We start from the raw sequence: 144,179 nt of genomic DNA on the forward strand, positions 1-144,179 counted from the left end.
CCTTTGCCGGATATGTTTCCGATGTGTTAAGATGTAGCTGTTCTCAGTTTATCATACACATATTTAAATGTACGGCGTGTAGGGTGAGTACGTTGAGGATATCTTTCAGCGTATAAGTCTCTAGCTCTTACTGAATTTCGTTGGCATTCTCAGTAAATGAGAAGCATATCGACGACTTGTTCTTCGAAGGAATACATCACTCACATTCGCTTGATTCAACGATACTAGTCTTACCGTTCCTATTAGTGTTGTATTGCGAAACCGTCGAATGGTGTTTACATGTCAATGGCACCTTAGATGGATACCCCGTATTCGGCAAATATTTACTATTCGCGCGATATACGAGAGAGAATTGTCAGAGCATGTGCTTCGATAAGTGCCGATGTAATAAGGAATACCATTCAATCCATGATAAGAAGATTGCACCACTGCATTGATACCAATTATCATCACCTCGAACACCTTCTGTAAATTGTGGCGCGTGCCCCCGGACTCCAACCGCGTGCTGATGTAGACGACGCCGTAGAGCTGCTACTGCCACAGCTCTCGCGGCAGAGTAGAGACAGGATGCGATATAACGTCAGTCCCCGTAGATTAACGAGAGAAAAAAAAACTGAAAAACTTCCGGAAAGGCGTTCCTCGCGTAGTCGTTGTATCTGAATTACAAGTCCGCAGCGTTTCCACTTATGCGAACTCGTATAATTGATGCTTTTTGTTATTAATATTGTATTGTTAATTGCCCGGATTTGCAGTAGTTATTAATTCTTCTCTCGTCGCATAGCACACACCACTGATTGCGAGGAAATATTTTAGTTAACAGTTTTTTCTTACGCTGTTGTCTCGTTGCTATGGAATTGTTGCGCTGGTATGCAGCGACATCTGGAGATACTCTTTGATTCAGTCTTTGTAAGATTGTGCCGTAATACGAAAATATTTTAAAGTTCACCCCTCAACTAATGACGTGAATATTTGCACTTCAATGAAATAGTCTTTCATGAGTAGTCGTTGATTTAGTCATTTATCAAACTATTTAATGATGTAGTCCACACCGGGTATTTAACTGGTAACGAACAGTTTATTGTTATTTTGTCACTAAATACTTATAACTCCCGCACCACACGCACACGGAATAGTTTAGTTAAGTCAGTCCGATTGAGTTATAGTTTCTTGGCAATTACCACAACTCAACACTTTAGCGTAATTGTTTTATCTTCATGATGTCGTGTACTTAGGTCCTACTCAAGACTAATTGCGTGTATTCTTTCATAGAATGTTCACTTCTCCTTAAGGTCCAACTAATATAAAGTCCAATGTTCACTAATTCCGGTATTAGATTTCAATTAACCCGTAGTGCACGGTTAAATGAGTCTATCTGTTCCTCTCTCAGTTCATAAAATCAGTTTCTTAAGCGGTGAATCCCGTCACGCAACAAACACTTCTAAACTCGAAAACAATCTCGTCACGATTCGCAATCTCAATAATTCAGATCAGAACTGCTCTCGTACGTCTGCACTGGATGAGTTCTAGCAAGCGACTTCTTCTGTGGAAGAGCATTGTAGGCGCATTGAATTTCTTCGTTGCGCTTACAACTCTCTTCACATAAAAGTTATCTCTGATGACATTACTTTGGACTTAACTTTTGAGATATTAATTTCATATTTGTCCATTGCTGAATTACGATGTTTCTTCTTTCTGTTTCACTAACAAATATGCTCAGTGGTGTACAATGTAGTTGTTGACAAAACTCTTTCGTGTTAGCTCATCGGCAAAGATGACGTAATTGCCAAGATAACTTTCCCTACTTCATATTCTTTCTTAATTGACTTTAAGGTGGTCGTTGGGGCGTTACAAAATGGACGTTCATGCCACCATTGTGACCTTCGTTGCCTTCAAAGATCTTACTGTTACACATCAATGGATTCGTCTCGATAGCCGCTATCAGAAAATATCTACCAAACTATAGCATTCCATTAAAAAAATAGTTGAACATCATATCTCTGAGGTGACCCCACCTAGCAACAAAAAACCAACGTCATACTATGGCCCCGTAGTTCTATGCAACATTTGTCACACAAACTTTTCAGCTACTATCATACTTTCGGAGTTATTCTAGGTGGCAATAGTTAGTGACTCACTCTGTATATGTGTGTTTGTGGGGAGAGGGAGGGAGAGAGAGCGAGAGAGAGAGAGAGAGAGAGAGAGAGAGAGAGAGAGAGTGAGAGCGAGAGCGAGAGAGATTTTACGTAAGCTTAAGCGTAAGTAAGATAAAGTTAATGTAAGATTAATGTAAAGACAACGAAAATGATCATCTTGTTGCCATATTCTGTACTGAAAAAAAAGCTAACTGTAAGAGCTCGCCGTTATGATTCAAAGCTGAAAATAAACGAAACAGAACTCCACTGAATCATAAGGAAACCAACATATTGAGTTCTCTTTTACACTGCTTTCGGTGACTTCTTTTTCTTTACTAATTGCTGGGCCCGCCAGCAATGAACAATTCTTCGTCCATAACTAGGCTATTATCTTTGCCTAAATTCTGTACTAGTCGCCCTCTGGGGCGGAAGATATGTGCACCTTCAGCCTGAGAATCATGTAAACTTTATTCTTTGTGTGTGTGTGTGTGTGTGTGTGTGTGTGTGTGTGTGTGTGTGTGTGTCCTAACTGCTTGTGATTCAGCTAAAAAATAAGCAAATGGAGAGACAAACAGTTTTCTTAAGGTAGTTTGTTACTCCCTGGGCATCTTAATAAAATATTAGTCATCAGAGCTCATCCGGAAATATTTAGGTGTTCATTTTCCCACGTGCTATTCGAGAGTGGAACGGTCGAGAAACAGTCTAAGAGTGGTTTTCTTAACTCTCTGCCAAGCACCTGAATATGAGTTGATATGATGGAGATGTAAATGTATCGCTAACGAGAATTTACTTACACACAGTGGGGAATGATTCTGGAGGATCCAGTGCTTGGAAAACTTACATTGCTCAACGTGTGTAGCTTTAGATTTAAGGTGCGCAGCAAAAGATATTATGAGCTTAATGAAACTAAAAAAAACTTTACTATGAAATAAAATTTAAAAACAATCTTAAATAAAGATAGTCTATGCCTGTTTGAAAGAAAAAATTGAATATTAGAGTTTAACGTTTTGGCGACAACGTGGTAATTAGAGACGTAGTACAACCTCGGATCACGAAAGGTCAACTCTGCCCTTTTTAAAGAAACCATCCCGGAAGCTGCCTAAAAAATTTAGGGACATCACGTAAAACCTAAATATTGATGGTCGGAAGGGGTTTGAACCGTAGGCCTCCCGAATGTGAGTCCAGTATGGTCACCAATATGCCACCTCACTTGGCCCTACGTATGAGTCTGTGCACAGCTTCGAAATAAAAATCTCCTATTTGGTAACATGAGATACAATGTACTTTCGTACTGGATCAGATAATGGTTGAACAGAAAAAGGAATAATGATGAATTTGAAAATCAGCAGATAAGCCGCTAAGGCAGATGACAGGCAGATTCATTTGAAGAATTCTCAGGAAGTATAGTCCACCCACAAACGAGGTGCTTTACAAAATCCTCAGTCGACCAATACTTGAATGTTGTTCGTCAGTCTGAGATCCGTACCAGATAAGATGGAGAGAGGAAATAAATAAGATCCAAAGAAGAGCAGCGCATTTCGTTACAGCTTCATTTAGCAAGTGCGAAGGGGTCACGGATATGCACAGACAGTTCCAGTGGCAGACGCTGAAAGAGAGGCGTTTTACGTCAACGTGTGGATTACTGCTAAAGCTCTGAGAGCGTTCGATCCTAGAAGAGTCAGCCAATATGTTGCTTCTTCCTGCATACATCTTACGAAAATTCTGTGAAATTAAAAATCAGAGAGATTCGAGCTCACATGGAGACTTATCAACAACTGTTTTCCCCGCGAGATTTCGTGACTAAGCTAGAAAAAGGGGGAAATAAAAGTGGTATGCAAAGCACCCTCTGCCAAACACAATAAGGTGGCTTGCGTGATGTAGATGTAGAGTAAAAGGTTATCTGCTGCAAGTAGGAGGAATATTGATGGTGAAATTTAAAGGATATACAACAGATATTGCAACCATACAGGTAGACTTGCCAACTACGGATGCAGATGAAATTGAAGAAGGTCCTGATAATCTCACTGAAATCGCAAAATACGTGAAAAGGTATGAGAAATTAAATATAATGGGAGACTGAAATACAGTCATTACCGAAGGCAGGGAACACAAAGTTACTGAAGAATTACATCTCGGGAACTAAAATGAAGGGGGAAAAATATTTAAATTATTCTGTACGAATTACGTGATGCGATTCATTCTCCGAAATCCTCCTGAGAAGAATTTTACGTCGTAAAGGGCCAAAAGGATATGAAATTAACTATCTTTTGGTGAAACAAAAATTCAGAAATTCACTGAGGTGACAAAAGTTATGGGTGAGCGATATGCACATATACAGATGGCATTGCACTTGGATGATTCATTTGAAAGGGTTTCCGACATGATTATAGCGTACGTCGGAAACTAATAAACTTTGATCGTAGAATGGTAGTTGAACTAGGCGCATGGGATATTCCATATCGCAAATCGGTAGGGAATTCAATATTCTGATATCCACAATGTCAAGAGTGTGGCGAGAATACCAAATTTCAGGCATTATCTCTCACCACGGATAACGCAGTGGCCGACAGCCTTCACATAACGATCGAAAGCAACAATGTTTGCGCAGAGTTGTCAGGACTAACAAACAAGCAACACTACATGAAATATCCTCCGAAAACAACGTGGAACGTACGACGAACGTATCCGTTAGGTGAGGCGAAATTTGGCGTTAATGGCCTATGGCGGCAGACGACCGACGAGAGTGGCATTGCTAACAGCTCGATATTCCCTACAAATTTCTCTCCTGGGCTTGTGACCGTATCGGTTGGATCCTACACTACTGGAAAAACCACAGCCTGGTCATATGAGTCCCAATTTTAGTTGGTAAGAGCTGATGGTACGGTTCGAGTGTAACATAGACACCACGGAGCCATTGCCCAAGCCGGCCGTTATGGTCGAGCGGTTCTAGGCGCTTCAGTCTGGAAACGCGCGACCGCGACAGTCGCAGGTTCGAATCCTGCCTCGGGCATGGATGTATGAGATGTCCTTAGGTTAGTTAGGTTCAAGTAGTTCTAAGTTCTAGGGGACTGATGACCTCAGATGTTAAGTCCCATAGTGCTCAGAGCCATTTTTGAACCATTGTCCAAGGTTGTCAACAGGGCATTGTTCAAGTTGATGGTGGCTCCATAATCATGTGGGCTGAGTTTGCATGGATAGGACTTGATTCTCTGGTGCAACTGAACCGATCATTGACTGAAAATGGTTACGCTCGGCTACTTGGAGAACTTTTGCAGACTTTCATAGACGATGGAATTTTTATGGACGACAATGCGCCATGTCACGGAGCCACAATTGTTCGCAACTGGTGGGAAGAACATTCTGGACAATTCGAACGAATTATTTGGCCATACAGATCGCCCGACATGTATCCCATCGAACATTTATAGGAAATAATCGGGAGGTCAGTTTGTGCACAGGATCCTGTACGGGCAACATCTTCGCAATTATGGAAGGCTACAGAGGCAGCATTTGTACAGGGGACTTCCAACGACTTGTTGAGTCCATGCTACGTCGAGTTGCTGCACTGCGCCAGCAAAAGGATATTCGACACGATATTAGAAGGTATACCACGACTTTTTTGTCACATCACATTATAATGTGGCGAGCCGCTCTTACCTGTCTCTTCAGGCCTGTGTGGTGGCGCACTAGAGCGGCCACGGCCAGACTTGCTGTCAAATTTACGCACACTATGTGATGAAAAGTATCCGGACACCCCAAAAAACATACGTTTTTGATATTAGGTGCTTTGAGCTGCCACCTACTGACAGGTACTCCATATCAGCTACCTCAGTAGTCATTACACATCGTGAGAGAGCAGAATGGAGCGCTCCGCGGAACTCACGGACTTCGAACGTGTTCAGGTGATTGGGTGTCACTTGTGTCATACGTCTATACGCGGGATTTATACACTCCAAGACATCCCTAGGTCCACTGTTTCCGCTGTGATAGTGAAATGGAAACGTGAAGGGACACGTACAACACAAAAGCGTACAGGCCGACCTCGTCCGTTGGCTGACAGCGACCACCGACAGTTAAAGAGGGTCGTAATGTGTAATAGGCAGACATCTATCCAGACCATCACACAGGAATTCTAAACCGCATCAGGATCCACTGCAAGCAATATGACAGTTAGGTGGAAGGTGTGAAAACTTGAATTTCATGGTTGCTGGTAAAAGCCAAACGTCGCCCCACTTGGTGTAAGGAGCATAAACATTGGACGACTGAAAAGTGGAAAAATGTTGTGTGGAGTGACGAATGCGGCGGTCCGATGGCAGGGTGTGGGTATGGCGAATGCCCGGTGAACGTCATCTGCCAGCATGTGTAATGCTAACAATAAGATTCGGGGGCGGTGGTATGGTGTGGGCGTGTTTTTCATGGATGGGGCTTGCACCCCTTGTTGTTTAGCGTGGCACTATCACAGCACAGGGCTACATTGATATTTTAAGCACCTTCTTGCTTCCCATTGTTGAAGAGCGATTCGGGGGTGGCGATTGCATCTTTCATCACGATCGAGCACCTGTTCATAATGCACGGCCTGTGGCTGAGTTGTTACACGACAATAACATCTCTGTAAAGGACTGGCCTGCACAGAGTCTTGACCCGAATTCTATAGAACACCTTTGGGATGTTTTGGAACGCCGACTTCGTGCCAGGCCTCACCGACCGACATCGATACCTCTCCTCAGTGCAGCACTCCGTGAAAAATGGGCTGCCATTCCCCAAGAAACCTTCCAACACCTGATTGAACGTATGCCTGAGAGTGGAAGCTGTGATTAGGGCTAAGGGTGGGCTAACACCATATTGAATTGCAGCATTACCGACGGAAGGCGCCACGAACTTGTAAGTCATTTTTACCCAGGTGTCCGGATACTTTTGATCACATAGTGTACCCATAAATTGTACACCATCTCTGTTTCGTACGTAGTTTTGTAAAATATAATATGCCTTAACAATATCTACAGTGATGGTTCAAATGGCTCTGAGCACTATGGAACTTAACATCTGAGGTCATCAGTCCCCTAGAACTTAGAACTACTTAAACCTAACTAACCTAAGGACATCAGACAAATCCATGCCCGAGGCAGGATTCGAACCTGCGACCATAGCGGCAGCTCGGTTCCAGACTGAATAGCCTAGAACCGCTCGGCCACAGCGGCCATCTGCAGTGAAATCAATGTCTACATGTAGGGGCGTATGAAAGATCCTCCACTTATTTGCCATTATCGTCAACGAGCACTCTTTGAAATGTCTAGTTCACGAACGATGCTAACCGAATACGTTTTGCTTCACAAAAAAGTAACAAAGATTCCGTTTTCAGAGCGGGCTTGGAATATAGGATGCAGTCAATATCTCTTCTCCTTTCGTTTCTCCTCATGCTTCCAGAGTTACACAGCCATAGCTATCTCCGTACCTTCCGTACGACTGAGCTGCGGCCAAGCGAATGCCAGCGAAGCCGCCCAGCCGCAGCCCTGGTCGTAGTAGCTGCGGCCACAGCCAGCCGTTGGTCGTGGCTGTGGTCACACTATTGTCCCGCCGCACTTGAGTCATGCAAACTCAAAGACCATGTCTGGCGTGAGGTGAGTCGCTTGACGGCGCGTTTCGGAGCGGGCCCGCCCGTTGCCGGCGCGCCGTAAGGCACGGAAGCTCGCACTGGGGCGTATCGCTTCCAGTCGGGTGTGCCGCGACAGTCCTCACAGGGGAAGTGACGCGTCTCCTACAGCCTCTCCTTCCCAAGTGGCTCTTTCCGCCTTCCCGTGGTGCCAGATTTTAAGCTTGGCATTTTGCCTTGCGACAAAAGGGAGAGCTGCGACCCAACCCGATGCGAAAGTGAAGGTTGCGTGGCACAGGGGGAGCTGTGTCGAGGGACCGAACATCAGTCCCTTCTGTTCGCAGGGTACAGACCAGCACGTGCTCTGCATGCCGGCGATCTCGTTTGTCGGCGTGGGATCGCGGCGCGAGTCGGCAAGGGCGCTTCGCCGCGCCCCTGGGTAACCGGGGCGTGTTCTGCCAAACCCAGGAGGTGGTGACATCGCCTGGGCCAGGTTAGATGGGTCCAGACCGCCGAACGTCTGGGGGACCGGCCCGCCACCTGAGTAGGAGTGGGTCTTGGCCAGGAGGTGGAAACTCGGGCAAGTAGGCGGCGAAGGGCGAGAGGTGCATCCGCCCCTCCAGAGTGCGGGGTGCAGTTGCCGAGGAGCGTCGCGTGAAATCGTCGATGACGGGGACACCGAGGAGGACCAGTGCACTGGCGACGGTGCGCTGAACCTGGCAGTTCGGAAGTGCCCTTGACCTAGGGGCGAGGTCGGTGGGCGAGCTGCAGAAGTGTCCCCCCCCCCCCCCCATGTCAGAGGAGCCGGTCCGGGGCAAGAGACGGGCTCTCACCCCTTTTTTCATCACTCGTTGAATCATGGCTGCAAACGAAACGAGTGATTCGTGTGCGCCTCAACGAGCTTCCGCTGCGCCTGATCCCTCTCCCCAGGACGAGCAGGGACAGGCAGAGAATGAGACAGTCATGCAAAGGTATACCAGAATCACGACGCTCATGGAGCAACAAATTAAAAATGGCAAGGTAAGCCAAGCTGGACTTGCCATCATTAAGAATGAGCTGGCAGCATGGGCTATTGCCCACGCTAAACTAGAAGGTAGGGTCGAAGAACTTAAGGAGAACGATAGGCTAAGGAGGCAACCGGCAAAGACGTGGGCGGCCGTGGCCACGCAAGCGCCCACTAAGCGCCCACAAAACACGACCAAAGACACTATCGACAAAATCACAAAAAGAACAGATACAGCAGTTTTCCTTAGGACACTGCCTGGACAGGATACAAGTGTTAAGAGAATCCAAGAATTATTTACAAAAACTGTAGACCCCGTAAAAGATAAAATCCGAATCAAAAAAGTTAAACCGAGCAGAAATTCTGTTATAGTTGAAGTTGCCTCTGAGGAAGATAAAGACAAACTGCTGAACAACCAAAAACTGAACTCGGTGGTCAAATGCGAACCACCGAGGAAAAGAAATCCTCTCGTCATACTATATGACGTTCCCACAATAATGACTAACGAAGAACTTTTAGATACAATTAGACAGCAAAATTTTGAGGAAATAAATGAAGAGGAATTTAAGAACTGCTTTAAATTAAAATTTAAGACTGGGCCACGGGGTCGTGATGTTGTTCATCACGTCGCCGAGGTGTCAGCGCAAATGTGGAAGAACATAACAACAATGGGCAGAATATATGTTGGCTTTCACGCCATAAACACAAGAGATTATGTCGTGGTACCTCGTTGCCACAACTGTGGTGACTTGGATCACCTCTTAAGGCTGTGCACCAGGGAGCCGGCGTGCACCAAGTGTGGGGAACATGGTCAGAGCCGCAAAGACTGCAAGGCGGCGGCAGTCTGCATATCATGCAAGAATAGAGGGAAGAAGTCTTGCGGAGCCACAGGCAGGAATTGCCCGACATACAGAATGTTGGAGCAAAGATTAATCTCCAGAACCGACTATGGTTGAGCCCGGCATACCGAACAGGATGCCAAAGCGAAAGTCCCCGAGCAAAATGAGGAGGGATGCCATGAGGGCAAACAGATTCAAGGAGTTTTTGAGGTCGCTCTCGGGCGCCACTAAAACTGAAACAAAAGATAAAGCTATACAGACCGAATTTCCAACAATGGACACTGGCATACAAACCAATCTCCCCCTCATGGCCGAAACTCTCTCCTCTGGAAGCCGGGGAAAAAAGCCGGAACTACACCAACAACGGCAAGGGCATCCTGTGGCTGTGGCAACGCCTAAAGATAGTAATACACTCCTGGAAATTGAAATAAGAACACCGTGAATTCATTGTCCCAGGAAGGGGGAACTTTATTGACACATTCCTGGGGTCAGATACATCACATGATCACACTGACAGAACCACAGGCGCATAGACACAGGCAACAGAGCATGCACAATGTCGGCACTAGTACAGTGTATATCCACCTTTCGCAGCAATGCAGGCTGCTATTCTCCCATGGAGACGATCGTAGAGATGCTGGATGTAGTCCTGTGGAACGGCTGCCATGCCATTTCCACCTGGCGCCTCAGTTGGACCAGCGTTCGTGCTGGACGTGCAGACCGCGTGAGACGACGCTTCATCCAGTCCCAAACATGCTCAATGGGGGACAGATCCGGAGATCTTGCTGGCCAGGGTAGTTGACTTACACCTTCTAGAGCACGTTGGGTGGCACGGGATACATGCGGACGTGCATTGTCCTGTTGGAACAGCAAGTTCCCTTGCCGGTCTAGGAATGGTAGAACGATGGGTTCGATGACGGTTTGGATGTACAGTGCACTATTCAGTGTCCCCTCGACGATCACCAGTGGTGTACGGCCAGTGTAGGAGATCGCTCCCCACACCATGATGCCGGGTGTTGGCCCTGTGTGCCTCGGTCGTATGCAGTCCTGATTGTGGCGCTCACCTGCACGGCGCCAAACACGCATACGACCATCATTGGCACCAAGGCAGAAGCGACTCTCATCGCTGAAGACGACACGTCTCCATTCGTCCCTCCATTCACGCCTGTCGCGACACCACTGGAGGCGGGCTGCACGATGTTGGGGCGTGAGCGGAAGACGGCCTAACGGTGTGCGGGACCGTAGCCCAGCTTCATGGAGACGGTTGTGAATGGTCCTCGCCGATACCCCAGGAGCAACAGTGTCCCTAATTTGCTGGGAAGTGGCGGTGCGGTCCCCTACGGCACTGCGTAGGATCCTACGGTCTTGGCGTGCATCCGTGCGTCGCTGCGGTGCGGTCCCAGGTCGACGGGCACGTGCACCTTCCGCCGACCACTGGCGACAACATCGATGTACTGTGGAGACCTCACGCCCCACGTGTTGAGCAATTCGGCGGTACGTCCACCCGGCCTCCCGCATGCCCACTATACGCCCTCGCTCAAAGTCCGTCAACTGCACATACGGTTCACGTCCACGCTGTCGCGGCATGCTACCAGTGTTAAAGACTGCGATGGAGCTCCGTATGCCACGGCAAACTGGCTGACACTGACGGCGGCGGTGCACAAATGCTGCGCAGCTAGCGCCATTCGACGGCCAACACCGCGGTTCCTGGTGTGTCCGCTGTGCCGTGCGTGTGATCATTGCTTGTACAGCCCTCTCGCAGTGTCCGGAACAAGTATGGTGGGTCTGACACACCGGTGTCAATGTGTTCTTTTTTCCATTTCCAGGAGTGTATAAATAAACAACCCATTCAAGAAAACACAGTGACAAGCTCATGTACGAGCCCCACTGCACTAAGTTCACCAATAGTCAGACTGCCACCGGTCGATCCGGTTAGGGTGTACCCCAACTTGGAGTACACTATGCAACTATCCAGACTAGAGCAGCCGGCTACCCTGACCACTGCCTTACGACATGTGGTCCGTGTAGGACATGAAGACGGCAGGAAGATAACCTTCTCGGTTATGGAGGCTGTCGACAGAATCCAGCTAAAATCAGTGAATCTCCCCACCGACTTCGGAGCCTTGCGAGATCTGCTCACGAAAGTGTTCGAGAGACGAGGTGAGAAATTTGACCTTAACGACATCTGCGCACAATCAGTAATAGCACATGGACGAATTGCTTTCGACTGGAGTAAGACCTGGCCACATGACCGAATACATACGTACTTTCCCTAATGACAAAAATAACTATTGGACAGCTCAATACTCATAACAGCAGACTCGTGATGCAGGAGCTCCGAAGGGAGGTGGAGGAGAGGAGACTTGATGTACTCTGTCTACAGGAGCCATACTCCCTGGCTGGAAAAATAGCTTTTGCTGCCGCGAGCTGGCAAATAGTCAGCAGAGGGGATGACCCGAAGGCGGCGATTATAATCACAAATAGACTCTTGAGAGTCACTACACTCTCGCAATTCACAACTAGCCACTGTAACGTCGTGGAGCTACAAACCCCTATGGGAACAATAACTCTCATAAACATGTATTTTCAGTATGGGGACAATACAGAACACTACATAGACCACCTAGCGAGAGTTACCACGGCGTTGCAGGGAAGAAAGGTTGTAATAACAGCTGACATTAATGCCAAATCCCCCCTGTGGTACAGTGGCACGAGAGACGCAAATGGTGAAAAAGTTGAGGAACTTATAATGGCATCACAACTTGTGGTGGCAAACAGGCCTGGCAATCCTCCTACCTACGCTGCAGGAGGGGGACAGGGCACAAATATTGACGTCACCCTTGTAACTCCAAATACGGCTAACATTATTCAAAATTGGAGAGTCACAGAGAATGCTACCACAAGCGACCACAATCTGATATCCTTCACCTTGGGAGAAAGAGAGTGCCGCTGGGCCACGGGGTGGGAGGTGCAACTAAATTATAGAAGAGCTGACTGGGAACGCCTAGCTAGGGAGTGTGACATTCCTCCGTCACCGGGAGGTGACATGCATCTGGACATGGACGTGGACCAGAGAGCAGAGGAACTGGTGAATGCAGTGACAAGAGCGGTGAAGGCAGCCGTACCTACAAGGAGGAGGGCCATGGCGGCCTCTCCGTCACCATGGTCTGCTGAACTAGGAGAACTGCGTCAATCTGTCAGAAGGCTGAGGAGGCACTACCAGCGCAGTGGCGTCTGGCAGGAACGACAAAGGTGGCAGGTGCTATATAGGGAGGAAAAGCGGAAGTTCCAAAAGGAACTACGTGAAGTTAGGATGAGGAGTTGGCAAAACTTCGTGCTCAATCAGCTAGTCACGGATCCATGGGGGCTTCCGTATAAGTTAGTGAGAGAAATAATCCGCTCTCCTCTGGAGCTATCAACAGTCAGGTGCGGGGACAGGATGACGGAGTCCTGGCAGGAGACTGCGGGGGTCCTCCTCCTGTCCCTGTTGCCTGACGACAATGCGGATGGGGAGACAGAGGGGCAGAAGCAACTCAGAGATGAAGACCAAGAAGTATACGTTAATGAGACGGCTGTCTACCCCTTCTCAGAGGAGGAGGTGGCAACTCACATAAGATCATTGAAAAAAGGAAAAGTACCTGGGCCAGACGGCATTGTGGCGGAGGCGGTGCAGTTTCTGGCGCCCCAGCTGACTGCGCCACTAACACAACTATATAACGAATGCCTCAGACAGGGAAAATTCCCTAAGAGATGGAAAATTGCAAATGTAATAATTATAAAGAAAGGACCAGACAAGGACCCAGCAGAAGTGAAATCTTACAGGCCGATTTGCCTGCTGGATGTGTTTGGCAAAATACTGGAGAAACTGCTGGCTGACAGATTGACAGCACACCGAGTGTTGTGCGGGGGGAGCGACAGGCAGTTCGGGTTCAGGCCGGGGCGGTCGGCATCTGATGCAATCGCCCTGGCGGCCGAGGTCTGTGGCTCGACCCCCCACAAATACGTAGTTGGCATCATGGTTGATATCAGTGGCGCCTTCGACAACCTGTGGTGGCCTTCGCTCTTCTCCTGCTTGCGGGAGAAAGAGTGTCCAGGGCCGCTATATGGTTGCCTGAGGAGCTATTGCAAGGATCGGGAGGTCTGGTTATCATCATCTAGCGAAAGAGTTGGAAAGATAATTACCAAAGGATGTCCACAAGGTTCCATCTTAGGACCCCTCTTCTGGGACATCCATATGGAGCCTTTATTAGATAGATTACAACAAAGTGATGAGGTGCTAGAGGTGGTAGCCCACGCGGATGACCTCCTCCTGTTGGTTGGTGGCCGTAGCCGCGAAGACATTGAACCGAAAATAGAGACAGCATTAGACAAATTACAACAGTGGTGCCACACGACTAAAATGACGATATCGCCCAGTAAATCCACCTACCTATTACTAAAAGGACATCTTATTAGAAATCCGACTGTCAGAATAGACGGTTCACCAGTTCTCCGGCGACGTGAGACACGCTACTTGGGAGTTATCATTGATGAGAGGTGGAGTTTCGGAAAACACATTGATACTGTCACTCAGAGAGCCCTTCAGATATTAAATAACCTGATTTCCATAGGCCATAAAAGATTCCATGTTCCTCCACACCTAATTAGACTCTATCACAACAGTATCCTAACCTCAGTTGTGGGCTATGGCTCGAGAGTCTGGGCGCAAAGGCTCACGAGGGTTGTGCCCGCCATGGCGGTGAGAAGGGTTCAGAGAAGCATGGTATTAAGAGCTGTGGGAGCCTACAGAACATCTCCAGGGGGGGCCCTATTAGTTATAATGGGGCTCTGCCCTCTGGACATAAAGATAAGAGAACAGGTGGCTTGGTACTGGGTCAAGAAGGGAAATTACGAGAAGATTGCGGATATTATGGGTATTAGGGTGGGGGATAAAAGAGAGATAAGGAAAATAGGGGAGGAGCTCTGGCAGGAGACTTGGGAGGCAGAAGAGGTTGGACGAAGAACCTTCCAGCTTCTACCTGATGTGAGGGAACGACTTGGACTGAAGTATTTTGAGCCCACATGAGGTCTGATCCACTTTCTCACTGGCCATGGACCCTACCCGACTTACTTATGTCGATTTGGGAAGAGGGCAACACCAGCGTGCGACTGTGGCGATCCGGAAGGTACACCCGAGCATGTAGTTTACGAATGTCCCCTCTTCAATGATATCGCAAACACACTACGAGACAGACTACCCAACCGAGACACATACCATCTACTCAGACGGGAGGAGACCTTTCAGACCTTAAACACCTTGGCAAACGAGGTATCTCGAAAAGTTCTATATGACTATTTAGGCGAGATACATTAAATAATGACAATCACCACCGATTGCGTCCAAAAGCCCTATTCCCATGCCGCCTATGCGCGGACTGGCCGACTACATCTAAGTTGGAATCCGCCGCGTGCAGGACTAGGGGGATTAGGGAACAACCACCGATTATGACACACACCGAATATGACGTAGGTTAATTTAGTTAGATTGTGGGCCTTAGTTATAGGAAATTAAGATAGGGACTGCAGCGAATTCAACATCGAGGCCTGCCCAGTGCCAGGGGCATACTCTTCGGGGTTAGCTCGAAGAGCAAGGCATACGAAAGTAGGTTTATATCCTCACTGGCACACATGTGACGCTGCAGATTACATACATAAATTAAATTAGTTGTAGGAATTAGGTACAAACAGTATATGTAGATAGTCGATGCCCATTGTTATGTTAATAAGTGTAGCTCACATACTAACATTAAACTAGCTGCAAAATTTACATATAAATGTCTAACTGTTTAGGACCCACTAATGAACTAAGGAAGTGGGTTGATTTGTATAATTATAATGGTTTAATAATAAAGAATTAAAAAAAAACTCAAAGACCATAAGAATCAACCCCCACGACATATCCATTGCGCGATAAAGGCTCTGCTCAAATACCGTCTCGTATTTCTTCCAAAGTGGTTCAAAATGGTTCAAATGGCTCTGAGCACTATGGGACTTAACATCTATGGTCATCAGTCCCCTAGAACTTAGAACTACTTAAACCTAACTAACCTAAGGACAGCACACAACACCCAGTCATCACGAGGCAGAGCTTCCAAAGTGTTCACGTACATTGTCATATTGTAATCGTAACCTCTACGGGACATGAAGTGGGATATCTTCTAGTGCTTTAATTGTTTGTGAGAAATACGTGATACCTTTGGGCTGGCGACAAGTAAGGACTCACAGTACTGTCTCACAATATTCCCGCCCATACTTTGATGGTAAAACGGACTGACAGCCACGTCATGAGGGACGTGCGGGTTAACTTCACACTTATGGCTGGAATTGTGTATATTCAGGATGCCCTCTCGTGTGAATACAGCTTCATGAGACCATTTTACAATATTTGTGAAGTTTTCGTTGGCTACCTTTTTTTGCTGGAACAATTCACAAAGCTGCATCCACAGAAGACGCTCTTCATTACTCTGGTATTGCGTTAACGAATAATGATGCAGGTTCTAACCTCCACCACACAACACGTCCATTATCATGCGCTGTAAGTTTTGAAGCTGCCTAGCAACATTACGCGCTTTTCTTTGGGATTCTTAGTGTATAGCTTCTTCGTTAGCTACAGTGCGGCTAGTCCGTGGAATAAATCCATTCAATGATGGTTGAAGAAGAGAATCTGTCTCTCGAAGGTGAAGCGCAGACAATGAAATATTCAGTTCTGTTATCGCATGCACCAAGAGCCAAAATGATATCGACATATTCAGCGTTGTATATGTCATACGACTTTCCACGCTATTTTACGAGAAATACAGGAAGAGAGTACGGTATGAGCATGACTGTAAAGTGGAGAACGTCAACTGTGCGTCACTTTCTTCGCAGCTACTCTCTGTCCAAGCAACAGAGTATGCAGATGAAACTTCTTTCATCGAAGTAGCCATGGACCACAAATTGCGTCATTTCTCTTACATGTTGTTGTTGGTGGCGTTTTCGGAGTGCTTCTGTCGGAATAGAATGATTATCAGTAATAAATGATTGACAAGTCCAGCATCTCGATGGCTATGTGTATGATTCAAGATTTGTAGAAAAAAGTTTTCTTTCTGCATTATTCAACTGGTGAGAGGCTGATGATTTCAATAAAGCTATTTGTCTTGCGGTAATAGATGTAACTAATAATAATAATAATAATAATGTGTAGAGACGCACGCTAAAATGTCTGCGCTTATTATACTGAACACTGAAATGTGTAATTAGATGTTACAGGAAAATGATAACAAAAATTGTAACGAAGTTTAATATTTACATGTAAAGGAGGTTGCTAGCCTTATTGGGGACGTAATGCCGTAACGAAGTGTAACGGGCGTGAAAATGGCAAGCGTGGTAGTCGGTACGTTGGTGCGAATCGATGGAACCAATGGCAGGAAGACATAAAGGAAGCTGGGTTCGGATATAATAGATGAAGCAGTGTGCGACAATAGACTTGCACGATGTGGCTATGTGATTTGCATAGATAAGGGGAAGTGTGAATTAAATAGTGGACGGTAATAGGAGAAAGGATGGACCAAAAACGGGATAGGTGTAGTCAGTCTTTTTCTACTTGGAGAAAAAGCCAGAACTGCAGAAGAGGGAAGCAATACAGACAATGAACCAGAAAGCATGGGTGCAGTGAATGACACAAGAACAGTCTTCAAAAGTTTGTAATAAAAACGGTTATACTCTTATTTTTGTGTTAGTGTTATGTATTTACACTTGTTTTGTATCAGACCTCCTGTAATTACTGTCTAGCGGTTAACAAGCCAGATACCCTACTGCGCAGTCTAAGATTAGGAAATAAAAAAATTGCTCCTATACGCGGAATTGGACTCTCCATGTTGAGTAGTCTAATGTATAACACCACCCAGCATGTATGATTCCAGTGTTGACAAATTGGCATTATTTTGACCTCCGTATTGGACCGTAAATACGCGCCGGACGAAATTTTGACACAGACATTTTAATATTACTGCTAGTCAAGGAATCACCCTGTGAATCCCGAATGCGGGGATGTTTTTTATTCTGTATATTTGAGCAGGTGAATCTTATTTGTGTGATAAAAACTCTATAGTGTGAAAAGACTGTTAGATAGTAAGCTATCTCTTAAAACAAAAATTTTAATTTAATTACCAAAACATTTTTCGCCTGTTCAAATGAGGCATCAGAACTACATATTGTAATAAAGAACACATGTTTACAAATTTTGGTCGCTCGTGTAGTTGTTATCGAACACTGTCAGCAAACAAGTTCGTCTCATAGACTGTTAAGTAAGCATCACTACTAATGCACATTCGTGGCGATGTACTACATTAATCAGAGGCTGTTTTCGTCCATCGGTTTTTGTGTGAAAGAGTTTTTCATCTTGTAAATTCTGTGATTGTGCCGTTAATAACAAATAGTACGATAAGAAGTGACGCAGCATCGTGGAATCTTAAACAAAATGATACTTCTCATTGTAAGTACCTGAGTCATACATTCAATCCTGCCAACAGACGTTGGCTTCACTTGCATTTCGAATCACTGTCATTTAAAATGATTTTTTTTATTATAATACACAGTGCGACGAAGAAACATACAACAGACGATCAGTGGTACCTCTCATTAATATAGTCTACACCTGGTGTCTGATGATGATCTGAACGTAACCGGTAATAGGAATAATCAACCAAGCGATGGTAATCTCTCACATGTTTACAGGTTGGTATCTGTTAAACAATAACTTATTTATGAAACAAGCATAGTTACCCTTAACATATTATCCATTGACAAAATAACTAGTAACATAAGATGCGAGAAAATAGTGAAATCTAAAAGAATAAAAAAAAACGTATGTTGTAAGAGACAATCAATGAGGAGAAGTTGCTGTATTAGGCTAAATGATTCAAAAAGTAGTTTGAAGCAAACCTTGTCACTGATGACAACACGTTTACCGTCAACGGCGATGTCAAAAAAATGGTTCAAATGGCTCTGAGCACTATGGGACTTAACATCTGAGGTCATCAGTCCCCGAGACTTAGAACTACTTAAACCGAACTAACCTAAGGACAGCAGGCACATCCATGCCCGAGGCAGGATTCGAACCTGCGACCGTAGCAGCAGCGAGGTTCCGGGCTGAAGCGCCTAGAACCGCTCCGGCGATGTCATTGGCGACGTAGTACCAGCTGAGACTGGACAAGTAATGCCGTCTCTGTATCCACACGAAACGATGAATTTGAAAAGAAAAAGGTTAAATAGTGATCCGCGGTGGTTCTCTGTGGCAAACTTACAATTCTGATATCAGTGGAATTTGTTCTGTGATAAAAATTGACTTGGAAGCGACAACACCCAGCTTTCGAGTCTTTTGAAAACCAGTAGCCTGAAGAGAAATGACAGTCATCAACGAGAAATGATTCAGGGACATTCACGTACGAGCTATTGCCATCAATGCCGTCCAATATCGGCTCTTACGTTTTCGAAATTCTAGGGGGACGTGCGTTTTCGCTTAGCTCACACACATCAAAGGGCACGCTCTTAACAAAGGCCAGGTCCCAAGTGGAGCTGACAGTGGGTATATAATTAAACTGCCATTGCCAGGATTAATGGCCTGCCGCGAGGAAGCGCCTAATGAGCCCGCATCGTGCCATCGCTGCGCGCTCTGCGCTGCGCGCCCTGCGCTGTCGGTCCGATCTGCGCCAGCGTATCGACTGGCGGCGCACCACACCTACGCTGGCGCCCGCGGGACCTGCACGTGGTCCGCCTGTCGCCGCCTCGCCCCCGACACTGCTTTCTGGGAAGTCAGCCCACGCACCCCGCTTTTCCTCTTCTACTTTACGATTTTCGAGAAGGCAGTGTCATTTTACCTCTTGCAAACAAACTATAGATAAAAGGAAGTAGCCAATGTATTAGATTAATCATTTTCTTACGACTCACTTTCTGTCTGTGGTCGTTGGTGTATAACTCCCCGACACTGTATGACATTTATACACTACTGGCCATTAAAATTGCTACACCACGAGGATGACGTGGTACGGACACGAAATTTAACCGACAGGAAGAAGATGCTGTGATATCCAAATGATTAGCTTTTCAGAGCATTCACACAAGGTTGGCGCCGGTGGCGACACCTACAACGTGCTGACATGAGGAAAGTTTCCAACCGATTTCTCATACGCAAACAGCAGTTGACCAGCGTCGCCTGGTGAAACGTTATTGTGATGCCTCGTGTAAGGAAGAGAAATGCATACTATCACGTTTCCGACTTTGATAAAGGTCGGATTGTAGCCTATCGCGATTGCGGTTTATCGTATCGCGACATTGCTGCTCGCGTTGGTCGAGATCCAATGACTATTAGCAGAATATGGAATCGGTCGGTTCAAGTGGGTAATAGGGAACGCCGTGCTGGATCCCAACGGCCTCGTATCACTACCAGTCGAGATGACAGGCATCTTATCCGTATGGCTGTAACGGATCGTGCAGCCACGTCTCGATCACTGAGTCAACAGATGGGGACGTTTGTATTCGTCATCGCCATACTGGCTTATCACCCGGAGTGATGGTATGGGGTGCCATTGGTTACACGTCTCGATCACCTCTTGTTCGCATGGACGGCACTTTGAACAGTGGACGTTACATTTCAGATGTGTTACGACCCGTGGCTCTATCCTTCATTCGATACCTGCGAAACCCTACATTTCAGCAGGATAAGGCACGACCGCATGTTGCAGGTCCTTTACGGGCCTTTCTGGATACAGAAAATGTTCGACTGCTGCCCTGGCCAGCACCTTCTCCAGATCTCTCACCAATTGAAAACGTCTGGTCAATGGTGGCCGAGCAAGTGGCTCGTCACAATACGCCAGTCACTACTCTTGATGAACTGTGGTATCGTGTTGAAGCTGCATGGGCAGCTGTACCTGTACACGCCATCCAAGCTCTGTTTGACTCAATGGGCAGGCGTATCAAGGCCGCCATCACGGCCAGAGGTGATCGTTCTGGGTACTGATTTCTCAGGATCTATGCACCCAAATTGCGTGAAAATGTAATCACATGTCAGTTCTGGTATAATATATTTGTTCAATGAATACCCGTTTATCATCTGCATTTCTTCTTGGTGTAGCAATATTAATGGCCAATAGTGTATCTCTGGCTCTAACGCGCGTGCGTACGTCCGTCTGTGTGTATGTGTGTTTGTGTGTATGTATGTGTGTGTGTGTGTGTGTGTGTGTGTGTGTGTGTGTAAGTGTGTGCGTGTGAGGGAAGAGATTATGCCACTCTTCTCTTTCAAAAAATTATCGAGTTTCATTAGGAACTCGCTTGAGAAAGATTTTAAACTGGTAATTTAGTGTTGCGTAATCCCTTTTCGAATAAAACGTTATTTGAAGAATGGGACTTCAAAAACTTGTACTATTAATCATATCATATTAAGTTTCTGAGAAGCAGGAAATTCAAAAAATTGTCACCGTTCCTCATAGGAACAACACATTGTGAAGTATACTGAGGTGATAAAAGTCATGGTATACTCCCTAATATCGTGTCGTTACTCTTTTTGCTCGGCGGAGTGCTGCTACACGACGTAGCATGGACTCAAAAAATCGTTGGAAGTCCCATGCAGAAATATTGAGCCATATGCGGCCACTATATCCGTTCATAACTGCGAAAGTGTTGCCGGTGCAAGATTTTGTGCAAGAATTGACGTCTGGATTACGTGCCATAATTGTTTGTAGGGATTCATGTAGGGCGATCTGAGTGGCCAAATCATTCGCCCCAACTGTCCAACATGCTCTTCACACCAGTTGCGAAAAACTGTGATTCGGCGACATTGCGCAATGTCATCCCTAAAAGTTCCATAGTTCTTTGGAAACATGAAGTCCATGAATGGCTGAAAAGATCTCCAAGTAGCTGAACGTAACTATTTCCAACCAATGATCTGTTCAGTACACCAGACGAACAAGTCCATTCCATGTAAACACAGCCCACACCATTACGGAGCCACTTCCAGCTTGCACAGTGCCTTGCTGACAACCTGGGTCCATGGCTTCGCCGACCGTTGTGGCCGAGCAGTTCTAGGCGTTTCAGTCTGGAACCGCGCGGTCGCTACGGTCGCAGGTTCGAATCCTGCCTAGGGCATGGATGTGTATGATGTCCTTAGGTTAGTTAGGTTTAAGTAGTTCTAAGTTGTAGGTGACTGATGACCATAGATGTTAAGTCCCATAGTGCTCAGAGCCATTTGAGCCATTTGAACAATACATTGCCTCGTGCAGTCTGTGCCACACTCGAGCCATACCATCAGCTCTTGCCCACAGTGAAATCGGGATTCATCTGACCAGGTTATTGTTTTCCAGTGGTCCAGGGTCCGACCGATATGGTCACGAGCTCAGGAGAGGCGCTACAGGCGATGTGCTTTTACCAAAGTCATTCTCATCGGTCGTCTGCTGCCATAGCCCATTAACGCCATATTTCGTCACACTGTCCTAACGGATAAGTTTGTCGTACGTCCCACACTGATTTCTGCGGGTATTTCACATAGTGCTGCTTGTCTGTTAGCACTGACAACTTTGCGTAAACGCTGCTACTCTCGGTCGTTAAGTGAAAACTGCCGGCCACTGCATTGTCCGTGGTGAGAGGTAATGCCTCAAATTTGGTATTCTCGGCACACTCTTGACACTCTGGATATCAGAATATTGAATTCCCTATCGATTTCCGAAATGGTATATCCCATTGCCTAGCTCCAACTACCATTCCGCGTGCAAAGTCTGATAATTCCCGTCGTGGGACCATAATCACGTCGAAAACCTTTTAACATGAATAACCTGAGTAAAAATTGCTGCTTCACCAATGTTCTGCCCTTTTCTACCTTTTGTACGCGATAGTACCACCATTTGTATATGTGCATACCGCTATCCCGTGACTTCTGTAACCTCTGTATATATTCTCCAGCTTTAGATAATGTTAACTTAATTTAATTCTCCTGCATCTGACAGTACCATTTTTCTATTTTAAAAGAACTAAAATGCTTTATTAATTAGTTATACAGATTGACTATTAAGGAAGAAGATAAAATTTTCATACGTTTTTAATTATTAAAATAATGCGTACATATTACGCCTAGTAGAAGAAATTCTGATAAAACTGTGAAGCACTCCACTGTGTTAATATGGGAACCATGTGCTTCAGGAGGGGAAGATTTGGTGGAGACTGAGTGGCTCAAGAGCAGTGAGGTTTGGGCTGTCAGTGGATCAGGAGGGATTGGTACAGAGTGGGGCAGAGGAGGGGGGGGGGAGGGAGGGGGGGATTCGGGAAACGTGATATTTGGAGTAGGTGTAACTGGGAGGAAGGTAGGCTATCATTATGACGATGTAGGAGTAAAAGAGTGTGGGATGGGATGAGGGAGGGCTCATGAGAGGGTTAGATCTCGTAAAAACTGTTAATTCTGGGACGGATTTAGTTATCTGGAACAGGCAGTCACTTAAAATTGCGTAGGGAGAGCATATAGAGGTGTGTAGGTGTAAGATTGGTGAGACGCGTCAGTATAGTAGCGGCAAAACACCAGGGTTGTAAGATAAGTGGATCGCTGAACCTTAATCTAAATGATCTACCTGTCTGTCCAATGAACAGATTGAATTGTTCTTAGTGAGAGTAACGTATCTTCATTTAGGCTCATCTGCGCAGCAAAAGTCATGTCGCTGAAGGTACTGATGATGCGTTGCACCAGTTACAAAGCTTACTAAGGAAAGTGTTACTGAAAAAACTCAAATCTGTAAACACTTCAATGAATTCTGGTAGAAGATATGAAACAAACAAATAGATTAAATAATACACCGTTTCTAGATAGCTGAAAGAACTTAATATTGTACTTTAGAGCATTTTTAGATGTATGGGTAATTTTTAATTTCCGATATATTATATAATATTTGCATTTTAGTCTCAATGTTCAAGCTGTTAAGACACATTGTAGTCAAAATAGGTCGTAATTAGGACGATGGCAGTGCTGCATTCACTTCGTCCGTCAAGACGCTGGAAGATTTGGGAGAAACATACTAGAGGGTACTCCAGATTCCTTCAATATCTGCATTTACGACAGCTTCGCGCCTGGGAAATGCTCTGGTATTTTAATACACGATAACTTTTATTGCAATTGTACTAGCTGTTAACTTCTCCATACACAATCCTTCGTATAATTGTGTTTCCGCCTTTGGAACTGGTATGTTTATATCAGCATTTGTATTTCCTTTCTTTTACTTTGTTATACGGTTCTGTTCCCAATTTCGGTGACATACTTTCTATTTGAATTCAAGATGTTGAACTTGTCAGTGTATTTTCGGTTGAAAAGATGTGCCGATCTACACTCATGCTCATAAATTAAGGATAATTGAAGAATGTGGTGCCACACAACGTGGCACTACACAAAACTGGCGCTGATAGCATAGGCACATAGGGAACACACACGACACAGATCTGTAAGTCCACGGTATTGATGATAAGTTGAGAAAACCGTCCCGAAACGGATGTAATACAAAACGCCACTGTTTCCTGCGCATGTACCCCGACATCAATATGGGATATGATCACCACGCACACGTTGTGCGCAACGGGTTGGCATACTCTAGATCAGATGATCGAGCAGCTGCTGGGGTATAGCCTCCCATTCTTGCACCAATGCTGTCAGAGCTCTTGAAGTGTCCTAGGGGTTTGAAGACGTGCAGCGATACGTCGACCGAGAGCATCCCAGACGTGCTCGATGGGGTTTAGGTCTGGAGAACCGGCAGGCCACTCCATTCGCCTGATTTCTTCTGTTTCAAGGTACTCCTCCACGATGGCAGCTCGATGGGGCCGTGCGTTATTATTCATCACGAGGAAGGTGAGACCCACTGCACCCCTCAAAAGGCGGACATACTGGTGCAAAATGACGTCCCAATACACCTGAGTTGTTACAGTTCCTCTGTCAAAAACATGCAGGGGTGTACTTGCATCAATCATAATCCCACCCCACACCATCAAACCACGACCACCATACAGGTCCCTTTCAAGGACATTAAGGGGTTGGCATCTAGTTCCTGGTTCACGCCAGATGAAAATCCGGCAAGAATTACTGGTCAGACTACACCTGGACTCGTCCGTGAACATAACCTGGGACCACTGTCCCAACGACCATGTACTGTGTTCTTGACACCAGGCTTTACGGGCTCTCCTGGCACCATTGGTCAGTGGAATGCACCTTGCAAGTCTCTGGGCGAATAAACCATGTCTGTTCAGTCGTCTATAGACTGTGTGTCTGGAGCCAACTGTTCCAGTGGCTGCGGTAAGGTCCCGAGCAAGGCTAGCTACAGTACTCCGTGGCCGTCTGTGGGAACTGATGGTGAGATATCGGTCTTCTTGTGGTGTTGTACACTGTGGACGTCCCGTACTGTAATGCCTGGACACGTTTCCTGTCTGCTGGAATCGTTGCCATAATCTTGAGATCACACTTTGTCGCTCACGGTGGGCTCGTGCTACGACCTGCTGTGTTTGACCAGCCTCCAGTCGCCCTAGTATTCTATCCCTCATAACGCCATCAATTTGTGTTCTTTGAGCCATTTTCAACAGACAGTCGTCATTACCACGTTTGACAACGTCTGCACACTTACTCGCTGCACCGTACCCTGATATGTACCAACACACCTCTGCGTATGTGGACTGCTGCCAGCGCCACCGTACGATGACCGTAGGTGAAATACACCGCATGGTCATACCCCGAGGTGATTTAAACCCGCAAATCGCCCACCAGAGCGTTGTTTCACCATGTATCAGCATTATCCTTAATTTATGAGCATGAGTGTATTTCGAGATGTTACGAGTGCTGGTAAAGTAACAAACTATCATACGAGTTGCAATTTCATCATTCTACATACAGAACTTCACACCTATAATAGTAAGTTATTACGCCTCTCCATGGTAAGATCGTATTACGTTCATACACTGAAGAGCAAAAAAAAAAACACGCCTGCCTAATATCATGTAGGGCCCCTGCGAGAACGCAGTAGTGCTGCAACACGACGTGGCATGGACTCGAATAATGTTTGAAGTAATGCTCGAGAGAAATGACTCCATAAATCCTGCAGGGCTGACCATACATCCGTAAGAGTGCGAGAGGGTGGAGTTCTCTTCTGAACAGCACGTTGCGAGGCATCCCAGATATGCTCAATAATTTTCATGTCTGGAGATTATGGTGGCCAGCGAAAGCACTTAAACTCAGAGGAGCGTTCCTGGAGCCACTCTGCAGCAATTCTGGACGTGTGGTGTGTCGCATTGTCCTGCTGAAATTGCCCAAGTCCGTCGTTAATGCACAATGGACATGTATGGTTGCAGGTGATCAGACAGGATGCCTAAATACGTGTCACCTGTCACAGTCGTATCTAGACGTATCAGTGGTCCCATATCACTCCAACCGCACACGCCCCACATCATTTCAGAGCCTCCATCAGCTTGAACAGTCCCCTACTAACATGCAGGATGCATGGATTCATGAGGTTGTCTCCATACTCATACACGTCCATCCGCTCGATACAATTTGAAAGGAAACGCGTCCAACCAGGCAACATGTTTCCAATCAACAGCCCAATGTCGGAGTTTATGGGCCCAGGCGAGACGTAAAGCTTTGTGTCGTGCAGCCATCAAGGATACTTGAGTGGGTCTTTGGCTCCAAAAGCCCATATCGATGATGTTTCGTTGAATGGTTCACACGCTGACACTTGTTAATCACCCAACATTGAAATCTACAGCAATTTGCGGGAGGGGTGCACGTCTGTCACGTTGAACGATTCTCTTCAGTCGTCGTTGGTCCCATTCATGCAGGATCTTGTTCCGGGCGTAGCGATGTCGGAGATTTGATGTTTTTCTGGATTCCCGATATTCACGGCACACTCGTGAAATGGTCGTACGGGAAAATCCCCACTTCATCGCTGCCTCGGAGAGGCTGTGTCCCATCGCTCGTGCACCGACTATAACACCACGTTAAAACTCACTTAGCCCGCAGCTCGTGGTCGTGCGGTAGCGTTCTCGCTTCCCACGCCCGGGTTCCCGGGTTCGATTCCCGGCGGGGTCAGGGATTTTCTCTGCCTCGTGATGGCTGGGTGTTGTGTGCTGTCCTTAGGTTAGTTAGGTTTAAGTAGTTCTATGTTCTAGGGGACTGATGACCTCAGACGTTAAGTCCCATACTACTCAGATCCATTTGAACCACTGACTGCGCGGCCCCTCCCGTCGGAGGTTCGAGTCCTCCCTCGGGTATGGGTGTGTGTGTTGTTTTTAGCATAAGTTAGTTTGAGTAGTGTGTAAGTCTAAGGACCGATGACATCAGCAGTTTGGTCCCTTAGAAACTTACACTCTTTTGAACATTTGAACATTTTCTCTTACCATGAAGTAGCTTTAGCGTCCAAGGGGGCGAAATTAGTTAATCGCTAATACTGAAATAAAATCTTCCTTTTAAATAAAAATAGCATCATGCAGGAAAATGCCTTCTTACAATAAATTTGCATTGGTTATGGACCTATACAAAAAGACTATTGACTTATGGTAATACTTACAAACCATTTTCCTTGCTTACCTCATTCTCGAATACACTGGAAAAAAGTATGTGCATGAGGATAACAACACTCCCATCGCAAACTTTTGATACTAAATCAGTCTCAATGTCGAGTTCGGAAAGGTCTGTCCGTAGAACATTCTGTTTTTCAATTCACGAATCAGTATACGCAATGTACTGTTGTACAGGCGGATGACACTGCTATTTCGACAGATTTACACCCTGTCATTATCAAGGCACAAAAGCAACGAGAGAGCGGTATGCGAGGCATTCTAAGTCCTCGGCATGCAGAGCATATGCCCAAAGATAACACACACTGTTAACACTTACGCCACTACACAACCAAAGATAACAAGTGTCAGAAGTTATTGTTAGTGAATATTAAAAATTAAGAGTTCAGCTAGCACTAACTCTGTCTGTTGCTGGACCACGGAGAGAGCAGGATTCCAAGCAGAATTTAAGCGTAAACCTCAATTTCTGTTATTTATGAGTGAGTTATACTTACCCCGTCATATGAAGAACTTAACAGATAATAGAATTAACTTCAAATAAAAACTAAAATTGCGTGCGTACCGCTGTGTGTGTGTGTGTGTGTGTGTGTGTGTGTGAGAGAGAGAGAGAGAGAGAGAGAGAGAGAGAGAGAGAGAGATATGCACATGAAATAAAGTTTTTGTTGTTGTGGTCATCAATCCGAAGACTGGTTTGATGCAGCCTTCTATGTTAGTCATCCTGCGCAATTCATACTTCCCTCCATTCTATCCCTAAATGGACGTTACTTTGATGCCTCAGGATGTGTTTTATCAACCGATTCTTTCTTCAAAGTCACGAATTTCTTTACTCGTCAATTCGAATCAGTGCCTGCTCGTTATTAATCCGATGTACCCATCTATTCTTCAGCAATCTTCTGTGGCACTACGTTTCAAAAACTTCGATTTTCTTCTTGTCTTAATCATTTAATGTTCATATTTCATTATAAAGTTAAACCTCAGATAGATATCTTCAGAAAAGATTTCCTAACACTTAACTTGATATTCAGTGTTGACAAATTTCGTTTTTCCAGAAACACTGTTGCTGCCATTGCCAGTCCGCGTTTTATGTCCTTCCCACTTCGGCCATCGTCAGCTATTTTACTGTTCAAATAGCAAAACCCACCTACTACTTTCACTGTCTGATTTACTAATCTAGCAGCGTGGGGTAGCCGCGCGGTCTAGGGCGTCCGGCCGGCCGGAGTGGCCGTGCGGTTCTAGGCGCTACAGTCTGGAGCCGAGCGACCGCTACGGTCGCATGTTCAAATCCTGTCTCGCGTATGGATGTGTGTGATGTCCTTAGGTTAGTTAGGTTTAATTAGTTCTAAGTTCTAGGCGACTGATGACCTCAGAAGTCGCATAGTGCTCAGAGCCATTTGAACCATCTAGGGGGCGTCCTGTCACGGTCCACGCGGCTGTCCCCGTCGGAGGTTCGAGTCCTCCCTCGGGCATGGGTGTGTGTGTGTGTCGTCCTTAGCGTAAGTTAGATTAAGTAATGTGTAAGCTTAGGGACCGATGACCTCAGCAGTTTGGTCCCATAAGACCTTACCACAAATTCCCAATTTTACTAATCTAATTTCCTCAGCATCACCTGATTTAATTCAAATACACTCTATTATCTTTGTTTTACTGATAACCTCTTGCCGTCAGTAACAGACAGTCAGAGCGGAAGAACTATCGAAGTTTTTATATTTTCCCTTTACTTTATTTCTATTTCCAAATTTTTATATTTTCCCTTTATTTCTATTTCCAAATTTCTCCTTGAGTTTCTTTTCTGCTTCCTCCATGAGTAGAGTGAATAACATAGGGAACGGAGTGAACCCTTGTGTCACGTCCATCTCAACTACTGTTTCACCCTTCACGTCACTCATCATTATAACTGCAGTCCGGTTACGATACAAGTTTTGGATACGCTTACGCTTTCTATATTTTATCGCTGCTACCTTCAGAATTTCAAGCCACATCTTATTAATCTTATAATTTGTTAATATTCACACATGTTAGCAATTGATGAATTCTTCTCGGGTTATCAGCCGAGTGGTGGCGTCGTCTTATCGCAACGTTTGAATGAGTTTCGTACCCATCATCTTCTGGTGACTTCGCCAGACTTCACCAGAAGATGATGTGTACGAAACTCATTGAAACGTTGCGGTAAGATGACGCCACCACTCGGCTGATAACCCGAGAAGACTTCATCAGTAGAATACGCCGAGAAAGACTGCAATCGCATATGCTAGCAATTGCCTTCTTCGGATGTGGTACTACTATAGCCTCCTTGAACTTTGAAGGTAATTCGCCTCTCTTTTTACATCTTACTTACCAGCTGGATTAGTTTTATCACGATGTATTCGCCAACGTCCTCAGTAATTCTGAGAGAATACCGACCATTCCAGGTACACTGTTCAGAGGTAGGTCTTTCAGTGCTCTGTCAAATTCTTCTCGCAGTATCATATTTCTTCAGTCATTTTCATCTACGTCCTCTTCTCTTTCCATAAATCTAGCTTCATCTTTGTTTCCTTTGTATAGCTAGTGTATACATCCCTTCCACTTTTCAGCCTTCCGTTCTTGGTACAGAACCAGCTTGCCATCTGAGCTCCCAATATTTATGTAGGGTGTTTCCGTAACAGTGCACAAAAATTTAACAGGGCATACACTATGTGATCAAAAGTATCCGGACACCCCCAAAAACATACGTTTTTCATATTAGGTGCTGTGTGCTGCCACCTGCTGCCAGGTACTCCATATCAGCGACGTTATTAAACATTAGACACCGTGAGAGAGCAGAATGCGGCGCTCCTCGGAGCTCACGGACTTCGAACGTGGTCAGGTGATTGGGTGTCCCTTGTGTCATACCTCTGTACGCGAGATTTCCACACTCCTAAACATCCCTAGGTCTACTATTTCCGATGTGATAGTGAAATGGAAACGTGAAGGGACACGTACAGCACAAAAGGGTACAGGCCGACCTCGTCCGTTGGGTGACAGAGAACGCTGACAGTTGAAGAGGGTCGTAATGGGAATAGGCAGACAACTATCCAGACCAACACACAGGAATTTCAAACTGCATCAGGCTACACTGCAAACACTATGACAGTTAGGCGGGTGGTGAGAAAACTTGGATTTCATGGTCGAGCTGCTGCTCATAAGCCACACATCACGCCGGTGAATGCCAAACGACGCCTCGCTTTGTATGAGGAGAGTAAACATTGGACGATTGAACAGTGGAAAAATGTTGTGTGGAGTAAAGAATCACGGTACACATTGTGGCCATCCGATGGCACGTTGTCTGTCATTGTCTATTATTATTCCTTAATATTCTAACAAGGGAACCTCCCCATCGCACCCCCCCTCGGATTTAGTTATAAGTTGGCACAGTGGATAGGCCTTGATAAACTGAACACAGATCAATTGAGAAAACAGGAAGAAGTTGTGTGGAACTGTGAAAAAATAAGCAAAATATACAAACTGAGTAGTCCATGGGTCACATAGGCAACATCATGCACACTGTGAGCTCAAGAGCGCTGTGGTTCCGTGCTAGCGTGAGCAGCTGCTGAACGAGAGGTCCTTGGTTCAAGTCTTCCCTGGAGTGAAAATTTTACTTTAAATATTTTTGCATAGTTATTATCTGTCCGTTCGTTCATTGACGTCTCTGTTCACTGTAATAAGTTTAGTGTCTGTGTTTTGCGACCGCATCGCAAAACCGTGCGATTAGTAGACGAAAGGACGTGCCTCTCCAATGGGAACCGAAAACATTTGATCGCAAGGTCATAGGTCAACCTGTTCCTCCACAGGAAAACACATCTGATATATTCTATACGACACTGGTGACGGCATGTGCACCACATGACAGGAATATGTTGTCGACCCACCTAACTTGTACACTTGGCGATTCTTCTATCTTGCCCGATTTAGGTTTTCTTGTGGATGTGATAATCACTCCCAAAAAAGTGATGAAAACATAAGAGTTTGTCACATAAACTGAAAATAAAACATAAAAATTATCACTCCATGGAAGATTTGAAACAAGGACCTTTCGTTCCGCATCTGCCCACGTTACCACGAGACCATGGCGCTCCTCCGGTCCTACTGTCCTTGATGTTCTATATGTTACCATGGACTACTCAGTTTGTATATTTTGCTTATTTTTTCACAGTTCCACACAACTTCTTCCTGTTTTCTCAATTGATCTGTGTTCAGATTTTCAAGGCCTATCCACTGTGCCAACTTATAACTAAATCTGAGGGGGGTGCGATGGGGAGGTTCCCTTGTAAGTAAACTTTTGTTTATATCATTCTGTACTTTGCATTACGTTTGTTACTATTTGTTTTAATTACATTTGAATTTATTGTATCTCTTCGTAAAAGGAATTATTATAGAAGTTTTTGTCAAATTACATCTCCAATAGGTAGTTACTACAATTCTCAACAAGGTGATCAACCTAACAAAAAATACCAATTACTGAGAACATGGTCTTCTACCATGGGTTAAGGGAAATACTATTGTTTTTGCTGCACCAGGCCTTTGCGGTTAGGGTGAGAATAGGCAATTACCGTTTCATTATCGTCCAAGTAGGTCAGCTTCAAACGCTTGCAGTAGCACGAAGCAATGAAACCCCGACTATGAATATTAAATTGCCGCGGATGGAAGAATACGGAGGACAGGAGGCTATGCTGAACTTCGTTTTACGATCTGGTGACGAAAGGTCAAATTGAATACGGTGGGAACGTTAAGAGTCAGAAGTCACGTAATGATTGTGTTGGCCGGTGGCATGGTTTACTTTGGACGGATTGCAATCTGCTTACTGGAAGCTGCATCGCATTTTTCGACAGTAATAAGGTTACTTCGTTCATCTTTCATGTTGGACTTGTATTTGTTTTCGCTTGTTGTGTTTCGAAAGGACAATACATGTGTATCTTACAGTCTGCTAAATTTGTCTTATTACTGAGCACTGGATTTACCATTTATTCTATTCTTTCCTAATACTAAGAATGTTACGTTTAGCAAGAATGCGATTTGTAGGTAATAATTGCTTTATCTCGTCTAATGTGTTACTGGTACTGTAATGTTTTAGCTCAGGTAATTTTAATGTGGTATCTAAAGTGAAAATCCGCTTCGTGATTCCATGTATAGTTAGGATTAAACTACGAAAGCCGTTGACTGCAGTAGTATTATTCGTATTAGTGCCATAGTTAAAGAAATGCTTCGGTTCGTTACAATTTCACGAAAATTTAACGCGTAAGTTATGAAATGACTCCGTAGGTACAGTAGTACAAAAAAGTGTAACTATGTTTTCTAATGAAAAGATATGTCTGGTACCAGAATAACGATAGGGAGCTACTGTTTATTGCACAATGCTGGTGTTTACTAAAGCAGAGAAGTTGCGTTACTGACGATAACTACAACTAATTGGTTAAGGAGTGTAATAAATAAATGTCCTATTGGGACTAGCGACCGATTTTAAACTTAAGATTCATGGATGGAAATTCTAAAAAGTGAGTCTGCTGGTCCCTGCTTCAGTTATAAGCAATTTTACTCCGCCGATGAAGCGCACAGAATCGTATGTGCAGAATCACTGACTCAGTTGTTTTCTTGCTAGTAACGATAGGTCGGACCAGTCAGTTCTTACGCTGAGATCGACTAACAACGACCTGGCTTTTCCGTCGCTCTGTGCTCTTCTTTCCTAGGGCTAATTATTCCTTATCAGTCTCTATGGGATCTTCGGACTCTGCCTAGTGAGCAGGCGACCCAGGTTCGAATCCTGGTCTTGGTACAAATTTTCATTCGTCGCTTCAGTCTGCATACATACATCATAGATGTTTGAGACTTAAAATGGTCTCTGGAACGATATAGTTTCACAGAGAGTTATCCTAATGGAAGATGGCGCCGCAACTGGGGAAGACATCCACAATGAATGGAAGCAGTTCGTCCTCAATAATGTTCATGAAGGCCGCAGCCGTCATTGTGCTTTGGATTACTGCTATAGGTCTCATCCATGGAAGCCCTGCTGAATGCCCCCCGCAGCTTAACAATGTCCCCACCGGCCTGTGTCCGCGGCGCGTTTCGAGGAGCCGTTCGCCTGGGTTACGAGGTATTCGGACACGGCCACCAACCTGGTGTAACAACAAATGTGATTCATCCAATCAGGCGCATGTTTCCAACGGTCCACGGTCCAGTCTCGACGATCATGTGTCCACTGCAATCGTAATTGATGATATCGTTGGGTGAACATGGGAATACTTGGGTGTTATCTGCTGCGGAGCACCATATTCAACAATGTTGCTTAGCGGTGTGCTCCGGGACACTTGTGCCTGATCCAGCTGTCGTCAGATGCCCCAGAGATCGCCACGTATTCTGTTTTACAGAGTGGGCAAGCCCACGACCTCCATTACTGTGATTAGGCGTAGTCGTCCAACACCTTGTCGCCTACTACTGATTCTGCCATTCTGTAAACACTTCCCATAAATGCTCAGGAAAGTAGCACGAGGACAACCGATCAGCTTCCCCGGTTCCGAGATAAGTGTTCCCAGACATCGGGAAAACAATCTACTCTTGGTTAAGACGCTGACATCAGTGGATTTTCCCATTTTCAGCCACCTTCGTCCGTGGGAAGATTGCCCACTTGTCACTGTTCAGCTTAAATGCTTTTCTTACCGCGACATGTGCCCGCAACGACATCATGTGTCATTAAATCTGGCGGAGCGCAATGGTAATAATGTTTTGTCTCATAGCTGTATACCCTCAAGCCGTTACAGTACCGGACTTGCAATAAGATCTTCTTTACTTCCGAGTATCAATATGATGCGTTTGTAAGATATTGTCTGTCTTCTGTATGGAATTTTTTAATTAAAAAAATGTTAGTCCAACACGAGAGCCAAGAAAGGACATTATCAGCTGTGCAGTGAAAAAAAGGTCGATGTTGTATGCAGAACTGATCGAGCCATGTCATGCTGAATTTAAGTAGTGTGCTGAAGAAAGACTATGGCTTTGCATTCTACAATAAGACATAGCAACTGCTGGTGTGTTTATTCGGAATTCGTAGCAGTTGATATTGCGTACTATATCAAAGACACACAGCAACACACAGCGCTTCCCATTCATTAATGTTTCTTTACAGAGCCTACACAGTCATCTAAAAATATATGCCTGTCGCTCTAATCAGAATTACAAAAGACAGCTCTTCTGATAACACGATCTCTTTGCCAGTCCATACGGCACGAATTACATTCTTGTGTCCACTGTAGCCTAAGACATTAATCGATTCAGGGTCTTATTGCAGTCGACATTTTGCAGTGTTATATAAAATGAACAGCAGTTGTTATAAATGCAGACGACAAGGTTATCATTAACAACTGTGACGTCAACAAACAGCGAACACTGTCATCAGAAGCTTTTTTTATGCTTTCTTTATTGTCATTCCTATCACTCAGTGCTGTAGGCGTAGTTAAGACGGTCATTAAGATATGGAAGATTGATAATGATATTTAGTAAACGGATCATCTTGAAGTGGTGATACTGGAAAAATTTTGGAAATTTGTGGTAAGTTCCTATGTGACTAAACTGCTGAGGTCATCGGTCCCTAGGCTTACACACTGCTTAATCTAACTTAAACTAACTTACGCTAAGGACAACACACACATCCATGCCTGAGGGAGGACTCGAGGGGGGACCCGCGCCAACCGTGGCAAGGCACCCCAGACCGCGCGTCTGACCGCCCACGTGGCTGTGATATTGTGAGAGTGGTGTTATATTGCATGGTGATTTTGGAATTTCAGTAAGTCGGCTGTATGGGTAGACGAATGGATGGAATGGGATCATGTAATCATACGGAGGAGATGGAGGTGAGATATAGGCGGGGAGCTGATGTTGAGTGTTGGAGAAGAGAATTTTTAAGGTTTTGTTCTAGTATTTGAGAAAGGAATAGCGTCTGATTATGATTGTGTCTGTTATTGGCACAGTACGATTGATATCTAGACTGAAGATAGGGAAATGGAACTGGTTCTGGAAAAATGTGGCAGAGGCATTTAGGAGAAATACAGAATGGGAGGTCACTGTAACTTTTTGCGGAATGACATCGCTCAAAAGAATGGATATTTTGATGAACGTACGAGAAAAAAATGGAAGGAAGGCAGGAAGATTAGGGTTTAATGTCCCGTAGACGACTACATCATTTGAGACGGAGCACAAGCTCGTATTGAGAAAGGATGGGAAAAGAAATCAGCAATTCCCTTCGAAAGAAACAACCGTCCTGGCATTCGCCTTAAGAGATTTAGAGAACTCACGAAAATCCTAAATGTGGATGGCCGCACGAGGATTTGAACCATCGTCGTCACGAATACGAGTACAGTGCCTTACTACCGTGCCATCCTTCTCGGTGAAGTAAAATGAATGATGTATTCAGTGATGAGAACATTACCAATATAATTGTTTCGATGGGATAGTGTGCTGAAGGGACAGATGGGAAATTCGTTTCAGGTTTCGTGTGACGGAGTTTTGCTTTTAACTTGAGGGAGTAAGTTGGGTGGGAGAAGTTACACGCATTAGATTGCGTTGAGGACTGAAAGCTGCGACATAGTTTGGGCTGGTTTTCACATTTGTGTCTTAGATAATCATTTTGTGTAAGATATTTACGGCAACGATATACGTAGGCTTCGGACTGGGAGGGTACCACCTTCTGTCTGTAACGATAAATGAAGGAGTTATGGGTAATGAGATAATCAATAGTTGCCGCGAATACTGCAAATTGAAGGACTAGGGATGTGGGATCAGTGTTGTTGTAGATACGACAGTCTCTTCGCATTTAGTATTCAGCATTGTAGTTAGGTTCCCGCTCAACCACCTGAGACGTAATCTCATGGACCATCTTGATTACAGAAGTGAAGGTCGGTGGGCGGCCTGAAGGTTATACTTGTTTGAAACGTGGGGGACCATGAGGGTCTAAGGATGCATGATGACCATTGGTTAATGAGGGGAGCTTATGCAGCAGGATTGTTGGAAATTGTGTACTGAAGCCTTATAATTACAGTAAATTTGTGTAATATGAATAAGATGATGTTTATGTTAATGAGATATTTATTCATTCCAAATGATAAGGTCTTCAAGCTAAGTAATGTAATGTCATTTCAGATAGAGGATGAGGATGAGTGTAATTAGGGCAAATTTTATTTCCTGGACAAGGTATTTGAGGAAATTCATAGGTAACTGGAATTGGACATCGAATGAGCGAATGTTTTACTGAGAATGCTGCACAAAGTTGCTACTTATGACGCAGGTTCTGAGCAAGCTAATGCAACGCAGCTATGGTAGATGTAAAGGGAACTGGCTGATGATTACAACTGGTGACGTGAGAAAAAATTCAGAAGATAACTATGACAGACATTTTTCCTTAGCAAGAGTGGCAGGTTCCAAACTCCAGAGCATCTGAGTAGCCAGTACCAAATATTCAGCTCCGGGAATGAAGATATCGAACAGAAAAGTATAAAACTTGAAAACATTATACGATACCCCATAAACCAGTATGTGGCTAGTAAAGTTGTAAGGGATGAAAAAAAAAACATAATGGTTCAATGGCGCTGTTAGAAAGTTACTACGAAAGCAAAGCGAACTTCATCAAAGATTTAATGAAGTGCAAACTTTTTTGACCAACAAAAACTGAGCCAATCAAAATGTGCATAAAGACAGCAATGCCAGAATTGTTCCATGAATTCAAAAGTAAACTTTTAGCAACCGATTTGACTAAAAATCCTAAATCATCTTACGTAAAGTCAGTAAGCATATCGAAATCAACTTTTCATTCGCTCAGTGACTGTGCTGCCACCAAAACGGAAAATGAGACAGAGTAGGCCAAAATACATAATTCGGTCTTCTAGAATTATTTCACTGTGGATAATCGGTATACCGCTCGTCTTTTCAAAGCTAAAATGTACAGATATAGGGATAAGCGATCGCGGAATAGAAAATGAACTAAAACCACGAAATAGTGGAAAGAAATCTGGACCAGATGAGTTATCTATGAGATTCGGATAGGTTATATGAGAGAACCTGCTTATCTTCAACAACAGTTTACCATAGGTCGCAGGAGCAACAAAAGGATACCAAGCGACTGGAAAAAAGAAGTGTAAAATTATGCAACATGATTTAGCTTCATGCTTTATTACGTTTTTTCAAAAAAGAGAATTTCTTCCATAAGGTCTATAAAGTTCTACACGAATCCCGCAAATAGAGATTTTGCGAGGCTCAGGTCGACCTGTCGAACTGAAATTTAGCGCGCCAAAGAAAATGGTGCTCAGTCTGATGATGTGTTACCTGACTTCTGGAAGGCACTCGATACAGTTCCGTCCCGTTTACCGAACAAAATACGAGCTTACCGAGGACCGGACTAGATTTGTGAATGAATTGGGGGCTTACTAGCAGATAGAACTTATCATGTCGGTCTTAAGGGAATAAAATCGACACAAGTAGAGGTAATTTCGGGAATACATCAAGTGATTGTAGCACAGCTCCGTGAGACTGTTCGTAGACCACGTTGTTCCACATCTATATCTACAGTATTACCCTGCAATTCACAATTAAGTGCCTGGCAGAGGGTTCATCGAACCACCTGGAAGCTATTAATCTACCACTGTACTCTCTAACAGCGCGCGGGAAAAGCGAACACTTAAATCTTTCCGAGCGAGCTCTGATTTTTCTTATTTTATTATGATGATCATTTCTCCTTACTGAGTGGGCGAGAATAAAAATTTTTACATTCGGAAGAGAAAGTTGATGACCTAATTTTCGCCGGCCGTGGTGACCGAGCGGTTCTAGGTGCTTCAGTCCGGAACCGTGCGACTGCTACGGTCGCAGGTTCGAATCCTGCCTCGTGCATGGATGTGTGTGATGTCTTTAGGTTAGTTAGGTTTAAGTAGTTCAAAGTTCTAGGAGACTGATGACCTCAGACGTTAAGTCCCATGGTGTTCAGAGCCATTTGAACCATCTGAACCTAATTTTCATGAGAAGATCCTGCCACAAAGGAAAACGCCATTGTTTTAAAGATTGCAACTCCAGTCTGCGTATGATGTCCGTGGCACATTCTCTCCATTTCACGATAATGTAAAACGAGATGTCCGTTTTTTGAACTTTTTCGATGTCATCCGTCAGTCCTATCAGATACGGATCCCACACCGCGCAACAGTACTCCAAAAGAGGATGAACGAGCGTTGTGTGGGTAGTCTCTTTAGTAGACAGTCTGCATTTTCTAAACATTCTGCCAAAAAACTGTAGTCTTTCGTTTGCTTTCCCCACAGCGTTATCATATATGTTCCAGTTTAATTTATTCTTAACTGTAATCCCTAATACTTAGTTGAAATCACAGCCTTTAGATTTGTGTGAGTTATCGTGTAACCGAGATTTAGCGGATTCCTTTCAGTACTCATGTGGATGACTTCACTCTTTTCATTATTTAGAGTCAACTGTCACTTTTCGTATGATCAGATACCATGTCTAAATCACTTTTCAGATGGGCTTGATCGTATGATGACTGTACGAGATGGTAAATGACAGCATCATCTGCAAACAATGAAAGAGGGCTGCTCATATGTTCTCCTAAATCGTTTATGTAGATCAGGAACAGCAGACGGCCTATAATAGTTTCTTGGAGAACTCCAGACATTACTTGTGTTTTACTCGATGACATTCCGTCAGTTACTACGAAACTATTAACTACTTTCTTATAGGAAATCACGAATGCAGTCACATAAATGAGGCGATTCTCCGTAGGCACGCAATATGATTAGAAGTCGCTTGTGAGGAACGGTGTCAAAAGCCTTCTGTAAATCTAAAAGTATGGAATCAATTTGACATCCCCTAACGTTAGCACTCATTACTTCGTGAGAATAAAGAGCTAATTATGTTTTACAAGAATGATATTTTCTGAATCTATGTTGGATATTTCTCAAATTGTTTTCGTCGATTTAATTCATGGTGTTGGAACACAATATACGAGGGTTGGAACTTTAATAGTGGCAACTATTTATTTAAAGCTCGTACAAAATAGATACGTGTTTCAGAGTTTTACTGATCTTCAAAGTAGTCACCAGCATTGTGTATAACCCGTCTCCACCGATGTGGAAGTCGTAGGATACCTTCGCAGTGCCAGTTGTGCTGACAGTTCGAGCGGCGCGGTTTATTGTCCGACGAATTTGTAGCAGTTCTGAAGCGAATGCCGTGAAGTGTTTCCTTCGGTTTCGAAATCGAATTGAACTTATGAGGGCTCCGAACGATTTTCCAAGATATAAATAATTTCGTACACAACTATAGATAAAGCAGATGAGAAAAAATTTATTGATTAGCCCAGCGTCCTCCCAGTTGAATGTAAAAGTTTTATTATTGCAACCATCATTAATTTCTTTCGAGTGTAACTCGAAGCACTTCACTCTGGACCATAACCTTGATATATTCTATACTTTTCGTCCACATATTAATACGAGCCACAAATTTAAATATCATTATCATCTCACAATTAATTAACAATAAATTAGTTTTACGAAAATACAGTTTGCTGGCATACTTAGAAGTTCTTTACCGTTTATCTTTCTTCGAACTGAATACAACTGGTTGTTCTGTTGCATACAACTCCGTAACGTTTTTTGCAGACATTTGAGAGTTTTTTTTCTGTCAGAGGCAATCAAATGAAAATGAGAAAGATGGAAAAATGTGTTAATGATCGGAATAAACGTTAATAAATTTAACCCACTGTGAGACAAGACGGTCAATGCCTTCATGGAAAAATGCTTACAGTTTCCTACGTAACCATGATTGTACCCAGGCGTGCACCAAAGAATGTCGTTCTTCAAGGCTCCAAAAGTATGGAAATCGCATGGTGAGAGATAGGGACTGTATGGAGGATGTATAAGGGCTTCCCAGCGAAACTTCTTCAGCGTGGTCGAAACAACGTTGGCAAAATGTGGGCGGACATTATCCTGCAACAGAATGATGCCGTCCGTCAACATTCCTGGGAGCTCGGACTTGGTGGCGAGCTTCAGTTTTTGCGAAGTGTCCACGTACTGCTGTTTGCACTACGCTGCAGAAGTTCCTATGGGAAGCACTTAAACACCCTCCATGCAGTCTCAATCTCTCCCCATGCAACTTTCATATTTTTGGAGCCCTGAAGAAAGACATTCGTGGCCGTCAATTTCCTTCGAGCAAAGAGATGCACTCCTGGGACCAATCATAAACCTGTAGACAACCGCAAAAATGTGTCCATGAAGGCACTGACCACTCTGCTTCACATTGGGATAAATGAATTAACAGCTTATCATTTTGAAATAATTAACAGTTTACTTACTTTTCCTCATAAGACTTGTTTTCATCTGACTGCCACTTACAGCACTTGCGTTTGGCTGCCGTCTTTTGTGTGTTTATCATGATTTGAGTGGTAAGCATCGTGCTAGATCTCAACTTTGTGTAGTCAGGTAAGTGTGTACAGATAAATTACTACGCACTTAATGACAGAACGTCCTAAACCTAGCCACGAAACTAAGTGGGCGCTAGACGAGAAGCAAATTTTTTTTTTTTTTATCAGAAAATTCTGCGAAAGTAAGGAGGAAGACTTCTTTGCCGCCCATAAGTAAAGAGAAATGTGCTAACGTTTCCTCATCTACAGCTTCCACAGATCTCCACAGGAGAAAAACGCGTCCGTCCACTTCCAGATCGTAGTCGTCAGGGGGAATTTTTGTTTTGTATTGAGTTGTGCTCGCATAGAAATGACGAAGTCGAAGATACACAAATAATGTACCGATTACGCCCCGTGTAAAACACATATGACCTGTATGGAATGTAATACAACAGTAATATAAATAAACGTCTGTGTCTATAAATCTATCAAATGAATATTAAACATATATTTTGTATGCTACCTCGAATGTGGTAGGCTGGATGATTTGCCGATACCTCACACACGAGATAGCTGCGCGGTGGGATCTCTAATACAAACGTACGTAATTTCCTATTATATTTTATTCTTCCTTCTTAAATGCAAAAATCTTGTTATTTTATAATTTTATTTCTGAATTTATAATACTTCAACAAGTTATAACACGTCATTACCGTTTTTCTACCTTCCTAAATTCCTAACTTTTTTTTGTTACTGAATTTGGCCAATTATAGAAAGCTTAGAACCTAAAACAAAGGTACAATCTTTTTCTTTTTATGTTCCCAGAACTTCTTCATGCGTTAGCTTATGGCCTGCCTCTGGTGAATTCCGTTGTTGGGCAAGAAATTTTGCAGTATTGATCTGTTGTGTACGGTGTTTTCTGAGGACGTTAAGTTTCTGAAGTTCTTTCTTGTCTCTTCCAGCCATCCCGTGGTGTTTTTTAATTTGGAAATGAAGTTAAAAATTTTCTTAGTTTGCCTATTGTTAATCATTATGTACATATGATCGTATAACTTTAATTTCCTCTTTCTTACTGTATCTGTAATTGTTTCTATATACACTCCTGGAAATGGAAAAAAGAACACATTGACACCGATGTGTCAGACCCACCATACTTGCTCCGGACACTGCGAGAGGGCTGTACAAGCAATGATCACACGCACGGCACAGCGGACACACCATGAACCGCGGTGTTGGCCGTCGAATGGCGCTAGCTGCGCAGCATTTGTGCACCGCCGCCGTCAGTGTCAGCCAGTTTGCCGTGGCATACGGAGCTCCATCGCATTCTTTAACACTGGTAGCCTGCCGCGACAGCGTGGACGTGAACCGTATGTGCAGTTGACGGACTTTGAGCGAGGGCGTATAGTGGGCATGCGGGAGGCCGGGTGGACGTACCGCCGAATTGCTCAACACGTGGGGCGTGAGGTCTCCACAGTACATCGATGTTGTCGCCAGTGGTCGGCGGAAGGTGCACGTGCCCGTCGACCTGGGACCGGACCGCAGCGACGCACGGATGCACGCCAAGACCGTAGGATCCTACTCAGTGCCGTAGGGGACCCCACCGCCACTTCCCAGCAAATTAGGGACACTGTTGCTCCTGGGGTATCGGCGAGGACCATTCGCAACCGTCTCCATGAAGCTGGGCTTCGGTCCCGCACACCGTTAGCCCGTCTTCCGCTCAGGCCCCAACATCGTGCAGCCCGCCTCCAGTGGTGTCGCGACAGGCGTGAATGGAGGGACGAATGGAGACGTGTCGTCTTCAGCGATGAGAGTCGCTTCTGCCTTGGTGCCAATGATGGTCGTATGCGTGTTTGGCGCCGTGCAGGTGAGCGCCACAATCAGGACTGCATACGACCGAGGCACACAGGGCCAACACCCGGCATCATGGTGTGGGGAGCGATCTCCTACACTGGCCGTACACCACTGGTGATCGTCGAGGGGACACTGAATAGTGCACGGTACATCCAAACCGTCATCGAACCCATCGTTCTACCATTCCTAGACCGGCAAGGGAACTTGCTGTTCCAACAGGACAATGCACGTCCGCATGTATCCCGTGCCACCCAACGTGCTCTACAAGGTGTAAGTCAACTACCCTGGCCAGCAAGATCTCCGGATCTGTCCCCCATTGAGCATGTTTGGGACTGGATGAAGCGTCGTCTCACGCGGTCTGCACGTCCAGCACGAACGCTGGTCCAACTGAGGCGCCAGGTGGAAATGGCATGGCAAGCCGTTCCACGGGACTACATCCAGCACCTTTACGATCGTCTCCATGGGAGAATAGCAGCCTGCATTGCTGCGAAAGGTGGATATACACTGTACTAGTGCCGACATTGTGCATGCTCTGTTGCCTGTGTCTATGTGCCTGTGGTTCTGTCAGTGTGATCATGTGATGTATCTGACCCCAGGAATGTGTCAATAAAGTTTCCCCTTCCTGGGACAATGAATTCACGGTGTTCTTATTTCAATTTCCAGGAGTGTAGATCTTCATTTCTCCTCTTCGTCCAGTCTTCTGGTCCTAAAGATTTTCTGAGTATTTTACTTTATTTCTTCTCCAGCTCTTCTTATTCACCTCTGTTATTCAATATTAGGCATTTGGATCCGTAAAAGGCTTCCGGTTTAATTACTATTGCGTAGCGTTTAATTTTTGCCTGGAATAATACTAATATTTTATTATATCAGTTTTAGGTGAGCTTGTATGCTGACTCCATTTTCTTCGATCTTTCCTTACTTGTGGTGTCACACTGAAGAGCTAAAGAAACTGATACACCTGCCCAATATCGTATAGGGTCCCCGCGAGCACGCAGAAGTACCGCAACACGACGTGGCATGGACTCGACTAATGTCTGAAGTAGTGCTGGAGGAAACTGACACCATGTATCCTGCAGGGCTGTCCATAAATCCCTAAGAGTACGAGGGGGTGGAGATCTCTTCTGAACAGCACGTTGCAAGGCATCCCATATATGCTCAATAATGTTAATATGTTAATGTCTGGGGAGTTTGGCGGCCATCAGAAGTGTTTAAACTGAGAAGAGTGTTCCTGTAGTAACTCTGTAGCAATTCTCGGCGTGTGAGGCGTCACATTGTCCTGCTGGAATCGCCCAAGTCCATCGGAATGCACAATGGACATGAACGGATGCAGGTGATTAGACAGGATGCTTACGTACGTGTCATCTGTCAGAGTCATAGCTAGACTATCAGGGGTCCCATATCACACCAACTGCAGACGCCCCACACCATTACAGAGCCTCCACCAGCTTCAACATTCGACAGCTGATACGCAAGGTCCATGGATTCATGAGGGTGTCTCCATACCCGTACACGTCCATCTGGTCGATAATATCTGAAACGGGACTCTGCCGACCAGGCAACATGTTTCCAGTCATCAACAGTCCAAAGTCGGTGTTGACGGACCCAGGCCAGGCGTAAAGCTTTGTGTCGTGCAGTCATCAAGGGTACACGAGTGGGCCTTCGGCTCCGAAAGCCGATATCGATGATATCGTTGAATGATACGCATGCTGACACTTGTTGATAGCCCAGCACTGAAATCTGCAGCAATTTGCGGAAGGGTTGCAATTTTGTCACGTTGAATGACTCTCTTGCAGGATCTTTTTCTGGCAGCAGCTATGTCGGAGATTTGATGTTTTACCGGATTCCTGATATTCACAATACACTCGTGAAGTGGTCGTGCGGGAAAATTCCCACTTCATCGCTATCTCGGTGATGCTGTGTCCCATCGCTCGTGCGCCGACTATAACACCACGTTCAAACTCACTTACATCTTGCCGGTCGGTGCGGCCTTGCGATTTTAGGCGCTTTAGTCAGCAATCATTAATAACCTCTTAAATCGTTACAGCTGCTGGCTTCCTTCCCAGTTTCCACACCTCAACTAATATGCCGTCTTCACCTGGCCCTCTGTTGTTTTTAAGCTGGCCAATGTACTGTTCAATTTCATGCAGTGATGGTGATTCGGAAGGTGGGTTTTCGTTTCGAGGGGGCCTGAAAATTAGTCGCTGTGTTGGTTCCTCGCAGTTTAGAAGATTTTAGAAGTATTTTGCTACTAACTCACAGCTGTTTTTGTTGTTGGTAGAGCCAGTTTGCCTACTGAATCTTTGAAGTGGAGGCTCATCGGCTTTTAACCTGTTATTTCTTCTTTGAAAACTTTTTATAAGTCCCTAGTGTTGTTCTGCTTAAAATTTGTATCTATTTCCTCTAATCGTTTTTTGTGATGTGTGTGTGAGTTCTTAAGGGACCAAGCTGCAGATGCCATCGGTTCTGAGACTTACACACTACTTAAATTAACTTAATCTAACTTATGCTAAGAACAACACACACACCCATGCCCTAGGGAGGACTCGAACCTCCGGCGGGAGGGGCCGCGAAGTCAGTGCCATGGCGCCTCTAACCGCGCGGGCACTCCGCACGGCGTTTTTGGTGTTTGGTTTTGATTTCTGTTGAAAATTGTTTCGAATCTATGCCTAGACCTCTTCTGACCCTTACGCTCATGATTTCTTTATGGTTTTGTTTGGTTATTGCCACATGATCAAGTTGATTGGAACCAAAATGTGAATTAGCAGAAGACCAGGTCGTCTTTCTCCTTGGTAGTTCCCAGAAAAAGGTTACATTAGTTTTAAGTCAATTTGTCTGTAGCAGTTGATGAGTCATTCTTCATTCTTATTGGTGCGTTTGTGTGCAGGAAAATTTCCTACTGTTGCCTTGTATTTCTCTTCTCTGCTGATCTGTGCGTTGTAGTCTCCTACGAGTAGTTTCACGTGGTGCTTTGGAATTTTTGACGTTTCATTTTCTAGCGTCTCTTTCTGGATTTTTGCTGTTGTCATTGTTGGTAGGTGCATGTGCATTTATGATGGTATAGCTCTTGTTTGCTGATCTAATCGAGGGAAGTGATATTCGCTCCAATGGGGACGCAAAATTCGTTATGGATTCTGTTAGATTCCATTTGACCATGAAAGCTGTTCCAAGCATAGTGACTTTCAATTTATTCTTTATGGCCGGTTTTCCTTTATAGATCCTGTAGCCCTCTGATTCAAATGCGTTCTCGTCACCGTATCTGGTTTCCTGACGTGTTAGTATGAGTATGTTGCATCTGTTTAATACATTCCTCAATTGTTTAGGTTTCCCAGTTTTTATAGTAGGGTGTTGATGTTCACTGTGCCTAGCAGATGTTTCTTCTTAGGCCGTATGCGAGAAATACTAGGAAGCTCCGAGTTTTCCTTACATGATGTTCTAGGCTCTCCAGAATGCTACGGCCCAGTTGCATTTCTGTTTCCAGCGTTGAAGGATTTTTACCTCCTGGAGTACTTTTCCCTTCGGTTTTTATCATCATGTCTTGGTTGAAAGTAAATTATCTTATATGTATAGACTTAAAAAGTGATTAAGAAACGTGTGTGTGTAAATTGTTAATTTTAAGTATTTCCTTTTCTTAATTACTTTTAAGTCTACAAGATTCAATATGTAATATTATTAACCTTATTAAAAATAAGAAGAAATCAGATAAGTGTCGCACTCTGTATATGTACAATTGCATGTTATAAAAATATGACCTGTCTTAGTAACAATGTGATGGGTCATTTGTAAATGCTAGAAAATAAAATTTTTAAAAAAATATCCCTTAAAATTGGAAGGAAAGTCATATACACCATCCGTCTATGAATCATGTGACTCCTGGTAAACAGAGTGAATCCGAACTCCACGCAAAAAATTTCGGGCTTTATAAATGGGTATTTTCTGAGTATTTCGATACAAGGCACCTGTGGTCTCCGGTGGTTCGTTGCAGAGTATTTGTATTTCGTTTGATTTCTTGCTCCAGTTTATCTAAATCGCACCGGAAACATCTCCACACCAATGCAAATGTCGACGGTATGTGGTTCCAACATGACGGGGCGTTGGCACACTTTGCACTCGATGTATGAAACGATATCGATGTACATTCTCGACAGCAATGAACTGGTCGCTGTGGTCCTGTTCTATTGTTCACTCGGCCACTAGGCATAACACCAAGGTATGCCTTCTCCTGAGAGCATGTGAAGACTGCGCTTTATGTGACCCAGGTCGATACTCACATGGACTTATTTGACAGGATTGTCGCAGTCACGGAAATCGCACGCCAAAATCGTGGGATTCTTCGGCGTGTAAGAAAGTCGATCGCGCGTCGCTTTACGGTCTGACGTGGTCATGGTGATCAGCGTTCTCAGCAATATCTGCACTGAGCAATTGTTACGAACTGCATCGAGTGCTGAAAGAACACACTCAAACACATAGGGATACAGCTGAACCTGTTTCGTATGAAGGTTGTTGCATGACCGAATGTTTTTTGTGGTACCTTTTATTGATTGTTTTTCACAAAGTTTTTCCTTTTTGTGAAGGTATTTCTTTGTTATTCTGTAACGAGCCACCGAGGAGCACGTATCCCCACCTCTCACTTTACTTGCGTATATTACAGCTACAGTGTAGTCGATCGCTCCTTGCGAATAGTGTTGAGAAAGTAGTAAGGATAAATACACTTTTAGCCCTTAAAACTGTAATAGTATGCAGCATATTTCATTTATTTTGCTTATACAGCACAGTAGAAATAATATGTGATCAAATTTGTAAGGGATTTGGGGTGTACTGGATGCGAAACTTTGTAGACGGAGAGGTTCTAACCCGGCTAGGCATCGATTGGAACTGAAACTGGATGGCAGATTCGGGCATGTTATTCCATGGTGCTTTAACTCCATGCCAGAGTTCATCAGTGGCAGAAGCTGGTTAGAGGTATTGTACACCCATGACCACATGTTTTCTATGGATGAGTGATCTGGAGAATGTACTGATCAGTGCAAAGGTCGAACACTCTGTGTATCGAGGTAGATCAGGCCATCACTGAGAGCATGCCGTCTCACGTCATCTTGTTGAAAGGTAACGTCACAGAGACAAAGTTGACTACAATTAGCAGGTGAAACACAACAGAAATGTAGCAACTGCTGTCCAAATTACCGGTGTTAGTGCAATGTACCGATTGACACACCATGCCATCATGCCATGTAACGAGCACACGTGTGACAACAGCGAATGCAATCTGGTAACGTTTATTTTTCTCGGTGCCCCCACACGCGGATATATCCATCGTAATGCTGCACGCATATGTCGGCCGGAGTGGCCGAGCGGTTTTAGGCGCTACAGTCTGGAACCGCGCGACCGCTACCCTCGCAGGTTCGAATCCTGCCTCGGGCATGGATGCGTGTGATATCCTTAGGTTAGTTAGGTTTAAGTAGTTCTAAGTTCTGGGGGACTGATGACCTCAGAAGTTAAGTCCCATAGTGCTCAGAGCCATTTGCACGCAGATCCGGGATTAGTCTCAAAAGACAAAGTGGTACCACCACATCACGGCTGGCTGGGAGACCCCGAGGGGTAGGTTAAGCTGTCCAGTTGGAAAGATATTTCTATCCTTTGCGCGCAATGGCCCTTTTCTTTCGCAAAGTGTGAGAGTTGTGTGTTTAAGCGTATCTGGAAGGTGTAGATGGCTTTAATGCGTGTATAAGGGGCAGTCAAATGGAAACCGAACACCCGCCACAATGGGAACACGGACTGCTTCCATTCAAATGTAATCACCACACGCGTTAAGACACTTATCCCACGAGGAGACGAGACGAGCAGTGCCAGTTTCGTAGAATGCGATCGGCCGCTGACGAATCCATAACCGCAACCATTCTTGCACTTCCTCGTCCGACGGAAAACGACGTCCACGCACGTCTTTCTTCAGGTCGCCAAATATCTGAAAATCACACGGTGAAAAATCCGGGCTCTACGGAAAATGTTGCAGTGTTTCCAAGCCAAATCGCCGAAGTGTTGTCTTCGTCTGATTGTTAGTGTGGGGGCTGACGTTATCGTGCAATAGGGTGATCCCATCCGACAGTCTGACGACAACCGGCAAAGCCAACAATGGAAACATCCCACATCTATCCAGCCAAAGAAACCCAAAGCCGGTCACACAAGCTCCGGTAAGCTCATGATGACCTTCGACTGCAGAGGCCTTCTTCTCTTCGCGTTCCTCGAGCGTGGAACCAGGATCAATGCGCACCGCTATGAAGACACTTCACAGAAACTGCGACGCGCCGTAAGTCAAAACACCCAGGAATGCTGTGTGACGGAATCATTCTGTTGCACGATGACGCCGGCCCTCACTGCCAATCAGGCTACGCTTGAGCGATTTGGTTGGGAAACACTGCAACATCCTCTGTACAGCCAGGATATTTCACATGTGATTTTCACATCTTTGGCGACCTGAAGAAAGACAGGCGTTGACGTCGGTTTCAGTCGGACGAGGAAGTGCAAGAGTGGGAGCGTTTTATGAAACAAGAATTGATCGTCTTATCCTCCAGTCGTATAAATGTCTTAACGCGTCTGCTGATCACTTTTGAATGGAACCATTCCATGGTTTCGTTATGGCGTGTGTTCGGTTTTCATTTGGCTGTCCCTCATATGTGGTGTGGTGTCATGTATGGGTTGGATGATGATAAGAGAACGGAGAGGGTGAAACCTGATGCTGACTCGTAGCCCACTCTTCTCAAATAACACCAAGCGTTGCCGCCGAGCTTAACATCCCTATCATATGGACTTACCACAATCAATAGTTCACATTCCCCCACTTCATGTGACACTGCGAAGAGGATGGAATTTAATGGCGCAAAGACTGGTGATCTACATCTACATCCATACTCCGCAAGCCAACTGACGGTGTGTGGCGGAGGGTACTTTAAGTACCTCTATCGGTTCTCCCTTAGATTCCAGTCTCGTGTTGTTCGTGGAAAGAAAGATTGTCGGTATGCCTCTGTGTGGGCTCTAATCTCTCTGATTTTGTCCTCATGGTCTCTTCTCGAGATATACGTAGGAGGGAGCAATATACTGCTTGACTCCTCGGTGAAGGTATGTTCCCGAAACTTCAACAAAAGCCCGTACCGAGTTACTGAGCGTCTCTCCTGCAGAGTCTTCCACTGGAGTTTATCAATCATCTCCGTAACGCTTTCGCGATTGCTAAATGATCCTGTAACGCAGCGCGCTGCTCTCCGTTGGATCTTCTCTATCTCTTCTATCAACCATATCTGGTACGGATCCCACACTGGTGAGCAATGTTCAAGTAGTCGGCAAACAAGTGTACTGTAACCTACTTCCTTTGTCTTCGGATTGCATTTCCTTAGGATTCTTCCAATGAATCTCAGTCTGGCATCTGCTTTACCGACGATCAACTTTATATGATCATTCCATTTTAAATCACTCCTAATGCGTACTCCCAGATAATTTATGGAATTAACTGCTTCCAGTTGCTGACCTGCTATATTGTAGCTAAATGATAATGGATCTTTCTTTCTATGTATTCGCAGCACATTACACTTGTCTACATTGAGATTCAACTGCCATTTCCTGCACCATGCGTCAATTCGTTGCAGATCCTCCTGCATTTCAGTGATCAGGGGTTTCACGCCAGCATCCCTCCTCACCTTGTAGATACGAAGGAAATTTGCCAAAGCGGCGTACCTCGATCCGACGAGAACCGATGTATGCAACGAGGCAAAGCCGTTGGCTCAAAGTGCAAGACATGGTTTCACGATCCTATAAAGTTGAGCGAACAACACGTCTCTACGCATGGGGTTGTTAAGGTCTTGCATAGCGTTGATTATCGCCCTAGTTAACACGTCAGTTCCATATCCCCACGACAGTCATAGGATCCCGACAGACACGAGCGGGAATATCGCATAACTTTCAACCGTAGTGTTACGATCCCCCTTGAACGTGTCCTCCACAGATGGAGACGAAACGTTGGGTTTTAATGGAAAATCCGTAATGACCACTGCATAGTAGCTTGGAATATTTTATTACTTGTGACATTTCCGGCCGTGAAATTTACATTTTACAAACATAATTTTGTCAAACCACGCTCCTGTCGTTGTCGTATTACGCCACGTGCTGGTAGACGTTCCTTCTTTTCATATTATGTATAATACGAGTTTCTTACAAAAGACGAATAGTCAAATGCGAATTCCCTATTAGAAACCTGCTGCATAATCTTTCCTTATATACCGAATGTAGATTACGTAACCACACCGTGCATTTATTCTAAAAGTGCTTATCATTTACACATCCAGAAATCTAGTACACTTCGTGCCAGTTTGATGTTTGCTGCACGCCTCCTCTATGGTGCTGCAATTTTAAACTCTAGTGTCGTAGCACGTCTCTCCTAAATGTACGTTAATTTTCGCGATTATTTAAAAAAATGGTTCAAATGGCTCTGAGCACTATGGGACTCAACTGCTGAGGTCATTAGTCCCCTAGAACTTAGAACTAGTTAAACCTAACTAACCTAAGGACATCACAAACATCCATGCCCGAGGCAGGATTCGAACCAGCGACCGTAGCGGTCTTGCGGTTCCAGACTGCAGCGCCTTTAACCGCACGGCCACTTCGGCCGGCTCGCGATTATTTAATTACGCATCAAGATTCGTATTTATTATGTACGAACGCAGTTTATTTAATAAGTACACAGTAAGTGCTTTGAGGGATGAAATGGAATGTACAGTGCGACGAGCGAGCAGCATAAAATTTAAAGACAACAACCTCTTTGGGCTTCCGAGAAGTAACTACAATATCCAAATGTTGTTCCATTAAAAGAGATTATTTTAGTGACGAGATATTATGCGCATTCATTAAAAGTGTGTATTTTATTTACGCGTCTGGTGTCGCGATTATTGCCGAGGCACGGACGAGGAATGTTAATGAGGACGATTGAGCCGAAGTGCGATGCGGGCTAAGTCGGCAGAGCTTGTAGCGCAGCAACAGTTGACGCCTGTGCCGGGGGTTTTGTTTTTTGCGCCGGCTGGCGCCGCACTGCGGTCGCGGCCAGGAAGAGGTGACTGCTGGCCAGGCGAGGCGAGCGGCGTCGGCGTCGGCGTCGGGGGCGGCGCCGGCGCCGGCGGTGGAGCCACAGCCAGAGGCGGAGGCGGCGGCGGCGCCTGCGCGGCCCGGGGGCGGCGCGTCGCCCACGCGCTGCCTATATAACCCGGCGTCCCCAGCGCGCCGCCCATCGCAGCCCAGTCCGCCGACCACACCGAGCAGAGGTAGGTCCGGGAACCGCGCGCTTACTTGCCAACGCTGCTGCCTGTAGTCGCTTCACCAGCCTTCATTAGAGGCAGCACTCACCGAGCTAATAGTTACAAAATATCACAGGTTCGTGCCTTTTGCACTCGTCGCTTTCGTGAAGGACAGACACGTAGGGCAAAGGAAAGCCAGTAATCCTATATTTCTGTAAGACTGTTTCGCGTCTTCGTAAGACTACTATTTGTTAACTAATAATGACACGGTTGACTAATAGCTAGCTCGGAATATTTCACTTTTTCCGTTTCGATAGGCGTGTCTTCATTGCGGTACACGACGTTCCTAACGAGTGGTTATTTTCAAAATTACAAAAGATCACTGTACACTAAAGCCGTTCCAGTTGATTCGTTGTATTGGTCAATGATAGGCTTGGATTTAGAAACGAGTTACTATGTTACTGTATGACAGTAACCGTATTACTTTCACGGAGAAGAGCGAAATAATTTGGAAATTTACGTCAAACGGTTTTGAAATTGATTGCTACTAATCAGTATACAGTATACGTTTTGTCTCTCCCAATGCAGATACTGAAATTTTATTTGTTTCTGTACGGCGCGGAAGGATTTTCGTTTGTTTTTTTAAAATCACTCATAGGGCGGAGAGGAGCTACCCTTGTCTGCTGCCTAACGTTTGAGTGCAGAGTTTCGATTTTTCTTTTTTTTTTTTTTAAATATGTCTGTCTCCAAGGGAGCACCAAACTATACAAATCTCAAAGATACAGCATCAGTACAGCGCGATCACGTTTGTTGTTCCTGTAATATAGAAGAGCAATATCCGTACTAAACTTCACTGATAAATTAATTGCGGTAGAGACCTTTCAGAGACTATGGACCACGCAACCCTAAAGCGCTGGATCACATGCAACACTAGTTCTGCACCTTGCCATTTCGGTGTCCAACTTTTACGCATTTTGGTCTCATAATTTGCAGAATCGTCAGTATCAATTACTTTACTAAACAAGAAAGATAGCGGCACCATTTGATATCAGACAGTTAGATCTAAAGTTCACAGAAATGCTCCTCATCTATGTGGCGTTTTTAAAGTTTCCTAGCGTTCTACTCATAAATCACAGGCCTGATATCGACCTGCGACAGGTGGATTCAAACAAAATCGCGCACCCTGTCAGTTACGGGAGAATCTGGTAGCAGCTCCTAGCTTTCGACGAAGTTTCTTCTGCTAATGTTCGCTGTGGATACCTGAAAACTGGGCTTTTACAGCACAGGATTTTTGCTTTCAGTGTCTGCAAATAACAAGCTGACTGGCTTCCATAATCGTATTAAAAGCAGATCTCAACGTCAGAGGGATTTAATCCAAGGAGAGGAACGTAGATGCAATATTACAGCCGTCCAGAGCAGTTGGGGTATGCTCGCATCATCTTCGCTTGTTGTGGGGTGGCTTCCCTCTACTGTACTGTTTACAAAATCTCCAAGAAGAACTATGGAACGAAGCAGCTGAGACTGGAGATCTGGAATGACTTGCATATCGAGACGCAAAAAGAGACTAAGAAGTAAATTCACGTCAGAAGCCAATGCTTGCATATTTAATTGCTTTAAGAACTTAACTGTAAATTACAGAAGCCGCTCCCTGCACGAAACTAGTATAAGAACTTACACTATGATGCAAAATAGATTTCTTTCTTTAAAAAAAGAAAATTATCCATTGCTGCCAGTGTTGCTTCTGAGACTGTATTACTTTCGTAAAACAAAAAACAAACTGCTTCCTATCAGGGCTTGAAACGCATCGTGCATTGAAATAACAATCACGATACTTCACTCATGGTTGTTTGTTTTATATTTTTGGGAAAATAAGCTTCGCCTTATACTGCTGATTGTTTTGAGTTTCATAAACTGGGAACATTGCGGCATTTGTAACCATGTGAACTGGCCTTGTTAGATTTAATTTTTTGCACAACGCATTACAAATTTTGTGGTTCCGATAGTATAGCTGCTGTTTTGATTACCTCGCTACGGCCAATGCTTACATGGCTCCTTCTCCAGTGGCAAGAAGGTGGATGTGCTTAGCCTCTGCTCTCTGACTTAGGTCACGGCTTTAAATTTAGAAATAATGTTAGTTCGATAAAATGGAAGGGATAAAATATAGTCGATTTCACTGACTGAGTACTCTTTAATCTTAAGTTGAAATTACGCAGCGTACTTTTTAACATACATGATTTTGGTCAGCCGGTATAACTCTTCTAGTTTGTTTCACAGAAAACGTAACTTTGTTGGTTAACTATAATCACATTAGAGTAACTTATAGTTTTAAAGCCTGCAAATTAGAAGATCTTACAAGAAATATCTTCTAAAGGGATTACACGAATCATAGGAGATGTGACCTGGACGAGTATCCCCGGTTTACAAGGTGCAAGAAGGCTGACGGAATTAATTGAGTATATGCTTCCTAAGGTCTGTCGGTCGGAGCAGAAAGGTCATAGGTTCTGATCCAACAGTGGATATGGATATGAATTTTAGCTATAGAACACTAAAGGGGAAAATGTTACATTGTTACTAAACCATCGTAAATTTTACTGCTTCACATTTTATTTACAGTACGACATAATTTATAGTTTGTGCACTAGATAATTACAATTATAAGGTCTCCAATGGTATGTCACATACAAAATAAGTACAAATTTTCCTGTTTTACACGCTATACTGACAGTACCAAACTGGCGGGAACCGCGCATTGGTACCAATTGCAATCGTAAATTTTGAAGATAGTTTAGTAATCTGGGGTTAATCTTCGTCTAGGCAATGCCCAGTGTTACCTTACCAGAGAGGCTACGCGAAATGCTGGTCTTATAACCATACATGCACGTATCAGTGTCTAGCATACTCTACAGTAGTTCTCCGATTTCCCATGGGAAAGGCCACAACACTGTGGAATTAGCAACATTTTTAAGGCGACTTAAGCTGTTTACCAAGCTGGGTCCCACTAGCAAAATCCTACACTGCTCACACGGTTTCCTTCTCTTGAGTCTATTAGAGAACGGTGAAGAACAGCTGCCCCGCTTAGTGTGCGTAGGTGCACGCCGCCCAGGCGAACTATGTAACACCTCAGAGAACGGAAACTTTTCCGGGAATTCGCAGTTATAGCTCAAATCATGTACAGTACAGGCACGAATGAAATACTACGTAACACACAGTTTACTTTGACAAGTGGCAAAAGAGGTAATATTACTGGAATATTAAGTGAAAAATTTCCTCTTCACATTTTAGACATATTCCAGGAAGGCAAATAACTTTTCTCCAAATGGAGTACGCAGTCAAATGGTTCAAATGGCTCTGAGCACTATGGGATTTAACATCTTAGGTCATCAGTCCCCTGGAACGTAGAACTACTTAAACCTAACTAACCTTGAGGACATCACACACATCCATGCCCGAGGCAGGATTCTAACCTGCAACCGTAGCAGTCGCGCGGTTCCGGACTGAAGAGCCTAGAACCGCTCGGCCACCGCGGCCGGTGGAAGACGCAGTCGTTATAGGCAGGTGCACAAAAGCCGGACAATTAGAAGCGTTGTGGGAACTTCTGATGATGGTAGTCTACTCGTATACAGCTGAAAGCACAGCGTCCGGACATGATTGTAGATTCTGAGTTAGTTTACTATTAGATTGCTTTTTTAAAAAAAAATGCATTCTTTTAGTTTCACAATTAAAAGTTTTTGGTGCCCTTACGCGTGTCTGCACTACACAACATTAAGCGTACTCCTCAATAACGATCCTTCGAAATTTGTTCCTACAGTAAATGCGAATTTTCTCAAATATTCTGCTAAGCAGGCTTACACCACATGCAGATGAAATTGTGGGGAATTACCAAGCCGGCTTTCGGAGGAACAGATCAACTATAGACCAAACATTCACCCTGCGTCAAATTTTGGAAAAGAAATGGGAATACAATAAACCAGTTCATAATCTTTTCATAGATTTTACAAAAGCATATGATTCAGTATTGCAGTCAAAATTGTACAGAATTCTTTTGGAACTTGGAATACCAAAGAAGTATGTTAGACTTATAGAAGCGAGTTTGAAAAACACAAAAGGTAGAGTACGCGTGGAGAAATTGGAGTCAGAAGAATTTGTAATAAAGAACGGACTTAAGCAGGGAGATGCCCTGTCTCCGCTAGTTTTTAATTTAGTCCTAGAATATATTGTACGAATGGCAGCAGATAATTCAGAGGGTGTGGAGTTAAATGGAAATATTAAGATATTAGGGTATGCAGATGATCTAAATATCAATAGCGATAGGAAAGATTCTGTAACAGCAAATGCGAATGCGTTAATCAAGGCTAGTGAAGATGTAGGTCTAAGGATAAGTGAAGACAAAACTAAATACCTGGTTACTACTAGAATGCCAACAGCAGCAGATCAGGAAATGTTAAGAGTTGGAGACATGCAGTTTGAAAAAGTGAACACATTTAAGCATCTAGGCGTGGACATCACTTCGCGATATGAGACTGAATCCGAACTGAAGAAGAGATTACGGGCGGGAAATGCGTGCTACTTCTCACTGAATAGATTACTTTCATCACGGATATTGTCTAGGAATTTAAAGATTAGAATATACAAAACTATTATTCTACCAGTTATGCTGTATGGGTGTGAGACTTGGTCTCTCACTGTGCAAAATGAAAGGCCGTTTCGAGTATTTGAAAACAAAATTTTGAGGAAAATTTTCGGAGCAAAAAGGGATGATACTAGCGGAGAGTGGCGAAAACTGCATAATGAAGAGGTTCACGAACTCTGTTCAAGCCCTGACATAACCAGTATTATTAAATCACATAGGCTGCGATGGGCGGGTCACGTAGCTAGAATGGATGAGGGCAGGGCAGCGAGCAGAGTACTGGTAGGGCACCTAGAAGGAAAACGTCCTGTGGGGAGACCGAGGCGTAGATGGGAGGACAATGTGAAGGCTGATTTGAGGAGCCCAGGTATTGAAGGTGAATGGAAGGAAATAGCCCAAGACAGGGACAGATGGCGAAAATACGTTGCTGCGGTAATGGAATCTCGAGTCCGGTATGACCAGTGAGTAAGTAAGTAAATGCAACGACAGTTGTGTCATAAATCACGGAGGGACACTTCCGGCAGCAGATATGCAACATCTGACAGACACCTAGAAGCCATTCTGCCAATAGCTATGATGTGGGTGAAGCTCCTCACTTCCACCACTACGGGAAGACTATGTATTTATGATGCAGGAACTCTTCGTTGCTATTTCCATAGCGCTGTTTCATAGTAATAATATTTTTCGAATTAAAATATCACATGAATCCGATCCAGTTCGAATAACTATCTGTTATCAACATGGTAAAATTGTGCATTATACCCTTACGAATTTTTTCCATTAGAGGAAAATATTCTGTGTTGCTGTCAAATAGGTCACATGATATGACACACCTACAACGTATTTTTATTGCTTATCAATAAACTATGAAATCGTACCTTACGTTTGCGTATTACAAATATAAGGTATGACACACCTACAACGTATTTTTATTGCTTATCAATAAACTATGAAATCGTACCTTACGTTTGCGTATTACAAATATAAGGTATCAGAGGATATTCGAACACGGAATTTGACAATCTCATAAATATATCTCGCTGCAGAGTACTGTGGGGCATGGCATACAGTATCAGTAGATTATCTGCAGGACAGTCGTCGTAAAGCGGACACCTTTTGTCTAAAGTGGACAGACAAAAATATTTAAGTTCCGTCTAGGATCAACATTTAAGCGTCTCTTCAAGGAGATTTTTGTAGGGGCGTTTCATGTTAGATTTTATGCCACATGTGTTGGTAGTGCAGACGAAGTAGCACACGGTTAGTTATGTCTGTAAGGACGTCATTCACTGTATGATAACCGATGTTCCGATGCGTAAATAACTTCGCTTGTTGCCTTGCCACTTTAGTCATGAGCCAAACCTCATCGGAAACACGCTATCCGCTATCAAGTCACTTCTCGTGAAGAGAAATGGAACTGATGGGGATGGAAACCGAGTTAAACAATGGCGTTCCTAAGCTTCACCATGCGGTAGTGGCTTGAAGCGTATTGGGAAACAATACAAGCCAGCAGGCGTGAATGAAAAGTATTTTGGCGCGTTACAGTGCCGGCCTATGATAATGAATAGGTGAACACAGCAGTTAAAAATGCGTTTTAGAATGTAGCCTTGTTGTAACATACCAATTAATTTTCGAGTCGGTGTACAGAGTTAGACACTGACCCCGGGAGGCCGAGCTGCAAAGAAAAGGGTTCTGAGACGTTTTTCGATTCTATCAAATAGATTTTGTCAGCGAAAACGGCATATTCGATGAGCAACATGTCCGGCTGATGTAAAGGCTATGGAAGTGGTTAATAGTCATCGATCTTGGAATAAGGATTCCACATTCTTCGACATATGTGACCTGGCATTGTTCTGTTGGAATATGGCAGTAGAAAAGCAGCAGAAAGGACTGTACCTCTAGTTCCAAAAACTTTCTGCTGCAGCGGTTGGTGCTTATGTTGCCCTAAATATGCAATAGTCCAAATCACAAGTTGTATACAATTTCTTCCAAGCTATATCATATGGTGCTAATCTATTATGTCAACCAACAACGCAGGCTGTCATATTACCTCGTCCCTTGTGGACGTAGTTATAAAATGAGCACGAGCTCAGGCCGTGGAAGAATGGGGAGGGAAAACGTAATGGTATTTCCAAAGGAAACCTCCTGGCATTCACTTTAAGTTATTTTGGGAAATCACAGACGACCTAAATGAAACAAGTAAGTGCTCAGCTGCTCTAACAGCTATCTTCATTGTCAACATTAGGCAGGGTATATCATAATCAACAGCAAAAAGAAAGTGTAAAATAGTGAGAGAAAACACGTTACAGTACACATGGGTCGGCAAACGAGCCGTTTGCGAAATAATTGCGAAAACATGGTTACGAACTGCCACGCACTTCAGTATGAAATATTGTCCTAGAGAGTGCCATGGGTGAAATTTGAGTCCAAATAGACGTGGACTTAATCGAAAAGTATATGTTCCAAATACCTTTGTACTAGCTATGAAATACACTCCAAGAAAAAAAATACAACACGACGCACCACGAAGGAATATCCGAATGGGACGGAAATGTATACATATGATGTACATGTACAGACAAACGATTACAATTTCAAAAAAACCGGATGATTTATTCAAGAGATGAGTATCAGTAACCGAGCAAGTTGGTCTACCTTTGGTACTTATGCAAGCAGTTATTCGGCTCGGCATTGGTTGACAGTGTTGTTGGGTGTTCTGCTGATGGACATAGCGTCACATTCACATCAACTGGCGCCTTAGATCGTCGAAATCCCGAGCTGGTTGGAGAGCCCTGCCCATAATGCTCCAAACGTTCTCAATTGGGGAGAGGTCTGGCGGAGGAAGGGCTTGGCATGCACGAAGACAAACAGCAGAAACTCTCACCTTGTGCGGAAGGACATTATCTTGCTGAAACGTAAGTCCAGGATGGCTTGCCGTGAATAGCCAGAAAATACGGCGTAGAGTATCGTCGACGTGCCGCTGTTTTGCATGAGCGCCGCGGATGACAACCAAAAGTATCCTGCCGTAAAATGAAATGGCTTCCCAGAACATTATTTGGTACCCACCATAGTCCAGGGCGTCTCCAGACATGTCTTTGCTGATCATCGGTGCTCAGTTCGAAGCGAAACTCATCACTGAAGACAATTCTTCGTCAGCGACTGAGATTCCAGGTCGAATGGGCCCGAACGCAATGCAGACGGACGTGTCGGTGTACAGAGGTCAATGGCTGTTGGCGCAATCGCGGCTGTGAGCTGAGACCCCTTTCTGTGAGCCACCTATTAACGGTTCTTGTGGCGAACGAAACTCCAGTTGCACGTCGAACCGATAATAATGATGTATGCGGGGCTCTGAGTGCCTTTCTGATGAATGCTCGCTTCCCACGTTCTCTCGTGTCTCTAGGTCTACTGCATTCTACTTGACGCTGTGTTCGGCCGTGTTACACCCATTCCTACCATCATCGCCGAATAGTGGCAACACTCCTGTTCAAATGTAGAGCGATTCGCCAATTCCTCCAACCAGGAAGGGGACCAAACAGCGAGGTCTTCGGTCCCATCGGATTAGGAATGGATGGGGAAGGAAGTCGGCCGTGCCCTTTCAAAGGAATCATCCCGGCATTTGCCTGAAGTGATTGAGGGAAATTACGGAAAACATAAGTCAGGATGGCCGGACACGGATTTGAATCGTCGTCCTCCAGAATGCGAGTCCGGTGTGCTAACCACTGCGCCACCTCACTTGGTCCGAAATTATGTGTACACACTAGCGAATAATGGAAGAACACCCTTCTTTAGAAACGCCATATTTATGCAAGGGCACAGGCTGAGTATAGAAAAAGCCTTAATTTTGAAGTGCTATGCCGTGGACAACGAGTGAACCATGTTCTGAACAAGAAAATGCTGAACCCATAAGAGCTATATATAACCTTCTGAAATAGTGGCCTGTTGTTTCGAGTATCTTTCTGGTTTATTAAGCATTATACAATGCCTGGTCACTGTTGACAAGCGCATTTCGTACGATTTATGACATGAAATGTGAGCTGTAGCTCAGTATTTCCCTGTGGTCTAAGGTATGTGCATATGGCAGTCATGGTTCCAGACGCCAGTAATTTACAGATTCACGCCTGGATGACCACATCAGACGAATAGCCACGGTTGAGTATATGACAAATGGAGAACGTTGTGGTATATCTGCACTGGTAGAGCTGTTCAAGCATAGGAAAAAACCTATATACCAGGCAATAAGCGTCAAGACCAGAAAAAGACTTATATATTAGGCAATAAGCGTCATTAGTGGTTGAGAGCTACAGCGCATATAAGGCTGGGATTGGCCACTTGTTGGTAGACAGCAGGTTATCGAATGTTCACACTAAGTAGGCCATAGTTGTGTTCATGGGACTTGGAGTTTTTCTAGAGTAAAGATGCTAGGTAGAGATATCGACGAAAGTAAGCGTTGCTCTAAACTGATTTTAGGGGTAGCTTTTTTTAGCAAGTATCGTGAGAAATGAGGACATTACGAAAGAGTAATGAATGTTGATATCAACGAACACGAATGGCAGAGCTCAAAACACTACCTAGCCAATCAAAAGCAAGAAGATGTCCAGGGCGATATTTTACTAAAAGCCATGTCAGAAAAGAAACGAAGAGTTTGCTTGTTCTCTCGCTGTGGGAGACTTCTCTTCTGTTCCTAACATGAGATACTTCAGCTTCTATATCAGCAGGGAAATAGTCTGGTTCGACAAATATGATGGAAGAATTGTGCTGGAGTTCGGCGAAGACTTTGGTTGTGAATGTAAAAAATGACTGTCAGTGAGAGATACTGCATACAAATTTCTGATCCAGCCTGGCCTGTATGCAGTTACCAAACGTGTCACCGCATCTAATGCAGATACTGACACCACCCAACGTAACCTGTTAAGCTACACACTTTGCGACATTATCAGTGCACCAGTTGCCTCCTGATTATGGGGTGATCAAGGAGACCAAGTGAAATTCTGCTTACCAAGACTCTAAAAGTCACGCATAACTAATATTCAGGGCAAGGGACACTGAGAGTAGCATTAATACAATGGACGTGTCGTATGCTGAAATTTTGATTTGTGATAGTAAGATGGCATTTCTTTCGTTCAAAGTATGGTGAATAAATACAGTAAGGGCTTTATCATCAATTTAACCAATTGTAACATACCTTCATTACATTCCAACAAATGATACAACTCGTATTTATATGACAGGTCTCAATTTTGAAACTCCGATGCATTATTTTCATTACTCTGCAATGTACCTCGATTAGGAGTTTTATTTATACTCAACAAAATAAACAAACAAGAATAATTTGTTCTCAGATGTGGGTTCTCATCGAAACATACAGTGCAACATATTAAGACCAACGTTGCAGGTCCCGGCGGAGGTTTGAGTCCTCCCTCGGGCATGGGTGTGTGTGTTTGTCCTTAGGATAATTTAGGTTAAGTAGTGTGTAAGTTTAGGGGCTAATGACCTTAGCAGTTAAGTCCCATAAGATTTCACACACATTTGAACATTTTTGAACAATGTTGCACCCAACGCAAGATATAGCCGAAACATCACTCCGCTAATTCTGTAACCGTTCTCGATCATCAGGGAAACGTGTTCTTCCACGAAGAAAAATTAACGTATGCATATTTCTCGCATTTCCCCATGCACAAACCAAGATATCCGTCAACTTCCCTAACAATGAAGCTGTTCCGCATTAAGCATGTGTGGGTCACGATATAGTGGCTTCTGTTCCAGCAGCCGGCCAGAGTGGCCGAGCGGTTCTAGGCGCTACAGTCTGGAACCGCGCGACCGCTATGGTCACAGGTTCGAATCCTGCCTCGGGCATGGATGTGTGTAATGTCCTTAGGTTAGTTAGGTTCAAGTAGTTCTAAGTTCTAGGGGACTGATGACCTCGTAGTTCTAAGTTCTAGGGGACTGATGACCTCAGAAGTTAAGTCCCATAGTGCTCAGAGCCATTTGAACTTTTTTCTGTTCCAGCAGCAACCCCTGAGCAACTGCAACATCAGATGGATCGCTCCCTACGCAATATCTGACATTTTTATGATCGTCCTTACATACGACTGGAGAATGTGTATAGTTAGAGAAGATTATACAGTTTGTCCAGCAAAGGAGACCCTGATTTCAAAATTAAATATCTCAAAAGCTAAAATCGACACACGAGTACAACAAAAAGTATGTTTATTGCGAAAGATGTAAGAATTTCATACAGCAGTTTCCATACAGTGCGAAAAGCTGCAAACATATGGCGCTGTACGCTATGAAGCACCTTCAATATCACGTGCACAATTAAACTCGTTCTCTGCAAGCTGCCATTGAAGTCACATCACAGTCATTTCGAAATGTCCACTACTCGCAGTACAGTGGTGGCACAAACTAAGGATGATCTGGCTCCATATTGCATGAACCACTCTGATTGCTCGATCCTCCAACGATCGTTTCTCGTATGAAAAAAGGGCCAATAATACCTCTGCTGCACACTGCAGATGAGATAATAACTTTGGGAGAATACTGTGATTTCGCTTCACACAAATAGGGATATTCAGAATCTCATATTCGCCAGTTCTGGTTATTCAGGACTCCACCTGGAAGGTGGAAGTGTGCTTCATATGTGAACCAAATGCAGCCAACATCGAATCCTTCGCGTTGTTCAATGAATGATTTCAACTTCTTTCTTCGGTGCGCCAACTTCCTTTCACGTTTCAACCATGGAAATGATCGCTCTGGTCTGCAGCGCACTATTTATAAGCACTACAAATAGAGATTACAGTGGCATCTGTAAGCTACTTTTTCGGCTATTTCGAAACTTCTGTATAAAATTCTTACAGTTTTCACGATAAACATAGCGCTTGTTGCACTCGTCTATCAATCTTAATTTTCGAGATATTTAATTTTGAAACGAGGGACTCCTTCGCTGAACGCCTTGTACAAGATTCTGATACTTCTTCGTAGAGAGCACATTGTGCTCACGTGGGAGCGATCTAGATGCTTGTAAAACAATAAACTGGTAGCCAAGATCGCAGGAATTCTTTTTATTCCATGATTACCGGTTTCGGCGAAACTAAAGCCGCCATCATCGGATCTTAGGACACATACAGATTACAACATCAAGGCGAAAATGGTAATATTAATATTGCCTATAACACGCAGGCCTTACAAAATTGTCGTAAGTAGCACAGAGGTGTCCAAGAGAGATGACGATCAGACTGTTAGATAACTGCAGATGGGCACAGTGAGGGCACTGAGACACAGGCAGCAGCGGCTGCGGTTATTAAGATTATCGTTGCTCTTTAGACGAATTCTAGGATGCCATCGCAATTTTACCTCCTGTGCAAGTTTCAAAAATACAAAAAAACGGCGATAAGCGTCGCTATAAGTTTACTCTGGTCATAAATTCACGCAAACTATTTTTTACAGTTTCATCTTATCTTTCCAGCAACTTATGGCAAAGCCATGTTTTTGTTGCACAGTAACTGATCCATTAAATTTAAGGAGTGATGCAACAACGCTATTTCTTCATTTTTGGGATTCGATGATGAAAGAAGCAGTTGAAATACTGTTGCTGATGAATGTAATTAACAGAGATACCGGTTTCAGCCTAGACATATCATGGAATCTGGCGCTTTCTTTAATGAACTCGTAAAGACATCGCTGCAGGGCAGCTACAGGGCGACAATTGTTGAACTATATGAAATAAAATCGTCATAACAACTGAAATGTTTGCCTTAGGACGTTCAAATTGCGCGGTTGACCCTGGGGCACGATGGGAATTTGTATGGTTTATTCGATTCGGTTTACCGACGAAGCACACTTGCATTAGGATTGGTTCGTCAATAAGCAAAATTGGCTCGTTTTTTGTGGCTGAGAATCCGCATTTCGCTATTGAGAAGTCTCTTCACCCTCAACGGTTGACTGTGTGCTTTGCAATGTCCGGTCACGGAATAATCGGTGCGATATTCCTTGATGGTACGGTGACTGCCGAATGGTACGTGAAGGTTTTAGAAGATGATTTCGTCCCCATTATCCAAAGTGATCCTCATTTCGACAAGATTTGGTTCATGCAAGATGGAGCTCGATCCCATCGAAGCAGGAGAGTGTTTGACGTCGTGCAGGAGCACTTTGGGGACATCATTCTGATTCTGGGGTACCCAGAGGCCACTGGCATGGGCCCCCATTGGCCGCCATATTCTCTGGATCTGAACACACGCGACTCCTTCTTGTGGTGCTGTGTTAAAGACAAGGTGTACAGCAATAACCACAAAACCATTTCTGAACTGAAAACAGCCATTCAAGGAGTCATCTACAGCATCGATGTTCCGACACTTCAGCGGATCATGCAGAATTTCGCTATTCGCCTGCGCCACATCATCGCCAATGGTGGCAAGTATATTGAACATGTCATAACCTAAATCCGAATATCTACAGTGACATTTACATTCTAAATAAAGTGTGTGTACGCTTTAGTTTTTAACTAATTTACTTTTTTTCATATAGTTCAGTAATTGTCATCCTGTAATATTGATACATTAATGATACATGAACCGACCACGTAGTCTTGGATTCAATTTATGCATACTTTTCTCCAGCAAATTGGACTCGCATTCGGGAGGACGATGGTTCAAATCCGCGTCCGTCCATCCAGCTTTAGGTTTTCCGTGATTTCTCTAAATCAGTTCTGGCAGACGTGCTTCCTTTGAAAAGACACGGCCGATTTTCTTTCACATCCTTGGAACGATCCGAGCTTCTGCTACGTCTCTAATGATCTTGATGTCGACGGGACGTTAAACCCTAATCATTCCTTCCTTCTTTGCCTCCGATCAACGACCCACCAAAGAGATCTATGGTTTAAAAGACGGAACGATTAATGTAGCTTAACTCTGGCGGTTCATTCTGAAGAAGGCCAAAAGATATTAGGCGGCAACATTAGAAGAAGAAAAGTAGAGTTTATGCTGCTGCACTCCCGAAATTTTTTGGATCATGGTGTGTTTTACCCACGCAGGATGACTCTTTCAGAAGAAAAATGTGACTTTGCTTCTGAATATCTAACAGCTGATTATCTCCTTCCCAACATTTTAGTGTGGGACCCACACAATTAACAGACATGTTAACGATAAAACGTGTTTGGAAATAATCTCGCCGGGCGGTGTGGCCGAGCGGTTCTAGGCGCTTCAGTCTGGAACAGCGCGATCGCTACGGTCGCAGGTTCGAATAGTGCCTCGGGCATGGATATGTGTGATGTCCTTAGGTTAGTTAGATTTAAGTAGTTCTAAGTTCTAGGGGACTGATGACCTAAGGTGTTAAGTCCCATAGTGCTCAGAGCCATTTGAGCCATTTGATTTGAAATAATCCCATTAAGACTATAATATATAAATGAGAGATGTATTATCCTCTAGACTGTGCAATTCTGGAAATTTTGTTTACATATTGGCATTATTCTGCTTGTTTGTTTTACCGAAATATTCAGATTTTTCTAAAAAATAATCAGCCGCCAGACAACTATCGATAAACAGTTTAACACAGCGCTATTGTTGACGAGATTCTATCCAATATAATGTACAGTTACTCAGAAGGTTACATGTTGATGAATCATAGAAAATAACATATTAAGTAAATAACATGCTCACTAATAAAGAAGTAGTATCGCACATCCATATTGACGTGTACTCTTGAGTCTGGTGGCGAGCAATTAGATCACAGAGATCATTTACACCAAACTCAAATTTTCAAACTACAAATATATATTCTTTCTCGAGTCACAAAGATGTTAATAGTTAAAAATTGTTAAGGCATTCGTAGTCACCTTTTCACGTATTGCCTTTCCGCTTCTGTCTCGGGTTCTTCAGCCGACGTTCGTTTGACGCTTTTTCTGATGTTGCGCCACCATGAGTGGCATTGCCAAGGCTTCATCCTCCACCGCTAGTCGCTATCACCTTTGAAAATCTCTGCCACTGGTCCTGGCGAAAAGTTAGAAAAGTCGTCAAACATCGGCCGAAGGACTCGAGAAAGAAACCAATAGGGATTTTGTCATGCTAATTGTGTATAGATCTCGATTATTTTTTATTATTTTGAAGGTGTAAATCTATAACGAAGTGTTTCTGACGATGGATACTTTCCTGTCCATCTCCTTTTCATTTCATCCGAAGTTTTCAATGCCCAGGAGACGTCGCTTCTTTTAATTTTGTTTCATAAGTCTCTCCCGCCAACGTAAAAATAAATTACCATGTAATATCTCTTAGGTAATTTGTTCGTCAGTCCTCACTGTTTTTTTTTCTTTTTTTAATTACGCGAAGTGGTATTCGAGGCGGCTTCTTTATATGAATCATGAGTAATTACGTGAGATTCGTGAAGAGATCAACCTATTCCGTCTCTAGTAAACGTCACACCCGTAAACATTGAATGGTGTTGGCGATCACCTTTCGGTCACTACTTGGAAGGCGGAGGATCCTCCCTCATCCACCTCCGACCTCTGACACCGACTACCCGTTCCGCTCTTGCTCGACTAAATTTTTTGGACTTCGAACGCACATTTTGCAGGCTGCTTCGAGCGACTGCGAGTTGTTACAGGCAGAGAACAAAACTAGGAGTATAAAATATCTGATGCTGCTCTTAAAACTGCGCAACAGCAGACATTCGCACGGAATGGCTGTGGCGCGACGCGGCCCCGGCAGGGCGTAAATCCACTCCCTCCGCGACTGCTTTAGCGCTCGGCGACAGACGAGATGTCTGGCGCCGAGATGAGCTACACGCAGCACAAAAGCTTTGCTTACCCCGCTTCGGTAATGGCTTTCCCATCAATGAACACTAGGACGCGCGCAAATCTTCGGAGCGGACGTATACTACGAGCAGCAGCTCACAAGACGCGACCAAGTAATGAGACGAGATAATTAAGTCTTTTCGAACTACTGTTGTGGTATTTCCGAGACCTTTGTTATTCTCTTTTGCATTCATTACTTGGATAATAATGTAGTCCTACGCTAATCCAGATGACTTTGGAGACTTGAACTTGATTCGTTTGGAATACATCATTAGTGCCATCCACAACGCGATATCCTTACATCAGTTCATAGTCATTACCTTGTGGATTCGGTGTCTCTAGATTTGTGTAAAAGTTTTCAGTCTAGAAGCATACCTGGTAAAGAAATTACACACGTATGCTACACTTCTGTCAAAGCTTGCGATTGTTTTTGAGACTTCTTGATATGGAGAAAGGATAACATTATCATGTACGGGAAGTAAGCCGCAGGCGCTACCGTAACATCTATCGTATGGGGACAAAGGTCGCTTCATTTCACGTTGTGTATGTTAATGACCGTGTGGACGGTATTAATTACAATCACAGAATATATACAGATGATGTAGTTACCACGTAGTATACTTCAATAAAACTTGTTGTAGTAAAGCGTAGTTAATGCTCAAATTCATTATTTGTCTTCTTAATTTCTCGACATTATTGTTTTTAAAATATCTGTACAATGGAAGACACTGATTTGGTCAGAGCTCCAGTAATATTCACTTTATAAGCGTTCGAAATAATACGATCAGATGTAAAGTTTAAACGATGAATCCTTGGGTAGAATGACATATCATGAACTTTGGTAAAATGGTACCCTATGTCATCTACTGAAATTACTACAATTAGCATTGATAAAAAAAGCTGAAAATGAGTTGGACGTTCTTTCGATTTTAACATTTGTTAAAAGTAGTGTGCTCATCATTTATTTAATAGAACTGAGCATTAACTCATCAATTTAGATGTGTTTGATCACCCAATGCAAACAAAAATAATTGAGCGAGGTGGCGCAGTTAAGGTACTGGACTCGTAATCGGGAAGACGGTGGTCAGATCCCCGTCTGATCATTCAGATTTAGGTTTACCGAGCTCTCCCTAAATCACTTTTTTCCGAACGTCGAGACAGATCGTTTGATAGAGCACGGACAATTTTCCTTTCCCATTATTCCTCCCCAGTGTCAGTCTGTGCTCGGTCTCTAATGACCGCTTGGTAGATGGGATGTTGAATTCTATTCTTCCTTCCAATCCCCTCAAATAAAAATACGAAACACTTGCGATCTTAGAAGTATAGTTTATTGATAAATTCAGCAAATAGCTACAGTAAGTTTCATTTAAAGATCATTCTCCCGCTCTAGCAGACGGTAACTCTAACAAGTTTAAAATTAGTAATAGGAAGTAAGTCACTGTAAACAATGGTCTCTCGAACTGAAAGACTCAAAATTAATAGATTTCAAACAGAAATTCGAAGAAGTGAGATCACTGAGACCATTATTGCTAAGAACTGACATCCTCACTGAAAGAGCATGTTAGGAGGAACTCTTAATTGTGTATCATGAATTAAAGGATGCAATTGTCTTTATTGTAATGGTTTGTGTTCTCGAAACCGGCCGGTGTGGCCGAGCGGTTCTAGGTGCTTCAGTCTGAAACCGCGCGACCGCTACGGTCGCAGGTTCGAATCCTGCCTCGAGCATGGATATGTGTGATGTCCTTAGGTTAGTTAGGTTTAAGTAGTTCTAACTTGTAGGGAACTGATGACCTCAGATGTTAAGTCTCATAGTTCTCAGAGCCATTTGAACCTTATTTTTATTAATAGAAATAAATTTCTTCTGAAACCAAGATCACTAAATATTATTTGTTTCACGATTACCGGTTTCAACAGAAGCTTGTTGTCATCATCTGATCTACAATAGTAACAAATGATAAATAACTTTAAAAGGAGAATTTTTTAACACTGTTGAACAATTTTTCAAATGTTGAGTAAGGTATGTATTTTACTTGGTACATGTTACACAACGTTATGAAAATTGTTGTTTTAGAGCATTATGAAATGTTATTTGTACTTTCTTACTTTGTACCTCAAATGATGAGAGCAAGCTTCTGTCGAACCCAGTCATCGTGAAATAAACAGTATTTAGCGATACTGGCTTCAGAAGGAATTTCTGTCCCTTAATTGCTTTTGTGTTGCGTGCTCATGTAGTGTACTTCTACGCATTCAATGGCATATATAAAATATATCTAAGAAAATCGCATGCATTCACAGTACATCCAAACAGGAGTGGTAACTCATTTTAGGCTATTTCCCCCTCTCAGGCAACACATAAATTGATATTGATAATTGACTTGAAATGTAAAGGAAGGAAAATCTGTATGAAACACTTCGAAACTAATTTGGTGACTGCGAACTCCTTGACATAAGCTGTGTTAGATATTGATCTACTACAAAGGAGACAACATTTGACCATACCGGGATTGTCACGTGCATGAGTATCTGCAACAGCGAACTATTCAGTGTACGAAGCGGCCAGCTTAGATCGACCTGAACCCCCACAGAGAACTTTGAGCAACCCTCAGTGTGCGTTGGCCGTTCTAAGTCTTGCTCCACAGACGCTTCTCGCAGTGAGACTGGGTTTGCAAGAAGAGTTTAACTCCCGTTATGTGGGTCTCAAAGACAGCATTCTTAACAAAACCATCACGCATTATTTCCGTTTGATGTTATCGCATCAGTTTACTTGTGTTATACCAAGTGGACACATACTGCAAACCAAAATGTGGATGGCTTGGTAGAGATTCGAACCGCTATCTCCCCATATACGAGTCTCTGTCTTACCAGTGCGCCACCCCACTCGACCACATGTAATTGTTATTTGTGTAATTCATGTAAACCAGTTTATTATACGGTCTTGTTAAAAGAGAATGTGTTCTGCCTACCGGCGCCGCAAGAGGTAATTCAGTAATATGGCATGTATAACACATAAAACCACATCCGTCAATGGCATCACACGATCTACCATAACTTTGAACCATATTTTCGGATTACAATGCCGAATTGGCACTAAATTGAACCGATGTTGTTTGTAATTCAAACTGAAATCTCATCTGCTAGATTGTGAGCAAGCGTAAAGAGAAGAGAGATAGGAATCGCATGAGGTTTGATTTTTGTGACTGTAGCCAACTGGCACGCTGCCCTGCGAGGCGCAGCCCTAAGCGCCTCGGCCAAACATCGCCGAGATTCGAGAAAAATTCTCCAGCCATTCCACTGGTGCAGGGCTTCGTACGTGACTGGGAAGGGTGACCAACCTCTTGTCTACACTCTGAGAAAACGTATTGTAGCAGTGAATGATGGTTAGCCACTTCAAAAAATGGTTCAAATGGCTCTGAACACTATGGGACTTAACATCTGAGGTCATCAGTCCGCTAGAACTTAGAACTTTTTAAACCTAACTAACCTAAGGACATCACACACATCCATGCCCGAGGCAGGATTCGAACCTGCGACCGTAGTGGTCGCGCGGTTCCGGACTGAAGCGCCTAGAACCGCTCGGCCACTCTGGCCGGCGGTTAGCCACTTGCTCCGTTGTTGTAACAACTGGAAAGGAGAGAGAAATGCATCCGTACTAAATGCTGGAACAGTTCGCCATTCCCACTTCACAAGTACGATAAAATTCAAAGTTACTTGTTCAAAAAATGGTATGAGCAGGGTAGTGCAACAAAGAGCTAAGGACTCGTCATCATAAGCCAACATCTTAAAATCGTCTTCCACATCCAGATATATGTTTTCTAAGACTATCAGGCATCATCCTAGATCTACGACAACACCTCGACTGATTCTGTCTCTTCAAATTCAAATGGCTCCAAGAACTATGGGACTTAACATCTGAGGTCATCAGTCCCCTAGACTTAGAACTACTTAAACCTAACTAACCTAAGGACATCACACACATTCATGTCCATGGCAGGATCGGAACCTGCGACCGTAGCAGCAGCGTGGTTCCGGACTGAAGCGCCTAGAACCGCTCGTTCACAACGCGATACGATAAACAGCAATCGCGATATGCTACAATCCGACCTTTATCAAAGTCGGAAACGTGATGATACGCATTGCTCCTCCTTACACGAGGCATCACAACGTTTCACCAGGCAACGCCGGTCAACTGCTGTTTGTGTATGAGAAATCGGTTGGAAACTTTCCTCATGTCAGCACGTTGTAAGTGTCGCCACCGGCGCCAACCTTGTGTGAATGCTCTGAAAAGCTAATCATTTGCATATCACAGCACCTTCTTCCTGTCGGTTAAATTTCGCGTCTGTAGCACGTCATCTTCGTGGTGTAGCAATTTTAATGGCCAGTAGTGTAACATCAACTCACCACGTTCAATCTCAAAGGGAATTAACGCTCACGACCACTACAGCGTGTATTTAATGCAAACCCGATTTGCATCCTCATACTAGCGCCACTCTTATGCGGTTGGCTTGAAATTTGAATAGACATCTTTCAGATGTTGAAACACGTCTACTTACTTTCGTTCATGTCGCTCAACTCCTTCTTGGTGTTGTGATTTTTTTCCGTCAGTATATATAGAGCTGGAGATTTGGTTAATGCGAGTACTGTGACGTCAAAATTTCATATTAGCATACAGGTAGTATGTGAGCTTTGTTTATATGATACGGCTTGTATTGCCTCTTCCTATATTGCAATAAGACATCCAGAGAAGTGACGTCTGCTGCAGTTAATTCATTAATGTAAAGTTCTCAGCAGACGTGGACGTGGGGGGAGAAGAATTTCGTGACTCAGAAATTTAACGTAGCAGATTCGACCCCATATATGTCGCGATATCTCATGACCGTTTGTAACTCTAACGTATTTTGGTAAAGCAATGAATTTTTTCCTATGCGCTAATTAATGATAATACTTTTTAAATAATTGAAATTTCTGTAATTCTTTTATGAAAGTTTTTGTTACCGCTTGGGAAAGTTTTCTTTGGCATTCAATGTTCCATTATGACTGTATGCCACCTTGAAAGGCTACAACGCAGTTGCATATTGAATCGTAGAGAAGATGCTGGAGGGACAAGAGTGATGGCAGATTCACTGAGGTGAACCTTGTAATTTCTGGCACATTGGGAGCACAATGTGTGCCTGTATTGAATTGTAAAAGAATATTTATGTTTTTCAGAACTCAACCATTCTAGATCTTTTTTCTCGTAAAACTATCTACGTGTCCATGAGAAGAACTTTCTGCATGTTTACCAGCAGTGGGAGTATTACCAAGCGAGATCAAGTTGAGGGTAAGCTAGGAAAGGATGATGCATATACTATTATCGTTGATACAAAGTTGTTGTAGTAAGTCATCCGCACTTATCCAGTAAAACATAGGAGTTACTTTACGCTGGGACTAATCTTGCTTCGTAGTAAGCCATCAACCATTTGATTTTCTGAACGGGGCCGGGAAATAGAAACATAATTGCCGTCGGCATCGCTAACATTTGGTTATAGACTAGAAATTGCAGAAATTGCAGAAAGTACCACGCCTGCCACAGATGGCGTTGTCATCCCTGAAAAAGAAATCACGGCCTACAGCACTACGGAAATATCGAACATCTCTCTCCACGATATCGGTAACAACGGCATTCCCTCGATTAAACCTGTTTCGATGGTATAGTTTTCATGCACCAAGACAGATGCCCACTCATATCATCTTAAAAGTCTCATTCCGGTATATTCTGAATATGGTAACATGTTCTTCGTCTTCTCGTACAAGAAGGTGTCGTGAAGAACTTGTTATACGGGACTAGGATTCATCTGTTAGTACTATCCTTTTTTTTTACGCTGCCAGTGGCTCTAACTACGACTTTCAGCACCGCACTGACAGAGGGAACGATGTTGGATTGGAGTCATTGTAGTGGACGGTCTCATCCTGTACGAAGTGGTTTTGTGGGAAGCGTGCGTCCCTCAAAGTGCACAAATAGCAGACGTTCCGTTTCCACCATCTGGGATATGCATCGATTTTCTTTTCCTGTGGTAGGTCTGTTAAATTCTTGCATGATCTGAGTTCAGATCGGCCTTATTATCATTTATCTCTGTACCTGTCAAAAGTCAAAATAGTCCCATACTAATGGTGTGAGCGTTGGGTAGCATATGCAGAGATCCTGCATAGCCATGTAGGTTAAAAAATATCAGGTGTGTATCTGTGTCTTGTGGATGACTGTGGTCAGTGTTTGTCTAGTGGAGTTTCCGATCTGTCATGTTATGGATGCAGGGAAGGGAGAGGGTGAAACGCAGTACCGGCACACAGCCCACTTCTCTCAAATAGCACCAGGGCGGCCGGCAAGCTCAGCGTCCTCATTTGACGGTCGGATCACCGTCAACAGTGTCACATCCCCTCACTTCATAAGATGTTGCGGAGATGTTTTGAATTTAATCCAGAGCACTGGTGCAACGACTGGTGATTGGGAACTTTATGCCATCACATCTCCTCCCCTTGCCGGCCAAATACGGTCAGTGAAAATTTTCCACCACCCCTGGCACACCCCCAACTCGAGGGCCACCGCACAAGTGTCCGTTAGCGATCTCGTCTGCAAAGGAGAGTCTTTGTACCTCTGTTGCACTGAAAACGTCTGCACAACAGTGGAAATGTTAACGGTGAGCGGTGTGTGTTTTATTGGAAACAAACTGTTCCATTCACTAACGGAAGCAGCTGTTGACTACTGTAACGCGACCACACTCTTCATCCTCAAACTTGCATCCAGTACTGGACGGTTCTGTCTCAGATTCGTTTTTCCGGCAGTATTAGTGGTGCGTTAGCAGAGATACACAGCGGTGTGGATAGGTTTATTAATGAAGAGATGGCCGATATGCCCCTCTTGTATGGGTTCGCCGAGTGCAATAAAAGAGTATCATAGACGCCGTTTTGCTGAGCTGTTTCCTCAGCGACATCAGTCATATCGCCGTTTCTTCTGAGGGCTGCTGCATTACCCTTTGATCTGTGTTGCACGTTTTGTGCATTGCGTATTACACACTTTTCCACTGTTGTGAAGATAAAATCACAGAAAAGAAGATAACTGAGGCAACAAACCGGATAAATTGTACTGCAGTATTTGTCTGGAATGAAGTACTGGAGACTCTGAATCCTTATACCAAAACACTCAACAACTTTCAAAATTTCATTTTATCGATATTTAGCAGCTGTAAACGTGGCTGTATTCAATACAATATGTATAAAAACACTTTCAGTCACAATTTTTTTGGTGTTTTATTAGATTTCATGTTGCATCTCGGATGCTGTGTGTCCATTGTCAGGTTAAATTCGTCTAATATATTATTTACATTTGACCTTGAGTGAGGTGAACTGCATGTTCCTGTTATGAAAACTTTTTTATTTCGTTAAGTGAAAATATGTGAGTTTTTCTCTCCGAGCACTCTGATATTTCGTTAAGAGTTTCGCGAACATCTGTCACTTAGCAACTTTACAATACTGCGGGTCAGACTGAATCCTTCAGTAACTCCTCTTACGTAAACTGTACATTGTAACGGGAATCCATCTGCAAAAACTGCACCCACACACATTTATCGAATAATACACCTTCTATTATACCTCAAGCTCAACAGTTACCTATTCCGCAGAACATGCTTATTAAAGACTGAAGTTTTATTAAAGACTGAATTTTTAACAATTAGGCGGTTTGTTTCATCTGACACGTGTTCTGAAACTATCAAAAACGAATAACAGATAGCGGTTAGTGTCTCCGAAGGACTGTGTAGATTTAGTGCCGTATTAATGATACTTGGCCTCAACACTGGCTTCGGAATGATGTATTACATGCACTCAAATCCCAATTTCGAGTCGAAGTTGAATCCAGAGCGAGCAGGCGAAGTATACCTTACCAGTTTTATCTATAGTATTCGATGTTAAATACAGAATCCTTGCCATTAACCTCCTAATGCGCGGCAGACTTACAAGCTGATCGCAATATGTTGTTGTTGCGGTCTTCAGTCCTGAGACTGGTTTGATGCAGCTCTCCATGCTACTCTATCCTGTGCAAGCTTCTTCATCTCCCAGTACCTACTGCAACCTACATCCTTCTGAATCGCAATATACAATATACAATAACAAATTTTATGGTGAGATATGCTCTTGTGTGGCGCATTGAAATAACCCACATTTCCGTTAGTCTCTCCCATTTTGCGATTTACTGATTCTCTGCAATCGTTTTGACACGCCCTTTCACACGGTGGAAGGCAACCTCATTTCTTTCTCCCGTCAAGTAAGTTTTTTCCATCCACTATATTTCTATTCTAAATATGCAGTTGTTAGTTGTCCTTATGTGTCCCTAGAATAGACTGAGAAACATCATTTCAGTTTTTTCTAGCGTCATTTTTTTTTGGGTAAGGTGAAGAAAGGATTCCGCGGCGCAGCCCTCGTCGTTATGGGCGGACAGCCGACATCCTTCTCTCTGTCCCTTCGTCTGGCGCGCCGCCAGATGCCCACAACTCAACGATACACCACACTCCCGTTTCTTGCTGCCTCACGCCTGCGTAAACCGGCACGCACTGAACTCACTCAGCGCTAGAACATGGCTAAAGTTCTTGGAAGTCTGTCCGATCTTCTCGTTTTAGGTTCCACTGCGGGAATTATTCTTTGTATTGCACCTCGCCCAGTTAACACTTCATGTGATAAGGAATGTCGCTGGTAACTCCACACGTAATCGTAAAAAACAAATAAAAAATTGGATAATAGAAGTCATCAATAGAAATTAAAATGTGACAGAAGAATGTACGATTCAACTACCACCTCAAACTTTCATGCTAATAATCTGGCGAGTAACATGAACAATATTCTCAGCATTTTAACAAATTATGTGATCTACGCACGAGGAAAGTATTACCATAACAAGAAACGCAATTTATTTTTCCGTGTGCTGGACGCATACTCTTTAAGATACAGAATCAATTTCGAGTGTGCCTCAGGAAAGTCTGATCGGACTATTGGTCTTTTTTTGATCCTATTGACTTAGTGGATAGTCTTAGTTGGTACTCAGACTTTTTACAGATGACACAGTTATGCAGGATGTCCCGTGTAAAATGGACACTCTTAATAATTTAAAAGTGGTTCGAGATAAGAAAAAAATTACAAATGATGGCACTAAAAGTGGCTGGTATATTATTGTGTTTAATTCTCGTAACTGTTTTCTTCTACACAGATATAGAAGCATCTATGTATTTTAAAGCAATTGTGTGTCTTCTTTTAACGGCAGTCAATAGTTCGTGGAATAATGAGTACCATAATGTAGCATATAGCGTAGTTCCCAGTGAAACTTTTCTCAAAAATAGTAAATAGATATCCTAAACTTGACGGCGAATTCTGCACTGCGCAGCGTAGGTACATCCTCGATATTAGATGTTACATATCTATCGAGATTAACTGCGCTGTCTGAAAAGCTTGTCAGGGTGTTGCAGGGTAAGTTGTGCTGATAAATAGTTATTAGGAAAAAAATTCGATATGTTCCGCCTTTTCCAAGTTAGCTAGCATTGAAGTTAGCCAATCAGATTGGAGCGCGTGCAAATTCAAGCGGCAAGCCAGAGACACTGTCTCAAACGTGTTCTTCGTTTGCCGTCCGGTGTGGCCGAGCAGCTCTAGGCGCTTCAGTCTGGAACCGCGCGACCGCTACGGTCGCAGGTTCGAATCCTGTCTCGGGTATGGATGTGTGTGATGTGCTTAGGTTAGTTAGGTTTAAGTAGATCTAAGTTCTAGTGGACTAATGACCTCAGATGTTAAGTTCCATAGCGCTCAGAGCCATTTGAACCATTTCTTGTTCTTCGTTTGGTTTCGTAAGATCGAACAAGAGAGAGATAAAAAAATTGGACATGGACCGATAGTAAGGATCGAACCCGAACCAAAGGCTGAGCAGTTTCGAGCGCTGTCATCTACGCTATGAGAACAACTGACACTAACTGTATCTGGCCAACCACTTGCACTTGAGCGCGCAACGTCTGATTAAGTAAATTCGATGCTAATTAACTCGGCAACGGCGCAGCGCATCGAATTTTTTTTCTTAATAATTGTTTCTCAACGCATTCTACCCTGAAACAACCTAACAAGCTTATCGGGCTGTTTCTGGCCACCCTGTACAGTGTTTATGTGTCTAGCTAGTAAAACGTCACGTATTGTAACTTGCTGCAAGCCGTCTTCGTATATCTTGTGCCTTTTATGAAAGAGTAATACATCACAAATAGAGTCACTCATGTCATATAAGTATGAAAAGGGACTTTCCCATTGGTTCAATTGTACTTGAAGCTAGTAATTTGCTTCTCTTCGTTGCTAAGACACTGAAAAACTTAAGACTACCTACGAAACTGATTGTCTCTAAAAATCATCTACGAGCTGTGGTAGAATATTGCTCGAGACTGTGGGATACATATGACATTACACTAAGTGAAGAGATCCAGCCGGCCGTTGTGGCCGAGCGGTTCTAGCCGCTTCAGTCCGGAACCACGCGCCTGCTACGGTCGCAGGTTCGAATCCTGCCTCGGGTATGGATGTGTGTGATGTCCTTAGGTTAGTTAGGTTTAAGTAGTTCTACGTCTAGAAGACTGATGACCTCAGATGTTAAGTCCCATAGTGCTTCGACCCATTTTTTTTTAGGAGATCTAGCTTATCCGATGAATCTGAAACCAAACGACCGTGAGACCCTCTGACACTCACGGATGTCATGGCAGTGAACCGATGTTTATGTGCCAGTCTATCGAATGGAGTTAGCAGCGTAAGGTGGTGACAGAATGGCAGAAAAGGGCTATCGCTTATGGACGTGGCCATGATGGCATAGTGAATGAAGTTTCTAGATTTGTTAATGTTTAGCGTGAACTGTCCAACGTGGCTACAAGGAATGCTGCGTAAGTGGCAGCCATGTAATGTCGTGTGAGAACATTGGTCTTAAAAAGAGCCTGTCACACTATGTCATCACTAGAGACCGGATTATAAGCATCATAAAAATCTTAAAATATGCATGCAAATATGCACTAAAAATGCTTAAAATGCATGAAAAATATCGAAATATGCAAGATCAAATAATAAAAAAACACGGTAGTTACTGCGTGCATTATATCTCAAAGTCGAATCTGTGCATATCAGTTACGTGAAAGAGCGCCGACCACGCGAAAAATCGGTACATTTAGAACACTGATATCATTTTCTGAATACTTTCTGGTAGCGTTTAGGAAGGGGGCCTTTCTGGGATTATTTTCTAAAAATTTGCAAAATGGGGACGCATACCGTGTTTCAAGGATTGTTCCTTCTTTGCTATTGTTGTCAGTAACAAGCGGAAGCGCTGTGAGTCGCAACGAAACAATTGATACGTACAGGACCAACTTCGAGATATATCGCACGCAGAGGGGTAAACTCAACAACTTTGTAATATTTTATTTAAAAAAACAACATACAATCATGAATTTTTTAACAACATTAACTTTTAATTAATACCATTGGACCAAAGCATCATTTACTATTCATTCTACATATTTCTACTATTGTAAAAATAAACCATGAAGTACTAATCCAAATGTTCAGTAGTAAGATTCTGTCTTCGACCACTCAAAACATTTATAAGCAGAAAAGGACCGTTCTACATTAACTCAGGTAACTGGGCAGTATTTGATTTTGGGTGCTACGTTGGCACTTATTGTTTCCGGTAAAAGTTCACCCACCCCATTAATAAAATTATCAATTTGGCACAAGTGTTCAAAGCCTGGGTTATTGTTTAAAATGTTTTCAAACTTTTCTTTAAGTTTTCTTGGGAATACCTCCGGCAATGAGGAGTTAACTAGAATAGCTTTATTTATTAACTGAATAGATTCATTCAACGACAAACCTTGAGTTTCAAGCTTTTTAATACTTGCAAGTAAATGGGAAAAATGAGTGCTAATCACAGAAATGTCTTTTTTAACACCGGAATCATTAAAAGCTTCCTTGCACTGGCAAATTGCCAAAGCCTCTGCACTACTGAAGTCATTTACTACCCTTCTAGTGGCCTCGAAATGTTCATTGTAAAACAAAACAGCTTCGACCCACGTACCCCAACAGGTTACCAAAGCTTCGGGAGATAGAGTCACATTTGGTAGTTTTTCTTTGTAGGTCTTGATGCGAGCAGGAGACTTTAGATATACTTTCTTTGTGGATGAAATCAGTTTATTTACGTTCACAAACGTGGAACGTACTTCTTCAGCAAGGCGATGTACTCCATGAGCAAAGCACGTCACACGAATCAAATTGAGATAAAATGCCTGGAGGGCTTTTCCTGCTTGGATCATATACGGAGCAGCATCTGAAATGAACACAAACACCCTTCCATCTGCAGAAGATTCTGTAAATATTTTTCTAATACCCTCATTCACAAATCTGGTGATCGTAGAATGATTTACTTTTTCAAGTTCTTTGCAGACCGCTAATAGGAAGAAGGAGGCTCTTCTATTAAAGCACCAACAATTAAATTTGCAATGTAACGGCCACAAGTGTGTAGTTTCGTCAACTGAAATCCAGATAATGCTGTCCTTCAGTTCATCGCGTATTTCTTCCAGAACATTTACGTAAATTGCCGGAATGTAATTTTTACGCAATGCTGATTCATCTGGTATATTTTGATTTAACAATATTTGCATAGGAAGCCTTTGGGGATAGGATTTGTAGGTTTGTGAAGAGGAATATTGCTTGCAATGAATGATTCACATAGATCCATCTTAAACCGACTTTTTTGGTTATCTTTGGACAAACACCTGCTATTGCAACTTGCTGTTGTCAGAAGTTGTTGCCGTGGTCCTTTCTTCTGCATTCCTGCGATATGAAGACTTGTCTTGACATGCTGATCTATTTGAAACTTTTTTTTCACGGAATGTGTTTCATGCAAACTCGACAGTATAAAACAATGACGTCATAGGTAAATGATCCAGGATGGTCAGCTATTCACGAAACGACGTTTCATTTTTCGGGAAGCATGGCTCACAACCCTTTACACACTACACGTCGTAAACACTTTCAACTGTGTACAAGTAAATAGAAGGCTAAACTAAAACAAAGCTTGCGTAGTTTAATTTTTTGCCGACGCGTACTGTATGACAGCGGAGGGGATTAACCAGGGGCGCGGGCACAGGAGCATTGACTATGTCTGCCTGTTCCTGTCCTCTTCCATAATGGTTTCGTTAGGTTAGCGACTGCACGCAGTTCTAGGTCGCGGTCAATCTGTGAGACATCAAAATGAGATCGAGCTAGAGACCGCCCGTCAAAATTTTTAAAATTTTGTAAACATAGAGCGAAAATATGCATTGTCACTGGTTTTTAGTTAAAATACGCAATATCCTGTGTAAAGGAGCCAAATATGCAAACGCACATGCAGCATGCAAAGCATATGACCCGGTCTCTAGTCACCACCTACATTCGACTTGGATAGCTTTTGAAGATTTGATATGTCTCTAATGGATTTGTTACTCAGGTAGCATTCGATGACTAGTCCACGTTCGGAGTTGCTGACCTCTCCTGACCGACCCATTACGCTGTTGCTACGTCTCCCCTGACAACACTGTACTCCCTGCCTCCTTTTATGGTGGTGGTTTCGCCTCTCGTGACATCTAATGGTCAATTCCGCATCGTGTAAGATTCAGGATACTTTTGATCAGCCGCGCGGGGTAGCCGCACGGTCTAGGGCGCCTTGCCACGGTCCGCGCGGCTTCCCCCCTCGGAGGTTCGAGTCCTCCCTCGGGCATGGGTGTGTGTGTTGTCCTTAACGTAAGTTAGTTTAATTTAGATTAAGTAGTGTGTAAGCTTGGGGACCGATGACCTCAGCAGTTTGGTCCCATAAGACCTTACCACAAATTAAAAAAAAAAACTTCTGATTGGCGGTAGAGATAGATGCTGCACAGTGATAGTTGATTGCTCCAGAATGTAGTGTGCCGACATCCATGTAAGCAACTAGGGATGTCATTGTAAATCTGCTTACAAAGCTACAGAAGGAGGAACGAATAACTGTGCATAGAAAGAAAGCATTCTGCATAACGCGGTTGCAGTGCAGTTTTCCAGACGCATAAAGTTATACACTCATAAACTGAGGTGAATTAGCCATTCGTTCGAGTCATTCAGCACACGCAGACAGTTAAGTACGTATTTTCTTCGTCTCGATGTATTCCTCTTAAAACGTGGAAGCCCTTATCCCCTGATGACCGCATCAGCAATGTTTCATACCGGCAGAACACTATTTCACTGGATGCGATGGAATTTATGCTCGTTTCTATAGCCGCATTAGGGAACTGGGTCGGCTAGTTGCACATTAGTGCAGCGCGCTATCACACTGACTATAACTTTGTCACGGCCCATACACACCAGCCTTGCAAGCTGTAACCAACTGATGCGGAAGCAGTCTCCATCTAACTACGGTTCCTTTTTCGAACTGGAGTAAAAAGTTCAAAGACAGAATTTATTGCTTATTCGAGTCGACCATTCCTTTGCGCCATAATAGGACTATTCTATTCTTTAACTGCTAGAAGTATTACTAGAACCATCGTAAATTTTTTTCCATGTTTTTATGCTGTGCATGCGAAGCACGTATTCACTGTCTCCCATCCTTTTACTTCATTAAGCACCAACAAAAACGTAGCACCACGTTACACTCGCGGTATTAGCCGAGCGGTCTTAGGCGCTACAGTCATGGACTGTGCGGCTGGTCTCGGCGGAGGTTCGAGTCCCCCCCCTCGGGCGTGGGTGTGTGTGTTTGTCCTTAGGATAATTTAGGTTAAGTAGTGTGTACGCTTAGGGACTGATGACCTTAGCAGTTAAGTCCCATAAGATTTCACACACACAACTAGTGACAGAAACCTGTTATCGTCTTACCTGTGTCCCAGCTGCTTGAAATGTAGCTTCCGAATCCCGCTTATTTCTCCTTCCTCTCCTTTATCATTTTTTATTGCTCTCTAACATCTAGATCAGTTTTTATGTATTATTATTACTATTATAATTATCACCGTTATCAACATTATTACAAGTGGGGTTTGGACAATACACATGTAAGATTCTGTGGTCTTCTATCGTTTGGTAAAACTGGATTTCATTCCAGCATTACCCAACTAAAACAGAGGGCCGTATATTTTTATTTTGTATTTTGTGAATAATCTGTGCACTAAAAAATAATAATTGCAATTAAAAAATAATGTTGTAGTATACACCATCTCCTTTACAACGCGGTCAGGAAATCCCTGGATTTTATTATAGGAACCAATGAAGTATTTGGCAGAGCTTGTTTAAGGAAACGCTTTGTACCTTGTGTAGTGATAATTAATTGTTCCGTGGTAATTGTAATTTACAGTGGTTGTCTCTTGTAGAATAAAGTGTACAGTTCTAATGTTGTTGTTATTCGGAGATAGGGACGCATTACATCCCACAGGCCACACTTCTGACAAGCAGATGCTGAATCGCCATTTTTTAAAGCAGACTTGCTAATAATAGCAACAGAACACCACAAAAAGGAAACTCGCATTTTCTTGGTTGAATGTTAGATAATTTACAAACGTTATCGTACCCGTCTGTTTTCATTTGTTATTCCGCGGAAGAAGGAACGAAGAAAAAAGACGGGTACGTTTCCACACATCTCATATATGGCTCAGCGGCCTCATAAAAAAAACTCGCTTCCCACCTTTTTAAAGCCGTCTTTATTGCACATATTTACCATTTAGATACTCACTTACCAGAAACCACGATTTAAAATGACTCACCCTAAATTCGCTCATCGCGTGCTTACTTTCTTCATGCTTTTTCCCACCTAAAGGTGAGTAGTCACTAAAGATCAACTTGAGACGTTTCGTATTTGCTTTTTAAACATATAAACTATTTCTTGTGATCGGCATGCATTCAGACAATCGAGACACATTCTGGAAGGACAAGGCTTAATTCCCTGCCAGACCTTGGTTATTCGTGCTTTGAATAATCGTTTCAGTCGAATGTTGGGATGCTTCCTTCAAAAAGACTCTGGTCTCGTGGGACATTCAACTCCATCTAAAACAGAAATACTTTGAATATCAGTAATGATGTCTGGTGTGACAGAGTTACTGTCGTACCAAAATGAAGGCGTCTTTCAGTACCTGTGTTACTAATATGCAACTTTGTGCTGGTCTCAAGCGTTTCAAGTTGCGATTACTATAATAATTTAAAAGATGGTTTAGTCAAGACTATTTAGAACTACAACAGGAGCTGATACTTCGTCCCTGGTGTCAGCACCGGGAGAGATGGCACACTGTACTTGTATTCAGCATCGGCATTATTGCATCGTCTATAATCATGTCAGGGTCTACTTTTGTCGGCGGCGGCATTTAACACACAATACTTCCTCTCTTCCACGCCAAACCGCGAGGTAGCCGTGCGCTATGGGGTACCTTGTCCTGGTTCGCGCGGCTACCCCCGTCGGAGGTTCGAGTCCTCCCTCGGGCATGAGTGTATGTGTCGTCCTTAGCTTAGTTTAAGTTAGATTAATTAGTGTGTAAGCCTAGGGACCGATGACCTTAGCAGTTTGGTACCATAGGAACTTACCACAAATTTTCGAAATTTTCACGCCAAACTGCGTTTACGTATCAGGTGGCTATAATTAACGTGCAGCTACTCACAAAGATCTAGTGTAAGCTGTAATTATCGAGTGGCAGCGAAACTTGATAGATTTTCAAATGCATTAATGCGGAACCGATTTACGCTAGAAAAAACATAGTTAAGATTTTGGCCACCAAGTACAAAGCTGGCGCTGTGAATGCATGAAAGACATATAGAAATGTTTCCATGTGTATTTGATTAGCAACAGGACGTGTATAGAGAAGGTCAAGCAAATGAGAAAAGATTATATCATTAACCGCCGCTTACACAGTTTGTTGAATATGAGCACCGGAGACGCCGACGAGATGCTGTACAGCGCCAGATTTTTACCTGGTGCCCAAAATTGGAAGCAAATTTTTTCCAGATTAAATCGGTTCCGCATTAACGCATTAGCATATCTACTAAGTTTCACTGCCGTACAATAATTGCAGCCCACACTGGACCGCCGTTAAGTAGCTGCACCTTACTTATAACCATCCTGTGTGTTCACATGCGTTTCCTTATCCTCTACAAATTTACAATTGTCATCATATACTCACGTACGCAAATCTGTCATTGGTTTCATCGTTACACACATTTTCAACCCATACGATTTCTGGAAGCGGTATTCAAACTAGCCTCTTCTGCTTTACGAGGCAACAAAGCTACTTTGAAACCACACAGAAGATTTTTTCGACCTATTTGCGCGCCTGTAAACCTTTTGAATCAGAAATAAGGAAAATAGCGGAATTCCTTTATAGTGAGTGCGCAGCAGCGTGTCCTGGAGGGTTCGAAACGAACGAGTAAGATTATCAGCCCTGGCAGCAGTTCTGTACTGTTAACGAGGTCCGTTGCACTTGAAATGATATTGCTGTTGGAAGGAGAGAGGCACCTCAGATCCGCAAGTGTGGTGTGAGGCTTCTTCGTTGGCAGTAGCTCCACGGTGACAGTACAGCTTATCGATCGAAAGAACTCAAATCTGTAATTCAGCAGGACCCGTCCCTGAGACCCGCATCCATCTTGCGTATAACGGTCTTCTGACAGCTTACCCTCCTCAGAGTCTCGTCAGCTTATTGCGTCATGTATCCCTGCCGCCGCAGGAAAGAACAAATGTGAGCAATAGCAGCCAGATTGTTTTTCTTTTTTGAAACCTACTCATATTTTTTATCCTTCCAAATCAGGGTGAAATAAGACGTAACTTAAAAACCACACATGTTCGTGTCTTTTGCCGTATGCTAGTCGCTCAAATTCACAGTCTCTATTTTAGATTACCAAGATAATTTACATTATGCGCTTTATCGCATAGCAAAAAAAATTCGACGAAGTCCATTCTCAGATTGTTAATTAAAAAGAATTCTCCATAACCTTACCATTTTTTCAGTCTAACCATCTCTAGAGGATTACGTGAATGTAATTTCAACCAATTAATTTAACAAGCTTAAAGTTCATCGATCAGAAAATTATGATAATGACTTCATAGTCAAAAATGGTTCAAATGGCTCTGAGTACTATGTGACTTAACTTCTGAGGTCATCAGTCGCCTAGAACTTAGAACTAACTAAACCTAACTAACCTAAGGACATCACACACATCCATGCCCGAGGCAGGATTCGAACCTGCGACCGTAGCGGTCGCTCGGCTCCAGACTGTAGCGCCTAGAACCGCACGGCCACTCCGGCCGGCACTTCATAGTCGACTGAGTTCTAAACTTCAGGGTGAAACTTGCTGTTAATACAGCATTATGGTGAGGCCAGATGGCTCAGTGGGGCCAGATTGCAAATCTGTAGGTCCTAAGTTTTTACATCGCTTCTTTCAGCTCTGGCAATAATTTCACATTTCGTATCCACCTTAAACTGTAGGTTCCTCTGTACTGGCTGGATAAGTGAGTTAAGAGATCGATGAAGGGAATGACATACCTCCATCATCAGGACGCCGTCTAGAAAAGATTTGCTCTGTTCAGACCAACATTCGCTTTCGCAGTTTACCTTTTATAACATTATCAGCCAACCAGGGAAATCTATAGTTAATATTTTTTCAGTATAAGCGATGCGATACCGACATATCCTTCAGTTTCCACGAAACGGTTAACAATATCCTGTATTGCTTTTACATCCTGACTACCGACGGATGTCTCAATATCTTGTCGAAAGTGAGTAATTTAAAGTCATTACCATATGTGCCATAGTACGAAGTTTATTAGAAGATTTTTACACATGAAGAGTGTCATCCTAAAATCGTTTCTTTCGCAGTTACATAGGGATGAAGGCGTTGTTTCTAGGTTCCGTATCAGTTGCGCAAGGCTTCTGCTGGAATACGTTTCATCTCGTTGACTACGCTCTTTCGGATACTTCCAGAAGTACCTATTTGTCGCCATTTCAACCTGTTTTTCAGCTAGAGAGGCAAGGAGAGAACACATGTACGGAGACGTAACGAATAAGGGGGCTGAGGAGCTTCAGAAATGCTACTTCTTACCTAAAGTTTCCGTGTCACAGATCACCTTGTCTTGGTGTAGCATTCAAGTGCGGCGTTATTGACAAGTCTTCTAAGTAAGCTCTCCGCAAAAAATTCCCAGAATCCAGGTAGTGATGACTCCGGTTACGCATGCATCGATGTATTTGATTCTCTATACAAGGTGTGTACAGAGGCCTGAAGATGACATTAATGAGATGCCGAAATTAGTCTTCTAAATAAAGTAATAACTTCTGGAAACATATGGCTGTCTGGTGATTTATCTTAGCTAAATATCTGACCAGCCGCTGTCCCATGTTCACGATTGGTCAACAGAGAAAGTACGTACGACGTCGTCCAGTCGCTCAAATGACATCCTTATCCTGAGTTTTTCAAAATTTTTTATTAATATTTCGCACTGAAAGCACAAATTCTTTGTGGACGGTCTATCGACTGCAAAAAAAAGTCGATTTGATTTTAGATTTGGTTATAGTCACTTTCTTGGTTGGGTAGGGAGGAGTTTGAAGTGTACCTCTCCGACAATCGTATCGGAACTTTATTCGAAAACCATTGATTCATTATCTTAATAACGCGAATGAACAGTTCTGATTCCTGCTAAAGATCAAGGCGCACATTCGTCCGGTTGTTCTTTTGCTCAGTGGAGAGTTTCTTTGGAAACCATCTTCCCACTCATTTTTCTCACGTCCAAACCCAGTCCTGAAATTTAATTAACGTTAAACGCGTAACCACTACTGATCATTCTTACCGTCAATCGACACTCTAACATCACAAGGCACGTCATTCTGTCCAGATTATCATTCTTTCATGAGGTTAACGTCTTCCCATTCGAAATTCGTGTACCACATCTTCTGCTGTTTGCATTTGAGGATTTGTGCCATCTGAACAATTTTGTCCTGTCTAGGGAATGTTTTCAATAAACCTTTTGTAACTTTTCATAAATCAGTCAAGCTTAATATGAAATTAAATGGCACAGCGTTGTTCGTACTTTGCCGACCCATTTTCGTAATTCACTTCCTACGTTCTCAGCACTCGTGTAGCAACTGCAAAAATTTCCGCCTCGCACTGAGCCAAAGGCACGATTTAACCGAACCGCTGTGCAGAGACTAAAGGTGCTCTAATTCGATGACAGTTTGGGTTACTTGTTTATCATTCAGACAGAGTATTTGGAGCACATATTTGATCTATGTAAGTAAACTTTTGACTCTCCATCTCCAAAACTGTGTATTTTATGAAGTTTATGAAATCTTGTCTCTGTGCTTGGTAGAAAATTTCATGATTAACAATGAAATCGCAAAATGTTGTGGTTGTATAATGCCGTTACTTATTTTATGAACCGGTTTTCGTTTTTCGAGCCCATCATCAGGCAGTAAGTGACTATCGTCGTTACAGAAATTAACAAGCTGAATTATTAGGCAACAGTATAAATGAAATGATCGTGCGGCCTTGTTGGCCGGGAGACCCCATGCGAGGTGTTCGGCCGCCGAAAATACAAGTCCTTTATAGCTGACGCCACTTCGGCGAATTGCGAGTTAATGATGATGAAAGACACACAACACCCAGTTATCACGAGGCAGAGAAAATCACTGACCCCGCCGGGAATCGAACCCAGGACCCCATCCGCGGGAAGCGAGAACGCTACCGCATGACAACGAGCTGCGGAGTAGGCAACAGTAAATTGCGTAGAATTTACATGTCTTGAATGTGGTAAGTTTTATATTGGTCATTCAGGCAGAAACACAGATTAGCTGAAAATGAGATCAACTGGAGGTTGCAAGGGCCTGACTCTACATTTGATGAGTGTAAACTACCTCATCAAGAGTATCAGGACTCTATACGCCGAATTGCCCACCAGATGTCACGAGAGGCGGTCCAGCCAACGTAAAGGAGGCAGGGAGGTTTTTTCTCTTTTTTGTCACTAGAGAAGCAGTAACAGCAGAATTGGTAGGTCAGGAGAGATCAGTGATTCCGAACGTGGACTCGTCACTGAATTTCAGCTGCCTAACAAATTCATCAGGGACATTTCAAATCTTCAAAAACTGCCCAAGCCGAATGTTGGTGATGTGCTGTGAAATGGAAACATAAAGGAACAACCACAGCTAACCAAAAATCAGCCAGACCTCATGTACTGACGGATAGGCATCGTCGAGGATTGTGTTTATAAGAAATCGCATGGAATCAGCGGAAGGAATCACTCGCGAGTTCCAAAGTGTTACCAGCAGTGTAGCTAGCGCAAAGACTGTGCGTAGGGAGTTAAAAAGAGTGGGGTGCAATGATTGAGATCCTCTTCATAAGCCGCGCATTTCTGTAATCAGAGCCAAGTAACTCTTTGGGTGGTATAGAGAGCAACGCCACTGGACAGTGGATCATTGAAAAATGAGTGGTTTGGAGTTATGACTCGCGTTACACCCTCTGACAATCCGATGGAAGCGTCTCGGTTTGGCGAATTTCTCGTCAACGTTACCCGTCTTCAGATGTAGTCCTAATAGTGGAGTATAAAGAAGGTGGTAGTAAGGTGTGAGGGTGTTTCTCATGTTTAGGATGTGGTCCCCTTATTGCGCTCAAGAAAACGCTAAATTCGGAAGGATATAAACACTTTTACAGTATTAGGTACTGTTTACAGTAGAGGAACACTTTGGAGACGATGATGGTTTGTATCGGTATGACAATGCACCCTGTCACAAAGCAGCAACTCTGAGGCTATGGTTCTTGGACAAAAACCTTCTTCAAATGGACTGATCTGCCAAGAGTCCCGAGATGAAACCAGTGGCACACCTTTGAGATGAGTTAGAACGTTGACTTCGCTCAAAAATCCAGCGCTCAACATTACTACCGTCTCTGGTTTCGCCTCTGGTGGAGGGATTGGCTGCCATTTCTCCACATTTGGACACAACATTGGAAGTGTCCCCAGCAGAGTTCAAGCCGCCACTAAGGCAGAGGATGGACACACTCTATATTAATGTCCGGATATTTATGATAATGTTTAGCCGCTGCCTCGCATTAGGCTTTGCAAAATCGCTTAGTGGTCAAGACACTGCATTCGTATTTGGCAGGACCTGGTCGAAGTATTTGATTTTCAAGGTTCCATACATACGTACAAAACCGATTCCTCCTCCCCGACTGAGCTGGCAATCCGTTTCTGATGACCTCGTATTTGAAGAAACATTAAACTCTAGCTTCGTTGTTTGGGGATTTACAAACTCAGAGTAAATCACACGATTTTCCGAGGCATTTGAAGGAATGTGTGTATGTTGCAAAATATTTAATAAATGTGTATCAGAGCTAAATGTGAACTGGGGGTTGGGGTTGTTTGGGGGAAGAGACCAAATAGCGAGGTCATCGGTCTCATCGGATTAGGGAAGGACGGGGAAGGAAGTCGGGCCCTTGCAAAGGAACCATCCCGGCAATTGCCTGGAGCGATTTAGGAAAATCACGGAAAACTTAAGTCAGGATGGCCGGACGCGGAATTGAACCGTCGTTCTCCCAGATGCGAGTCCAGTGTGCTAACAACTGCGCCACCTCGCTCGCTCGAATGTGAACTGGTAACATCGTAAAGGCTACTACTTAAAATCACACTTAAAGGGAGAGATGTAATACTGCAAGTTTTTGAAGGATGAGAACGTGTAGTCAGTGCGTTCACATAATACTGATGAATCGGTATTTCTATTTCAAGCATTTTCGTGATTTATTCTTTTTGTTTCTTTCAGTCTACTTAGTGTAACTCACAGTTTTAAGGGTGCTGTAATGTCTAAGAGGTTGTAGTAAAAGACTTTGTACGATTTACTGTTCGTATAGAACTAAATTCAAAGTTCTGTCAAGCTATAGATAACACAATATGATTCGCAGACATTATATTTCACAAGGCGACGTCTTATGCTCTAATAATATGAATCGACGGCAAGTTTCTATTTAGTTCTTACGGAATTTGGACCCGTAACCTAATTTGGCTCACCAGCGCAAGCAATCTTTTCACCCACATCCCTTCACACTTCAGCGTTTTTCACTATGTCATGATTTGACTGTCAAAGATGATTTTTGCTCTGTGACAATCCCAACTCCTAGTACGTGCGTAATTCCTTTCACAGAGTAGTTCAAAAGCTTCTTAACATTTGCCTCATGATGGCCTTGTATGCCGATTATAGTTTCACAAAAGAAATCAATATTTTATAATATCAGTAGTTTTGTGTTTTCATTGTTAAATATATATTGCATTTTTCACTATGGTCGTAAAAAAGCACTCCGTCTTCAGGCCACAAGTGGCCCATCGGGACCATCCAACCGCCGTGTCACCCTCAGTTGAGGATGCGGATAGGAGGGGCGTGGGGTCAGCACACCGCTCTCCCGGTCGTCATGATGGTTTTCTTTGACCGGAGTCATTAGTATTCGGTCGAGTAGCTCCGCAGTTGGCATCACGAAGCTGAGTGCACCCCGAAAAATGGCAACAGCGCATGGCGGCTGGATGGTCACCCATCCAAGTGCCGGCCACGCCCGACAGCGCTTAACTTCGGTGGTCTCACAGGAACCGGTGTATCCACTGCGGCAAGGCCGTTGCCTATGGTCGTAAAGATAGAAGAATATTACTTTCTTCTAGCATTTTGTGGTAGTTTTTCTGCTTGTGCGTAGCTTTACAATACTCATCGAAGTGAATAATCCTTCAGGCGCACGTGAGCTCCTGAAGGAAGTTTTTCCCAGATTTTATTATATAGTCTTCGGAGCAATTTACAGAATATAACTTGTTAACTCTCTGTTTCTCCAGACTTTACATTATGCGATAGTTGTTCAAGTGGGTTGTTTGGATATAACCCTTTAAATAGCTTGAACTCTTTGAACAAGTGTGATATTTTCAGGAAATGTTTTCTAATGGAAACAATGCTGTCAGAATTGTTTTGATTCTACTACCAATAATTTCTTTCTTTTTTTCAAGTAATTTGATAATTACATTCAAACATAGAGTCTTTCATTTAGAATTAGTGCCCTGGAGATCTATTCAGATCTATCGTTTGTGATAAGGGTACCGTTGTCATTCCGGTAGCAATGAAGCACCAGTTGTTCCGGTCTCACACGCACTATTTCCTTCCCACCCTCGTCATGAAACGTAGTGAATGACTGCCAGCTACAGGCTGTTCCCTACAATACAGAAAGATCTACGTCTTGACCCAGGCGTATGCATCTGAAAAATGTTATTTATTTAGTTATCGGTAGATCATTTGCACGATCTGCAATGTCTTTCGTAACTTCATCAACAAATTTTGAATCCCGATAATCGTACTCAGGGCCCATTTTTTATTAAGGAACATACCTTCTTAATTCGTAAGTAATGAGTTTGTATCATGTGTGACGCACATCGGTAATAGTACGTGATGCACTGTACTCAAAATGTAGTCAGTTGTTGTTCTACTTCCAAGCATTTATTGTTCCTCGTTGTTTACGTGCGTGATGATGAGCCCTACACGAAATGTGAAAATCATCATCAGAATGTTAATGATGCTGCCTTCTACGTGCATATCTTATTCAAACATAAGACTCACTTCAATTCTGTCGGTTATGAGCAGTTGCAATAAGCACATTTGGGATTATGAGAACATACATTCCATTGTTGTTGGTCATAATCATCAAAGAGGTTTTCATGGACTCATGGCAACAAGCTTATCTTAAAACATCTAGTCAGCCTAGAGAGATGCCGGATGCAGTAGTAAAGCAAACTACGAGGCTGAAGCTAGTGAATTCACTGTCATTAGTGGTTCCCTTTTTCAGCTTCGTGCCACTTCGCTCGAGGACAGCTTAAATTTCTAGCAGTGCTGCATATCCGTCATTATACGTTATTTGCTCTTCCTCATGCGCGCTGCCTAATTCATTTACATCTCTTAATTACACTCGTCAAAACCCTTTAGTGAAGCGGATAACAGCAGTAGTCCATTCACAAACACGTGCCAGGCGCGCTGCGTACTTAACGGGAGTACTTTATGGAAAATCTCGGCTTGCAGAGGAAATGGATCTTCCGGAGGTTGCTAAGTGCAGACCTAAATTCTCTGCTCGAGGCAGGCGTATTTTCTTGCGGACGCTCTCACTGCCTTCTCCAGACTCCAGCTGCCAGAAACTCGCGAAACGAATGTGCTCGTGATTACTGTCTCCCAAGCTTTCTAATCACCTTTCCTACAGAACATTTCATCTGAGGAAGAGTGACTATTTCTTTCATTACTATCTATTCGCTTTTATTTCTTCACGGTATCTATGGTGCAGAAATGATTTCTTTTTCGCACAAAGCGGATTTTCATCACAAAAGGAGCTTCGTGGTAATAAGTAGTAGTCTTCTTTCGGGAAAAGAAATGAGGGTTACTGTTATACTTTGAGTTCATTAGAAATGAAGCACTGGCTCAGGGATATGAAGGACTCTACCCTGGACTTGTTGAGGAAACTAGACCCGCAGTCCCATGGAAAACTACAAAAATGTAAAGCAGGTTGGTAGGATGGTGACTGCAATCTGTTCATAAATATAAAGGAATCTAATTTAATCCTGTTAGAGAGGACTGCAATCCGTGTCCCGGTCTATTTAGCTTCATTTACAGTTTCTCTGATTGCTAAAACTACCCAGAGTGATTGCAGAGATTACGCTGAATATCAGACCAAAAACTGTTTTATACCACAGGTTTTTAGACGTCTATAGCTTATTTAACGAGTATCCACCTACACTAAAAACAATCCTGAGAGTTTTTTTTCTTGCTTCTCTGTTTTCTGAGTAAATAATTAAATTTTGATCAGCATAATTTTATTATAAAGTTTGAAGCAATATATACTAAAATGTTTGTAGTGTTTTAAAGTATCTAATAATAATATGTAATAGCGAAGAACATATACGATAGAAAATTGAGAATAAGTCAACTTGAAAAATGAAACTGCCAGGAGTATATCAGTTCTTAGGCAGAGGAACATTGATTTAACAAATAATGTAGTCGTCATCGAACAAGAATGGGTAAAAGTACGTTCTATAAGACAAAATGGTTCAAATGGCTCTGAGCACTATGGGACTTAACATCTGGGGTCATCAGTCCCCTAGAACTTAGAACTACTTAAACCTAACTAACCTAAGGACATCAGACACGTCCATGCCCGAGGCAGGATTCGAACCTGCGACCGTAGCGGTCGCGCGGTTCCAGACTGTAGCGCCTAGAACCGTTCGGCCACATTGGCCGGCTAAATTACGTAAATCTCTAGCATTTAAGAATGGAACGGAAATAGTCAAAAAGTCACAGGAAGAGTTATGTAGGTAACATATTTCCGGGAGCAAGAAGGTATGTAACTGTTAGCAGAGAAAAGGATAATTTCGGCAACAAAAGATGACAGATGTATTCAAAAAATGTTATAATCTTCCAACATTATAACACATAGAAGTCATTCTCTGATTACGTCTCAGACAGGTGTGGCATAACTTGAATCAGTAACTCCACAATAGACTCACGTTCGGGAGGACGACTCTTCAAATCCCCGTCTGGCCATCCAGATTTAGGTTTTCCGTGATTTACCTAAATACTGTGAGTCCAAAATCAAAGCAACAAACTGGAATTTTGCAAGGTTGCGTTTATTTTGCCACGAAACAGTACAAACAGGTGATAGTAAAGTAGAAACAAGGTAATGGATACAGAACGTAAACAACTGCAACGAGCATAACGTTAGATAAAAATGTTCTTAGTTTTTTCCAAGTTAACGTATTTGCGCACACATTCCGACAACTGGTTAATGTGCTCAATATGGGGTGTGACCACCTCTGACAGCAGTACACGCCTGACAACGACGGAGCATGCTGTAAATCATGGCATCAATCTCATGTTGATGCAAAAACGCCCATTCTTCCTGCATAACTGATCGCAAGTCTTGGAGAGTGGTTGGTGGATGCTGACGTGATGCGACCCATCTCCATAATGCATCTCAGACATGCTCCATGGGATTCAAATCGGGAGAACGAGCAAGCCACGCCATGCGTGCAATATCTTCCGTTTCCAAGAAAACAGCAACCTCTACTGTATGGTTCATCAGTACGAAGAGTGAGCCCACAGCACCTCGCAACAACCACACAGGAGGCCCCAAGATCTCATAACGATACCTGACAGTAGCTGAACCTTGCCAATTCACCCGTGCAATTACATGAAGAAGTGTCCGAGTGGTCAACATAATCCCTGCCCACACCATCAGGGATCCTCCTCGAAATCGGCCTCTTTCCACAACGTTTGGGTCCCGAAATTGTGTTCCATGTTCCCTCCAGATGCGAATCCCTCAAGAATCACTCTCCACACCAAATCGGTGAAAAGAGCATTGGCCCACTGTTAAACCGTGGCATGTTGATGACTCCACTCTTCTGTGAAGACGCGATAGAGGTAGACATACAGCATGTCTCCGACAATAAAAGCCATTCTGCCAGAGCATTCTGTATACCGTTTGTTTCAATACAATACATCCAGTGGATGCTGCGAGGTCAGATGCCAGTTGCCGTGCAGTAATAAGGTGGTACCGTTGTGCCCTTACAGCCAAATAACGGTCTTCTCTTTCTTATGTCATACGAGGTTGGCCCTGTGCTTGTTTCGGGATACAGTTTCGGTCTCTATAAACTGTCGCCACAGCAGAGAAACAACAGAACGATTCACAGTAAAAACAGGCTACACCAGTTTGTGACTTTCCTGCTTCAATTCTTCCTGTGACTCTCCAGAGCAGAGAGTCTGGTAGGCGTCTTCCCTGTGCCATACTGCACCGTCTGTGACTGTGTACACAGCGAATGTGGATGTGGGAATACGTGGCAAACGCTACCCCTTTTGACAGGTGCTCTGATGTCATTGTTGTGGTGGTTGTCCGTTGACCGAAATGCCATCTTCCTTGCAGAGCACGATCGTACGGACATGTGTTGACAGTTTGTAGATTATATCGTGACTTAAATACAGGACGGTAAAATAGCGGTTTGTTGCTTTGGACACCAGTATACTTGCAGTAAAATGCCGAAATGGTTCTTTTCAAAAGGGCACGACTGATTTCCTTCTCGATCATTTTGTAGTCTAAGGTTGTGTTCTATCTCCGGTGACCGCGTAGTTGACGGGACGTTAACCTCTAATCATCCTTCCCTCCTTCCTTCTTTGAAAGTATAACAGATATCTGTAATATATGCTAACACGATACGTTCAGCTGCACAATATTGGCTACGTATGATGCAGTGTTGGTGAATTTAGAAAGTACAGGTGCTTGAATCGTCCAATGCGCTAACCAACTCTATCTTCAGACCGAGAAGAAACGCTAAAGTAACTACAATACTTCCAGCTCTCCTGGGCAGCTCATGATATAAACTTAGTAGCCAACGTGAGATAATGTTTAGCCTCATACAGCTTTCGTCTCCCCCTTTTTTTCTCAAAAGTCGCCATGGAAATGTTATATGGTTTCAGGTTCCACCTCATCTACACTGTTTGTAAACACAAAAAATCCACGATCTTTCTTTCATCGCAACTTCAACATGTAAGCGTCAGTGGCTACATACAGGCACCGTTTCCGGCCCAGCTGTATACGTGTGAAAAAATCATAGTTTAGAACCTTCAGCCACACCGCAGAGGAAGAGTGCTGGATGAAGGGTGGTAAGGGTATATTCACCAACAATCAACGGCAGCTGGCTTCCTGTAGTTGGCACCAGATAGAGGTATTACGAAAAGCAAGCTAAATATTGCAATTACTTTTCAGCAGAAAGTTGAGTATAAAATCAAAGATAGGTCAATATTTTAGTGATGATTTCTGATTTTATTACTTTTCTTTAAGACTAAAATATTTTTCATTGTGATAGGAATAACTGGAGATGCTCACCGACTACCGTATTTAGGCGAACATTTAAGAAGTTAAGCTTTTTAACCACCGCATTACAATATCTACATCTATTAATGAAATTGCTTGGCAATAATCCATTACTGCTGAGAAGGAATTCCATAATTAGAATAATCGCGGAAAATTGATGCTCATTGATCTTCACTGGAACGGCCTTTAGCTCATAAAAGGGGGAATCATTCTACTATCAAACTATTTGATCACAAACCCAATATGCGCCATACGGTCACATTAATGTGACCACCTGTCGAATGCGTTTTGCTGCGCAGACCGCTGCGAGATGTACAGGAAGAGATCCAGTGAGGTTCCGCAAGGTACCGACAGGGAAGTGAAGCCACGCCAATCCCAGTGCAGTGGCCAGCTGCGCTAGGTTTCTCGGTTGAGAGTTCATGGCACGAACAACTCGATCGAGGTAGTCCCACAGATTCTAGAAATTCTAGCCTTTGTCAACGATGAACAGCAGTCACCATGGGTGCATAAACCAGGCGCCTGCTGAAGGAGGCCTATACGCAGCAATGTTCACTGAACGGTCGTTGAGGAGACATTGTCGGTACCCCCTTGGTTCGACTGGGCGGTCAATTTCTCAACAGTTGTGGGTGTATTCGCCCGTGCACATCTCCACAGCTATCGTTTGCCCCTGTCATCTGTGGGCAGTGGAGCACCGCAGTTCACTCGACGCTGGTTGGGGAGCGCGATTTTGCCTTGCATGGTATATTTTAACCGCGGCGGCACGCGAGTGGCTTACGAACTTAGTCGTTTTGGAAATGCTTCCACCGTTGTTTCGACGGTCAATGATCATGCCATTTTGGACGTCGGATAAATCGTTCCGTTTCTGCATTACGACAACCACTGCAGTGTTTTCCGCGTCCCCAGACACGCTTTATGTGCCCTCCATTGCTATTACTGCGACCTGCTGTTTGTGCGTGGTTATTTCACGTTGATGTCGAACATAAGCGCTGGTCGTATTAATGTGACTGGACCATGTATAAAATATGTATCACATTTAAAAGCTAAGTTTGAAAGAAAATTGACAAAAATTTCTTCTGGACAGCTTCTCATTTTCTTTTCGGAACAAATTTATTTTGAAACTTGTAGTTTACATAGTTGAAAATTATCATTATTATTAAACATAATTTTTCCTCTTATCTGAACTCATCCATAAATGATCACCATACTATCGTATTTAAACTGAATTAATTCTGTTACCTGTTGGTTGACTACCTCAACGCAATTAAGAAACTTGTTGTTTGAGGACCTCGCTTACATACCTTGAAGACTGACAGGTCACTTACATCAGATATTTTTTCTTCATGGCCACATTATTTTTCACGTGTCACATATGAGACTTCAGTAATGTCCTGGGAGTACATAATATAAATCATACTCAAGTTATAGATTATTAAAGGCATCTTAAGTGGTGTTGATGATTATGGTTCTACGTCGTTAAATTGCTAGCTCATCACCATTATGATACATTCGAATGAACGATAAATACTTTGCTATGAGACTCATTATTCGTGCCTGATACAGGCAAACACACTCTCTAAACCAAAAGTCCTGCACGACCTACCCAGTGTTTACCAAAGCCGACAATTTTGTGTGTTCACATAGCAACACTGAAACGAGCTGAGATTTTGTGTTGCTGGAAAAAGAGATTGCTGTGTTCAAGCGGTACTGCGTCCAAATATGCGTGAACGGGTAGTAGCCTGTTCCCGTCAAGCGTGCTGGAAGAAGTACAGGTACTGTGATAATTAACAACCATTCCATCCTAAATGCATGGGTAGAGGTCACCTAGAGTCACGAGTCATAGTAATCGTACTTGTACACGACGATGCCAGGGTGGACAGAAACGCACATGCGGCTATACAGGGAGGTGAGAAACAGTCTGAAAAGCTTGTAAGAGTATTGCATGGGAGGCTGTGATGATAAATAATTGTTAAGAAAAAAAATTGATTCGTTGTGCTGTTTCCGAAGTTTTTAGCATTGAAGTTAGCCAATCAGGTCGTTGTACGCGACAAATTCAATCATTTTCATGCACTAAAATGCGGTAATGCGAAGACATCTGTGGGTCTGTGAGTTACCACTTGTCAGATGCTCATTACTTGTGCAAATGTGCCTTTTTGAAAGTAATAAATGTACGCTACGTGAGCCAGAGCGACGTTTGTTCGGCTTGAGGAAACCATACGAAGAACAAGTTTGGTGACACTGTCTCTGGCAAGGTGCTTGAATTTGCGCGCGACGACCTGATTGGATAACTTCAATGCTAAATAACAGCGCAATGTATCGAATTTTCTGCTTAACAATTATTTCTCAGCACAACCTCCACTGCAACATCATACAGGCTTTCCATAGTAATTCTGACCACCCTGTACATCTCTAGTGGCAGCGGGTGAGCAGTGTCGTGTTATCACCACATGAAGGAAGCTTACTCGTATTTGGGACTCATGATACATCCTGAACTTTCGTCGCAGACTACCGTTATCGTCATCTTCTGAGACGTAAAGTGCATCTGTTTGTTCGCTTGAACCCGCAAGCGCAAAAGGAACAATATACTGTCACAAGCTCCCGGTTTGTATCAGAGTATTTCGATTAAAACTCGTAGGGCATGTAAACGCAATCATTATGATCACAACTGATATACTGTTGTGAGGTGTACGCGCACCTCGCACCCTGCTTTTACCAGTTTCCTTGAGTAGCTGACGGCTGCTCAGCACTCGTGGATCAGTACAGCACTTTCAACCTCTTGTGAATTGATTCCGTTACTAGCAGCCACCATGTTAGAGTGAATGAAGACTACGCACTACTAGGAAGCTGTGATTCTTAACATTTTCCCGTTATAATGAGTATTCCACGACGTTTCGGGCTTTCAGCCGGATAACGTCGTAATCTTGTTACCGTATTTCGGCTGACAACCATTCAGCAGTCCTCATGTAAGATTTACAATGAGTTAAAGAGTAAAACTCACCTGAAGATGGCTGAATAGTTATCAGCCGAAATATCGTGGCAAGATGCTGACGTCATCCGACTGCAAGACTGAAACCTCATGGGATACTAGCGAGCTGTCTCTGACTCAGCTGCTCAGTGTTGTGCAATTCTTGTACTTCCTTTGACGGTAGTTAATGTCTGTTATAGCATTCATAGAAAAATCTCATTCAGGTTGCGTACCACAGCTTAGACGGTATTTGTTGTTTGCAGATGTTTTCGCAGCGCAAGGCTTTGGTGCTGATTGTCGTCGTGATGCTGGTGATGAGCGTGGCGCAGGCCAGATACCTGCCCACTAGGAGGAGCTCCGCCTCCCTGGAAGACCGTCTCGATCGGCTACGCGACCTCATCAACGATGTAAGTTGCAGTCTGAATTTTCTAACAACTTAAGACCATCTTCATACTTGTACCTAACAAATCCGAACAAAAAAATGTAGCAAACAAGTAATTTTCGTAGCCTATTTACTTACTAACGGGTAACGCATTGACGTTGTTGTCTTGTACTTGATTTTCCCTTCGTATTTTTATTTTTTATTATGCACGTCTACGTCCATAGGAGCAAATCTTCATGGTCATGGAACGTGGCAGTACATGAAATTACAACAGAAAAGTAATAATAGATAAAATAAAATGTTGATGATTCCTAGAAAGACGACAAGCTACAAGTTTATATAACCATAATCAACAACGTAACATAGGAATTAGCTTCATTTTTCAAGGAACTCCTCGACAGAATAGAGGGAGTGAGCCATGAGGGAACTCTTCAGTTTGGATTTGAAAGCGCGTGGATTACTGCTAAGATTTTTGAAATCTTGTGTAGCTTATTGAAAATGAATGCAGCAGAATACTGCACGCTTTTCTCCACAAAAGCCAGGGAAGTGCGATCCATATGCAGATTGGATTTCTGCGTAGTATTAACTGAGTGCAAGCTGATAATTCTTGGAAATAAGCTCATATTGTTCACCAAAAGTGACATTAAAGAATATATATACTGATTGGCCAATTCCAGAATATCCATATTAATGAATAGGGCTTGACAAGAGATTCGCGAAATTACACCACTTATTGCCTGAACCGCCCGTTCCTGAGCCAAAAATACCATTTGAGAATAGGAAGACTTACCCCAAAATAAAATATCATACATCTTGAGAGAATGAGAATAAGCAAAGTAGACTGCTTTCCGTGTCGAATTATCACTTACTTCAGATGCTGTTCTAATAGCAAAAACGGCAGCATTAAGACTTTGACGAAATTCCTGAACATGGGCTTTCCACGACAGTTTGCTATCTATCTGAACACCTAGAAATTGGAACTGTTCGTTCTCACTACTCATATGCCCATTCTATGTAATTAGAACGCCAGGTTTTGTTGAATTGTGTTTCAGAAACTGTAAAAATTGTCTTACTGGGATTTAGCGTTACTTTATTTTCTACAAGCCAACATCACTAAAACATCCCTAAACACCACATCACTAAAAGTTTTCTAAGCTGCCAGAACATCTGTGATCTTGGTAATATTTTATTGATGTACCGTCGCATCACAACTTATAATCTTCGCGAAAGGGCATATTGTTTGTGTCGCCTTAATTGCTGCACTCCTGATATGAACATTAAATTCTACTTGGGATATCTAGAGCTACTGTATTTGCTGCTATGATAGGATATAGGCTTCATATGAAAATATTGCCTGCCGAACATAACAGTGGAATAAAACTTGAACTTACTGGTGGAGACACGTGGCATTAACATGCTGACTGGCGCTCGCTTTGTGATGATGTTTCACCGCCAGACCTCGGGTATGAACATTAAATTTTACTTGGCATATCTAGAGCTACTGTGTTTGCTGCCATGATAGGATATAAGCTTCATATGAAAATATTGCCTGCCAAACATAACAGTGGAATAAAACTTGAACTTACTGGTGGAGACACGTGGCATTAACATGCTGACTGGCGCTCGCTTTGTGATGATGTTTCACCGCCAGACCTCGGGTATGAACATTAAATTTTACTTGGCATATCTAGAGCTACTGTGTTTGCTGCCATGATAGGATATAAGCTTCATATGAAAATATTGCCTGCCAAACATAACAGTGGAATAAAACTTGAACTTACTGGTGGAGACACGTGGCATTAACATGCTGACTGGCGCTCGCTTTGTGATGATGTTTCACCGCCAGACCTCGGGTATGAACATTAAATTTTACTTGGTATATCTAGAGCTACTGTGTTTGCTGCCATGATAGGATATAAGCTTCATATGAAAATATTGCCTGCCAAACATAACAGTGGAATAAAACTTGAACTTACTGGTGGAGACACGTGGCATTAACATGCTGACTGGCGCTCGCTTTGTGATGATGTTTCACCGCCAGACGTCAGGCATGAGGCACTGCTGTGGACGCCGTCGACCTCGTGGCATTCAACGTATTAAACAGGCTTCAAATAACATCTTTCTATTATATTATTTAACCGTTGTTGTCTGTGTTGGCAGATCAGTTAAGAGTCTGCTTTCCCCATCCAGCATCTCACGCAGACTTCGAACAACTTCTTGTGAGGAATGGCATGAAATTCCACTGACACCAACTTAATAGTTATACGAATCGTTCTCCAGAGAGGTTAAGACTATTGTGAATGCCGAATAGGGTACTAGACAATTTTAATGAGCGTATATCTTTTTTGTGTAACCCGTCTATACAGATAACGCACAGACATTAAAAGTAATTGAATCACTTATGTTTGATTAGTATGGCAAAGAAATATCCCTCAGGTTTGAGGGCAACTGTGTGGAACTAACGAACACGACTAGAGAATGTTGCGTAATTCGTGGATGTAGTGTTCAATTTACTTCCGTAAGCCGAGAACAGATATGAAGCCCTACGTGAAGAATGACCTCATCAGACCATGTCACCACAATCCATATTGTATGTTCTTGGTGCTATTTTCTTCATATTATCACGTTCTTGTCTTTGCTTCTGCCAACCACCTGTCTTCCTTCAGATATCTTTCGTAGGATTGCCACTGTAATAACACATTGTTCGAGATGCTCACTGAGTTCTGAAATCACATGTCTCGCATTATTTCTACCGTTCTTTGTCACAATCCTTGTCACTGTTCGTCACTCCCCTTCACTGTGGTCTAGTTTCCGTCCCCGACTACTGTTCATTGATGGTGTCTTGCGACGAATCGTTTATGTATTCTTCACCTTGGATCCGCTTGCTTTCCATGCATTATTAATTGGTCTCCAAATAATTTCCTTCGTTGTAAGGTAGAGAATATTCTGTTTTACTTCACCTATATCTTGCCAGTTGGATGTTTGCTTGGTAATTACATGTTTATTGGAAGTATCTCTTTTTGCGTTATCTAAGTTAATGTGGAACAAACGTAGCTTGGAGATTTTCTCTATCACATTAAACAAATGCCAGTCCACTTCTGTGCCAAATCTATAACCATCTAGGTGTATGACAACAGAGAACCACGTAGCAGACACAAATTCAAGACGTGGTAGCCCCTGTCTATAGATTATGTCAGAGTTAATCTCTGATTGAGAGAGAAAGACAGGCTGGCAAGCTTGCAGTTCAAAAGGTGCGGACATTTTATTTCAGAAACGCAACAGTTGAGAATTTGGGGCCTCTGTAGAAACGGGACGAATGTAAAAGTAAAAGAAGGAGAAGTGGTTATCACTGGTTTTCTCGCTAGCTGTAGACATCTCTGCCTCTTGCAAAACCGAAACCTGAGCTATGTGCGTCGCTCATTACTGCAGCTTCATTAACGGTGAAGACGTATTAGCAACATCATACCAGTCCTCGTAAAATCAATACCCTATTGTCTCCAGCAAACCTCTAGACTGCCTCCAACAGGTACGAAGTTACATTGTCGCTGCTGTGGCGAGAGCGTCATTATCCGTTATATTAGCTGATACATGGATGCGTAACCAAAACTGGAACTGAGCAATGTGACCCAATGTTTACGAAGTGTTAAGCAAGAGTGGTCATGCTGATTCGAGTTTTCGTAGTTTACTTAAAAACCGTTTCTGACGCATGCTAGGAAGGTTTCTTCAAGGACACGGTCGATTCTTTCCTACCCTTCTGGAATCAGCGTCCCATTAGAGACTATATCACACTTCATCTTTGTCGTTTAAAAATAACATTGCCGGATGATTACCACTTTTCTTCTAAGAACTCTAAAATTTTGTTAGTAATGGGCATGACTCTTTTAATATATTAGAGCCAAGAGTTTCGTGACGAGATGGAGCTTGATGTCATCTGATTTAACTCTAACTGATATGATAATTTATCGCCTGTCTAAAGTATTCTCTGAATTTTATACAATTTCTTTACGTGTGCAGTCATCTGTAGTTTCAGTGTCAAAATAAAGAAAGCCTGTGTATTGACTGAACATTACAATATAATACTGAGCCTTTCTTTATGATACGGGAGTGTGTCATCACATTTATGAAATTCAGTCGTAGGAACTCAGCGGATCTCTGAAGTTAGTAGTCCACAGTATATTAACGTGCTTCGATATTAACTATATTCTTCAAATTAGCGCCTAAAGGTAACGTTCAGGCGGTGCAAGTGCAGAACACTAAAATAATATCAATGAATTTCGATGCACTAAAAGCATGTTTGCAATATTTTGGGGTAGAGTTTTCCTTTCTTATGCGAGTCATGCTTTGAAAGAACCACTACTTCATTCAAAGGTTAGGTGTTGGAGGTCAATGTAGTAAGCATGCTGTTTTACTGGCTGCTACTATCAGCCTTTGTAACCATAAGTCCTCACAAGGCAAGGTGGCCTCGCTCTAGTCCTCCTACCTACGTAAATTCTTTGGTGGTACACCTGTGCCCGTGATACATGTAAAAAACTTCGTGCTACAAAACGTTCCCCCGAGATTATCTAAAGTCTGTGTCTTATATCTCCAACATCGATCTTCACACTCAGAAGGCTTGATACATGTCCACATCATACTCAACGCTCCGATACGAATATCATTGCTATGCCCACGACTTCTCCTCGATAGTAAGGAAAACACCCCAGACAAACCACAGTCTTCTTCTTGCGTGTGCTTGAGTTTGATCTACAAATGAAAACAGTCGCTGTGCCATTTAGTAATACGCTCAAGGTAGCGTAGGCTCTTAATATGCAAGACTTTCATATTTTAGTATAACCTGTAGTCTATAAGTAAAATCTTGCAGAGATATTTGAATGTGTAATTTTATTTGTTAGAGGTGCATTTGAAGTACAACCTGTAAATGAGATTTTCTGAAAAATCAGTCAGTTTCATCGTAACATACAGCAATTCCATAACCTCGATGCGCTTGTCCTTTGATTAGATGGGATGGTTTATTTTCGTTTTCCTTAAGCGCACCTTTCCTTTCCGGCACAGTGTCCTTGAAGTTAATGTGGAAAACCGATTAACCTCCCGCTCTCATTTCTTGCCTGAGCATTTTTCTCTGCAGTCAGCGCAAGAAATTTCTCCTGCGAAAGTACTGCCTTCCCCTTTCTTATCAGTATAGAATTAGACCGTACGCAAAATCAGCCGGCACGCTTTAGACACTTACTCCCGAGAGAAAGGTCTTAAGATCTGTTTGAACATTTTTGTGACTAATCGCAATTTACATGCCAAGTGCGCCGCAAAACTGGAGAGATTCCTACTGAAACTTGTGTACGTGCTTGGCGCACAGCGGAAAAAGAAGAAAGCTGCATCTCTCTGTGTTAATAAAATGGTCGCGAGAAAGGAGCCAAACCTGACAACGCTTAACTTCGGTAATCTGACGGGAACAGGTGTTACCACTGCTGCAAGGCCGACGGCACTTTAATAAATAATAATAATATATTATAAATGAAGGAATATCTCTAGATGATGAACATATGGTCTAAGGGTTATAGTTTGTCGCTATATGTAACCAAAAGTAATCTAATTGGCGTTGTCATCAAACGGAATGCAATTCTCGTAAACGGATGAAAAGGCCCCACCTTGTGTGATTAAGCGGATGACGCGCACGTGTACTAGATAGAGCCAACGACTCCCACATTGGATATAGTTAATGTGATTCTAACTGCAATACCCTTTGAGGAAGACAGTTTTGAAACTGTGGAAACCATGGTCAAGGTTTAATAATCTTGTATCTTGCAACTAGTTGGCTGTTATTTCCAATCCATTGAAGCTCTTGTGTAACTACATCGTCACCGGTAAAGTAATTAAAACATACACACCAGTCAAACATTATGGGTTACCCATCAGGAAGGAATTCAGAGGGAATGACCACATATTTCTTTCCGAGGAGAAGCGACATACTAGACTGAGCTTCGTTGTGAGAATACTGAGGAAATGTAACTCATCCATGAAGGAAGTGGCTAAGAAACACATCGCTTAACACTTCTGAATACTGTCCCTCATTTTGAAGTTGTCTCTGAATTGTATTTATTCGAAAAAAATAGAGAAAATTCGGAGAAGAGCAATGAGATAAGTACCTGTATTACCTACGGAAGGAAGGAAAGTTCAAAGATTAGTTTTTAACGTCCCGCGGACGACGAAGACATTACCGAAGGGCCACAAGCACTCATCGGGCAAGAACAGGTCTGGACTGCAGAAAATCTAACTCAGGACGACCAGACTGGGAGTAAATCCCCGATCTTTTCCAATGCGAGTCCAGTGTGTTAGCCAATGTTTCATATCACTCGGTTACAAGTGAGTCGTAGGCAGAAGAAAAAAAAAAAAAAAAAAAAAAGAAAGAATAACTGAGGTAATACGTGGTGGATAAATGGGCAATGTTAGAGACTGATCAAAGGAACAGCCCCAGTCACTGCAAAGTATCATTAAATTACATTTCTCTATCAGTAATGAGTAAGAACTAAACAAAAATAATATTTTTTGTCCTGCGGTAGCATTCCACTTATTCTGTCTGCATCTTCGACACCACACATTTCACCTACAGATGTATGTGAACGCTTTAGTGTCACAATGAACTTGATGTCACCCTGTGAACAAAGGGAAACTCACGGAGCAGCAACTTACGCTTTGGTAGACATCTCCTGGGAAATATGAATTACAAATTACTACTGAGACAGTGAAAGCTGCATAGTACATACTTCCTGAGATAAATTCTCGTTATGATGTGAGCAACAACGACGTCAAGTGGAAGAGCTGCTCTCATATTCACATTCACACTGCGAAGGCCCATCGCCCTCGTCCCCCTCCCCTCCTCCTTCCCACGCACCATCCTGGTCGAGATGTCTTACCGTCGGCTTACATAACGTTGAACCACTTTCTCTTTCAGTGCGTTTCAAAATAGTTCAAATGGCTCTGAACACTATGGAACTGAACATCTGAGGTCATCAGTCTCCTAGACTTAGCACCATTTAAACCTAACTAACCTAAGAACATCACACACATCCATGCCCGAGGCAGGATTCGAACCTGCGACCGTAGCAGCAACGCGGTTCCGGACTGAAGCGCCTAGAACAGCTCGGCCACAACGGCCGGCTCAGTGGGTTTGTTTTGCAGTTTACAAATTGATTCTACCTCTTCGGTTTTTAAGATACACCTCTCATTTTTTAAATATTTTCGTTGCACATAAAACTTCTACATTTTCTTACATACTTAATGAGAAAACTTTGAAATATAAAACTGCACATTCCGTGTGTGCTGGTGTAGTGATTAGCATGCTCTACCGCATTCGCAGGGGACAGAGTTCAAACTTCCAGGCATTCAGGTTTATGTTTTCTATACTTTCCCTAAACTGAATAAAACGAATGCCGCTATCGTTCCTTAGAAAAGAACACGGCTGATATCTTTCCAAATATTGATACAATCCGAGGTCGTGCTCCGTCTTTAGTGATCTTCTCGCAGTCAACACTTTAAACCTTATCCTTCCCTTCTTTCTGAAAGCGCATAGGACAGGGAATAGGCAGCAAACAGATTATCATGATAAAAGATTGCATATGTGTCGTCCTTAAACTGATATAGTACAGAAGGATGAATATATCAGTACATACCATATGGTACTGGTTACCTGACTAACTATATAAACGTAGATCCCATTGTTCGGACTACCTTCAGACTGTGAGTAGCATTTTGTGGAGAGGCTATGTGGAAACTGTAAGTTCCAAGCTTTCTGGCGGCTAAACGGCGTGCCGTTGTTACATTTCAGTCATGCGAGGAAGTTTCCTGCTTATTATTTGCTTAACGTAGGAGTTACGTCGAATAGATGACTTAGACTTACATTTTTAAGCAACTGTTAAAATTAAGACCAATAATCTATACCATGGCTAATAATAAGTTCTTGTTCGAACTTGATGTCTCACTTGCATGATATTATGTACGCTTTTCATAATTAATCAAGTAGCAACCGTTTTTCCCCTCAGCATAGCATGTGAAGTGGTGAATCAAAGTCGTGTGGATGACTTTCATAAGTTCTTGCGCAGTTTTATTTTTTTAATTCGTGTAAAAAGCGCTGCTTGCAGTATCCACACAGATTGCACTTATATAATGACAGAAAAAAGGAAAACTGCAATTATAAATTATAGATTTTCAAGAGTACGGACTGTTTCACCCGATTGAACAAAACTATTTCTTCTGCATGAATGACCATCGAAATTTGGGATCAATTTTAAATTAAGCATCCGACTACGAAGTTCTTATTTTTAAAATAACCATTCAGTTTCAGAAGGAAATATCTGTACATAAATCGCTGGAAACGTTTTACAATTGCGTTCAGTATCAAAGTTAACCTTTCCCAAATGTCCAGACTTTCGTCACCAGACGCGCGACAAACGTCCTGACGACAATCAAACCAGTGCCATTCTTATGCGAGCATTTCTGGAGTCACTGCATTCACTGGTGCAACTAAGCGGTGTCAGGGTCTACACAAAGTTGTTGGAAGGGGAAACCATAAAAATCACATACTGTGGGGTCATGTAAGCTTGGAAGACAATGGCGCAAAGCGAGAGGCGTATGCCCCGGTCGGCCGATCCATAGTTATGGCAGCTCCGTGTTACGTGCAGGTGCCAGTGCATTGCTTCTATGTCCTGTTGAAAAATAAAGTTTTCAACATGTTCTCGCACATTGGGCAGTAAATGAGCGAGCGAGCAAGCTGCAGCCGAAGACCCCTACCGGCAGCCGCCTAAACTATCAGTTTACAACTGGCCCCAAGGTAAACTTTTAGTTTCGACTCATAAGTTCAAAGCCATTCTAAGTCTCTATCTTTATTCATGTAACGATATAGTTTTGTGAAACCGGATAAATTTGTATTTAAACACCCTGTACATAAAAAACATCAAGAAGTACAGTAAGGAAAAGCTGTTCGCAGCAGTAATACAATTAACATTTAAAACCTCAGTATTACACTGGTGTCCAAAATTAAGGCAACAAACGGAAATTTTGCAAGATTGCGTTTATTTTGCCACAAAACAGTATAAATAGATGATAGTAAAGTAGAAACAATATAAACAACACAGAACGAAACAACTGTAGTATGCATAGCGGTAGACAAAAATGTTCTTCGTTTTTTTCCAACTTAACGGATTCACACACATATTATGACAACTGGTTAATGCGTTCAGTATGGGGTGTGACCATCTCTGGCAGCAATACGGGCCTGACAAACGACGGGGCATGCTGTGAATGATGCAATCTCATTCTGAGGCAATAACGCCAATTTTGCCTGCAGTGCTGCTCGCAAGTCTTGGAGAGTGGTTGCTGGCTGCTGACGTGATGCAACCCGTCTCCCTAGTGGATCCGGCGTGCTCCATGGGATTCAAATCTGGAAAGCGAGCAGGACATGCCATGCGTGCAACATCTTCCGTTTCCAAGAAAACATCAACCACGCCTGCTCTATGAGGTCAAGCATTATCGTCCATAAAAAAAAAACAATGGTTCAAATGGTTCTAAGCACTATGGGACTTAACATCAGTCCCCTAGACTTAGTACTACTAAAACCTAACTAACCTAAGGACACCACACACATCCATGCCCGAGGCAGGATTTGAACCTGCGACCGCAGCAGGCACGCAGTTCCGGACTCAAGCGCCTAGAACCGCTCGGCCACAAGGCCGGCTATCGTCCATCAGCACCTTGCAAAAAACCGCACATGAGATCCCAAGACCTCGTTACGACACCAGAGATCACTTAAACCTTGCCGATTTAACCGTACAGTTTCATGAAGAGGTGTTAGAGTGGTCAATATAATCCCTGCGCACACCATTAGGGATCATCCTCGATATCAGTCTCTTTCCACAATGTTTCGGTCCCGACATTGTGTTCCATGTTCCCTCCAGATGTGAATACCTAGAGAATCAGTCTCCACACCAAATCGGGACTCATCTGTGAAAAAAACACTGACCCATTGTTCTACCATCCAGGTGTCATTTTGACGGCTCCAATCTAGACGTTCCGTACTGTGAAGACGCGTCAGAACTACACATACAGCAGGTCTCCGACAGTAAAGTCCACTCTGCCGAAGCCTTCTGTATACCGTTTGCCTCGCTACAACACGTACATTGGATGCTGCGAGGCCAGATGCCAGTTGCCGTGCAGTACTAAGACGGTACCGTCGTTCCCTTACAGCCCAATAACGGTTCTCTCTTTCTGATGTTACACGTGGTCGGCCCGCCCTGGTCTTCGGGATACAGTTTCGATCTCTATAAACTGTCGCCACATCCGAAAAACAAGCCACAGGACCACATTAGTTTCCGACTGTCTTGCTTCCATTCTTCCCATGGCCTTCCACCGCAGACAGCCTGGTAGGAGTCTTAAATGTGCCATACTGCACCATCTGTGACCGTGTGCACAGCGATTGTGGATGTGAGACTATCCGGCAAACACTACCCCGTTTGACAGATGCCCCGACGTCATCGTTGGCGTGGTTGTCCGTTGGGCAGAATGCCATCTTCCGTACAGAACACGATAGTATGGACATTTGTCGACGCTTTGTATGATTATATCGTGAATTAGACACAGGACGGGGAAACAGTGGTTTGTTGTTTTAATTTTGGACAGCAGTGTACTGCATCTCTGAAGTTTGATTAATTATATCAGCTCAGAAATTTGCAGGGAAACGTTTCGCGGTCGCACCGAGCCAGAAGAAAATGCCAGAAAGCCGTCTACGATGGTTTAGACATAATTTGCGTGCGGAGGACGATACCACTGCACTTACATGATTTGGCTGGAAACACTGCAACATCCAACCTATAGCCCAGATCTTTCATTGTGTAATTTTTATATCTTTGATAACCTGAAGAAATATATGCGTAGATGTCGGTGTCAGTCGGACGAGGAAGTGCAAGAGTGAGTGCGATTGTGGAGCCTCATCGGCCGACCGCCTTCTATGAGACAGTAATTGATCGTATCGTCTCCCAGACGGAAAAATGCGTGTGGTAATTACCCTTGAACGGAACCATTCCAGGATCCCGTTATGGCGGGTGTTCGTTTTTCATTTGACTGGCCCTTATAGTTAGTGTTGGTCTTGATTTTGCACAAGGAACGTCCGATAACATGTAGGTGCTCTTTCAGTGCCCCTCGCTTGCGAAATATATTGTATTCTTTGTCTTGTTATTTTAATGATGCGGAGTAAGGGTGCTACTCGTCGCTAGCTCGTAGCCCATTTGTTCCAAACCGAATGGGGTGGAGAGCACACTGGGCTCGCATTCGGAAGGAAGTCGGCTCAAAACCCCGTCCAGTCCTACACATTTAGGTTTTCCGTGGTTCCACCAAATCGCTCCATGCAAATGCATGGGTGTTTCCTTCGAAAAGGTCATGGTCGATTTCTTACCCCTTCCTTTCGTGATCAGAGCTTATGTTCCGTCTCTAACGACCACGCTGTCGACGGGACGTTAAACTACACATGTCATTCCTTCGTTCTCATTCGCTTGAAAGCACCAAGAGTCTCCGTCCGACGGAGGGTTCGCCATCGACAATGGCATAGACCCTCTCTATATAATGTAAATTGAGGGTAGAAGGGGGATTAAAAGAAAGGACATTAGGTGGAATCAGCGGCAACAGCGAAAACATGTAGTGGACTGGGAGTCGAACCCAGGATCTCTTGCTTATCAAGCAGGTGCGTTAAGTACGGCGCCCACTCCGCGGACTATCTCGCCACGCTTCACGGCCAACCTACACTCCCACCGAGCGCAACCTATCCGCAGCCCCTGTCCACTTCGTCCATGCTTACGACTCTGAGATTCCCGTAGGAGGTTGGCCGTACTTGCGCATCCGCAGTGAAGAAGGCAGATCTATTGCCCATCTAGGCGAATCAGTTATATGAATGCGTGTTGTCTGTTATTTTGGACATGACCGGAAGAACAGACACCACACACTCACATACTCTCTATATAAGACACTGCAGAGCTATTTATGATTTAATACAGAAATTGGACGGCCGGTGTGGCTGAGCGGTTCTAGACGCTTCAGTCTGGAACTGCGCGACCGCTACGGTCGCAGGTTCGAATCCTGCCTCGGGCATGGATGTGTGGGATGCCTTCAGGTTAGTGAGCTTTAAGTAGTTCTAAGTTCTAGGAGACTGGATGACCTCTGATGTTAAGTCCCATAGTGCTCAGAGCCATTTGAACCAATCCACAAATTTGGCACAGAGTTTAGAGATCAAGAACTAAGGGATGAAATCTTAAACCCGTTATGACCAAATAGAAGTCTACTTCCTACCTCAGAGTTGACGGTTACTGAAGTACTGTGCATTAGCGACCTTGACTACAAAGGTGTGTGATATTCGACACGAGTCATTTCGTTCACTCACAGAGACGCTGAAAACTAAACTCAGTATTGCAGACACGTGCCAATCATTTGCTGAAGAGTGGGGGGAGTGAAGGCTGTGCTGCTGTTAAGAAATAGCGTCCCCCCTGTACCTGTTAAATGACAACGTAACTGTGACAACACTTACTGTCTACACAAGAGCATATGCAAAGTCATTTTCACATAGCGATTACAACCGTGAGCCGCTTTCAGCTGGCCGACATTCGCCAAAGCATAGTTCACTGATAACATGTGGTTGCCTACTAAAGTTATATACGAATCACTATTCAGCCGTATGTGGGAATTACGTAGTTGAGAGGATGCCTTTCTGCCACGTGATTGCAAGCTACAATAGCAGCTGTATTTACAGCGAAAGGTCGGAGTGTCAGAAACACTATGTGGATCAAGTCACTGAAATTTGTTTCTGTGTTTCTGTGAAGGACAATTCGTTGAGCAGGATTAAAAATTGTCTGGCTCCTAAAACGACAGATTTCTAAAAAATTCGTACTTCTTTTTTAAGTCTTGGGAATAAAAGCCTGAACGTATTGCTTCAAGAGGTCAATTGTCTACGTCCGAGAAAGAATGAGACACATATATAATTAAGGAACTATACAGCATTGTTATTAGTGACATGTGTCTGCGATAAGCCGAGATATCAGGAAAGTAACAGCCGCTCCTTTTTGTAGGTTTGAAAGGAAAGTCTACTCCTACCGTAATTACGAATTACAAAACTCGCAGTAAGTTATTTTCATTTATTTATTTTATTGTCTGTCCAATTAGACCACGGCACCAACGAGACGAGGTCATGAACCACATCTAAACCTTACTTTTAAGAAATGGAAACATTAAAACGTTGAACTGTTATACAAGGTGGATCACCTAAAACTTTCACCGCAAATACTGCAGAAATTGAAAGTGCTACTTATATGCGGTTTTCACAGAATAGAGTGGTAGTCACGGGCTCGTGTTGTTAGTCAATCACAAGATTGTAATAATACTTCTAAAGTGTATTTTTTGTGCAAACATACACGTTTTTAAACAGAAGAATGCTTACTGACATTAACAAACTAAAAGTAGGGTAAATTAGAATGTCAATGGTGTTTATTGTAGTCTTTTGGTGTCAGGCGTTTGCGAGATATCTTATTTTGAAAAGCTCTCACACCGACACTTATTCAGTACCTGTGATAGCACACGCTAAAGAACAACACAAGTTATGTGGATTCTGACCAGTAACGAGACACCTGACCATCACAGGTTGTGTTCAAAATGACCACCGTCAGCGGCAATACACGCTTCCAGTCTGGTATGGAACGACTGCTGCACACGTGCTAGCGTTTCAGCAGAGATATCCGAGCAGGCTGCAGTAGTGCGTCGTTGCATATCATCGGGTGCAGTTGGTATGTCGTTATGCACAGCGTCTTTCAGATTTCCCCGCAGAAAAAAGTCTAAAGCGTCAAATTTGGATAACGGGCCCACCAAGATACAGGGCATAAGTTTCATAAGCAAGCAGATACACTGCGATGCGAGTATAAGAATCTGCAGCTCGTTGCATAGTTTTCAATGAGATTCTGGAATGGACACCTCATTTAGTCCTCGTTGTTATATCGTATATATCAAATGACATCAAAGTATAAAAGTATGCGAAATAAACCATTTTCATCGTATAACTGATACTTACTGTGAACGACATTCCAATTGTAAAAGTGGTCGCATTCAGATTTTCCGGGAAGTTGTGGATATGTGCCATCCACTAGAGTTTCCCGTCTGCCCACAGTCCTTATCCTCTCAGGGATGGGTTTCTGCAGCTGATCGCCATTTGGCAGAATCACCCTATATATTTGATCACATCATCTGATCTTGGAAGGCCGTTGGTCATAAGAGGCCATTTTCCTTAACGTAGTGGTCCCATCGTTCGTAGTTGATTGAGGATGTCAAGGCTTGCCATTCTGTATTCCATTATTTGCTAGAAGAAAATACAGTATCTGAAATACACTTTTGGGAACTTTCGAAGTTTAAAACGAGAAAACGAGAAAAGTCTAGGCAAATATACGTCTGAAAATCATTCGTTTTTCAGTTTTTATTGAAAGAACATTCTACAAAGGTCTGAAGAAAGAAACTCATAGCTATGTGTTCCTATCAAGATCCTTCGTGAAGTGCTAACAAATAGGAGCATTCCTTCTATCGAGGCATTCAAGAAACTATGTAATAACAGCGTGTTTAAAATCGTTGAGGCTTTCGTGGCCACTTACAGACAAATTATCTGTTGCTTCTGTCTTGGGTTCTTCGGCCGACGTTTGTTGAAGATTTTTCTGGTGTTCAGCAGTGGAGGGTGAAACTTTGACAATGCCAGCCGCTTGTGCTCTCGAAAAATCACAAAAGTCATCAAACAACCGTCGGTCGAAGAAATAGAGGCAAAAGCGAACAGGCAGTTTGTCAGCGTGTTTAAAACCGCTCTCTTTCGGAATGGATGATGAAAATATGTGCGCTAACATAAAGATCAGTACCGTATGGTCTATTAGTGGAACATTTAACTCTTGACGGAGGAACGCCTTGGAAGATTGACTTTATAATCGAATCTGATGTGGCAAGAATATTGATAAACATTTATCCAATTTCACAGCATTTCTTTCTCGGTATAAAACTAATAAATTCATACGTAATTAATACAAGTTATGAAATGTGTAATATGTAGAATACAACCTGATAAACAAAAAATTTACATGGTATGTAGTTAATTATAATAGGTATGGCAGATACAGGGGATGAGCAGAAATATTGAAATACAAAAAACAAAACACATTACCATGACTAATACGGTGTAGGAAGACCGCTGGCTTTCAAAACAGCTTCCAGTTGTATGGGAATCTATGATACAGGTCTTATATGGTTTTCAACGGAATTTCATGCCATTCTTCCTCTAAAATCTACATCTACATCCATACTCCGCAAGCCACATGACGGTGTGTGGCGGAGGGTACTTTGAGTACCTCTATCAGTTCTCCCTTCTATTCCAGTCTCGTATTGTTCGTGGAAAGAAAGATTGTCGGTATGCCTCTGAGTGGGCTCTAATCTCTATGATTTTATCCTCATGATCTCCCTTCGCGAGATATACATAGGAGGGAGCAATATACTGCTTGACTCCTCGGTGAAGGTATGTTCTCGAAACTTCAACAAAAGCCCGTACCGAGCTACTGAGCGTCTATCCTGCAGAGTGTTATACAGGAGTTTATCAATCATCTCCGTAACGCTTTCGCGATTACTAAATGATCCTGTAACGAAGCGCGCTGCTCTCCGTTGGATCTTCTCTATCTCTTCCATCAACCCTATCTGGTACGGATCCCACACTGGTGAGCAATATTCAAGCAATGGGCGAACAAGTGTACTGTAACCTACTTCCTTTGTTTTCGGATTGCATTTCCTTAGGATTCTTCCAATGAATCTGTCTGGCATCTGCTTTATCTACGATCAACTTTATATGATCATTCTATTTTAAATAACTCCTAATGCCTACTCCCAGATAATTTATGGAATTAACTGCTTCCAATTGCTGACCTGCTATATTGTAGCTAAATGATAAAGGATCTTTCTTTCTATGTATTCGCAGCACATTACACTTGTCTACATTGAGATTCAACTGCCATTCCCCGCACCATGCGTCAATTCGTTGCAGATCTTCCTCCATTTCAGTACAATTTTCCATTGTTACAACCTCTCGATGTACTGCAGCATCATCCGCAAAGAGCCTCAGTGAACTTCCGATGTTATCCACAAGGTCATTTATGTTTATATTGTGAATAGCAACAATGGTCCTACGACACTCCCCTGCGGCACACCAGAAATTACTCTTACTTTGGAAGAATTCTCTCCATTGAGAATGACATGCTGCGTTCTGTTATCTAGGAACTCTTCAATCCATTCACACAATTGGTCTGATAGTCCATATGCTCTTACTTTGTTCATTAAACGACTGTGGGGAACTGTATCGAACGCCTTGCGGAAGTCAAGAAACACGGCATCTACATGGGAACCCGTGTCTATGGCCCTCTGAGTCTCATGGACGAATAGCGCGAGCTGGGTTTTACAAGATCGTCTTTTTCGAAACCCATGCTGATTCCTACAGACTAGATTTCTAGTCTCCAGAAAAGTCATTATACTCGAACATAATACGTGTTCCAAAATAGTGGCAATTTCAAGTAACCAGACGTAAACTCGGACAGAACTTGGAAATAGTGTGACATAAAACTCATCCAACCAAATTACTTTTTTCTACTGTTCCATAGACCAGGTTTTATTGCTTCGGCACCACGTTTTCCTTTTACTGGCATTTATATCGCGGATGTGTGGTTTTAGAATTCCAGCTCGCCCTGAAATTCCCACCCTATGAAACTCCCTTCGTGCTGTATTAATGCTGGACAGGGCTCGCGAGTGCGACAGTCAGTTCTGCAGTGGCTTTTGCAGCTGTCGTCCCCTTTATTTTTCATCACAACTCTCTTCAGTGCCCGTCTGTCACACTCACTCAATACTCACTTTCGTCCACGTTTTGACTTAGCAGATGATGTTTCTCCGTTTTCCTGTATGCAGTATAGGTGTTCGATGCGTTGCCTCTTGAAACACCAAACACTTTGGATCCTTTGGTTACGGAAGCACGCACCATACGAGCACCAACAATTTGTCCACATTCGAATTCACTTAGTTCCGACATAATGCACTTACAACTACACAGAACACTGTTCTGAACACGACTGACGGTTGTAGATATTGAGGGCACTGCGTAGGTGTCGTTCGTGGTGAAATACAACAGCACCACCTGCAGGCTTGGCTAGTGTCTTCGTTTATGTGCAAACATGCATTTCTCGCGGTGTTTCTATATTTTTGTCCAACCACTATATAAACGCGCATGTAGTGTTAATAACAACGATGATACTAATAATGAATTTTCTTTAGAAATGACATATTGTGACACATGAAGCTGCTGTATATTTTTTTTTAACTGCGCAAGTGATTTCTGTCAGAGTCCACCTTCCAGCACAATTTTTTTTAATAACAGGTGTTACATATACAGGGTGAACCAAGTCAGACGGGACACCCCCCAAATATATCCAGAATCAGTAAATATTTCGAGGTGTGGTTTTCACCAAGTTATAGCGGACAATATGGCGAAACTCTCGCAAGTAATTTTTAACGTCTATAGTCGCCAAATTACGACACTGACATTATTTTCTAATGAAACCATATACTTTTTTCTGTGGCATTTGAAACAAGCTACTTAGAGAATTTCAGCGACGTAGCATGTATCGGAATTGATCAAATAGTATTAAGATGATAACGCCGCAAACGACTGTCCACCATCAGGAGAAGAGGTTCTACAGATGTCTGCCCTATTATACTAAATGTAAACAAACATGTAACTAAGGTTCAAATGGCCCTGAGCACTATGGGACGTAACATCTGAGCTCCTCAGTCCCCTAGAACGTAGAACTACTTAAACCTAACTAACCTAAGGACATCACACATATCCATGCCCGAGGCAGGATTCGAACCTGCGACCGTAGCGGTCGCGCGGTTCCAGACTGAAGCACCTAGAACCGCTCGGCCACTTCGACCGGAAACTAAGGTACGGTTCGTGTGTCTATTATCACGGTAGTCATTTAAGTGCTTAAAATGTTGACCTTGAGCATTGCTACGCGCGATAAGGTGATTCTGGAGAAACAATACTGCAAGTTGAATTTCACCTGGAGTTAACGGCAGCACAAGCCGGTGTTAGAAGGCATTTCATTCCTTCGGATTTCGTCGGTGCTTTCTAATGGACCTCTTGTTTTATTTTTCGCCATAGATAAAAGTATAGAAGTGCTAAGTTTTCTGAGCGTTCAGACCATTTTGGATTTTCTGAACGACCGTTCCGATGCTCTCTAAATGTTCTCTTGAGAGGGTTTGCCATTAAATGCGTGGAATGGGAGGGACATCCGTGTGATACCACACTGATTGTTTTATGTCCAGTGGGTTGTCTTCCAACAACTGTGGCAGCGACATATCTTCAGAATTACAACTGCTCTAATAGTTTGGCGACATTTGCCATAAACTATATCCACTTTTACGACTATCGCATACATTGTGAATGTCTAAAGTTACCTGATTGCTACAACAGCAGAACACAGACTGGTGGGCTTCTAGCGCACTGGTAGACACGAGAACCATACCTGAGTTAGGTGTTTGCTTACATTTAGTATGTTAGTGGAACCTCCTCTCATGATGGCGGGACAATGGCTTTCGGCGCTGTTATCTTGATACTGTTTGATCAAGTCTGATATATATTGTGTCGTAGAATTTCTCCTAGAAGTTTCTTTCAAATTCCACTGAAGGGTGATTCAACTGCTCGTACCGATGGATTTTATTCACCCGCAACGCCTTCAAATACCACATGCAAGATTTGCATATTCTCTCGCTCGCTCTGTGAAAACCATTGTTCCCACAATAAAAACGAACAGGAACTGTTTATAGCAAATTTAATTTACTCAAATTTTATACTGCGATAAGTTCCACTAGAGGCCGTATTTTTCGAATTATTCGAGAAAAACTTACAGATGTGACCCTCAAACGCGTTTTTCTTGATTACTCGAAAACCATGGCTTTCAGCGAAAAAGTATTTCAGTATAAAATTTAACGACATTAAATATCCTGCAGAAAGGTCCTGTTCATTTTTCCTGTTGGAATAATAGTTTGCGTGTAGCAGGCAAGAGAATACGAAAATCTCGTGTGTAGTTTTTGAAGACGTTGCGGGTTGCATAAAACCCATCGCTAGGGGGAACTGAACACCCTGTATGGTTCAATTAGAAAAAAAAGCCGGTGCCATAATTCAGCTGCTGTAAACGATAAAAATTATTTGCGAACATTGGAAAATTCGTCATGTTGTCCACCATAACTTGCGAAAGCAGCATCTCGATGCATTTACTCATTCTGGATATACACTACTGGCCATTAAAATTGCTACACCAAGAAGAAATGCAGATGATAAATAGGTATTCATTGGACAAATATATTATACTAGAACTGACATGTGATTACATTTTCACACGATTTGGGTGCATAGATCCTGAGTAATCAGTACCCAGAACAACCTCCTCTGGCCGTAATAACGGCCTTGATACGCCTGGGCATTGAGTCAAACAGAGCTTGGATGGCGTGTACAGGTACAGCTGCCCATGCAGCTTCAACACGATACCACAGTTCATCAAGAGTAGTGACTGGCGTATTGTGACGAGCCAGATGCTCGGCCACCATTGACCAGACGTTATCAATTGGTGAGAGATCTGGAGAATGTGCTGGCCAGGGTAGCAGTCGAACATTTCCTGTATCCAGAAAGGCCCGTACAGGACCTGCAACATGTGGTCGTGCATTATCCTGCTGAAATGTAGGGTTTTGCAGGGATCGAATGAAGGGTAGAAAATGGTTCAAATGGCTCTGAGCACTATGGGACTCAACTTCTGAGGTCATTAGTCCCCTAGAACCTAGAACTAGTTAAGCCTAACTAACCTAAGGACATCATACACATCCATGCCCGAGGCAGGATTCGAACCTGCGACCGTAGCGGTCTCGCGGTTCCAGACTGCAGCGCCTAGAACCGCACGGCCACTTCGGCCAGCAATGAAGGGTACAGCCACGGGTTGTAACACATCTGAAATGGAGCGTCCACTGTTCAAAGTGCTGTCAATGCGAACAAGAGGTAACCGAGGCTTTTAATCAATGGCACCCCATACCATCACTCCGGGTGATACACCAGTACGACGATGACGAATATACGCTTGCAATGTGCGTTCACCGCGATGTCGCCAAACACGGATGTGACCGTGATGATGCTGTAAACAGAATCTGGATTCATCCGAAAAAATGACGTTTTGCCATTCGTGCACCCAGGTTCGTCGTTGAGTACACCATCGCAGGCGCTCCTATCTGTGATGTAGCGTCAAGGGTAACCGCAGCCATGGTCTCCGAGCTGATAGTCCATGCTGCTGCAAACGTCGTCGAACTGTTCGTGCAGATGGTTGTTGTCTTGCAAACGTCCCCATCTGTTGACTCAGGGATCGAGACGTGGCTGCACGGTCCGTTACAGCCATGCGGATAAGATGCCTGTCATCTCGACTGCTAGTGATACGAGGCCTTTGGGATCCAGCACGGCGTTCCGTATGACCCTCCTGAACCCACCGATTCCATATTCTGCTAGCAGTCATTGGATGTCGACCAACGTGAGCAGCAATGGCGCTATACGATAAACCGCAATCGCGACAGGCTACAACCCGACCTTTATCAAAGTCGGAAATGTGATGGTACGCATTTCTCCTCCTAACACGAGGCAACACAAAAAGTTTCACCAGGCAACACCGGTCAACTGCTGTTTGTGTATGAGAAATCTGTTGGAAACTTTCCTCATGTCATCACGTTGTAGGTGTCGCCACCGGCGCCAACCTTGTGTGAATGCTCTGAAAAGCTAATCATTTGCATATCACAACATCTTCTTCCTGTCAGTTAAATTTCGCGTCTGTAGCACGCCATCTTCGTGGTGTAGCAGTTTTAATGGCCAGTAGTGTACTCATATGGAGTGGCCTGTCTTAGCTGCCTCACCACGTATTTATCATAAAACAACTGTCAAGACACAATATTTGTAAGATGACTTTTTTTTTTACGAAACAGTAGCTTATTGAGATATGCTTTGGTTGTTGCTCCTCAGATATCGATTCAGTTGTTTAGGGTGCGTTACATTCTGAGTTTTCGCCATAGCTCGCTGATTGACCCTAGTCCAGGTTGAGTGAGAGCAGCGGCCATTTCTTTGTGTTGCAGCTGGTGGAGAACGAGCGGCCGAGTGCTCGCATGGCGCCCCCGCGCCGCCTGGACTGGATACTGGCCGGCGAGCCGGAGCTGGACTACGCGCAGTGACGCCTGCCGCCGCCGCCGCCGCCCCAGTATTGGCTCACCACTTCCGCCGCGCTCTCTCTTCTTCCTTAACCTTCTCATTATGTTTTGTAATGATATACCCATTGTATTCCCCCTACTCCCTTTGCAATCGTGACAGCGATTGACTGCAGAATTGCTTCCTGTAAAATACTTAGCAGTGCTGTATGGTTTATTTATTAAAGCTAAAATGCTAAAATATATTTTTAATCTTCGCAGCACTTACTCTTTGTGTTTGATGAAGTAGTAATACCTTTACCCATGATTCTAGACGAAGTTTGGAACTAAGAAAAGAAATATCTACTTGAAGAAAACACCGCATCGTCCATGACAGCTACTTTGGTTCCAGAGTAACCGTAAATGAAATAACTGATGCTCCACCTGTTCACACGTAATATCAAAACACTCGTGAAGAACAACGATATTTTCTGGATTTTCGAAGAGCTTCCGATTACTGACGCCTTTATATGTGATATCTAGCAAGTTTTCTATCCTGGTTTGAGTGTCATCCTAAGATCCAGACATAATTTTGAATGCACCCCCACTGAAGTACTACAGGGTAGTTGCTGCCTGTGTTATACACTGGCTGACAAAAAAGTGTAGCATGCAGAAGGGGTTGAGAAGATATGTGATGTTACTCCACTGATTACAATCTAGTCAAATTTAAAAAGAATTTGTTAGTATGATACCACTTACCAGTATGACGTTGCACTCCCTTTAGCCTGGATGCTTGCACTGATGCGGTTGGGAGGAGCGCCATGAAGCAGTTGCATCCTCTCTTGGGGCGAGCTGGCTCACAATTGTTGCAAATGATCTTTGATATCCTGGATACTAGCAAGAGACGCAGCTGTCGTCTGAGCTGGTCCCAAAAATGTCCTATCAGGGACAGATCAGGAGGTCTTGCTGGGTACATGAACACCTCAACATCACACAGGTAGTTCATAGAGACACGTGCCATATTTGGACGATCCTTGTCTTACTGAAAAATGGCACCACGATATTGTCGCATGAGAGTTAACGCATGAACCGATCTTTGATATCCTGGATACTGGCAAGGGACGCAGCTGTCATCTGAGCTGATCCCAAAAGTGTCCTATCTGGGAAAGATCAGGATATCTTGCTGAGTACATGAACACCTCAACATCACACAGGTAGTTCATAGAGACACGTGCCATATTTGGACGATCCTTGTCTTACTGAAAGATGGCACCACGACACTGTCGCATGAGAATTAACGCATGAACCGATCTTTGATATCCTGGATACTGGCAAGGGTCGCAGCTGTCGTCTGAGCTGATCCCAAAAGTGTCCTATCAGGGACAGATCGGGATATCTTGCTGGGTACATGAACACCTCAACATCACACAGATAGTTCGTAGAGACATTTGCCATATATGGACGATCCTTGTCCTGCTGAAAAATGGCACCATGATACTGTCGCACGAGAGTCAACCCATGAAGACGCAGGATCCCCGTGAGCTACATCGATCACCATTAGCCGTGGCTCGCCACGACGTGACACGTCTGTCTCTCCAAAACACTGGAAGAATGTGACTTCTCACGAGGTCGTCACCATATTCGCCTGATGATGGTCATCCAGCTAGTTCAGAACTGTGATCCATCACTGAACACAATTTGACCTCATACATAAGCAGTCCATGCTTCCCGGTCACGGCATCACTTCAGTCGCAGCTGTTTGTGTTGTGGTGTTAACGACAACCTACGCATAGGAAGCTAATTTCCTAGTCCAGCTGCTGCTAGTCTCCGACCAATAGTGTGGGATGACACAGAACCTTGCAGGGAGTTCATTAGTGACCCTCGGATGCCAGGTACAGATGTGGAGGGGTTACAGGGTGCTTAGTGCACAATATGGCGATCCCTCCTTGTGGTCGACAGACGTGGTCGACTGGAACCTTGACGACGAGTGTACCCGCCCTAACGTTCCCACGAATTCCAGCGTCGGACCACTGTCACATCCAAACGCCTTACAAATCCAGATATTGCACGATTCGTCCAGCTAGCCCAATGGCGACCCACAGTGTGGTGCTCACAAATTGTCAGGTGCTGATAACACAGTCTCGTACGAGTGCACGACATCCCTGTATCAATGAAGACTCAATATTTGACGCTCTTCACGCCCTTTATACTACGCAATCACGATATTATTGCACTTGGTGGTGTGAGAAACGCGCGGTGACATTACACAACAAGTATAGTGATGACTAAGCAAAACACATCGCACTGTCAATGCTTTCAGGTCATTTGCCCATATACTATCAATCCTGATTAAGCATTGACTCACGATAAGCCGACTGAAGCGCCCTCACTCCCAGATGCAATAATATTATGGTTGACTAATATATCCTACCAAGGCTGATACAAAGCCCGCCGAGCTACCCGCGCGGTCTAACGCGCTGCTTCCCGAACAGGAAGGCATGCTGGTCCCTGGCACGAATCCGCCCGGCGGATTAGTGTTGTCCGGTGTGCCAGCCAGCCTGTGGATGGTTTTTAAGGCGGTTTTCCATCGGCGAATGCGGGCTGGTTCCTCTTATTCCGCCTCAGTTACACTATGTAGGCGATTGCTGCGCAAACACTGTCTCCACGTACAGATGCACCATAATTACTCTATCACGCAACCATTTGGGGTTACACTCGTATGGTATGAGTCTCATACAATATTCAAGCATATGGCTTCTTGCTAGAGATGAACCTTTATTTATGTTTGTTTGGATCATTAATTTCAGAAGAATTATAGACAGAAAAGTGGAGGTAATGGACTTGTACCACTATTGAAATAAGCCCTTCATATTATATGACGACATGCACATTCAGCATCACTTATGGTTGGTCAAATACTGCTGTGACTCTGAATGTATTATATTAATAACAAGCAACATTGCCTTTTTCTCCTGAAAATATCAAGTAACGTAACAAATGTGTTTGATTCTGCTTCCAATATGACAGTTTTGGTTAAAACTCCACATGCCTACAGGACTTTGCAATGTTAACACAGCAGAACTCGGACATCTGTATAAGTGCAGTGAAATGAAAACAGTATTATTGAGTCATATGAATGCCTCACTTTTGTTCCGACACAGTTTAAGACTCGGGAGAAAAGTTTTACACCTGGTGTTCTACATGGCAACTTCACACACAAGAACTTTTTGCCGACACTACTACCACCTACATAAGTAAGCTTTTTCTGTGTTACTTTCAAGTAATGCACTTAAGCTATTCCTGATTTAACTGGATGATCTGTACTTCCCACTTTCATATCAACAGCCTCAAAATGCACATTGTAGACTTCGGGATATGTTACAGATCAGTGCCACACCAAGATTGTGGAGAAAGGGGGGGGGGGGGGCGCCATGTCACTCTCCAACAAGTGTTTACCAATAAGTAAGTGGCGGAAAATTACGGGTATTGGACGGCTTAACATGTGGAAAATGAGATTTTTATTATTCACTCACTGTATATAACATTTATTATTCCTTTAAAATCGCACAACAACTTCAATAAAACACAGTTTAATCATTCACACAATTATTTCACTTTTAAACTGCAAATCCTCTACGAGCTGTCTTGAATCTTCACGATTCTCTCTCAACAGCCTTGATGTGGATAGATACGTACAGCAACCAGTAATCAGAGTCAGAACTGCGTCTGCAAAAACACAAGGATTTTAAACAATTTTTGCTGTCACTAATTACTAGCAATATAATTGAAAGAGTAGATTGCTAATATTTGCTATAATGAATATCACATTTGCAAGAACGATCTCACTGAAGTAATTAAGTCCATCGAAACGCTTAGAAACTAACTTCTCGTCTGACGAAAACGGTCTAAAGACGCAGTGACAATTTCTTCAGATCTGTTGACAATGATATTTTGAGTTATCACTTTACTGAGTGACTGAAATGTAGTTCAGGTACCTGTGAACATAACAATATGTTAGAATTCATTTTCTAAACACGAACTATTACGGTACTGTACAGCTACTTACATATTAATTACACTATTAATATTTTCACAGTTGTTTCTTTAATACAAAATTAAAGCCAACGGAAGAAAAAACGTAAAACATACTTACCAATGACAGGTTTGTTGAGATGCAATTTTCTGTGTGGACAGATGTAACTTTTTCATACGGTGGTAAGTCGCAGAAATCTCAGGAGTCGCAGAAGTCACAGAAATCGCAGAAGTTGCAGAAATCGCAGGAGTCACAGAAATCGCAGAAGTCACAGAAATCGCGGAAGTAGCAGAAATCGCAGAAATAGCAGTGGCGGAGGGATACACGACCTATGTTCCTTAACTGCGACTCTTAACTGCGACAAATCACAGTTAAGAATAACAGATACTGAAAAGTAGCATTCACAGAAATCACGGATATCGGAAAATCGCAGTTTAGCCCATCACTAGTATGAGACGTTCCTGGGGAGGGGGTGGGGGGTCCACTGGGAGCCGAACCGCACAATAACCCTGGGTTTCGCGTGGGGTGGTGGTGGGGTGGGGTGAGTGGACTGCTGTAGCCTGTTGTGGGGTTGTGAACCACTAAGGGCTACGGCGGGACGAAGCCTCTCCGTCTTTTCTAGGTCCCCGATTCAATACACAATACAAGCCTGATACAACGTTAAACACAAACAACACTAATGCTCTCTGGTAGCCGTTCTACCTGTCACAGGGAAATGGAACTGTAATCACTTACACAGTGGATGATGGTGTGTACATGAACAAAGTTACATATACAACCAACTGTATCTTCTAGGTGCTTCACTTTTTTCTCAGGTAATGGTGTATTTCAATAAATTCGCTAATAATGTCAGTTGTAAAGTCAGAATTTCGCGTATGAAGCAGTAATGTGTCTGATAAAAAGTTTAATAATGTTTGATCATTTCTTACTTGTGGCTAAGATTGGTAAGTTGCTCTTAATGTAGAAAAATATGAATTGTTCACTTCACAAAACGTACTAGTCTAGTGAACTTCGGCACAAGATTAATGAGTCACAACTATAGTCAGATATGTAAAACACAAATGTGGAAGTAACAGCCTTAAGTATATAAAATGAAACAAATACTTAGAGTCTGTTGAGAGTACAGCAATGAGAAACGTTTCGATTCATTTGTAGGACATAGAGACACTGCAGATAGCGTATGAAAAAAAACTGCTTACAATAACCTTACACGAAAATTCTGGGAAAATGGGCATTGCTAACGAGTTTGCCAAACAGGGAACGTCCAGTGTATACACAGAAGCGTGACGTCAATGAACATAGTTGAAGAGCCTGAAAATCAGTACTGAAAGACACATGTAGAAAGTCGAGCACGCTGCTAAAACATGACTAGAAAATTCCAAAAATCGATTTTCATTATAGTATCTTTGGAATTTCTTATACTTCCTGCATAAAGTTTGACTGTGAAGATGAAAAGAGTGGCTAACAACAGCTTAAGCAGAGTCAAGTATGAGTCCACCAACGATAACATAGGATACAATAAATGTGCTCTGACTCGCACTTCACATTGATTTCCCAAGATGCAGGTATAGTTATTCAGATGGTTCAGATGGCTCTAAGCACAAGCGCTATGGGAGTTAACATCTGAGGTCATCAGTCCCCTAGAACGTAGAACTACTTAAACCTAACTAACCTAAGGAAACCACACACATCCATTCCCGAGGCAGGATTCGAACCTGCGACCGTAGCAACAGCGCGGTTCCGAACTGAAGCGCCTAGAACCGCTCGGCCACATCGGCCGGCATATAGTTATTAGTTTGGTGTTTCTCTTCAGTGTATCGTATGCGAATAGTGACACCGACATCATTAGTGTAGACGATGGAGTTTACGTCTCCTTTTGGTCACCAAGATAAATCATTGCCCAAATCATCCCAAACAATTGCCGGGACAGTTCCTTCAGCACAGTCACGCTCAATTTTTTGTCCTATATACATAATACATGGTTAGACTCTAATGAGCACGAGGTCCTAGAAACGTTAAATAAAGTAATAGATCTCAAATTCTGAATGCTCTCCCAAATTCATCGAAAACATTCGCTTCAATGTAACTCTACTGTATTTATGACATAAAAGAAGAATGTTAAGGAACTGAAACGAACGGCGCAAGTATCTGTCTTCTGTATTATTATATTTTGAGAAATTACATTTAGCTACGCCACTAGAATCCTCCCTTTAGAACAGGAATCACAAAGAGCAAAATAAATAGAGAGAATTTTTATATATTCTTCTACTTTTTGCCTACATATTAGTTTTATGTCGTCCTCGTAATTCTTTATTTAAAATATTATGTAATTGTCGGATGTATTCTTACCCTACATCATCCAACTATAGACATTTTTATCTACACGTGACATTAAGAAGCAAAGATGTTTCCTGTGGAACAAGGAGAATAATTGTTCAGATGAGCTTTAACGCTTCCTCTTTGCACTTAGCTTGCTAGTTAAGCACCAAACGAACTGTTACTGTTCCTTATCCAAAGCTGACGTCTTTCCCAACACAAATATTCTTATTATTCCATAGACCCTAAGTATAACTCAAAGAGTAAACTCGAGGAAAGAAGATTCCATTTGCTGTTGTTACCTAATTATAGCCATATCATTCATCTTGAAGTTGGAACAAAGAAGGAAGAAACGTCCCGTCGACGACGAGACTCTAGAGACAGAGCAAAACTCAGATGAGGAAGTAAAGGGTGGTTATAATTACACTTTCGCTACTTGAGCCAGTGTAGACAGCAAACTATTTACCATATTGGTGTCCAACATTAAAGAATGATGTTCAGAATTGCGCTGCAGGATTTGCGTTGTTAGTAGTGTTAGTGTCACGACTTGCTGTTAGGCACCGGTAGTGGTTCGGGACTTAGGGTTGAAACACAAGAATGAGTGTGCATTACAGTTACAAACATCAACATGGATCTGGACAAGACGAGCAGGGATTAACACATTTTACCGTTTGAAAAGCGATGCGGACAATTGTGAAATGGAATCTCTAGTGTGGTTCCAGGCCATCGTGGATGCAGATGGTCGTCACATTGAGCAACGTTTGTAGCCTTGAAAATAAACATGGTAAACAATTACAAAATATTACCCTCTCGTATGAAAATTAAAATGTGTTCATTTCCATGATTTATTCGCTATTTCTCTTCCGTATGTCCTTGTAAATGTTTCCACATAGTTTAGCTGTCCTACGATCAGTCATTTTTCGTGGGGGCCCTCTCAAGTAGCGAAAGTTTAATTATAACCACCCTGTAAATCGGCCGAGTCCATTTCAGAGGAATCATCTACACACTTACCTTAAGAATACAGGCAAACAACGCAAAACCTAAATCTGGGTGACTGGATAAGGATTTGAACTACCGTCTTTCATTATGCGAGCTCAATTTTTAATATGAGGCTGAATGGCGTTACATAGTAAAATCAGGTATTATAATGTGAAAGAACGGGTCATGATATACTAAAGCAAACCGGTGAATATTAATAGTACGTGGCCTAAAAACGGCATCACTTGTGCAGTGCTGCTTTATCATAAAAAGAAGGAATAAATCCTAGTCCATGCTTCATTGTGAAATTGAATCTCTAGTGTGGTTCCAGACCATCGTGGATGCAGATGTTCGTCACCACCTCTGGCCGTAATAACGGCCTTGATACGCCTGAACATTGAGTCAAACAGAGTTTGGATGGCGTGTACATGTACAGCTGCCCATGCAGCTTCAACACGATACCACAGTTCATCAAGAGTAGTGACTGGCGTATTGTGACGAGCCAGTTGCTCGGCCACCATTGACCAGACGTTTTCAATTGGTGAGAGATCTGGAGAATGTGATGGCCAGGGCAGCAGTCGAACATTTTCTGTATCCGGAAACACCCGTACAGGACCTGCAACAAGCAGTCGTGCATTATCCTGTTGAAATGTAGGGTTTCGCAGGGATCGAATGAAGGGTAGAGCCACGGGTCGTAACACATCTGAAATGTAAGGTCCACTGTTCAAAGTGCCGTCAGTGCGAACAATAGGTGACCGAGACGTGTAACCAATGGTACCCCATACCATCACGTCGGGTGATACACCAATATGGCGATGACGAATACACGCTTCCAATGTGCGTTCACCGCGATGTCGCCAAACACGGATGCGACCATCATGATGCTGTAAACAGAACCTGCATTCATCTGAAAAAATGACGTTTTGCCATTCGTGCACCCAGGTTTGTTGTTGAGTACACAATCGCAGGCGCTCCTGTCAGTGATGCTGCGTCAAGGGTAACCGCAGCCTTGATGTCCGAGCTGACAGTCCATGCTGCTGCAAACGTCGTCGAACTGTTTGTGCAGATGGTTGTTGTCTTGCAACGTCCCCATCTGTTGACTCAGGGATCGACACGTGGCTGCACGATCCGTTACAGCCATGCGGATAAGATGCGTGTTATCTCGACTGCTAGTGATACGAGGCCGTTCCGTGTTACCCTCCTGAACCCACCGATTCCATATTCTGCTAACAGTCATTGGATCTCGACCAACGCGAGCAGCAATGTCGCGATACGATAAACCGCAATTGCGATAGGCTATAATCAGACCTTTTATCAAAGTCGTAAACGTGATGGTGCACATTTCTCCTCCTTACACGAGGCATCACAACGACGTTTCACCAGGCAACGCTGATCAACTGCAGTATGTGTATGAGAAATCGGTTGGAAACTTTCCTCATGTCAGCACGTTGTAGGTGTCGCCGCCGGCGCCAACCTTGTGTGAATGCTCTGAAAAGCTAATCATTTGCATATCACAGCATCTTCTTCCTGTCGGTTAAATTTCGCGTCTGTAGCACGTCATCTTCGTGGTGTAGCAATTTTAATGGCCAGTAGTGTACATAAACATGTTTTGGTAAACTTATTGTTTATGGGGTATGACTGTGTCACAGTGATTACAAACTGATCGCTGATATCGGTAGCAACACGAGAAATCACCATCAGTCGTCGATAATCTGATTTTAGGACTAACTTTTATACATTTCGATGAGAGCCTGATTACAATAATGGATATAAACTTACCAACAAGTGAACAACAGTTATACTGAAAATGAGGACTACACCTTCCTCCCGATGTGACGTGTAGAAACGGACCATTTATAAATATCAATACGAACAGCGTTCATTCTTAGGCATCACCTGAACATATCAACATGGTTACAGCGAGTCAGACAGCGTATCACCATAACCTAGAACATTTCTTGTGACTTAGTAAGTGTGCAACAGAAATGCTCCTAACTGAATTGAGTTTTAATGTAGGAAATTACCTTGAATTCAGTGAGCTGTCCTCAGCACACCTTATCGACTCTAGATGCCTTATCAATAATCAACAAAATTATTTCACTGTGTTTCATTCCGTGAAAATTTCAAGGCATGAGCTCTCTGAGCACTATTGTAAACTGTAGGTAACTTTAGATCGCTGGTGTTCTTAGTCGTTCGTTCTCAAAATGTTTATTCATCGTATTCCGTAAAGCCAGTATCTTCAGGTATAATCTTGACCAAAAAAGAAAGAAAAAATTCAGAAATATCAACTAATCTTTCCCTTGTGATATTTCTGATTACGCTGGCGAAGTAACCATCAAATACGCGCAATACTGAGTGTATGGGATGTGTTTACAGACGTCTAAACACTAAAACTGACCCTTGATTTCCCAGTCAATCATTCGCCTCCCGGAAGTCCCCGTATGCAGCGCATCTCTTTGAGTTTGGACTTTCCAGGCGTTGTCTACGAGTAAGAGAGAAAACATGAGAACGTACGTGTATTCTACAAATGCAGAATATGGAGTGCGCGGCCGCCGGCTTCTGCGTTAATTGTGCGCGATTCTTTTGTTCGCGGCTGGGAGCGGAAGCGGCGGCCGTGAAGACGTGACTCGGGGTCCAGTGAAAGTGCAAGAAAGCGGTTACCGCCGCCCTTCTCCTGCCCCCTGCCGTACTGCCTGTCTCTTCATTCACCTATTGTGTCACCATCGCAAGAAAAAATAGCTAACACTTCAGTTTTTACTTTTACTGCGTTGAATAACAAACAGACCGAAGCAGACCAACACAATGCGTCTCTTCCGGGAAAAATGTGTCGCCAGAAAGACGTAAACTCACAGGTCCGGCTCCTCAGTTCCTATACGACTTACATGATGATTTGACCTCGGTTGAATGAGGTGTAGAAAACCTAATAGAGTACTTTACTAAACGTAACTGTGGGAAGGCTCCCAAATTGAATGAAGCTCAGTTGTAGCTGAAGCAAGCTGAAGTCTTGTGGTAGTTGCTGGAAGTATCTAACGAAATATTCTCTGAACAGAGGTAAACAAATAACACTTTTCAGATGCATGTGGTATTTTTAAAACTGGATTTCCTAGTGTTATTCAAAGAAGCTCAACTTGACTGACCTCAATCAATCGATTATTGAGTGCGATAGTGGTTGTTATTATGTGAAGGTATTTGAGAAACAGCTACAAACCACAAAACTAATATATTTTTTAAATTATTTTAATATTCATTGCAGTTAAAGGTCCTTAACTGTAACTGTTTGTGTACAGAAGCGGCCATGACACTTGCAAGCTATAGAAGCTATCAGTGACAGTTTTTCTGTCCATTTCTAGGGAGATCGGTAAAAACGGAACCTTTATAGGATCACATTTTTGCCCGTCCGCCTGTCCGTCTGTTAAGACACCCTTTCCTCACGAACGGGTAGAGGTATGACGTTGAAATGTATGTCGGATACTAAGGTCTACGATCCCCTGGCGGTATAAAAAACTTAAGCTTCTAAGTCAAAATTCACTTGACGCCTTCCTAAGAGACAATCTCCGCTCATTCCAAATTAATAATATAAGTGTAGACCAGATGCGGCTTAAATTCAAAGAAATAGTATCGGCAGCAATTGAGAGACTTATACCAAATAAATTAACAAACGACGGAGCTGATCCTCCTTGGTACACAAAACGGGATAGAACACTGTTGCAGAAACAACGAAACAAACATGCCAAATTTAAACAGACGCAAAATCACCAAGATTGGCGATCTTTTACAGAAGCTCGAAATTTAGCGCGGACTTCAATGCGAGATGCCTATAACAGTTTCCACAACGAAACTTTGTCTCGAAACGTGGCAGAAAATCTAAAGAGATTCTGGTCGTATGTGAAGTACGTTAGCGGCAAGGAACAATCAATATCTTCTCTGCTCGATAGCAATGGAGATACTATCGAAGACAGTGCTGCCAAAGCAGAGTTTCTAAACACGGCCTTCCGAAATTCCTTCACAAAAGAAGACGAAGTAAATATTCCAGAATTCGAATCGAGAACAGCTGCCAACATGAGTAACTTAGAAGTAAATATCCTCGGAGTGAAGCAACTCAAATCGCTTAATAAAAGCAAGTCTTCTGGTCCAGACTGTGTACCAATTAGGTTCCTTTCGGAGTATGCTGATGCATTAGCTCCATACTTAACAATCATATATAACTATTCGCTCGACGAAAGATCCGTACTCAAAGACTGGAAAGTTACAAGGAAGGTAGTAGGAGTAATCCACTAAATTACAGGCCCATATCGTTAACGTCGATATGCAGCAGGATTTTAGAACATATATTGTGTTCGAACATTATGAATTACCTCGAAGGAAACGGTCTATTGACACACAGTCAACATGGGTTTATAAAACATCGTTCCTGTGAAACACAACTAGCTCTTTATTCACATGAAGTGTTGAGTGCTAATGACAAGGGATTTCAGACCCATTCCGTATTTCTGGATTTCTGGAAGACTTTTGACAATGTACCACACAAGCGGCTCGTAGTGAAATTGCGTGCTTATGGAATATCGTCTCAGTTATGTGACTGGATTTGTGATTTCCTGTCAGAGAGGTCACAGTTCATAGTAAGTGACGGAAAGTCATCGAGTAAAACAGAAGTGATTTCTGGCGTTCCCCAAGGTAGTGTTATAGGCCCTTTGCTGTTCCTTATCCATATAAACGATTTTGGAGACAATCTGAGCAGCTGTCTTAGATTGTTTGCAGATGACGCTGTCGTTTATCGACTAATAAAGTTTTTTTTTTACTATTAAAACAGTCTTGATCACGATTTATTTATCAAGGTGACCGGTTTCGACCACTACTGTAGTCATCTTCAGACCATTGAGTAGGAACCCCTTTCTGTTGAAGAATCAGAGTAGTGATTCTCCAACAGAAAGAGGTTCCTACTCAATGGTCTGAAGATGACTACAGAAGTGGTCGAAACCGGTCACCTTGATAAATAAATCGTGATCAAGACTGTTTTTAATAGTAAATATTTGTAAGACAGTGATCACTGCCTTTCCCATTATGTATTCAAAAGTAATTGACTAATAAAGTCATCAGAAGATCAAAACAAACTGCAACACGATTTCGAAAAAATATCTGAATGGTGCGTAAAGTTGCAGTTGACCCTACATAACAAAAAGTGTGAGGTCATCCACATGAGTGCTAAAAGGAGCTCGTTAAACTTCGGTTACACGATAAAGCAGTCTAATCTAAAAGCCGTAAATTCAACTAAATACCTAAGTATTACAATTACAAACAACTTAAATTGGAAGGAACACTTGGGAAATGTTGTGGGGAAGGCTAACCAAAGACTGCGTTTTATTGGGAGGACACTTAGAAAATGTAACAGACCTACGAAGGAGACTGCCTACACTACGCTTGTCCGGCCTCTTTTGGAATACTGCTGCATCGAAATACTGCTGCATCGAAAAAGTTCAAAGAACGGCAGCACGTTTTGTATTATCGAGAAATAGGGGAGAGAGTGTCACTGAGATGATACAAGATTTGGGGTGGACGTAATTAAAACAAAGGCGTTTTTCGTTGCGGCGGAATCTTCTCACGAAATTCCAATCACCAACTTTCTCACCCGAATGCGAAAGTATTTTGTTGACACCGACCTACTTAGAAAGGAACGATCACCACGACAAAATAAGGGAAATCACAGCTCGTACGGAAGATATAGGTGTTCATTCTTTCCGCGCGCTATACGAGATTGGAATAATAGAGAATTGTGAAGGTGGTTCGATGAACCCTCTGCCAGGCACTTGAATGTGATTTGCGGAGTATCTATGTAGATGTAGATGTAGAGGCAATACGGCCATTTACGTCACATATTTTGATACCCGCAACCTCACTCATGAGAACTTATATATGAACTATTTATATACATAATTAGCTTTGTACGGAAGCTTCAGTGTGCGAGTCCTACTCGCACTTGTCTGTTTTTTGTTTCTGTATTTGTGTTCCCCATATGAGGAAAAAAATTTATTAAAAGCTAATAAGGAAACTGAAGCTCATTGTTATTCACAAGGTAAATACCCAGGAATATCCAGGAATAATAATACAAGATGACTTGGACAGGATTTGTGATTGGTGTAAAGAATGGCAGCTAACTCTAAATATAGATAAATGTAAATTAATGCAGATGAATAGGAAAAAGAATTCCGTAATGTTTAAATACTCCATTAGTAGTGTAGCGCTTGACACAGTCACGTCGATTAAATATTTGGGCGTAACATTGCAGAGCGATATGAAGTGGGACAAGCATGTAATGGCAGTTCTGGGGAAGGCGGATAGTCGTCTTCGGTTCATTGGTAGAATTTTGGGAAGATGTGGTTCATCTGTAAAGGAGACAGCTTATAAAACACTAATACGACCTATTCTTGAGTACTGCTCGAGCGTTTGGGATCCCTGTCAGGTCGGATTGAGGGAGGACATAGAAGCAATTCAGAGGCGGGCTGCTGGATTTATTACTGGTAGGTTTGATCATCTCGCGAGTGTTACGAAAATGCTTCAGGAACTCGGGTGGGAGTCTCTGGAGGAAAGGAGGCGTTTTTTTCGTGAATCGCTACTGAGGAAATTTAGAGAACCAGCATTTGACGCTGACTGCAGTACAATTTTACTGCCGCCAACTTATATTTCGCGGAAAGACCACAAAGATAAGATAAGAGAGATTAGGGCTCGTACAGAGGCATATAGGCAGTCATTTTTCCCTCGTTCTGTTTGGGAGTGAAACAGGGAGAGAAGATGCTAGTTGTGGTACGAGGTACCCACCGCCACGCACCGTATGGTGGATTGCGGAGTATGTATGTAGATGAATAAAGGTGTGACTTAGAATTGGGTTGGTGCCAAAGTTCGTAGCGTTTTCCCAAAAGTGTAGTAAACACGACAGATACACATAACAGAGACTTTAGTCATCAATAATATATTCTGATTCACTATTTAAAATAGTATGCAAACGCTGGGATAACATTTCGATTCCATGACTGTAGAAATCACTTCGTTTTGTGGTGATGAACTCGTCAAGCCACGTTTGGAGTGCATTTTCATCCGGAAAGGAAGTTCCTTGAAGGCTGTTTGAGAGAGAGCGGAAGAGGTGAAAATCTGAGGGCCCAAGATCAAATGTGTAAGGCGTGTGCGGAATTACTTCCAAACCCAACTCCCGTATAGTGGTTTTTGTCAGTCTAGCAGAATGCATGCGGTCGTTATCGTGGAACAGCATCACTTCACTCAGTCTTCTTGGTCGTCGTTCTTGGATTGCGTCTGCAAGACGTCTCAGGTGTTGACAGTAAATTGAGCAGTGGTAGTTTCACCCTGGGGAAGCAATTCGTAGTACATCACACCGTAGCTGTTCCACCAGATGCATGACATCTTTTGTGGACGCACGCAAGTCCTTGTAAGGGGAGTTGCTGCTTTGTTTGTGCTCAACCATACCTTTCTTTTCCTTATGTTAGCATAAAGACACCATTTCTCGTCGTCACCTGTAACGATACAGGACGGGAATGCTCAGTGTTGTTCAAGAGCCAGTAGATGAGGAGCAAGCAGAGATGCACATACGCCACGCGCTGATTTTTGTGCATTTGGCTTACATCTTGCGGTACACATACACCAGAGTTCTGAAGCCGCCCCCCCCCCTCCCCCCCCCCCCCCCCAATTGGTTCAAATGGCTCTGAGCACGATGGGACTAAACTTCTGAGGCCATCAGTCCCCTAGAACTTATAACTACTTAAACATAACTAACCTAAGGACATCACACACATCCGTGCCCGAGGCAGGATTCGAACCTGCGACCGTAGCAGTCTCGCGGTTCCGGACTGAAGCGCCTAGAACCGCTCGGCCATCCCCCCCCCCCCCTCACTGCGCGCAAATGTCGTACGTAGGTGGAATGATCGCATTTCATCACTTTGCCAGTTATCGACTACAGTTACGTGAATTACTGCGGATTAATGCGTTTAAATTATCTTCATCAAACCCCGAAGGTCTTCTCGAACTTGGAGAGTCACTAATATCAAAACGACCCTCCTTAAAACGAGAAAACCTTTTTTTCTCTGTCCAGTGGCATTATCCTCATAAACGGGACGAATGTTTCTGGCTGGCTCCGTGACTTCAACCCCTCTACTGAAATCTAACGTAAGAATATATCGGAAATTATCCGATTTCTATACTTGGCACCCTATCTTCTTTAGTCCACAGCTTCATTCACTATCTCCAAATGACAATATGTAAACTCAGATAGCAATAGGGAACTACAAACAACCGACAGACGAACCAGTGACAACCGGAATACCAACATACAAAACAAAAACTCCACGAACTTACGCACCAGCCTAATACTTACATTGAAATCGTATTTTTTTCCAAATCATTTAAAAATCAGAAACTAAAAAGTATGAGGTTTTTCAGATATGATGAAACAAACTTCCATGGATGATGGGAAAGGATCATTCTGAGATCGGAAACCAGGGCTAGAAACGATTAAGTAAAAAATTATAAACGAAAATGTGAAAATTCAAATTTATCGTCGATATTCCGACGGCGATAAAAGTCCATGTACGCATCACTGTATGATAAGTTTGTTTATCTACACAACGTGTTACATTCACAATAATTGTTCAAAGTGGTATTCCCAATGACTTTGGCGGTATGACGTCGCGTAGAGTTCTGTCGTATTCGGTCAAACAACCCCGATGAAGGTCGAACAATGTCACAAGTAACAACAATTCTTGCTAGCAGCTGCTCTGTAGCATCTACAGGTGCATCACACACAAGACTTGTCACATGACTTCACAAGAAGAAACCAGATGTCAGATCAAGTGAACGAGCTAGTTATGAAATACGACTTCCTCAATCCTATCCACCTGTCAAGCAATGTCTGACGCCATGTTCACGAGTAAGAAGAGCAAAGCGAACTGAGGTTCCATGATGCTGGAGTCACATACGCGCAGGAAGATCAAATGAAATATCTGCCAATAATGTGGTGAATATGTTTTTCACAAACACAGAGTATACAGGCGATGTTAAACGTTTGGCGAAGCTGGTACTGGCAGAGGGGTGGTGGCGGCCGGAAGGCCACCCGGCCGCCCTCAACGACTAACATTGCCAAATCCAGTTTAGCAAGGCGGCCCCGTGAAGACAAAGGATAAGACCAGGGAACAAAAGAAAAGTCAGATTTAAATTACTTTCTCTGTGTTTTTAATTAAAGGGCATAAAGGAGAAACCAGAGTAGATAAAATCTTTCCGGCGGATTAGCAGCTGGCAAACGTGTCGAAAAGCTTATTCAGCAGCATTGGCGTCTGATTGTACATTCAACACCCTTGACTGCTGAGCGTCTATCTCGTCTGAGAGGCAAAAGTGCAGATTAAATTTTTGAATAATTATTTAAATAAAAATACATTTTAATATAAAACGCTTTTCAGTCAGACTAAAAATTACAATATAATTTCTCCTATCCCAATGCAAATCCCTAACCCCACAAAATTGAAAGTACTTTGAAGTTGAAAACAACAAACGTGGGGTGCATGAGATAGGTAACACTAAGGAGGTAAACTACTCTTGCATCAGCTATGTATTGCATGCACCCCAGGTTTTTCGTTTTAAACCTTACAAGGATTTTCATAATTATTAAAAATTAACAGTCACAAATTTTCAAAACTGTGTGGCAGTCAGGAACCTGTGTTTGGGTAGAAGAAATTATTATTTATTTTCGCGTCCAATTTAAATTATGTTATATTTAAAATTTATTTTTATTTAAATAATTATTTTCTGCTTTTTAGTCTTCTGTGTGTGAAATTTTTCGTAGCCACTTTTCACAAAAATCTTTTATGGGTAAGTGAAAATCTCCCTCATCAGCTACCTACTGAGTGTAGGGCTCACGTTGATGTCGTAGTCTTGCTATGAGAGCTAGGAAGGTCAGACAGACAAGAACGCCGGCTGGGGTGGCCAAGCGGTTAAAGGCGCTACAGTCTGGAACCGCGCGACCGCTTCGGTCGCAGGTTCGAATCCTACCTCGGGCATGGATGTGTGTGATGTCCTTAGGTTAGTTAGGTTTGAGTAGTTCTAAGTTCTAGGGGACTGATGACCTTAGAAGTTAAGTCCCATAGTGCTCAGAGCCATTTGAACCATTTGAACAGACAAGAAAGCGAGTCAGTATTGCATTGTCATCCAGTTTCTGAGTTATATTTAAAATTTCAAGTCTCAAGCTCGTCGGGAAGTTAATTTATAATCAGTTGGGAAAACTGTACCGAGCAAAAAGACAAACTAGGAACCCACCGAATAAGTAAGTGTCAAAAATAATAATAATACTCTTATTCGTGACAATATAATGTTCTCACAAGTACACTATGTGATCAAAAGCATCCGGACACCTGGCTGAAAATGACTTATAAGTTCGTGGTGCCCTCCATCGATTATGCTGGAATTCAATTTGGTGTTGGCCCACTCTTAGCCTTGATGATAGCTTCCACTCTCGCAGGCATACGTTCAATCAGGTGCTGGAAGGTTTCTTGGGGAATGGCAACCCATTCTTCACGGAGTGCTGCACTAAGGAGAAATATCGATGTCGTTCGATGAGGCCTGGCACGAAGTCGGCATTCCAAAACATCCCAAAGGTGTTCTGTAAGATTCAGGTCAGGACTCTGTGCAGGCCAGTCTGTTACAGGGATGTTATTGTCGTATAACCACTCCGCCACAGGCCGTGCATTATGAACATGTGCTCGATCGTGGTGAAAGATGCAATCGTCATCCCGGAATCGCTCTTCAACAGTCTGAAGCAAGAAGGTCCTTAAAACGTCAATGTAGACCTGTGCTGTGATAGTGCCACACAAAACAACAAGGGGTGCAAGCCCCCTCCATGAAAAACACGACCACACCATAACACCACCGCCTCCGAATTTTACTGTTGGCACTACACACACTGGAAGATGATGTTCACCGGGCACTCGCCATATTCACACTGTGCCATTGGGTTGCCGCATTGTGTACCGTGATTCGTCACTCCACACAATGTTTTTCCACTGTTCAGTCGTCCAATGTTTACGTTTCTTACACCAAGCGAGGCGTCGTTTGGCATTTACCGGCGTGATGTGTGGCTTATGAGCAGCCGCTCGACCATGAAATCCAAGTTTTCTCACCTCGCACCTAACTTTCATAGTACTTGCAGTGGATCCTGATGCAGTTTGGAATTCCTGTGTGATGGTCTGGATAGATGTCTGCCTATTACACATTACGACTCTCTTCAACTGCCGGCGGTCTCTGTCAGTCAACAGACGAGGTCGCCCTGTACGGTTTTGTGCTGTACGTATCCCTTCACGTTTCCACTTCACAATCACATCGGGAACAGTGGTCCTAGTGATGTCTAGGAGTGTGTAGATCTCGCGTACAGACGTATGACACAAGTGACACCCAATCATCTGACCACGTTCGATGTCCGTGAGTTCCGCGGAGCGCCCCATTCTGCTCTCTCACCATGTCTAATGACTACTGAGGTTGCTGATATGAAGTACCTGGCATTAGATGGCAGCACAATGCACCTAATTTGAAAAACGTGTGTTTTTGAGGGTGTCCGGACACTTTTGATCACATGGTGTATCTCGAATGCTGTAGATTTCAATATTACCTTAACTGAAAAGATGAACATGTTGTTGTGGTACTTAACAATAACTAAATATTCTTCTTAAAAACGTAAAATAGATGTGTTTAACTAAAACATGGCAACATAAATAAAAGAGAATGAAAGGAAATATATTTGTACATCAATCAAAAGTTTATCAAAAGTAACGAAACTCTTGAATACAGAAATAATTTAAAATATGTAAATAGCAATACAATTAACACATCTTGGAAGTGTATGGAATGAATATTACAGCTAATTAGCAAGTTCATCTAATGTTACGGAACTCTGCACTGTCTCTGCACATTTTTAGGAGCTGTAAAACAATTTTATGTACGTACCTCTGCAATAAATGAACAGGTATTGGTATCAGTTGTATAAACAAATATGCAAAATATTACCTGAAACATATAAAATACTAGAATCAGATGAAATGGGTCTATTTTTCCATAGAAAAGCTGTGAATAATACGTTGATCCCTCTCATTACCAATATTGACTTAAAATTTAACTATGACCTACAGTGGGAATTATAATTGCCAATCTTTCTTAAATCCAATATTTCACCAAAAAATCAGAAAAGAAAAACCGTATACATAGTATAGAAAAAATCATGTCAGTTACTAATGAATTTTGTGTGGAATGAAATACAAATTAACCATCTCCCCGTAGTCTCCCAGACAGTTCACTTCACACGATTATCGCCAACCAAATGCACCATATATATTAAAAGACTTGAGAAAAGAGCGAATATTAGCAATATTAAATACGAGTACATAATAAAATCATGATCTTAGATCAATGTACTGTTGAACTCTTTAAACATTATAATTAAAACAGGGTTTTGTTCAGGCAGACTTTCTTCATATGTAGCTGAACAATTGTGGTTTGCAATAACGCCATTTATACAAAAATAAAGTAGTGAGTTATCCCCTTTAATTTAATGACCAACTGAGCGGAATCAGTAGCGTCAATTAGCTTGGTGTTTATTATCAAAGGATATAGGACACAAATCCATTCCACCGTACTATGTATGAAGTTCCAAGTCTTTGACGTATAAAATACAGAAAATAAACTACTAGCCGATGGGAAAGTAGGTTCGTCGCTTTTCTTTTTGTATGTATTAGAGATCCTGTATGACAGAGTAGTGCAGGAAGATGCTCCGTTTGATGTAGAGGATTAACCTCACTGAATGCGGAAGGGATATCCAAGATTTTGTGTTTAGCGTGGATACCTGACGGAGTTGGTACTATCCGACGCGTGAGAAGGAAATACGAAATAGCATTGGTGAATCGATGATAATACAACTAAAAGTCCCTAAAATACCAAAATAACCGCAGAGAGCACACGGCATGTCAGCTACCGTATCATATCAGGCCGAACGGCACTATAGGACATCTATGTATGTACGGTACCCTAGGAAACCCCACCAACCACTATTAAAAATGTTTATCACCTTTACTGACGCATTGGCCTGTTTAACTCAGCAGAAAGTGCTTGTAGAAAATGCTCCAGCAAAGAAGGAAAAACCAATAATTTTTGCATACACATTCGCCTGTACGTGCACGAAAATATAAATGCGGGTCCAGTGTCAAAAGCATTGTACATCGTCGTGCTGTGAAAGATGGGAGACGTTCCAAGTTACGACACAGCAGCTGAAATTCGAGCGCCTTTAGTAATGTTACTGCGAAGAAATTGCGAAAGCTAGAAGGTAGGGACTCGTTTCGCGCCTGTACATGTGAAGTAGTGACCGATACAGTTGTAATCTCCAAGCACCGTGCACATGGGTGCCTTTGTTAACGGGAGGTGCCGTTTACAACTTACACCGAAGGCAACGTGAAAACTTTCCCGTAGGAGAATAATAACTTCGCTAGGCACAATTTGAGCAATGTCAACCTATAATCAGAACAACATTGAAGTCGATCATGGCTGAAACACAATTATTGCTATGGGAAACCGACAAGCACTTACAACCATAACGAGGTTTCAGAACAGGGGTGGTAACATGAGTAACATACACAAGAAATAATCAAATCAAACTAACAATCCGTGAAAACTGTGTAGATGAACTCAGAGAGTTAGTTGATATGGCATGCATCACTAGTTTATAGAAGTATTAGTTCACTCAAGCAAATACTGTTATGCAAATATACCACTCGTAAAATGGCACATAATCATTGGAAGACAGCAGTCATAATGGAAACATCTTTCGGGACCTAATAAATAGTTACTGCCGTTAAGCCGGCCGCGGTGGTCTCGCGGTTCTAGGCGCTCAGTCCGGAACCGCGCGACTGCTACGGTCGCAGGTTCGAATCCTGCCTCGGGCATGGATGTGTGTGATGTCCTTACGTTAGTTATAACAATTGTCTTGCTGTCAAAGTACTGAGGTGTATACCTTTCAAAAGTCAAGAAACATGCAAATAATTGGGCTGTTTCTGACTGCTTGTATTTTTCAGCACGGTCTTTAGATTGAAAATTTGTTCTCTGCAGGATCTACTGGGGCGAAAGGCACCTTGGTATTCACCAGTTTTGTTTTTCAGTTGCTCTTGCGCTCTTTGAAAAAGACAGGCTGATAGAACTTTTTATATACAGGCTGATTCCGTTATGATGGTACTAGCTTATAGGGGTGATGGAGACAGATAAATTTATCAGTCTGAGGTAAGGGTCCCTGTACCGGAAACGAATGAGACGAAGTTACAAGCAAAACTTATTCTGATACATCAGACAGTAGAATACATATACCGGTACAGTTGTTGCTGAGAATGTAGCCTGAAACTTTCAGAGGTGTTAATATGGACCATATATATATATATATATATATATATATATATATATATATATGTATATATATAGTAAAGAAGGGCTCTAAAATGCATACCTGAGGAGCTATGAGCACTGTTTCATCTTTGCTAGTGTGAAACACATCTCCTCTATTGAACATGTGCTCATAGCCCTTGTGCGTTTTAGAGCTCATGTCTACTACACATTTTTTCTTGTTTTGGTTCATATTACCACCTCAGAAAGTTGCCTACCTGACACTATTAGCAACAACAGTACGGGTGGATGTATTTCACTATCAGAAGTATGAGAACGCTTATAATTTTCGACTCGTTTGTTTCTGGTACAGGGCCCTTACTTCAAAGTGACACATTTATCCTTCTCCACCATCATTGAAAGACTGTAACATCATCACGGACTCACCATGTATACACACACACTTACAGGTGCCGGCGCCTATAGCTCTGAAGCTCTGTATCGTCGTTGAATGACGTTTCCGGACATGGGTTCCTGTGCAAAACTTGATGTACTAAGTCCCCTCTACAGTCTCTAGAAGTGTGTAACATGAACTGTGAAACACCCTGTATATACAGAATGAATGTTAATAAAACCGAGGCCGGCCGGAGTGTCCGTGCGGTTCTAGGCGCTACAGTCTGGAGCCGAGCGACCGCTACGGTCGCAGGTTCGAATCCTGCCTCGGGCATGGATGTGTGTGATGTCCTTAGGTTAGTTAGGTTTAATTAGTTCTAAGTTCTAGGCGACTGATGACCTCAGAAGTTAAGTCGCACAGTGCTCAGAGCCATTTGAACCATTTTTTTTGATAAAACCGAGAGGCTGCAGGGAAGGATTCCTGAATTGATATGGAGGGGAAAAGACCCTATGAACACGTGTCCGGAGAGACATCGTTACCACGGCAGATGGCGCTACCGAATGAAAGTTCCTCTGACCACGTGCCATGCGTTCCTTGTGTGTTTCAGGCTGTGTGATTGATGCAGCGTACTGCAAGCAGCAGAATGGTCCAGTGTTAATGTCGGGAACAAGCAGAGATGGTGTTTGTGTACGGCCAAGCAGATGGAAACGGTCCAGAGGCAGCACGGCTATGCCAAAACAAGTACCCTCTCAAACACCAACCACATCACACAACATTTCATGCCACTTTTGGGTGTTTTTGTGATGATGGGTCCTCTTAGAAAAACGAACGACAGGCAGGCGGCGGATTGTGCGTACAACAGATTTGAATGACCAAGTTCTACAGGATATTGAGACGAACCCTAGCGTATGCTCCAGGCAAATGGTCCGCCAACATAGTGTAAGCCAAAGCACGATTATAATGATCCCGCATGGCAACCGCTACTATCCGTATCACCTGCAGTCCCATGGAGGCCGCTTTGAACATTTGTTGTGACGTGGATGCGATGCAGCTCTGTACTGTGTGTACGGGACTATTTGTTGTCGTTGCATGCACATCGTCCACTTCCTGATACATGTTCATAGGACCTTTCTTCCTCCATTTCCAGTCAGGAATCCGTGCCTGAAGTTTGTCGGCTTTATTAATGTTCGCCGGCCAGGGTGGCCGAGCGGTTCTAGGCGCTGCAGTCTGGAACCGCGTGACCGCTACGGTGGCAGGTTCGAATCCTGCCTCTGGCATGGATGTGTGTGATGTCCTTAGGTTAGTTAGGTTTAAGTAGTTCTAAGATCTAGGGGACTGATGACCTCAGAAGTTGAGTCCCATAGTGCTCAGAGCCATTTGAACCATTTTTTTTATTAATGTTCGCCCCGCATAGGGTGTTCGAAAACCCCGCTACAAACTTCCGGGAC

At 43.1% G+C, this 144,179-nt stretch overlaps 1 protein-coding gene across 1 annotated transcript; it reads left to right on the forward strand.

Annotated features, from left to right (window-relative positions):
* The first annotated feature begins 51,651 nt into the window (after positions 1-51,651).
* Positions 51,652-120,838, forward strand: LOC124556734. The gene is made up of 3 exons (XM_047130732.1): positions 51,652-51,696; positions 99,201-99,344; positions 120,563-120,838. The coding sequence occupies exons 2-3, from the start codon at positions 99,201-99,203 to the stop codon at positions 120,656-120,658; spliced, it is 240 nt and encodes a 79-aa protein (XP_046986688.1). The 5' UTR covers positions 51,652-51,696; the 3' UTR covers positions 120,659-120,838.
* The last annotated feature ends 23,341 nt before the right edge of the window (positions 120,839-144,179 follow it).

Source organism: Schistocerca americana, chromosome X (genome assembly GCF_021461395.2).
Source record: "Schistocerca americana isolate TAMUIC-IGC-003095 chromosome X, iqSchAmer2.1, whole genome shotgun sequence".
Classification (NCBI taxonomy): Eukaryota; Metazoa; Arthropoda; class Insecta; order Orthoptera; family Acrididae; genus Schistocerca; species Schistocerca americana.

Excerpts from the sequence above, each read along its gene's own strand:
- LOC124556734 (XM_047130732.1), top strand. The coding sequence starts at position 99,201 with ATGTTTTCGCAGCGCAAGGCTTTGGTGCTGATTGTCGTCGTGATGCTG. Across the intron at positions 99,345-120,562 it reads TACGCGACCTCATCAACGAT|CTGGTGGAGAACGAGCGGCC; the intron begins GTAAGTTGCAGT and ends TTTGTGTTGCAG.